This window comes from Echiichthys vipera (assembly GCF_963691815.1).
Source record: "Echiichthys vipera genome assembly, chromosome: 6".
Classification (NCBI taxonomy): domain Eukaryota; kingdom Metazoa; phylum Chordata; class Actinopteri; order Perciformes; family Trachinidae; genus Echiichthys; species Echiichthys vipera.
In genome coordinates, this window is record NC_139831.1 from 9229769 (window position 1) to 9345247 (window position 115479).

Below are 115479 nucleotides of genomic sequence, written 5' to 3' on the forward strand. Positions count from 1 at the left end.
ATAATTATCCTTTAACTGAAAGGAGATGGATGTGAGGAATATTTTAATGCAACAGTTTTTTTTAGAGATTACTTTCAGACAGACTTCCACTTCTTCAGCTGGTTAACTGTAAACCAAGCATTAGTGTAAGTCAACCACGAAAGATAAGATAACTCTACTCATCCAATCAGAAATGTCCTCTGCTCTCTGAATGCATGGCTAGAAATTAAAACATCAAACACGGCGAGATTGAAATGCCACAACAGAGAAACTTTGACTAAACACAAGTTACATACTGGATTATCAAGTGGGATTACAGGGACTTGGATTATGCATATTTAAATGATCATAGAAATGCTGAAGAAGAAATAAACTGGTCATTTATGACACCTTCTTCCTGTTGGATTAACGACCGTTTGACATTTCTCAGAGGAGGTAACGCATGCCAGACACACAATTTACTTGTGTTATGCTGAACTAACATATTTTTATAAGATGGAGCTTTAACATGTTGTTTTTGTGTTTTTGTATCAGGAATAAATCGAATTTAAGTGTCTGTCTAAGGGCCTGTCACCTCCTCCCCCTCTTTCTCATCACACAATCTTCTCTTGTAATGTTTACACAACCTTGTGTGTCATAAAATAATTGCCACCTAGTTTAATCAATTGGAACTTTATTCATTTTTAATCTAATTTATCAGGTTTTCTTCAGAGGGTGTTATCAAATGTTTGATACGGTTACACAGGTGAGAGAGCCCGACTTTCAAATATGGAAAAATTAAATATGTGAAGTATGCAATACTGATTCAAATTTTATAAAAATATTTTTAAAAAGGCAAAGAACCCAATCACAAAGACGAGGGATCAGCTGGCTGCACCCCTGGACGGAGACCTAGAGCTCACTATCTTGTTCCTGATTGTGTTTTCCTGCACCGGTTTGACCTCTGCAGTGCGAGCCTGGACCTCAACCAGGCCCAGACCGGAACCTGCTAAAGCACAGAGCTGCTCAATCCAGCAGTTTCAAAAGAAAGAAGCTTTGACAGAGAGATACAGAAAATGTCACATTGACCCCCATCTAGAAAGGGGTAGTCCATCATAAGCATCAGGTGAAACAAAACATTCTCCCTGTTACTTCAGGAGTTAGAGTTGAAGTTGACACTACAAGGGGCTGTACTTGACATTCAGATCGCAGTAAACACATATTTGCTATAAAGATATAATGGAGCAATGGCGTCCTGAGCAGAGAATGAAGTCTCTCTCCCTCGGTTTGTGTTGAAATTCGAGTTTGTCTGTTTATTTGTTTGTTTGTTTTCATAGCCTACTGTTCCACAGGGGAACAGTAACAGTAAAAAAAAATATTTTTGGGTACCTTAAAGTAATAGAGTGAAACTAAAAGACTTTAAATTTGAATTATTGAATCGTACATTTTACACTGGTGCTTCTTATACTCTTACTGCTGAACTGTGCATTCATCCATTCAAATTCAATTCAGCTGGTAAACATCACACTAAGACTTATTCATCCGTCATTTATTAATTTATTTAGTAATCAGTTCAATAAATCTTTCATTTATATAGAACTTGATCGGGTGACCTGCCCAAGAACTCCAGTAGCAACCTTTAAATTATGAGACTAGATTATTCATTATGGCTGCCATATTTCAGATTTTAATGGGTGGTATTCCAAGGCCATAAATTGTAATTTAATATAAAACTAATTGTTTCTGATAGCCGAAGCTGAGTCCAATCGCTCTCCTTCACCTTTAATATCAGTTCATGTGTTTATGTTTCATCATTTTTAGTTATTAATCATCATTATATATTTTGGTAATAATTATTATTTATCTGAAAACAAATTTCCCCCACAGGACAACACATTTCCATCCATTTATCACTATGTTAATGATTAATAAATGTCACAATATCCACTACTTTTAGCTTAGTGGAAGCTGTTTTTGTGCAAGTGTGAGTGGAAACAAACGTCTTCTTCTGAATGGAGGAAAATGAATAAAGAAGTGAGGCCACCTCGACAAATGTCACAAGCAGACATTATCCTTTTGAATAAAGAGGGGAAAAAAGTGTCATAAAAGCTCTTTCTCTGCACAAATTCAGTCTAGCAACACAAGGCAATACAGCAGAAGAAATGATTGGAGTCTTCATGTGCTCCACTAGAGAACAAGGTGACATGGATAAGGTCAAAGCTGGGGTCAGCTGTAATCAAATCACTGCAGCAGTTTGACCCGTTTGACTCCACAAGCTCTCCATGAGGGCGCAACTTAAACTCATCACTGATTTCCTCCGTGTAGCGAGAAAATATGACACCAGAAAGATTATTCATGATCACAAGGAAAGCGCTGACGAGAAAACACGGCATCTGACCTACAATCATCTTTACATTGTAAATGAAGAAAAATCGTCCTAGTGAGAATATGTAATGTCACTACAGCAGTTGGTAGGTTGCTAATTCTTAACGCTCTGCTAGAGTTACTGAAGACCCGGGGCAGACTTTAACAGAGGATGACATTTTCAGATCACTCTCCTGAATTAAAAACGGAGAAAGGAAAAACATGCCCGAGACAATCTTTAACACAGCTTGCTCCACATAACAGAATAAATAATACAATCCCCAAATATATGTTTAGGATTCATCAGAGGAGATGAAAACAAACCATCATTGAAACCAGCCCCTCACCATGAAGTATTGCATATTTGGGATTAACCTTTGCCAAAACACTTAAGTCTAGATAAATGAAAATGCATTAACACAGTGATGGGGGGTAGCATATGTGTATCCCAGGGGTTACTTCTGCAGTTACTAGAGGTACTGTGGCTCAGCAGAGGAAGCAGAGAAGCCTGAAGTTAGCTAAAGTCATGGATAAAGGACTGAAGCCCCTTTCACACATGCACTGCAAACCTGAAATTATCTAGACATCACCCAGCGGAGCTGCATCTGAGAACGCAGCCGTCTGAGTCAGTCGGACTGGACATTTAATGGACTTTAATTGGACGTTCCCGAGTACAAAGTCAGTGTAATCTACGGTTAAGCCCATGTGTGAATAGAGCCGGTCATTGCCTGGAGATTTCAGAGTGAGCGAGGAGCTGTGTTGATGACGTTTCTATCATGCACACAAAACAGGAAGAAAAGAAACATCCAACAGAGAAAACTTCTGTCGAAAAGGGACGACGCTGAAATCATCAGATGGATTCAAAGAACGGAAACTGACGTGGTTGTTTATGACCAATTTACGAACCAGCTCCATCGCCGCCTTGTAATCTGTGCCATGCCCTGCCCCCTGCACACTCTACCCAGGCACCACCCCTCGCTTCAACCTAGAAGAGTCTTTATGAAAACTGGCTAAATGGTTGAATTAATTGATAACAGGTGAAATAGTCAAGTACTTGATAAACTGTTGAAAAGGTTGGCAAAGAATAATAGTTAAATGGGGTCATCTCCATGTTCCAGGGTCGTTGTTTGTAGACGTTGGTAAAGTCTCTGCAGTCTTTACACTTCTCTTGCACAACTCTTTGCAGATCAATTTACAAAAGAACGAATAGAGATGGGTGTTTCAAATTCAGTTTGAATGGGAAAACATTCAGCAACTGTGGAGATATCAATGTGTAAATTAAAGAAAAGTCTTTCTCTGCAAATTTGAGGGCATAGGTTTCAAATAGTATAAAAATCAGTAGGCTACACGCTGTAGATGGGTGATTTCAACAGTGTCATATTAAAAGGATATTGAGTTGGGGAACATAGGATCCTGGGAATACAGATATGTTCCCAAAGCAATTAGTAAAAGTACAAATAGTTTAAGTAGTGAGCTAAGAATAAGTGGTTGAATTAGATAGAGTAATGGATTAACGGTTAGCTTAAAGTAATGGATAAATGGTTGAATAAGATAGTTAGCTTAGTGTGGTGGAGAATGCTTTAAATGTCCAGCATCTGCCACTTCAAACGATTTTTGACCAAACTTGACCAAACCAAACTATACACTGACATTCAACTGTCTGAAAAATATTCTAACAATATACAGTATTTTATACAATAAACACAATAACTAATAGTTAAATGACATGCAGTTAAATAGATCCAAATGAACACATTTGAAACATGGTTGTGTCAATGAAAAAGTAATTTACTTAATCTTGGGGGGGGGGGGGGGGTAGCATTATCTGATACAAGTGACAGTGATACTGTCCTCTTAAGGATGAATAAAGGACGTTACAATGGGATGATGCTGTGAGATTAAATCTATATTCTTCACAGCTGGGGGGATAGTGTTGAAAATGCATGACATAAAACATGACCAGGAGGCATGTAGATGGAGAGAAGCAGTGACAATAGAACATCCTCGTAATCCTTTTAGCATCTTTCACAATTACAGCTCACTACTGTGTGAAGCCTTAAGAAACCCTCCAATCTAGTTACAACACACAATATGCAAGCTGCTATGGTCATCACAGCGTATGCTACTTATTATTAACCACAATTAAACCCACTATCTGCAGAAAGATTCCTTTTATTTCTTACATTTTCATCTGTTTCGCAGCAGCCTTGAAGATCAAAAGACTTGAAATCCTATCATCACATCAAATTGGATTGCCTGAAGAAATTCTGACGCGTTCCTGTCCAGTTAGGCTTTTGGATTGTGAGGGAAATGATCCTCAGTGTAGGTACTGAAGGATTACTGTCCATGAAAATTACTTGAAGCTATTCTCTGCCAATGCAGATTGATAACATTAAAATGTCCCGCAGTATGACAACATGAAAGTCATTTTCAGAGGGATTTCCCTGTGAGGCAAGATGTCAGTTCATTCCCCTTTGGAAAAGGCAACATTCATCTCACTTTCATTCGTTCCGTTCGTTATAATGTAGAGAAAATAATTTAAAAAGCCATTGACAATCAGTACACAGCTCTGTTCACACATTCCACGACAGAAAAGGAGCAGGGAGAAGAAAAATCGTATTTCTTTTTCCAGAGACATTTAATTTCACCCTGAAATGAGCCACGGACACCAAGAGTAACACTACCAAGCTTTAGAGATGAAAGAACACAAACCCAGGAGAGAAAGAGGGATGCTGTAGATGTCCAGAACAAAGACGCTTGCTTTTTTATGAAGGGAATTTCAGTTTGTGTGTTTGACTGATTCTTTAAGATGAACATAAAGTCAACACTGGGACACACCGGCAGTGAATAATGTACAACTCACAACTTGAGCTCATATTAGACAGTTGTGACAGTGACAGTTGATGTCAATGAAGGACATCCACATATTGAAATTGTACATGAAAAAATGCTTCTAATATAGGACTGTACTGTATAGTTTGCAAACATACAACATAAAGAAACTTGAGTTATTTCGTGTCAGTCACATCAGGGGAAAGTGCAGGTTCAGCACTTTCAAATACTGCTGCTGTCACATCCACAGAAGCAGGATTAATCCTCCCTACAAATATTTCCCTAAATTATCCCACGCTGTGTCGCGTCCTGGGGCCTTTTTGGGGGGGCTTAAGACACACCGTGTAATTGTAACCATAATTACACGCGACATCCGGAGTTCAAATCCGGCTGAACACCTCAGTCTGCCATCACATGTCAGTCTCCACCCACACAAACTGATGAGGCAGAAAAGCTCTGGCATAAAAATGCAGCTTTTTTTCCCCCCTTTCTGTGCAGGAAGCGAGACTTGTGTGGAAACTTGCAGAGGAAGATCTGGCAGGCTTTTCTTTCCCTCTGGGCTCCACAAAACAAGCGCACTCCGGGGCGCACACTTAGATCAGTGTCGATACCATTTACTTCCTCTGATCCACAATTAGTGGATGGGGGGAAAACTGTGCATCTTGTTCATTCGGTGCGGCAGCTGCACGTTGCTCCTCTGAATATCGAACAGAAAGAAATCAGAAAAGCTGCTGCCAAAACGTCCAGTTGCGCACCTTTTGTTCGGAGCGCCACCGGCCAGACGCACACACGCACACGCGCGCACACACACACACGGACACACACACGGACTGTAGTTATCCTTAAGCATCCGGCAAACACCATCCATCACACGGATGTCATCTGGTTTAAAAGGGGAAAAATAGCTTTGGAACTGTGACCAGGACGGCGCACAGTATCCTAACTGCAGCACAGCATCCCCTCTGTACCTCTACATGCACATGAGTGACCCAAAGGCGACTAAAAAGCCCCGTCACAGTGTCACCATCTGTTTGCCTTGAATTTGATGTTAACCGGCTTCTATCCAAAAACCCATTTCCTGCAGTAAACACTCAAAAAGAAGCAGCCTTGAACAATCTTACCTTTGTGTTCCCGAGGCAGGGTTTTGGCTCAGGTGGATCTGGCACAGCTCAGTTGTATGTGCCTGCGAAGAGGGTGAGATATCAGCTACTCCTGTGAATGCGGGCGAGACATGAGCTGAAGAAAGTGAGGAGAGCAGCAGCAGCAGCAGCAGAGGAAGATTTGAAACGGCGGAGCGGCGCAGCGCTGTACCGGCGGCGGGGTCTGTGTCTCTGACGCTGACATCAGCGGGCTGCTTTCTTTAAGGTGGCTCTGCTCACTCACGCACTCTAACACACTCTCACACACATGCCGAGGGTTTCATCTGGTGGGTTTAGAGTTCTCACTACAGAATATCATCATCTGAAACAGCCAGAGTTGGAATAACATAAAACACTAACCAGAAAACTTCCGGGGCTGGTGTTGAGAGCTGCAGGAGGGATGCTGCTCTGAAGTCACAGCTCAGGCGTCCAAATACTGTCAGGAGGAGATTTAGCTCAAGGTTGAGAGCACATCTTCTCTGCAACTGCATCCAATAAAGCCTACAACACGTAAACATACAGCTGTGATGCTCTTCTTGGCCAAAGATCTTATCAAGAAATACTAAAAGAAATAACCCATAACACTTTGCCATGGAGGATAATGACATTTATACTCATTGAGAGACTGCCTCTCATGTAGTGGATGATATCAATGTTGATAGTTTGAATAATTTTGGGTTGTTTATTGGACAACCATTTCAAGATGTTAACAAAAAACAACTTTTTCTTGACGTTTCATAGCCAAAACGATCAATCGATTAATCAAAAAAGAGAAAGAAAAGTGGACGGATGAGAAGAAGTGACACTATTTAAGGTTTCTACATCTCTTCCAAAGTCAAATTCAAGCACTTTCCAAGCATTTCCAATCTCAATCCTTTCCAGCACTTTGCAGCTGTGGTAAGTTATATATGTATACACAGTACAAACAGTATGTACAGTACACTGATGCACTTCATAGATAAGTGTTGTCAACGCAAATTATGTAGATGTACTTCCAGACTGGTGACAAATGAAAAAGTTTTGCTTCAAATTATGTCATCTGTTTATAATTTGACTAGCAGTTTACACACCATGAAAACATCACATTAAAATTCAGGTGTTTAAGGATTTCCAGCACCTGTATGAACCCGGACTATTTCCTTTTTTTGGGGTACCTGTGGAGGTAACCCATCCTCCCTTTGGTTGTGCTTCCAAATGTCTGAAATATAAAAGGTTTAATACAGAATCAGCAGCACAACACAAGTGTTTGACATGTTCTGGGTCAATGTATTCAAGAGCTAATCACTGTATGTACCTGGCATACAATGATTTCATCCTGCGTTTTCAGAAGTAGCCAAGGAGACGGAGGCCTGTTAACCATCCAGATGGGTCCCCTGATTAAAGGAAAAGGTTGTGTTCCAGATGGCAGAGAAACTGACTCAAGAATCCATAAGAGTACGTATCCATAAAACAGATTCTCAAACAACTGATGCCATTTGACAAAGAGACAAAATTCAGGTTAACATGAGGGAACAAGATCAAGACACGTCAACAGTGATTTATGCAGTATAATATTATTAAGACACAACAGATTGATTTTATTTGTTTCTAAAAGTCTTACACTTATTTATTTTCAACAAGGAGCAAGAGTCAAGGTTTGCGGATGACAAGCTGTACAAGAATAAAACATCAAAAACAGTATGAATCAAGGTCGGTGCGTAGACATTAAACAAAGAATGACTGATTTTATTGCAAAAGAAATACTGAAAATGAATTATTTGAAGGCGCATTACTTGTATTATTTAGTATCTTGTCAATATTTATGTGAATCCTATTGCAACATTATTTCTGTGAAGACTTTGTGGATATTTCACACCGACCTGACCGATGAATGTGAATTACCAATAATCCCCTTTCAGTTTGTTTTTGCAATAAAAATGCCATCTTCCCTGTTAAACGTGTATTCACTGAACTTAAACCCACTACTGACACTTCTTCTGGCAAATAGCTGCCAGGGCTTTAAAGTCTATTATCGCTGAATGGACAATAATATAAGTAAGAATACACAATAAACACAGATACATCTATGTACATAAAAAATATACTCGGATAGCGTGGAGAAAGATGGGAGATGAAATATGTACAAGTCTTTTAAAAATGGGTAAGATGCCAGTGGTTGTTTTTCCTCTCCTCTGTTGAGCATCTACCTCTGCTATGTGGGCAGGCTGTCGCCCTGCCCGTCGTCTGGTGTCAGCTGGCGGCCGATGTTGGTCTGCACAAACTGTTTAAGGCCGTCATACCCCTGACTGAACAAATACTCCAGGTACCAGCTCCACAGCTTGGATTGCTGAAACACGCACACACACACAAAAAAAGTCACATACAAGACATCTGAAGGTTTCTATGATCAAAGCAAAATCTTTTAAATCTCTGAAATATAACTGATGCACATCAAACATTTGTCCATAATAAATTTCCGAATGAAAAGGAGAGCCCTTATACCTTTATGGAATTGAGGTCCATGTCCTTTCTGCCTGGCCAACACTGATAAAGAGAGAACATTAATATTCATTGTCAGCCCGCCCTGCTAAATCTTACAAGATTGCTGTTGGATGTTGCAGCTGGACCGAACCAAAAAAGGTACGTGTATTATTCAACATGATGAAAATCATGTCTCATGCTGCACCCATTAATAATAAAATGCCTTTCTGTATTAATGTATTTTCTATGAAAGATACATTAATACCACATTTGTCTCCTTGTCTTGCCTGTAAGTCCATTAACCACACTGTACAGAGTGGCTGCACGCTGATCCATCAAGCTCCTCTCAAGGTTTGAAAATAAGCAAGAGTTGCATAGGGTGCATACTAGAAGAAACATATCTTTGTAAGACAGAAGACATCCCAAAGGGTCTACACTCACCTTCTGGTGAAAGTCCAAGGCGTAGCTCATGAAGGCAGGGTGGTGGATGAGGTTGAAACTCGTCCAGGGTTGTGGCACGTTGCTCTTGTGCAGCAGCTCCTCTCCCAGGTGTATACCCATGCCTGGTTGAAACATTCTGGAGTTCCACAGGCAGTTGATCATGACGATTATGTATTGGTTGAACTCTTGGAACGTCTGTTGGCTGATGTGAAAGGCCTGCTAAAAACAGAAGATGAGAATAAGCTAAAGAAAGTGGAGAAAGAAAGTAAACGGCTCCCCATATCTGCAGTTTCCCATCCGACGTCTGTTGTGCTGATTAATTTGCATGCCATTTACCGAGTCCATTTTTCTTGCCTCTGACATTTCAAGGGGAGCGGTGCTGGCTGCCTGACATGTACTTTCACAGCTCACAGTGGCAGATGTATTAAAATCAACAACTTCTTAAGTCCTCATCTGAGAGGGTATTAAAGGTTAGCAGCTGTAGGTAGATGCATGTGAATTCCTAAGCAACTAGACTGAGAGATGGGGAATCTATAAAAGCTACCGCAGTGAATCAAAACAAACGTCAAGTGACTTCAGCGGAGCGCACCAGTTAAAAGCCTAAAATGTAATCACAAAAATATGTATTCAAAATCCATGGGTTGAGATAACTGCTAAATTAGCTCTTTTTATCAAATCATTGCTAATAGAAAATAAGAATCCTTCACATTGCATGTCAAGTACTAGTGCAGTGAACCAAAATGTACTCTTACAGTATTAGTGCAATGCAAACCACAGCATTTTTCATTTTCAGACTTTTATAGCAAGAAGAAAGTTAGTTGGTGGGTTTTTTTTTTACCTCTGTGAGTTTGTTTTGACTCTTGGCTGATGTCAAGTTCACCTTGTACCTGGACAAAAAGACGAGCATGAAAAAACAGTGACCTCTGTAATCCTGAATTACTGCAACACAGCTTGTTCTCTATGGTCTGTCGAAATATATAATGCAATTACGTTCCAATTTTCCTTTGCCATGGCATTTTTACGCTCCGCTTTGGCAGAATTACTTCAGAACCTTGGGGTGTACTCAATTAGCCGACACTGTAAGGATTTGCGTTAATAAAGCCTGGAGTTACAAATGACGCTTTAATTTGACATAAAAAAAAGGACCGCCAGGCGTAAGTGCATTGCCTCTTAGACTCTCATTATCATAAATCATGCATAAACATAGGTACAATTTAACCATTTGATTCCAGTTCTGTTCCGTCATCAAATATGCATCAGCATGTGACATAGTACATTAAGGGTGTTGCTAGTAAGGAGAGGTATTCCTCTATTAGTCCCACAAAGGGGACATTTCCATACTACAGCAGCAAAGTGGATAGAAAACACCAATAAGAAACAATAAATTCTCAATAAATATATAAAAAATATGAATAATATAAAAACAGGGAAGTATAAAATATAATAACAGGAACAACATATACAATATTTTTAAATGTTTAAATTCACACTAAGGCACAAAGGAAAAATAAAAGTATTGCACATTGTGATTGAAATTCACCTGAGCTAAGTCCCACTGAAGTGAACCCAGTTGGTGAATATTATAGTGCAGTTATTGTAGTTATTTATTATTATTGTTTTGGTGTGTGCATCACGGCAGGTTGTAGCCTATAGATGAATGAGTCCCCACCTGTACATTATGTAGGCCAGTCTGTCAACGCTGACAGGGTCGGTGGCAAACAGCGCCGGGTAAAAAACTCCTGGGGGAGGCATCACCACAAGGGGGAGTCCATACTTCCGAAACATCTCACACACCTGGGGGAGGAGAGCAATATGAAATAAACACCCACAGAAAGTGAAACATAGATAATCCAATATACAGTATATCCCACTGCTGAAGCTTTTAGTATGACTCTACTCTTGGCAAACTATATTTTTATTCATGCAATTTTGCTGTTCCAAATAAAGCTATGAACTATTGTTTATGCTCCTTAAGCATTTATCTTTTCTCTTTTGCTAAAGAGAAAAACACTAACGTATGCTTCACATTCTGATGTTAACATGCTTCGAATCAGGCACAACCTTTCTGAATTGGAGGCAAGCCAAACCCACTGTTGGGGTTTCTAAAGTGTTTATTTGCCAGGCCTATCGCCACAGCACTGTGTCAGCCCAGAAGTATGGTCTGGCTGCACAAGTTAACATTCTGGCAAAGAGAAAAATACACTCTGGGTTGTTTGTATTTGTATGCACTTAAAGCCGTTTTGATCATTTTTATGTAATTGCAGGATTATTGCACTATTTGGGTTGTAACTTAATGATTGAATGCACTTTTTGTAAGTCGCTTTCATAAATCTTACATTATCCTTCTGATGTGCTTGTTTTTGTGACCCTTGATTATTCTTTCCATATTTTATCCAATTTATTGTCTGCCTTGTATGTTTTTCAGCCTTTATTTCTATGTGCTACAGCTGACTTGACCAGGACAGCGGCGGTTAAAAGGTCCCCTGCAGACAAGTTTTAAGAAACAAAAATATTCTACTTTTTCTTTTGTTCTTCCCTCATTTAATTTTTTACATGTTCAATTTTAATTTAAAGTATCCAACAGATTAATGTGAAAAGGATCATCTAGTGTCAAACTCTGAGCATACATCATTCTGCACAGTGAAGCTCAAACATCCAAGTGAAGTAAAACATTTTTGAGTGAAGAGGATTTTTAAATAGCACCAGTAAAGCCCAGGCACAGGTTGCATCATGCCTAAAAAAAAAAAATCACAAAGCAGATTCAATCATTAGCATCAGCGCATTTACCGTCTCATAGAAGTCAAGGGTGAAGCTGAGGAGGAGAGAGTGACAGCCTTCAAGCTGAAGGCCCACAGTGGCCAACCGACCCACAAAGTCAACCAGCTCCATCACTGAATCCTTGAACCCTGACAGGGTCATGTTTCTGGGACAGAGGGCAGAGCAGCGAGTTAGACACACAGAATGATGCTGAGCTGAACTTAAACACAGTATTATTCTATCAATGACTCTGGTCTCTGATACCACAGAAGAAAGCGCCCAAATCAGGCACGTGGCATTTCATTACAATACAAAAGAAACACTGATTCAAGCGAGATTTGAATGGAAGTGTAAATAAATACACAATGTTTATGATGCTAAATACCAGAGATGATTAGTGAAATGGCAGTGAATAAAAAATGGATCCCTCCACTTGTTGGATCATTTGTTGTGGGATTAGCTATGTGAGGACTCGATACTGATGAAGCCCAGGTATTTAAATATAACAAACACTGACTCCACCACTTAATTTGGAAGCTGGAAAAATCATTTAACTGGAAATTGGGGCTGTTTTTGTCTGCAAACAATTTTTAATCAAAAGATTTGATGGATAAAAGGGCTGAACCCCAAAAGGGAAAACATGTCAAACTTCACTGAATAAAAGATGGCTTAAATTTAAGGTTATTTTATAGACCATTGTAGGGTTTCAGTCAAGATTGTATCTGCTAGAGTCAATTAAATAACTCAAATTAATAGAACTACTAAGCCACATATTTAGAACAAGATTGTGTAAGTCAACTGGGACACCTTTTCATTACAGGAACCCTCAGTTAATAAAAACTGAGGCAGCACCTCAAAACTTTAATTACATCTCAGAGCTGATTAGGTGCGAGAAAGGGATTTCTTGGCTTCAAAGTAAAAGCCACACAAGCTATAACCTCTACACTCTCGATTAAATTCATAAAGTGTTTCTGGTCTATTTCTTGTTTATGCTCAGGGCATAAACAAGTATCAGAAAGTAGATGTGAGACTCACATGGAAGTATGGCTGTTGAGGCTGATGTCCAAGTCATCTTCCAGAGCATACACAGAGTGCCAGGTCAGCCACTTCAACAGCATATTGTTTAGACACTCCATCAGTCCACACTGCAGACACATGGGAAAGCACCGAACACACAGCAGTTTAACCACAAAGCTAATAAAGGAGCCATAATGAGGGCTTTGTAAGACAAACACTATTGTATGTTTTCTAATAACTTGCAGCAGAAGGTTTTGTAATTCAAGGACAGTAGCAGAAGCTCATTCTACTTGAGCCTCAGTGAAGAAAGCCTACCTTGAAAAAAAGTGAGGATGTGAAGAAGAGCTGCATGAGGGGCTCAAACAGAAGCCGTCCGATTTCTGAAGCAGGGAGACACAATGTTACTGTTGTACACACTGTATAATTAAAATGCAATTCCAAGGATATGAATATGGCAGGCCTTGCTAACGAGGTTGTGATTGTAGTCAAGTGGAGATGAAGATGGGGTGGTAGCAGATGTTGACAGAGATAGACACAAAGACGGGTCATTAAATGTGGAGACAGACCCAATGGGAAAACTCACGGGAACTGGGGACTACAGGAATGTTGCTCAGTAGACCGAGGATCTGTGGACGGAGGAGGGAACCGTCCCAAACATTGAGAAACTTGTAGAGAAAAGCCTCTGAACTTGAAAACCCCTCCTGGTGGAGAAAAGTGACAAATTAAAAACATTATGAAATCATTGTTTAACTGTGATTTTACAGTGCTGTGTCAGCCAGAGCATGGGAGCGATGAGAAAAATGATTCCTCGCTCATGGAGCTGTTTGTTAATTTCGCTCCACCGCTCCACTCAAATTGCTCCTGCCTCTGCAAAAAGAAAGAAAGCTGCGTTGTATCAGATGAAGGCACCCCCTGTCCTTCCATGGCACCAGTGCAGATTCTCACTCACCTGCCGGCAAAAAGTCCACTGTCATCCAGCCAGAACTCATGCTTTGAGCCGTACCCGAGCATTATTGGAGCGAGAGATAAGGCGATGCTCCAATGTTTTAAATAAAACGTGTCAGCTAAAAATGTTGGTGCAGATGTTTGAATACATGGAACAGTGAATGGCGGGTGTGACAGAGTAGTAGCTGTAAGGGCCGGAAATGTGACGCTCACCTGGAGAAAGTGTTGTGTGGAAAGCAACTTGTTTAAAAACTGCAGAGCTTCATCTGAATTCTGGGAGGCTCCTCCATCCCTGCAGAACAAAAGTTCTTAAAACAAAAACAGCACAAAAAGGGTATTTAGTGAACGAAAACGTAAAAGGAATATAAAAAGAGAACAATAGAGGAATCTAGATTTGCTGCATGTTCACACAGTGAACCCCCGATATCCCCCAGTTTCCTTTAAAGAAGCTCTCTGAAAGAACCCTTTTGATATGCCAACTAGGTGTGTGTTTGGGTTCAACTCAAGGTTATCTTTGCTTTGGATGAATCTTCCTGATAGACGATGTAACAGCAGTTTGGTAGCTACTTCCCAGCCCCCCCTACCTTCATGAAGAGCGTAGCCTAGCCAGAAGTCGAGGCGTAGGAGGGCAGACTCATCCTGCACACAGTCCAGGTACTGTAGTGCCAGACTGGAGCCCAGCAGTGAGCCCATCTGAGCGGGCAGCTGGTGGAGGTAAAAAACATGCAATAAAGCATGATTGAGAAGCAAAAATAATGAAACAACCATAAATCAAAAAAGTACAGAGAAGAGATGGAAAACAAAACTCCTATTCCCAAATAACTATACTCACACAGTCATAGGCTGTATAAAAATAAAAAAAAACACAAAATGCTGCTTTGCATGATTACTCCCTTTCTAATTAATCTGTTTACCTGCTGCAGAATTAGAACAAACTGATGCTCGTGTCCTTGTTTTCATTGAGTGGACCACCAATCCACTACTGAGATAATTCTTCAGTATCCAGTAATCCACATAATACCAGAGTTGGGACATTTCTGCCTTCAAACTGGATAGTTGATACAGTGCCTCATTGTGTATGAACAGCTGCCTCCCAATATGGGGACTTTATCAGTATAATAAAAACATTAGAATGAGGAGAAGACAGACTGTGAACGGACACAGCTCAGTTCTTCAATAATTATGGAGCAGCTGTATCATTAAACAAGGAAAGCACCATTCTGCTTTTGACAACAAGGGTGCAGGCAATGAGGGAAATAATCAGTGATCCTTTGTCAACGCCTTCGCTGAATAGTTTTATGAGTGTGATTGACTTTACTTATCGGTCTTTCCTAAGATACGGAAAAGATAGAGCTCTCTTGGCATTAAACACAGTTGATACTATCTCCGTCGAAAAGCCGTATGGCTCGCATTGGCTTTGTAGGCAGTGAAAGAGGTGAATTTATGTAGCATGACACATAAAAGCCTGTGAGCCATTTAAAATGACTTACAGTATATTAGTTTATCAGGTCACTGAATCTGAACATTTACAGAACCTCTTTAAATTACTTTTTGCTCTGAAACTTTGTCTAATACAATTCTCGGACACATTTCCTCTCAGGTCTTTTGCTTTCATTACTCATAAACCTTCATATCTGTAAAAAGAACAATGGCCTGTTTAAAAAGCAAAAGATAAGCACTGCGCTCTGTTTATGCTCCAATCTGATAAACAAATTACAGTCCTAGACCACCTCTGCTGTGGTTTCGCTAGGACAAAGTTGTTAGTGGCCTACGACAATGTACAGACAGAGTTATAACAGTATCACAGCACCACCCTGTGGCTAAGAGGGTATATCACAATTAAACAGACCGTGGTTATGAATAATGGCATGGAGAAACTGGCACACTTTTTATTCTGATGCTTAAATGATTAATGAGCTTCACTCTTAATGCTTAAACTTATATTTATTTATTTATATAATATATAACTTATATTCTGCTCCCAGCCCAGGTGTGTTGGGAATAACTGCTGGACTGTGGAAGCAGAGGTAGACGGGAGTAGACGGAGGGAAAAACTGAGAAGAAGCAAGACAGTAAAGGAGAAGAGGCTCCCACAGATGCAGAAGTCAGAGATTTGTCCCAGGAGAAATTACCTCTATACGGTGCATATTTTCCAGGAGCTGAGCAAAGGAGTGGAGCTGCACCAGGGGGACAACCCTTCTGCTGGAGGATGGCGCATTCAGAGTCTCTTTACCGACTACAGACCTCAATGCTGGTATGTCCAGGTGGCAGCGTTTCTGGGAAAGTTAACAGAGTAAAAAAGAATATAAATAAAAGCAAGCCTGGCCTTTATTTCCTTACATAAATAAAAGTCTAACTCATGATAAACAGATTAATTACAAGTATAGATTTTATAGTTCTGGTACTTGGCCTTATCTTCTGACCATACCACTCCATGCAATCATACTTTTACACTTTGTGGAGGTGGGGGCTGATGAAATTCTAGAAAGGCATTGGCAAGCAGCTGCAGTAACTGTATTGTAGCAGAAGTGATAGCAAACATGGTACGCAGTGCAATCTAACAAATTTCATACCCTTTTTCTGGAGTTGGTCTTATCTGTAATTGTTGGGACCAGACTGATAGCTGAGGCAACCTGGGAACCCGCCCTCCTCTGGACTGCATTCAATGCTGATTTCCAGGGTTGATTGTGGTTTCTAAACACACTCTGTAAGAAAGCAAAAACATAAAGCATTAGTGCTTTAGAGAAGATGCTAATACCGTATTATAATGGCAGAATAAGCATCAAATATACATATACAAACCTTAATTCGTGATGGTATGGAAAGCGTCAATAGTTCAGGGCAAAACACTTTGTAAAGTGACAGTAGGTTTAGGAGGAACGGCTGCCTTCCCTGAGGAAACAAGAGGAAACATCAACATGCTCAATATGACACATCTTTATACTCGAAATATCCAGTTTTAAATGATGTTTCCTAAAAATGCATAATACCATGGGAATTGTTATAATAGGCAATAATGTGGAAAGGGTAACCGTTTTATGGAAATATTGCAGAATGCAGAAAAAACCCATCCTGGGATTTCTCATTGAATAGATTTCCATACAGAGTAAGGCACTAATGTAGTAGCTTTGATCAATGGCACCAGAGGGCATAAAATCAGCAGGAGGTTTACCAGTTTAGACTGTAGATCCAGTAGCTTTCTGACTCTGAAGACTCGCACTAGAATAAGGGGGGGAAATTAAGCTGTCAATTAGGCAAACAGAAATGATAAAAACACTAAAAAAGGGAATTAATGGAGTAAACTAGAAAAACAGCAGTACGTTCTCATTTCAGATAGGAAAATGTTGGACTTACCACTTTCCTTTCTGGTCAAAAGGTACAGCAGATGGCAGATGAAAGGACACTGAAATAATGTGACAAAATATAATGCCATCACTTCTAAGCAGATGTTCAGTGGATCTCATATCACATTACGGTACTGCAGTCATCTCTTTACAGGGGTAAGTGGACAATTGTGCACAAACAGCACAGCACAATCCTCTTTTGTAATGAATGTATTATAGGCCAAGTCCAGACAAACACATTACCTGCCCAGTCAGACAGAAATTAACCTTTATTTATCAAACCAAGTATGTGCCTCGAACAAGACACAGCATCCATAAACAATGAGGCATTGGTCTTTTTCAAATTTGTTTTAAAAAGCAGCGTACAAATATACATGTCATTTACAATACAAATAAGCTCAGTGAACCCTAAATCTGTGGCTGAAAGAGAAAGTGTGAATGAATAGAATACAAATCAGGGTTCCCACTCGTTTACAGAGATCATTTTCCAGCACTTGTCCAGGTTAAAAAGAAGAGTCAGCAAAAGTTTCTTGCACCTGCCTGACTAAAACAAAAATCAGGCTGTTTTGAGATGCACTGTTTGGCAGCAGTGTGTATTTTGGCTGGAGTTGGCTCAACACCAATGCTGGCTTAAATGCTGGATTGGGTATTGGTCAGTATACAAATCTATGCAGCAATCTGGTGTAACTAAATTTAGCCCTAAAAAGCAATCAACTTTAAGTAGTTTCACTCAGATAAAACAGACATTTGCCCAAAAATCAATTATTCTTGGCTGCTCTAAAACATCAGCCGACACAGCAAGTTTCCAAAACATAACAGCCTATTTAAAACACACTTGGCCATACAGATGGAGTTCTGATAGACTAGTAGTTCATTATGAGCTAAAGGGAAATAGGGGAACATTGCATTACAAAATTTCCCAGGACATTTTGACTTTTCTCTCATTTTAAATGCGTTTTCCATGACTGGAAAATCTGTTAACTGTTTTCCAGGATGGGTGGGAACCCTGGCAAATTTGATTTCATGCCGTCTTACTACAACAAATGCAAAGATCATCAACACATACCAGATTTTCGTCTGTGACGAAGCTGAAGATGAAGCCATAGATAGCTCGAAGTTGGTCCTTTGCATCGATCATGTCAAACATAGTCAACACCCACTTTATGAAAAGAATCTGAAATGTGTACATGCAAGAAAACACAGGAACGGATTAACTGTAGTATATTCTTAGGAATGCAAGTACAAAATCAAAAGCAGGTAAACCAACATGCATTCATCTTAAAGTTACAATGTCGAATATCTCAGTAACGTTGTCTTTGGTGGAACTTATAGCGAGGTGTGCAGGTGTGTTTTTGGAAAAGTTTTCATTTTATGATTTAAGCATTTTCAAACATACTATTTTTTCATGTTTTTATTGAAGAAACTATTATATTATTAAAAAGATAAACAAAAGCAAAAGTAAAAAAGTAAAGTAGCTTTAAATCTTAGCATTTTGTTTTAAAATGGTTAATGACATAGCCATAGTAATTAGATTAATGTCATCATTATTACAGTCTATTCCAATCAACATACTTGTAAATTACTCGTGAACAAAAAACAGATGAAAATAATTTCGACAAATCAAGTTTGCGCTTACTTGTGTGGCGACGGGTATTTTTCCAACCCCAAGCCAAACCACTGCTCGAACAACAGCCTCCTGTGGCACCACAGTGGCAGGGATGAGACACTTCAGCACCCGGGGACAAAGTAACGTCCCTACAGAGCAAAGTTCACAGAAACAAATTCAGTTAAAGCACAGGTGTTTTGACACTTTGGGGAAGATCTAAAGACAATTGTTGTGCCATGTTTCAATTAAAGGGAAATTGGTGTTCACAGTAGCCAATTTGTACTACATTAGCCCTGCCATTCTTGTCAATTAAACTGCAGCATTATATTTCAGACAGCCCAGTGGCTCAGTGGTTTACACTGCAACCTCACAATAAGAGGCAGCCTGAATCTGTCTGTGTGAAATTTGTTTCATGTCTACACAGTCCAAAGACGGGCAGGCTCAGTACATTTTTGCTTTACACTGAAACAGGTGTGAATAAGAGTGTGTCAGACACTGTCCAAGGTGTACACTTGCTAGGTGTGTAATGGGGCAGACTGCAGCCCCCTACAACTCCCTACAGTGCCAGAGAGTATGATGGAGGGGTGGTATTATACCCAGTCCATCGCTGTTGCTAATAATAAGTGGCTGTCTTACCCATACGGAGGCTCATGGCAAACTCCAGCATAATAGAGATGCTCTCTGGGGAGAGTCCTTTACTGTAGGCCACGGTCTCCACCCGCACCATGTTCCTCTCCACATCATCGTTTCCGTACACAGGAGTACCTGCTGCAACTACAGAAGGGAGAGATGACATCAAATCAGAGTGTGTATTTGTAGTCAGAAATGTTAAAATACTCTCACAGTTTGACACATACAAGAGGTAATGTCAACAAGTTCAGACGTTTTTTTCCCGCAGATGACAGCAGACGAGATGGTACTGTTACACACTGTTCGCTTGAACAAACTCCAGTATTTTCTCCAAAAAACCTTTTGATTTCAAATGCTTACATTTTAAAGTTGTACAGTGTAAAGTCCATTACAAAAATGTGTATATTGTGTCTTGTTACAAAATTCTCTAACTGCTCTGCTTGCAGTAAATAATCCGCGTAAAGTTTTTGGTGACAGGACAGCAATAACATCACCTTTATTTAAGAGTTTTTCAACGACTTTCAGGTTTAAAGATATAGGTGTCATTTCTTTAAATAAATCTTCCCTGGGTACAGGCAACAGTATTTAAAACCTTGATTTGCACAACTTTTGGTCTTTCTGAGGCTGTAGCAGGCTCAGTTTAGAGATATAGTGAAGATATTGGTTTCACAGAACTATAAGATCTAACGAAAACCATTGGTGCCAACCATGTCAGGGGGCTAAATAACACTCCTAAGTTTGGCAACGAAAAACTGGCATGACCATTTCAAAGGGGTCCCTTGACCTCTGACCTCAGGATATCTGACTGAAAATGGGCCCTCTGGGTACCCTCAAGTCTCCGCTGCACAGACATGCCTGCTTTTTGTTAAAATTGAATGTTTCCATATTTCTACGGTGTTCCTCTTTTTAGTTGTATTATAGGATAACCATTAGTTTTGTCCCTAAGCATGGTGTCCAAAGACAAAACTATTAGCACTAAACTGTACTTTAAGTACAAAAAGTATGTTTATCCTATAGAATCATATTATAATTATTGATAGATTCATGTAAATACCACTTTCATGTTGCAGTTTAGTGTTCAGAGCTGAGCACAGCTGAGTCAGGCGGTCGTGTAAATGCATGTACATCATTGTTTGATACTTTGGTGTCTTTTAACATGACTATAAAACATTATTAAAACATGTATAGGTCAAAAAAGACAGAGAGCACAATAGGGCCTCTTTGAATGCAGTACTTAGGTCCAGACACTTAATTCAGTGTACATGGGCCAACGCATGCAGTGGCAACATATGACGTCATCGAACAACGGGTTGCTCCTCCAATATCGGGCAACAATGGTGTTGTTGTCTGCGTTAACGGACGTTACTTTACTTACGTTAACTCTGTTTGGAAGCGTCTCATCCGGTGAGGTGAGAGCTAACGAGTGAATTAGCAACATTAGCTGTCAGTAAAGCTAAGTTCCACCCTAAATGCTAGAAGAAAGAATGTAAACTTAGGTGAACGTTACACTGATCCCGTCCATTTTTCGGCAGTTTGTATTTTCCTAACGGTAACGGTTAACGCGTGTATCCTGGACGGCGGACGTTAATACAGGTGGTAACCGTAACCAACGGTAACCATCTGCTATCGACCGTTTAGTCCGAGCCAGTCCTACCGTCAGAGAAGTACTTCAGGGCCAGGACAAACGGGTCCTCCGCCTCGTCCTTCCGCCTCTTCTTTTCTGCTACTCTCAAACTTCTGTTACTGCTCCGGTTGGACACAGACTGGTCGTTTAGAGACGACGAGTCTGAACCCGGCGACACGTTTAAATTCACTGCCATTTCTACATGGCTTAAAACTTAAAAACACCAATCCACCCTGTCGTCAGCCATTCAAACAAAACTCAAATCCGCGCGACCGTTGGGTCTGCGCTTGCGCAGTAGAGCCCTTCCGCTCGGTTGCCTCCTGGAAGTTGTAGTCCGTGTGTCTTTTTTTTTTAAATTAATTTTATTTATTTGCAAATGTTCACAAATATCATTACTCTTTTATTATTTTTTTTAGTATTATTATTCAAGTGTTTCAGCGAGAGTAACAATGAGCCAGCGTGCTCAATGCCTCAACCCTGATTTTTTTTTTATTCAAATAATAATTCAAAATTCAGTACGTTGCATATAGTACAGTTAAACAAGAAGAAGAAGAATTCCTTTATTTGTCCCGCAATGGGAAAATTCAATAGTCACTCTATTATTAATTTACATTTAACACACACACAGGCCCGATACACACACATGCACAGACAGGACCTATACATGCAATTAATGGAGAGACGTTAGAGCGAGGGGGCTGCCAGTAACTGGCACCCCGAGCAGTTGGGGGTTTGGTGCCTTGCTCAACAGCACCTCGGCAGTGCCCAGGAGATGAACTGGCACCTCTCCAGCCACCAGTCCACGCTCAATTCATGGTCCACACAGGGACTGGAACCAGCCTCCGGTTCCCATCCAAGTCACCTATGGACTGAGCTACTGCCACCCCATCCATGCTTATTACACTTATTTTGCATGTGGATACATGATAAGACAGTAAGATTTACATAAACAAACAAAACAAACAAACAACTAAGAAACAAACAAAACAAAGGGAAATCACAAACTTGTACTCGAAGTGTTTCTTTGTAACGTTGCATTAAAATACCACAGATAATTGTACAAACAGGGGTTGTATTCAGAAAAACCCTTTTCTGAAGAAAAAAACGGTGACACTTATTACACGTTAGATAACCTATATTTGAGTATAATATTTTTAAAAAAAATATCTTGGTACAAACATTCTTTTCTTTGTCAAGTACGATGGCGAATTGTTCTACAATGTAGTACTTTATTTTACTTGACAAATAAAAGAAAGTATATCAAAGGCAGTCCTTTCTCCTCTCAATTCTAAATATCCACTGTTACATTTTAGATATGTAGAATAAACTTTCTGGGTATCTGTTATGTAATTCTTACTAGGAAAACTACAGTTGTACAGGTCTTTAATGACATTTTTACTAGTCAGATTTGTATTTTGGATAGTCAAAATTACATTATGGATATCTGGAATGGTTTTTCATTTGGGATATCTGAAATTAAAATTGTCACTAGGGATGAAACTATAATGATTATTTCTGTTACAAGTCACCAGAGCTCCTAGAACCTAATTAAATGTATTGTTTTGTCCGACCAAGCTTCCAAAACCCCAAAATATTTAGGTTATATCATAGAAGCACATTAGCTTTAAGATCCTCTAACTATTACATTTTTTTGCATTCTTGCTGAAAAAAGTAAAATTTGTATGTATTTTTTTAACAGACTTACCTTGACAGGGATTGACTGAAGTCATATAACCTGATAAGGGCTGCAACTAACACTTATTTTCATTGAAGATTCATCTGTTCAGTACATTCTCGACTAACTGTTTGGTCTATAAAATGATAAAAAGTGTCGATCAGTGTTCCCCAAAGCCCTTGACGTCCTCAAATGTCTTGTTTTGTCCACAATTCAAATATATTCAATTTACTCTCATATATAGGATGAAAGGAACCTGAAAATATTCACATTTAAGAGGTTTGAATCAGACAATTATGACTTCTTTTTCTTAATTACTTAAAGCGGTAAATCAGCACAAAACTCCCAAAAAAGCACCCGTTGTTGCAAAAGCAATTATTAACTTTGTGTGAAAGACTTGCAAGGTAGCGAATAACACAAACAATAAATAGTCAGTCTCACCTCCAATTCTTTATTTTTGCATATGATTTACAGAAATATTGTGAATCTCAAAACTGACAGGATTTTCAAACGAGGTTTCCTCCCCTAAGCAGAACTGTGGAGGAGTGCTTTTGAATCTTTAGAAGTAAAACCAAACCAATCAGCAGAACCTTTAAGAGACAGTGAATACGTTTAAGACTGTGAATTACAAAAGGTAAAATTTCCACTTTTAACGGGAATAAACACATTTTTGATTCGGTTGTGTTCTGCTGTACAAGCTAGCTGCAGACACCTGAGGCAGCAAATGCTGTACTTTCCAGCTAACCATCTTCACTGTGATAACTGAACTGAAAGGAGAGAGAGGATATTCAGCTTGTTTTACTTTGGGAGAAAGGATATCATGCGCACTTCTACAAATGTACTGAGATGAATATTGTACGAGGATTTATAAATTTTTTTCTTCCCAAAAATTGCGTTCTGGTAACACTTGCACCTTAATATGATGTGGATATGTAATACTAGTCGATGTTATAAGTAATACAAAACTGCTTCAAAGGTGCTCTTTTTGGTTCATGTTCTATATTCTTGACCAAATGAAACATGCTTGAATGATTGAAGTTCCTAAATTAGCAATCTCTCCTACCTACAGTATAAAAACAAATTAGAAAAACCAGCTACAAAGATTGGTTCATGAAAAACAGCTTCCTCAAATCAACTTGTAACATAAATGATAGTCATACTCAATTAAAAACACATTTAACACAGTGTAGGACTGAAATAAATAGGGAAAAATGGTTTACTATTCAGACAACGAGCTGAGCTTATGATTTTCCACAGTTATGTAGAGGACGTATAGATCAGGAGTTCCCAGTTTCACAGTAAGAGTGCGGAGGAGTAGGTGAGAGTAATCAGTCAGCCAGCTGGATCGGACAGGAAATGGCGTGAGGGGTATTATTACTGGAAGTGACTGATTCCTTCAAATTTTTAATTACTACAATCCATAGGGGCGCACCAGGTTCCCTTCGTTGTGGCTCAGACCAAAGTTGAGGAAGACCTTAAGACTGCTTGACCTTGTTCTTTTCCTGGTCATTAATGTGCTGTTCCTCTCTGCTGTCCTCTCTCTCGGGCCGGTCGTCGCTCTGGCGGGCAATAAGCAGTCGGCAGGTGAGCAGAATACCAAAGACAAGAGCGTGGGCGTACCGTTTCAGGGGGTCTCCTACTAGCTGGTGAAAGAACAGGACAGCCAGCATGACCAGCAGCAGCAGGAAGTTGGCCACATCCTTCGGCCTGCCCGGTACGAGGGTGAGCACCACACCGCAGCCCACCTCCAGAGAGCCAATGATCTTACGAAGCAGGACTGAGCTGATACCAATCTTTTTCAGGCCTGGCAATGCCTTGGCATAGCTCTTGTATGCCCTTTTCTGAAAGGATAAAGTACAAATATCTTTTTAAATATCTCTATAATTTAATTAAGATCATACAAACGTTCATGGGTGACTTCTAATGAGGACATTTAAGGACCATGTCACAAAATGCTTTTATTTCACAACTATGGCTGCAATTACTCTTCCTGGTTCAATGAAACATATTGATCTATACGATTTTCATGAGAAAATAGCCTGTGAACATAGTAGTATGTGTATATTTTGTATGAAGCCTAAATGCATGCAACCTATCATCTTCTACACTGGACATTTCAGCATCAGCACCGGAAGAAGCATCTCAGAATTTGCTGGAATCCGCCGCCATTGCATTTTAGCTGTTGCTTTTCATATTAAACAAGAAGCATAGCAGCTACACCCTATTTATGAACTATAAAAAAGGCCAGCTATAATTTAGAGATCTGTTGATTATCATGCATAAATGTTTGCATCGTCCGGCTGAATCATAGAGTGTCAACCCCATGCATCCTATCATTCATGATTATCGATCACTGTTAACTAGCTAATGATAGATACGATGGATTGTTTTATCTATCTATAGCGATGCATGAATGTTGTTACCGAAATATTTGAAGGTTTATCTTTAAAATGCATGCTTATCTCATGTGCTAACTGTGTTACTACAAGCAAGAACGTTACAGCACTTATTAACATTTTAAATACAGGAATCTCCTCTAATGCGTCGTAGGCAGATTAAAAGAGGAAGTCAATATCGAAAGCATTCATTTTCCGTGTCTTTTACTATTTAGGTCAGCATCTCCTCACATTATTCGAGCCTGAGAGGCTGCGCGTCTGCAGCCAACACAGAACAATGGCCTTTACCCCCACCGCTTAAGACCCACTCACCATTTCACTGTATGCATCTTTGCTTAGTCTCGGGGTTAGCTTAATGGTCCCCATGAACACGAAGAATAAACCCAAAGCAAAAGAAAGGGCCACGATAGTAACTGTCCTTGGTGAGGCCATCTTCCTCCACCGCGTATGCAGCAGACGCTTTTCCAATGAATTGAATGCAAGTCGAGCGGTTTCCCGGTGAAGATGCACCGGGGGGAGGGGCTTCTTTCTGGGGGGACGACAAAGATGGCGACGCGCGGGTCCCCTCTCTGCGCTGCATCCAGGAGCTAACGAGACAAGAAAGGGACTCACAACGACAACTCAAACCCCAGCACACACTTTCATAACCACTTTAGTTATTGGTTTCATGTACTTGCCAGTGTTGGTAGGGCTGTTTCAGCTTCTATTACCACAATAAATCGTCTCTTGATTTGCTTTCTTGCAGATGCAGGTCAATACATTGAGGTTGCCAGGCAACGCAGCAGCGACTCCATGGAGTCACTGTGCTTGGCAACGAAATGGTCCCTCAAGGTTTTTTTAAGTTTAAATAAAACTTAACTTACAAGCTGTTTCTCCGTTTTCAGTTTTGCCATGTTAAAAGTTGAATATGTAGAATCTTCATTAAAAGCTATATTTGTTTTTTTAAAGAATACACATTTTGATGGGTACAGAATGAAACTATTGATTTTTCATTAAAAATACATATTTAGTCTGAATTAATATTAAACAAATGTTTTTACGGGTTTGACAACACTTTCTGTCATGTTCTGTTTACATTGTAGCAGCCAATAGCGGCTGGCATTGCGGGTTGCCAGGGTTGTCTGTTGTTTGGTGCAGCTACTGAAGGCTGGCACTGGGTGAATTGGAGTTTGCCGATCCTGCAGCTGCTTATTTTTCCCAGCAGCTGAGTGACCGAAGACGGGCAAAGACCAGAGTCAGTATAAGCCAAGCATTCACTCCATGGACTGAGATAAAGGAGTTCAACAGCATTAAAACACACGCCGAAATGGTTTTATGTGTTTCATTGGAATTGCATGGAATATGAAGTTACACAGTCTGGACTGATAATATTTATTAGTTGATATAGTTTAAGTATTTTCAATAGTAAAGGCAACAAAGGCTAGGAGGAGTAAAAAGACATAAGAGAGAAGTAATACCACACAGTAATATAATAATAATATAATAACTTTATTTGTATAGCACTTTAAAAACAGCATTTAACAAAGTGCTTTGGCATAGCTGAAATCCAAACACACACACAAATACAATACAAACAAAATAAATAATAGTATAATTATTATATAATAACTTTATAATATAAATATATATATAAATGATAAACGTGCAAAATCTATTCAAAAGTTAGCAGACATCTCAGGTCCATGCTGAGCATCTTAATTCTCCTGTGCAGCTTGTCCATAGAAGATGTCAGGGTGTCATACAAAGCCTGGACACAGTGAAGTGAAACATGTTGGTCTCAAACCAGGACAGAAACTACAACAAATGGGTGTAGACATGAAGGAGATGCTCCTACCTGAGCTTTCTCTGTCTCTTTGCTGCAGACGTCTCTCGGGCTCTTGATCTTGGCCTTCAGCTGCTGCGTCTCTCTGGAGATCTCTTGGATTCTGTCAGCCATCTCCTCCTGTGCTGGATTTGGTTTCATTCCCTGGAACCGTTCAACGGGCATGAAAATCACTCTCCTTTGGGCAAATTGAAGTGTTGTTTTTTTAACATACACATGCATATATAATGTATCTATCTACGGTGTAAATTATGCAATGACATACCCCAGCACGTCTTGAACATGCTGCTCCTTCATCTCTCTCTTCTGCATGCAGATGTTCAGTTTGGACTCTTTGGCCAGCTTCATGCCCAGAGCTCGCTTCAACTGGCCTGCCTCGATGCAAATGTTCTTCAGATCCTTCTGCTTCTTCTCATATTGAGCCGTCAGCTCCTGGTGCTGCACATAGAAAAATTAGGGCTGTTCCAAAACGTTCCACGCTTCAGTCATACCGAATTTCTGCACAGGTGCAGATAAAGATGGATCTGCACTAATATTATAAGTAGTATACTATTTGTTGAATTAGATTCCAGGGGTGGCTGTGAAGGATTGATTCCTGGAGGTGGAGCCATCACGCCCAGATCGCCCCCTAGTGGATGCCTGCAGTATAGGTCTGACTACTCAAGGCGCTTTCACACTACTTGCCACATTCACACATTCACACTGATGGCAGTGGACATCTACATTACATCTAATCTAGCCAATCATACCAATCCTATCAATTTGGGGTTCAATGTCTTGCCCAAGAACACTTCGTAACGTGGACCGGAGGATCCAGGGATCGAACCGCCCATCCCTCAAATGGAGGAACCAGCTCTACATCTTATCCACAGCCACCCCTATGTAATTATCTTTCATTCTGTGATGGTTGGTACATACATATTGTGTTATTACCTGGAATGAAAACAAGAAAACTCACACGCGCACGTAGACGCTCATGATAGCAGTTGTCTACTCATGATAAACTGGATTCTGAATGTTTTCCAGAAGTGGAACCTGTGGGGGAAAGAAAACCAAGTGTTTCAATGAAGGAATGATAACGACATCATGATGCTAAACAAAAAGAATTACATGAGACTGCTCACTAAGTATCTAAGTGAAGTCAGGAGTTCCTTCATAAACTGGTGAGAAGGCTTAATATCACCTGTCAAACGCAGTACTTACCATGGAGTGACACTCGGGTCTGAAATGAAACAAGAGATGCAAGACTCATGTACAACCTTTGGATGACCTCTGGCTGTACAAGAGAAGAAGAGAGCGCAACGTTAACGATTTGTTGTTTTTCTGGCCACCTAACGGCATCTACAGTACAGGCAGTATGTCGTCTGGTTCAGTTCTTGGTCTAGCCGACTGGAGTACGGCCTGCTGAAGTCTAGCTGACTGAAGTCTAACTGACTGGAGTCTAGCTGACTGGCTGGAGCCAATCCCAGCTGACATCGGGCGTGAGGCGGGGTACACCCTGGACAAGACGCCAGTCTATCCCGGGGCACAAAGAGACAAACAGAGACAGACAACCATTCACATTCATATTCACAACTACGGGCAATTTAGAGTAATGAATTAACCTAACACATGCATGTCTCTGGGAGGGAGCCGGAGAACCCAGGAAGGATAAATAGATTATAAAAATAGTTTCAAATTGAAGACTGTCTGATCGATTAATAGTTGCTGTTCTGTCAAAGTTAGTAAAATCCAGTGGTTATCTTTCTTTTGTCTTTACTTTTCAGTGCAAAACTTTCCTCATTGGGTTTTACCTGTTGAGCTGTTGGGAGGACTTATAGTATCAACAATCAATGTACATACAGGCATGTGAGCACTGTATTACAGTATTTTTAGATTTGGCTCAGTTTTCACAACAATTTCAATAAATGTGAACGGCACAACACAAAATGCTGCTCTTACTTCCAGAGTGCAAAACAAAATCACAGGCTAGGTGTTCAGAACACAGACAGTAAATGAAGCAGTTGTGAAACCAAGAAATGATTTATGAGTATTATATGAGTTTAAAGCTGCACAATGAGAACTTTAATCTCTGAATGAATGCATTATTATTAAGACATCAATACAGCTACAAACCTTCTCTTTCCTCTTTTCAACTGATCCTGTTAATGACCTTTGCATACTTTGTTAAGATAATTAGTTATTGCTTGGCAGTAATGGTCATTTCTAAACGAATGTAACTTCAGAAATGCGACTACAATGTTGTGATGCTCTTACAAAACAGATTCAACACGACTGGAACTAGCTCCTAAGCTCTGTCTTTCGCTTCATTAGTTATAATTTAGCAATAGTTGTCAAGTCCATTCTGTTGTCATTATGAGGTTATTTATAAATACTTATTTGTGTTGTCCACAGACATTAACAGCAGTGAAGGGACGTGAACGCACCCGTGGAGCTGGAGTCAGGTCGGTCTTGGGGAAGTGTTTTGCCTCTTGACCAGTGAGAACTTCTGTCCGGAAAATAAAAGTCACTATCGCATCTGAAGAATACACAGGGAAAGTGTTTTCAGTCATTATCGCAATGTTAGTGCCAATGACAAACAGAAAACACAGAGAAACGAATTCAATTTCACAGACGACACAAAATTGGCGCCTTAAAAACCACTTCCTTGTTTATTTCTCAACGGCGCATCTGATTGGTCAGTTTCTTCTTCTTCTTCTTCTTTTTTTTCTTCTTCTTCTTCTGAGTTTTAATGGCGGTCGGCAAACAAGCTTATGCGCATTACTGCCACCTATCGTACAGGAGTATAGAGCATTGCGTTTTAAGCATAGCCTGTATAATAGAGCTCTACAGTATAATAATAATAATAATATTAATAATAATACAAATCATACATATACATATATTTACATATATATACATATATACATATACATATATATACACATATATACACATACATATATATATATATATACAGATATATATACATATATACACATATATATAGACACACATGTATACATATATATGTATATATATATATATATATATATATATATGCAATCCTAATATTTTCCTCTGTGCCTCTGTGTACATTTAAAACATTTACAAATGTTGAATATATTGTTCCTGTTATTCTTATATATGTGACTCTTCTCTTTTCACAGGAGCAGTTCATAAAAGGCAATATTGCTGTGTCAGTTTAAAATCATGTTCAATTCAACACTCATGCTGATATTACTTTGCCAGCCCACATGGCATCAGGTTCAGAAGCAAAGAATCAAGGTCCTTTCTCATTTTACATTCCTTTGTGTTTGTTCTTGTCAACTTCATGCATTTTAAAAGGCTGCACTCCAACAGCAGACCTTTGTTTCACATATCAATCCTTGATGCAACTGGGCCTCATGCTCTTTCATCATGTTGCAGAGAAATCCACTGTTTCTTTGTTGCTGCTTTCTCCATGTCCAGGTTTTCCATGAATCCATTTTAGTAGCAAAAGTTTTGTACCTTTGTAGTGACATCACTGGTGACTGACTGCAGACCAGAATCTTACAATGCTTGAGTCCATGAGGTGACAAATAGTATTATGTCCAGAACTGAGTTGAGTTTGTAAAAATGGTCTTATGGTTTATTTGATTAACAAAAAATAAAATAAAACTGACTATTGATACTCAAACAAAGGAGCAGGATGTGGGCTTAGCCATGGTAGAAAACGTTTTGCTGTGTAATCAGCCACACCTGACGCAGGCCCTGTAGAGGGCGTCATAAACAAACATTGCGCACAAATAAAATTAAACACAATATGGCTCCTACATTATACTTTATATTTCCCTCTGTTTAAATTAAATATTATTTTCATATTTATTCTATTTATTGTAAATAAAGACTTTCTGCATATATATGAAATTAATTGTGGATTGCAGAAGATGGTCAAGACGACTGAAAGTCTGCCATGGAGGAATCTGTTGTGGTTAAGTATTTGGGGCTCAGTTATGAAAGAATAATTATAAAATGAAAAAAAAAGGTAAAATAAATATTGTACAATCAAATAAAACAAGCATGTTCTTCGTGCATTGTCTGTGTTAGATTTTCAAATCTAAACAACTTGTAGCAAAAATATAGAATTGACTAATTAACTGCTGCTGTTGTGATGTAAACACAATAGATACGCCATGCAAGTAGTGACAAAATGTTTATTATTTGTATCAACAATGTCCCATCCTCACACATAAACAGCGTTCTGTTCATTTCTGGACAGTATTCAAACCCTATTAAAAAAAACAGTTCAAAAATCATGTGTCCCTTATTATCAAAACTGCACAAATGTATACAAACAAAAGCTTCTTTAACATTTTGGCCAGGTACACAATTTCATATTTAACTGTTTCAAAACGTATACATTTATCTGTGAGTTTATTTGATTTGATATTATATTAATGTTACATGATGCTGCAGACCTGCCCTTCACTACACATTGGATTTGGCAGTTTCACTCCAAAGGTTCAGGGATCAGGTCTGAAGTCAAAAAGAAAAAGATAAAGTGTTAATCTGTGTGTCTTTGCGGTGACGTGGTGTGACCGCATCGTCCTGCCGGGGACCTCGTCCTCACACTCAGGTGGTAGATCCCCTCTCACAGTCCCTGATCCTGACGTTCCTTCAGAGCCAGTATTGCTTTTCGGTAAAGATCTATCAGGAGACATCAGGGTTCATCTTTTTAACAGCTGTGATTTCATTTCAGAGTCCAAAGGGTTATTGCATTTCATTTGGAGATGGAAGAGGTGGATGAGGCTCACCAAAGGTCGCGGACAGGTCCACAGGTTGAGCGTAAGCTGCAGACATCTCCTCAGTGTTGATCTTGTTCTTCCTTTTTACTTTGACAACCTTCTTCTTTCTCTTCTTTTCCCCTTTAACTAGACATAACATAAGATAAATGTTAGATTTCCATATTTTTAAGAAGTAATAACCAAAAAGTACAAGTGACTGATAACTATGACAAACCTTTGAGCGGCTTCTCATCGTTGTCGGGTGACTCCAGCACGTGCAGAGTCTCCTCTTTCACCTTTGTTTTGCGTTTGGTTTTGCCTTTTTTCGGGGGGATCAGGGCACTGCTGGCTTTCTCTCTGTGACCCGAGTTTTCTTGCTCTCCTTCGTTACCGTCCCCCTCCTCTTCCTCCTCCTGTCCGTTTGCTTCTTCTTGATCTTTTTCATCTTCCTTGACCTTAACCGGCTTCTTCTTCTTCTTCTTTGTCGTCAGCTTCTTTTTCAGGGTGGTTTCCTGTAAACAAAAGACAAAAGACTTTATTTATTTATCTATCGTAACATTCATCTTTATTTATTTATTTGTATTATTATTGTTTTTATATTTGTACGTATGACACTGTTTGAAAGGACTTCACAATAACAAAAAACAAAATGTTGGTTAATCTGCCATGTTTTTAAGAAAAAAATGCCCAAATTAGTTGGTTCCAGCTTCTTAAAGTGAGTTTTTTGAGTCCTCTATGATTGTAAACTGAAAATATTTGGCTTCTAGACGGTTGGTCGCACAGAACAAGACATTTAAAGTGTTAATTCATCTATATTTTATCTTAGTTAATGGACTGTAATGTGTTTCTAATATTATTTACCTTAATATTTGTAAAAACATTTGGCAAAACATGAGAAACACTTCTCAATATAATGCACCAAACTACATCCTCAATAATAGACATAGTTAAACTAATACCACTTTGATGTTGTCAATCACAACTGAACATTAGGTATAATTTATGGTTGAACTGTTGATTGCATTAGATTTTACAGGTGTACCTAATAAAGTGGCCACTAAGCTATCTTCCTGACCTTTTGCAGCATGTTTCGAATGGGCTGCAGCTTTCCTTCACCCTTTGTCTTCTTCTCCTTTTCTTTTGTCCTGTGAACCTGGCGGAGATCTGACTTGCTGGATCGCATTCTGAGGTGAGAAAACTTTAAAGATAAAAACTCAGATACCATGCTTTATGTTTACGTTAAGCTGTGTCATATTTATAATGTTGCACCTCTCGTGCCGTTCCCCCTTGGTTTTTCTGCGACCTTTCTCCGTTTTCCAGGTCTTTTCCCCTGCTTTTGGTTCCAGAGGCCTCTTGCTGTCCTGGGCTACACGAGTACACAGCTCTGGGTAATCCAGATAAACAGCACGCAGCAACCAGCGAAGACCTCGTAGTGTCTTTCTGTCCGACCAGCGTCGCAGATCCATTAAGGCTGAACAAGGCTCCTGAGAGATAAAGGAAAATAGGTTTCTCTGTCATCCGTAATCTGTCACAACACCTGCAAGAGATTTATGTTTGTTCAGTTTACACGAGTGCGTTTTAACACGTACAATATGGCACATAGAGCGGCTCTGGTTGACCAGCTTCTCCAGTGAAAGACTCTCAATCAGCTCACTTCCCAGCAAAGCGTTCATTTTGTCCTGTTTGTTAGCCAACCTGAGAAGAAAAGGTTCCAGCACATTATAGCTTCAAGGTTTATCCAGTGATCATCAGTCACAATGCTAGATCTCATATGAAGTTGGTGTATAATTACACTAAAATGGGTTTTCCTGCCACTCTCGGTTGCTTGAGCAGGTCAGCCAGAACCTCCTTGACCTCTTTTATCCTCTGCCTGTCGCTGGAGTCCACCACAAAGATGATCCCATGGGCCTCTCCACAGAGCTCCCTCCAGGCTCCTCTCGCCTCTGCTGATCCTCCCACATCCAACAAGGTGACCAGGTAGTTCTCTACTCTCAGCTCATTTTGGACACAGCCGTTCGTGGGTCCTGCTTCCACACCATGGGGGACTGAAAGGGACAGGGGGTAAAACACGGGTAGATTAGTAGTTGTATTTCTGCTTCAGGCACTTTTAGTTAAATCAGATCAGAGTCACTGTTGAAGTACCTCTTAACATCCCTCTGATGGAGGATGTTTTTCCTGCTTTGTCAAGACCAACCACCAGAATGCTCACTTTCCTGCAAACGAGTATGCATCAATTAACTGTGCATGACATACAAATCCATACTGTACAAAAATACCAACTGAAAAAGAAAGATTTAATTGTGCCTCTTTTCTTTTTTTCCATAATGCTCACTTAATGTTCAGAAGTGTTAAGACCAGTTTCTGTGAGCAGGAAATGTCTGCATTAGGGCTGCAGCTGGGGATTATTTTAATTATAAATTACTTTCTTGATTATTTAATCAATCATTTTGTCAATATAATGTCAGAAAATAGTCAAAAATGCCCTGTGAGTCCAAGGGGACATCTATAAACGATATGTCTTAACGACCAACAGTCCAAAAATCCTAAATTTATTCAATTTTTTATTGTGTATGAGAAAGAAAAGCATCAAGTGATCACATTAAGAAGCATGAAACCAGCAGATGTTTGGAGTTTAGCTTCCAAAAATTACTATTGACTATTCAATTATCCAAAATTGTCAAATTGTGGTTTGTTAATAAATGAATCGACTAATCATTATAACTGTAGTCTACATCCATCAACACTAGGATTTTATTTGGTCAAATAAAATAAATCTATCAGGTTTCTCTTTGTGGTTAAAAAGTTTAAACCTGTGATTTTTATTGTTTGGAAGATAGGAGTTTTTGTCAAATGCATCACTGATCCAACTTAGTCATTGCACTCTGTCATCATCGTTTTAAGTAATATGTAACTCAGTACCTGATTGGCTCCTGTATTTTGGAGACCCAGGTGCAGCAGTTGCTCATCAGGTTGAACATGTTTACTTGAGGTGAGCAAGGTGAGCCCAGCGGCCACCATCTTCTCTGGAACTGGTACCTGCAAACAGATGGTCGACCTTAATATGACTCACACACACACACACACACACACACACACACACACACACACGTACGTATACACAGATAGGGGTGGGTTGGTTGAGTCACTGGTGGTTGTGACCAACACACAGATGCTTTGTGTCTCCTGTGGTTTAGGACACTTTCACAGACGGTCAGCTGTCCATGTGACTGCCAAACGTCTCTCTCTACCTCTCCAGTATTTAATATAGCTGTATTAGCATTCCTAGCTCACTGTAATACACTGTACTCACTGTAATCTTTAAGTTTCTCAGGTTAATAAGTAATCAGAACAAAAACGTGTTTCTCTGCAGACAATCACACAACAAGTATCTCAAGTTGATCACACCTGTGGCCAATAAAAGCTTTCCGCCCTGTGTGGGGAACTGTGAGTGGTCCTCTTAAGTCTAGTAATACACACACAGCAGGTGTGTCTGAAGTAGTCAGACCATGTGCTAAAAAAACACTGGCAAGTCTGTCAGTCCTTTGTCCAGTGCATCTGTTGAGGCTCCATAATCTGCTTTAGAACAGCCTGTTTTCACAGTGTTAACGAGCTGACCCATATTTGTTTTGGATAAGACACTGAGGCCATCTACATTCCTGTAAAGTACAAGTGGGTATCTTGGTGCTTGTAGCGTTTTCCACAGGTAACTGAGATCGCAGCATAGACATTCAGAGCAAGTTTGTATTAAAGTGTCAATACAAAGACACCAAACATCCACAGAACTGAACGTGCAGGTTGTGGACTGTGAATGTAAAGTATTTATGTGTTTTCATTTCTTTCATTTATGTTCAAACATGTGTGTTTGCAGTAGTTAACATCATTTTAAGATGAATCATTTGAGTTATTTTGTTTATTTTGACGTATACTGGAATAATACTGGCCACTGAGATGTTTTTGCGTGAAGGTTTCATTTTGCAAAAACAGATTTGATTAATTTTTTTAATCCTTTTTAATTTGTGCAGTCCTTGAATTATCAATAAAACTTGTGTTGGGTTGTTTTGATAAGATTTCTAAACATCTAGTTTCCTAATTCGTGTTTCGTTTTTTTTAATTGCCCTTAAGGTGAAATCAATCAAACTGGTGTTGGTTCATTTAAAGGGCGTTTTTTTTTTAATCTGTTCTTGCAAAATTACTCTTCGTTTGGATCGGTCTCTACTTTTTTGATCTATTGATGTTAATATATATGTTGATTTAAGTGATATCGGAAAACATATATTAAATCAGAAACTGGAATGTTAAGCTCAAAGAATATGCATGTAAATGCAATAAAGAGCCCAAAAAGCTGTAATAACAGCCATTAAAACGTGTTGATATCATCAGTTAATCTACAGATTAGATTACTTCGTGTTTATCATTTATAGAAATACTCTATTTTTCTTAATATATATATAATAACTTCTATCTTCTATCCATCTAAACAGTTTAGATTCACACAGACAATGAGGGAACGGCACCCATGGGTGGAAAAATGCAGTGAATCATTGGATTAAATACATCTTTTCAAACCCAGTGAACACTAAACTACTAGTTTCTGACACCACTGACTGACTGAATCACACATGACAGGTGCAGAAGTTTGAGAAGATGGAGAAAAGTAAAGAATACTCACAGAAGCAAGTCTATGTCCATGCATTTGTTTGGGTGCTCGTCTCTACTAACATCTTGTTCCCTCCAGGTACAAAACTAATCAGGCTCATGGTAAGCCTTTAGTCACCCCATGTGGGACGCACAACCTGGGAAATGTTGTGTTGGTATTTCAACCAATCCAAGTGTCCTCTGAGCGCATCACTAATCTTATTGGATGGCGTGGTTCTTCTTTAGTAAGACCAAACGAAGGTGCATATATCCGTCCAGGACAACAAAATGTGTCCTGTGGTGTGATCTGTGACGTGCTGTACGGGAATCTGTGGAAGTGGGAGTATGTTGGACAGATTTAGGCAGCATGACTTACACCACTGGGAGATAATGACATCATCTCACTATAATGTGTACATGACACACGTTTACAGGTGTAATAGAGTCAGAGCTGTTTTTCTTGGTACATTTTGATCAGATCCAGACAGGCTATGGATCCGGCGTGGGGGGTTATTTCACAAATAATGTAAATAATGTGGCGAACAACTAATATGTCACCGTGTTTTCACTCATATTTATTGGTGGATGTGTACTGTACTATTATGTGCACATGTATTATGTTGTGAACATGAATTTAAATTTAAATTATGTCATTTTATGTTTTAACATCTCGCCAGATGAAATTAAGGCTTTCAGGCTAACTAATTTAAAATAGTTTTAATGTCAATGAGAAATGCTTCTGTGTCATAAACTCAAGATATCAATAAAATGTTATTTACGGTTGATAAGAAAAGGGATAAACAAGATTATATTTTAGATCAAAATGAATTTGACAAGGAAAATCAACAGCAGTTCTACAACATTTACAGTGGATCAACACGTTACATAATGGTGTTAATACATCAATTAAGCCAACCCACTCTGTAATGCAGCATAAGCCACTAGATGGCCTCACATTCACAGGATCTATTTTCACTGCCACAGGCTGCTGTGCACCTTAAAGTCTCTGTAAATAATATAATGGCTCTATTTTCACGTCTCTGACATCCTAAGATGAATTGCTTCAGCTGCACACAGCTGAACATACATATCTTTGATTTTCAGCCTCTTTAAACACCCATCCTCTGCACTGATTATTTCATATCTTAATATTTACATAGGAAAGGTAAAGAAGCAGGGCTTTTGCAGATATAATAACATTATAAATGTTGAGTGGCAGCTTTTAGAGTCCTGGAGCAATGGTTTGTGTGCAGGCCTTATCTCATTATGTCATTAAACCAACATCCAATCAGGCCCTGCCCTCCTCTGCTGAGTAGACTCATCCCAGACTGACCACAGCCCTGCATCAGCTGACACCGACATACATACACACACACACACACACACACACTCACTCAACCCCCCCACGTGTGTAAGCACACACAGCAAAAACAGCAGCAGCTGAGGACCACACCCCATCTGCTCCTGTTCTCCACATTGCAAACATGTTTCAAAGACCTCCGGCTGCTAAAATTGTAGTATGGATTAAAGTTGGACGACTACACAACTTCTGCTGTAAAACATTAACATTAAAGGAATAGTTCAAAATCTTGGGAGATATGCTCAGTGGTTTTCTTTCCTACAGATAGATAAGAAGGGACACGAGAGGAGACAGTTGGCTGAACACTGAGGGAAACAGCTCAGGTTCTGTCCAAAGGTAACAAAAATCAAAACTTCAATAATCAACAGGTTAAACATGGTTTGTTTCCTCTGTACAAAATATTTCCAGTGCTAATATAGTGATTAAGGAGTTTGGATGGATCTTTAAAAAACATTGCTGAGAGAAAACTGATCCTGAATCAGCAGCTAGGAACAACCTGACCAGTTCTTCACTTGATGGGGTCATCCCTATGTTCCCCAGAGGCATAGGCCTGTGATTTAATTCAGCATTTTGTTAGGGTTAGGGGTCAGGGGTTACCGTTACGGTGAAGGCCAGGGCCAGGGGTTAGTGTTAGGGTCTACATAAGCCCATTTTCTGTGGAATCCGGCACTGATTGTGGAAAAAATAACAGACCCTTTTTGGGAAAAACAGGGAACTTCAGAACCTTTTATTAAAAAAGAGTCCAATGTTCCCTGTTTTGTATGTAAAGGGGAACAAGCGCTCTGCTCCAGGAAGTGACGCACCTGACCAAGAAATAATCCAGCACTCTCCTCTGTAAAAAAACAGTATTGTTATTTTTACTTTTTGTTTTTGTACGGATAGATTTGGATAGATTTGGAGGTAGTAGTAGGTTGATTTTAGTGCATTTGGACAGAGCCGGGGTAGTTGTTTCCCTCTGTTTCCAGTCTTTGTGCTAGGCTAAGCTAACTGGCTGTAGCTTTATAATCCCCACACAGCCAGTGAAGTATCTTCTCATCTCACTCTCAGCAAGAAACCAAAAACATAGTTCCCAAAATGTGGAACTACCCCTTTAAAGATGATGTGAGAATAAACATAGTCTTGTAAAGAATGTGAAACATAGACAAGCAGTGTACCCTTTCACTGACCTGATTGGCTGGCAACCCTGTGCACATGCCTGGTGCTCAGTCTTCCACTCCCCCCCTGTCTCCTCAGAGGACACAGCCTCTGCAGTCTGGAGCCACTGACCCACACCACCGCTTCACCGAACACATGCATTAGTAATGAAAAGTAGGCTGTGTAGACCACTGACTTATATCAGATCTGATTAGACGGGGAGAGGTTGGCATGTTTGGGGGAGTTCATAGTAAAATACAGTATATACACACATGACAATTAGCTTTGTTGTTTTGTAGTTGAAGGGGAAGGCAGGCAGCAAGGTTACGCCTACCATTCTCTTTCTCCACTTCATCTCTGCCTTTAATTATCGTTTTAATTTATTTATATTAATATTTATATAGTTTCCTGTATATCCTGCATTGCACATTTTCATCTCCTGTTTTTCTATTTTTTTTGCACTATTCAGTTTTTTTGTGTTTTCTATTTATCTTGCAATATTTAGAAATTAGAAATGATTTATTTATTGTATATATATTTTGTACTAATCGCACCGTGGGTATGAGAGAAACATATGATGCCTCTTCTCTCTTTACCATGATATGTAAATATGGTTAAGTTGTACCTTACTGGATTTCACTATTATTATTATTGTTATTATTATTATTATTATTATTAATTGTTTTGTAAATACTGTATATATATATATATATATATATGTGTGTGTGTGTGTGTATTGATTTGCGCTGTCAAAGCACTTTGTAAACTGTTGTTTTTAAAAGTGCTATACAAAAAAAAGTTTTTATTATCATTATTATTACATTTTTGATTCTCTGTATGTCTGGCACATAGTCAGAAATTGACAATAAAAGTGACTTTAACTCTGACTTGACAGGAAGTTCTTCTTTAGTAAAATAGTAAATAAGACAGGGTTCGTTTAAGGTGTCAGGTCATGTCAACATCAATCTGAGCAACACAGAATAGTTTTGCAATGGAAATGTCAGGTATCCCACTACAGACTGTGTCCTCACGCACCCTTCAAACAGATAATCCTTGTTTGCATAAGTCGTTGAGCAAACATGAAACTGGTTCTTGTCTGGGTCACAAAATGTAGACTTGAAAAATAGTCAAACAATAAGGAATCGTCTGTGTGATTGAAGTGTTAATAGCTGATCGTGTGTGTGTGTGTGTGTGTGTGTGTGTGTGTGTGTGTGTGTGTGTGTGTGTGTGTGTGTGTGTGTGTGTGTGTGTGTGTGTGTGTGTGTGTGTGTGTGTGTGTGTGTGTGTGTGTGTGTGTGTGTGTGTGTGTGTGTGTGTGTGTGGCTGCTTCACTCCCAGGCCTGCTCGTCACCATAACAAGGCCAAGTCCTCCCCGCTGGTGGAAACTAAAAATGGAAGTGCAGAGAAACTGATCTCTCTGTGCTCTGTCTCTCTTTACGCTGCTTCCATTTGGAGAGGACACACACGGGAGGTAATGAAACTACAGCGCATGTTCTCACTGTATCAGCAGCAAGTAGTTTGGCGAAGTGCAGAGAGAAGGAAATGTAAAAATATAATGTGGCGTTCCTCTCAATTAACAGAGGTAGTAGTAGTCAAAGTCACAGTGATCATGGGCCGGTTTCAAAAGACTCTGACTTTGGCTCAGATCTAACTGCTCCTCAGACTTTAGATAGATGTCTAAATTCACCTATACCATTTATCTTTGCCGAAGTTAGCCTGGGGGCAGGGTGGCGAACGATTTAGGCTTAAATAGTCAAAATTATCCAGAATAATCAAGCAGTAAATTTACTGTAAGACCGGTCTAACACTGAAAACCAGTCTAAAATAAAGTGTGTGTGTGTGTGTGTGTGTGTGTGGGGGGGGGGGTGTATACACTCTCCCATTGTCTCAAACTCATGTTTCTTATCATATTTCATTTATTTTATTTATATACTCCTTTCTTCATGCAGTGTGACCATCCCTTTATACAGTTCAGTTTACTTTTCTATTTTTCATTTATGCTGCATATCTCTGTGATTTGTGACATCTGTGCAGCAGATGGCAGATGCAGCTCCCCATGCTGCTTTGTTTACATACAGATGTAGTGTTTCCCCTTTCATTTTAATCCATACTGTATATTCTCTCTTAATCTATCCATCTAAAGACAGATGCCCCCCACCTTAAGCCTAGCTTCTGTCTGACGTCCCTGCCTGTTGAAGGGGAGATTTTTGTCGCCACTGCTGCTCATGGAGGAATTGTTGTGTCTCTGTAAATCATAAATAAATCATAGAGTGTGGTCTAGACCTACTCTATATGGAAGATGTCCTGAGATAACCTTTGGTATTATTTGATACTATACATGTTTAGAAAAATTGAATTATATTTCTAGGCTTTTTCTTTTTTTTTGTAACAATAAATGGACTTTTACGTAGAGTTAATTAATTGCTTTTAATGTGGAATATTGTAACAGATATCCTGCACTTTCATTGTTACTTTGCACTTAACTTTACTCCTACTTTCATACATGTATATAGTTTGTTTGTATATTGTATGTATATTCAATTCAATTCAATTCAATTCAATTCAATTTTGTTTATAGTGCCAAATCATAACAAAAGTTATCTCAGGACACTTTACAGACTGTTCTTTATTATTATTATTATTATTATTATTATGCTACATTAACTGCCTGTATTTGTGTTTGTTTTTCGTTGTTGTTTTTGTAGATTTATTTATAAACATCTTTCTTGGTGAGTAAATTTTCCATCTAATCACTTCTCTAACCTGTTTTACTTTGAAGGTAGCAGCTCATGATTTCCGGTTTGTCACGCAGCTGTTGCATTGACAGTGCGCGTCAAAAGACTGGAAACACGAGCAGCCGAACAAGTGTGCCGACAGGGAGACACCCAGAGCTGCTGCAGCCTGCAGACCGCCTCTACAGCTGGAGGGGACCGGGTGTTTCTAATGTAATATGTAATGTAACATGTAAAGTAATGTAATGTAGCGTTTTAACGCCGTTGAGGCTGTGTGCGTCCTGCATGACGAGGCTGAACTTTCCCGATCCCGCTGCACACTGACGGCGCAGCGCTGCGGGCTGTGAGGTGGTTTCCTCCGGATAAACAGGGTGGTAACGCCACGTACGACGGTACACGACAGAATAAGACACAAAGCTTTCACCCGGGTGCCGTGGAGCGGTGGCACAGAAGAGTTGAGAGGAGTCACAAGTTAAACACGATGTGAAACCAGCGATGATCAACTTGGTGGAAAGTTGGGAGCGGCGGCGCACAAAAGCGAGTATTTAGAAAAAAAGTGATGTTTTTTTGAGTCAAGTTCACACTGACGGCCTTTGGCGACGTCCCAAACGCGTCTCTCATACTCATCCAACTTAAAATACTGTGTGCGAAGCGGCCATGGAGGAGCAGGAGAGGGAGATCTCTGACTTAGACCCGCAGGAGAGCTCCGCGGTGGTGGAGAACGGAGTCATGCTGGTGGTCAATCACAGCCGGATCCGTGCTCCCCTCAGCGTCCTGCTGGCCACCGTGCTCTACTGCGCAGAGTTCGTCACCGCCGCCGTCCTCTGCAGCATGTACCACAAGACCGACGATGTCATCTGGATGGGCTTCACCATCACCTTCATGCTGCTGCCCGCCTTCATCATCCAGCTCGCCCTGACGTTCATCCACAGAGACCTGGGTCGGGACCGGCCCCTGGTCCTCTTCCTGCACCTGCTGCTGCTGGGCCCTGTCATTAGGTAGGTGAGGGTCAGTGGTGGGACACCTCAAAGGACTGAAGCACTAAACATAATAACACTGTGCATTAGTCCTGGCCATTCTTGCAGAACATAGTGTTTTCACCAGAGATGTGTTTGAAAAAGCTCCTAAAACACGCACACAAAAGACACCAGAAGAGTTATGTCCTCTAAAATAGCCAATTTTATTAGAGAGAAGTTAGATTTTTATTCTCTATAAATACTCACAGCCCCTACAGTAAGTGCTGCAAAATCGATTTAAGACCCAAGAGCTATTTTCAATCAAACAAGAACATTCAGGAGTCCTCGTGTACAATGGTGTTGAGATGTAAAACCGTGCTTTCAGCAACAACAACAACAATAAAACAATGTATGACAGCTAAACGTTCACATGCAGGATAATAAATATGCCACAGAGTAGAAAATAAAGTAGAATAAACACACACAGTGATCTCTCATCTCATCTTCTTTGTTTTTCTAGTGATGTACAGACATAAATAAAGTATGGAGTAAAGCATCAACTGTCAGTTAAAACGCGCTCTGAAGTCGTTCCTTGCAGCCTCACGTTCTTATGGTTTTAGTCCGTTTTCTATACTGGACATGCAACTCCCTCTTTCCTTTTACAGTCCAGTCCATTAATGGGATGCAAGCAAACAAACATGACAAATCTCTGTCGAGTGCACAGAGGAACACGATGCTAAGGATGTTTATCATTATGAAACAGAGTCACTTAAAAATGTTGGACGCTGACTGCAGATGAAACCATTTGTACACTGCAGCTATATTGATAATCGATGAATCATTTCTTTCATTTTTCAAGTGAAAATAGTTGATTGCGTCTCTTCAGATGAGAGGATCTGCGGCTTTTTCTTCGTCGAGGGGGTTTGGACATTTGAGATAGATATTTGAAGACGTTATCGTCGGCTCTGCAAAATTGTGATGGGCATATTTTTTTATTTATTTTATACTTCACAGACTAAAAGATTGATCGTTGATTGAAATAACTGTCGGTAGCAGACTTAGATCAGTCAGTCAGCATCCATTTGTCGCACCGCATCAACTTAATTGGATCAACTACATGAATTTGTTGAAGCATCATGTTTGTTTTTTTGTTTTTCTTACTGAATGAGAATCACAGATTTGGCTCTCATGAACTGAATCACACTCCAGATGGAAAGCCTGGACCAGAACGAAGAACAGGAGGGACGACTGTACATAACAACCTCCCACACGGTCAAAGGGTTGACTTGCTTTTTCACTCTCTGAGCTTTCTTTTAATTTGAAGTCTTGGCGGTGTGGACGCAGATGAACCCCCCCTGCAGTCTGTCAAATGACTCTGCAGATCTGGCCCTTGTCCCGGTAACACATCCTTCTCATTTATGGCTCAGTTGTATGACCTCATCTCAGGATAATGTCCCCCCAAAGGCCTTCGACTCTGCAGACCGGTTATACCGCAGATTACGCCCGGCTGGCTCATGAGGAGAGAGGGGGTTGTAGATGGTGCCTGGAAGTCTTCTTGAAATATTACAGTGTGATTTTACTCTTGGAAAGCAAAGCAGCGGTAATGTAAAAGTTTGAAACAGGTTTTTTTATTTGTAATTTGTTTGTTAAGGGAGGAGCTCCGTGCAGCCATTTTGCACTTAAGTGTCAGTTCCTCTCAGCTGAGAGACCTGTTTGACGAACCGTGACTCATGCAGGACGATGAAGGCGGAGATTGAAGTCGAAATTCAAATATACGCTCTCTTTCTTTCTCTCTGAACTTTGAAATGTCAACAATGAGCCCTAAGGTGCCGCTCTGAATTCACAGCACAGTGAGAGTGAATTCAAGGGAGTGTTGTTTTCACAGGGGCCAAAAATCCGAGCTTATCTTCAGCTCTCAGGTTTACGGGCCAAGGGAAGAATCATTTGCAGGAGAAGCTGTTGCTATAATGTTTATGAATGACTTGATCGTGGCTCAGCTTTCAGTGCACCCTGAAATATATCAAGCTTGTTGGCAGATATAAGAGAGAAGGTTCAGATAAAGAGACGTGTTGAGATCCTGGGCTGCAGTAGAAACTGCCGTTCAGATGACAGGAAGTGATCATAACTTCAATCCTGAGCTAACGCTGTTTAGTGCTGTGCATCAAAACAGATAAACTCAGCACAATGCTTGCATACTTCCTGATTTACCATTTCTGATGAACAATGTAACAGAGTATTTACCAGGAGACCTTTCCTATAATGCAACAGCACTCTGTACAGTTCCCAGAAATAACTGGACCAAGGTCAGTTGGAGATAAAGCCACTCATGTCACTGCAGGAGACGGAAAGACCACCTGCAGCCTCACAGTCTATTTCAATCTGGAGTGAGAGTTAGCGAGGCAACACTTCTCAGCTGTGCTGCGGCCTGTAGTTTAGAAGAGCTGTTTGAAGAATGCATCGGTCACGTTTTGAGGAACCTGCAGAGCTGCTGGGTTTACTAAAGACAGTCTGAACTTCATGTGTGACTTTATATTCAAGAAAGAAAGACTAGTCTTACTGAAGAAGAAGGGGTCTGGTGGTGACGTGGAGACGAGGAGTACAAGTCTGAAAATAAATGAAAATATGGGGGTGGAGAAATGAGCTCACCAGACGTCTGCAGCCCGCTCTTTTGCTTGGCACGGGGCTACATTAGCAGTTGCATTGTGGGTAGGAACCAGGCTTTGACGAGAAAGGAGAACGAGTGGAATAAAAAAAGACGATATGTGTGGTTCTAGTGCATCGGTTCTGATTAATTACTTTTTTAAACTGTCCATTGTGAGTCAGCGTTATAGACTCTCTGGAGTACTCTTTCAAGAATAAATGAATCTAATAAATGAATAATACAAAATAATAATAAGAGCCTCAAAATCAGTTTTAGTATTGAATCAAAGACTAACACTGTGTTCCAAATCTCATACTTTAGTACTGCAGCTGCCCTTAAATAGTCTTATATAGCGTCTTTCTAGTCTTCTGACCACTCGAGGACCTTTACCCTACTTGTCACATTCAGCCATTCACAGACATCCATACACATATAATCCGGTCTAATCATTCAAAACACATTCACACACCCACGCAGAGCACAGGGAGGATCTTAACCGAGGACACTCTGACATGCGGACTAGAGGAGCCGAGTGATTGAACCGCTGATCTTCCAAATGGGATACAGCTGGGACGTACTACTTCATCATGCCATCGCCCCTTGAACCCTCTTGCGCATATATTCATCACATCCCGAAATTTTAAGCTGGGCTCTCTCTGACATATGGCCAAAATCAAAACCATGATGTCGTTTCATATCTTGATAGGAAATAAATGCTCTTTTGGAAATAACCACATGGTAAAAACTAATTTTGACAAATTAAAAGTATGTTTCTGATTTTATTAAGAACTTTAGTGCAAAGTGAACATAACATGCAAAAGATCAGAACGTAGAGCATCGTCCAAATGTTCGCAAACATTGCAAAGAAACTATATTTGATAATATATATGACAGACATTTTTATATCATTTTAATGATATAGTATATATCCTCATGTTGTCCTGCACTAATGTGATGAATTTCCTGCTGTGCAGAGGATTGGGGGTCAGAATAACCATAAATGCCTGCTGGCTCGCATAGTGCAAAATGTGACCAGATGCAGTAGAACATCCTGGTATTTTACTGCATTTGACATACAATGTATTGGTGCATGCTAAATGTTTTTCTGCCATACTAAATAGTATGGTAGTATGTGTATTGGAACGCACCCCAAGAGTCTACAGCCATGCTAGCAGCTACTTAGGCACAGAGAAACCTTTAGCTCGATGCTGGCTTCAACATGCTAACAAGCAGATATAATGTATATCTTGGTCGCTACCTTAGTTAAGCATGTTATATTGGGAATGTCAGTAACTTTGCAGATATTTGCTCACATGCTCATGGTTATAGGGGAAAAGTCATGGTAGTCAGTAGGATTCATCGATGTCTGTCGATCCAATAGTTGTTAAGTTGTTTCAGACCTGCCAGTCTGGCGCTGCCCTCCGTAGAGGCACGCTGTCAGCATGGCTAAAAAGTCCAGGATGGTCCTGCTGAAAACAGTAAATAACCGAAAGCAGCTGTTGTATCAGCCCTTGTTTATGATCCTCTGCACATCTTTGCTCCACCTAAGAATGCTCAGCTAAGGCCAGTGACTGTTAAACCGCCATGACCATGAAACATCTTTCAATATCAAAGTGAGCCCGCATGTCTAATGTGAGCTTTATGAACGCCGTCATCTGCCACACTGACCTTTGGACGTCTCTGATGCTTTTAAAATGCAGCAGTGAAGCCAGAAAACAAATACTCTGATTGCCATTACACAGTGTTTCCTTCCGTTTTGTCTGGTACATTATTTCTTCATTCCACGCTGTAAACAAATCACCCCTGCTGCCTCTTGGCTCAGATGGGCGGTTTCCTGTGTGACTCAGGGATGGTGTAATCTGCTGATCTTGTGGCTGGACAGTTACACTCGCTGTCTGTTGTTAAAGATGAGATTTCAAGTCGCAATTTTGTCACATAAATGCATGTAAACCTTTTTTGATTTAGTTGCTTTATGGTCAACAAGAAGATAATTTGACACAGTGTCCACACAGACAGTAAGGCAACTTACAGAGGGCGGTTGTTGTGTTATCTGCAACTTGTCTTGACTTGTCTCCTTGAGCCGGGACATAAGCTACATAATTACTCTGTCAACCTGGACCAGTCTTGGCATGCAGAGCTGCTGATGTTGTCTCTTGTTTGTGTGTTCGCAAACTCTCAACAGTCCGACGAGGTCGTGTTGGTGTTTGAGTGTCATTAGCCTGAATCCCGAGCGACAAAAACAGGAGGATCTTGCTTTCTGTTGAAAGAATTTCCTGAATGCTGCTTAGTGCTGCAGTTTCCACAGGAGTTTCTTGACTTTTAAGCCAGTTTCTCTTCATTTGTGAGATGTTTGTGTCGCATATTGCTGTATTCACACACTTAGAGAACTGATTGGACATTTAGACGACAAATACAGAGCGGTAGCCTGTGCGTTTCCTTTTATAAATCCATAACTCGGTGCCTCAGAAGTCAGCATATCGATTCTTTTGGCTAATGCATCCATCAGCCCTAGCGTTTTTTTCCCCCCCTCTCCACTAACTGAAATTCAGTCTGCCTCTCAGTCTGAATCCTAAGTGCAGGCTGGCTGGAGTTCAGTACTCTCACGCTGCCCCACCGTGATGCCAAATCTACAGGGAAAAGACGTCAGTAAATCAAGTGTTTGTGCCTTTGCTGTTTCCAGATCTGAGACCGTGTAAACTAAAGCTAAATGACCCTCATCTGCCTGTGACTATCAGTCTGGGAGTGAACATACTGTAAAGTGTGTGTGTGTGAGGGCTGTTTTAGAGATAAGAGCATGCTTCTGAATAACGACACGGTTTCCTCCTGACAGCCTGTAACGTTTGGGTCAAACGCAGTTCAGGGACGATCGTGAAAGCTTGGCACTGTGCCACATTTGCACTGCAAGTAAAGGGTGCAGTTTCTCTACTCGCAGAAGCTGAAGCAGCCGCCTCTGGAAGCGTCTGGACAGCACATAGTTGAACCATGAAGAAATAGATCCAAGCCTCATGTCCAAAGTTGGAGATTTTGGAGCGAAATATAACATTCCAGCAGTGTGCAGTGGGAATCCTGAAAGGGCGAGGTTCCTGTGTTGAACGCAGATGTGCTCTCCAGTGCTCTTCAGGCACTATACATTGTGTTGCTGGCAGGAGGAAACCTTGCACTTCCAGTTTAGGTAGTTTTCCTTGTTGCAGCTTGAACAACTTTTGTTTCCTTTTGACCTCCAAAACTAGTCTGGAAACATTTTAATATATTTTCAATGTGGCAATAATTGAATTAGACAGAAATCCAAATATTAGTTGAAGATTCAAATACTTTATTGGAAGTTGGCAGTTTACAGAGAAACCTCTCACTGTGAAAAACATGTTTCCCTCTTCATGAGCAGTGTCGATTTCGCCCCCGCGGCTGAACAGTGGGTGCATTTACCTGGAAAACATGAAGAGAACCACACCCACAGAGTTTCAGTGGATGCATTCAGGCCTTCAGGGAGCAGTGTTTTCTTTCCTCGTCCTGCCCTCTGGTGGAGCCTCAGTGTCTGTGTTTGTTTAGCTGTGATTTACGCAGATGTGTGTTTATGACGGACTCCTTACATGAGATAACATTTCTGAGATCAGATATAGATAACATTTCTATTCTATTGTGACTTTATTGTCATATTATTGTAATCTTGGTTTTCCTAATATTATAACTTAAAAAAAGTATTATTTTTATTCTAACAGGGCTTGTGATACTCGTAGTTGTAGTTGACATACTAATAGCTTGTGCTGCGTTTATTTAATTGTTTTTGTGATTACCGTATATATTTTAATCTGGACTATTTACTATTTTATCTGGACTTTATGCACAATTTTTTTCACAGTAGTTTTAAAGTTTACTCCTCCGTATTTTTTGTTTTATAGGTTTTATTGCCCTGACATATTTACTTTACAATGATTACAGTGGGCGACTGTGGCTAAGTGGAAGAGTGGATCGTCCTCCACTCGAGAGATTGGCGGTTTGATCCCCACCTCCCCCGGTCCACATGTCAAAGTGTCCTTGGGCAAGACACTGAACCCTGAATTGCTCCCCGTGCTGCGCATGGGTGTGTAAATGTGGTGTGAATGGTTGATTAGATGGTCTGTAGATGTCCACTGCCATCAGTGTGAATGTCTGTGTGATAGGTGAATGTGACAAACACTGTGAAAGCGCCTTGAGTAGTCAGAAGATTAGAAAGGCGCTATATGAGAACAAGTCCATTTACCATTAAATGTTGATGTTAAAACACAAGAGGTAACTTAAGGTAACTTAAACACAACTCTCACTCTTTGTTTTACGTCCTCAGGTGTTTTGAGGCTCTTGTGGTCTATTTCAAGGCGGGTAAAAAGGAGGAGCCTTACGTCACCATCTCCAGGAAGATCAGTCTGAAGAAGGGACAGGGGACGCCCATGGAGTGGGAAATCGGCCAATCGGAGCGAAACCTGGCCACGCACAGAAACGCCTTCAAACGCACCGCGGTCATCCAGGCCTTTCTAGGCTCCGCACCTCAACTGACGCTGCAGCTCTACGCCACCATCCAGGAGAAATACCTCCTCCCTGTGAGATGTAAGAACGACCGAGGGGTTCATGCTACTGTTTCACTGTAGGAGTATAACTTCTTAACAGTGCTGCGCTCTGAGTTTTACTCATGGCGAGGTTGAATTTTCTCCAAAAATAACAAGATGATTAAACTCCTTGAGGCTGGCAGCTCGTTAAAACTGTGACTCATCACCTTGAAATAATACTGTACTCTTAAAATGAAATGTCAAGGTTGTTTTGTTTTACTTTATGCAAATGCAGTAAATATGTGGGTGGAAGATTTTAAATAACATTATATAACCTAGTCCTGTATTTTCAGTAGGGCGGGACCGATGTGGGATTTTTAGGATCGATGCCGATTTAAGACGGGAAATGTTCACCGATATTAAGCTGACAAAGTAAATATTTGGAGCTGGAATGAAAATAGACCTTTTTTTATGACCCTGCAAAGGTGCAAAACTTTATTAAAGAATATTTTACATTATTATACATGATATATATAATATATTACATTGTCCACAAATTCTAAATGAAAACATTTAAAAAATGTTGAACAAATTAAAACAAATAGCTTTATAAATGTAACGTTCAGTGTCAGTCAATCACTGACCATTTAAATAAAGAGTAAATAAAAGTAAAATAAATACTTAAACTAACATGACGTTCAGTATCAGTCAATCGCTGACTATTTAAATAAAGAATAAATAAAAATAACAGATTTTATTTGTATTGCACTTTGCATTCAACAATCTCAAAGTGCTACAGAGCAGAACAGAAACAATATAAAAATAAAAGGTAAAATGAAAAATAAGCAATAAGTTAAAAGGAGAACATCTAAATATGAATTAATTAATACCTAAATCAGCATGACGTTCGGTAACAGTCAGTAGCTGACCATTAAAATAAAGAAAGAAATCAACTAAAAGCAATTTGAATACATTTCTCAGTCACTCCAAGCATTTTTTTCTGCATTATATTGTTAAAATAAACATGTCGGACTTGGACGATATGTTTTGTGTCGATACTGGTAGAAACTGATCTCTCTGTAATAACAGGCCGGTATCAGCTGATAGATCAGTCTGACTCTACTTTTAATTTTTTCTCTCCAAGTGTTTGTTTATTGAAGATATCAGATAAAAGAGTAAAGAGAGCTGTGGCATACCAAACTAAAAGCGCAGTAAAAGTCAGTGCAGTGTAGAAGCTGAAAATGTTTTTGACCATCAATTATTTTCCTTACCAACGTTTTACATTACCGTATTTTCCGCACTATAAGTTGCACCTAAAAACCTTCAAATTTCTCAAAAGCTGACAGTGCGCCTCATAATCCGGTGTGCCTTATATATGGACCAATATTGAGCCACAACAGGTCTTGCAACTACGGTGAGCAGCCGCCGACTATTTTCCCCCGTAGAAGAAGTAACGTGCGGTGCATGTTGAGATATATGACCGCGCGAAGCGTGCCGTTTCATTTTCATTTGTGTGTTTGTGTAAAGAGCCCAAAATGGCTCCTGTTAAGAGACACGCTTACGACGCAGAGTTTTTAACTCAAGGCGATTAGTCACGCAGTAGAACACGGGAATAGAGCAGCAGCGAGAGTTTAACATTAACCAATCAATGGTGCGGAAGTGGAGGAAGCAACGAGATGACCTCCACTGACTGTTTTGTTGACATTCCCTTTAGCGCAGCTCCATCTAATGGATGCTTAACGTAACCCCAGCCTCAACTGTAGCGTCTATTCTATGCGCCTTATAATGCGGTGCACCTTATATATGAAAAAGGTTTCAAAATAAGCCATTCATTGAAGGTGCGCCTTATCGTGCGGAAAATACGGTAGATGTTTTACAGGAATGTGACTTCCTTTTTTTTTACGATACTTAAAGCCATTTTTGAATGGTGTGGTGATGTGGTGCTGTGTTTGTTTCCACAGTGGCTCTGATGATCATCACCCTGATCTCCATCACATACGGGGCTCTTGTGTGCAGCGTTCTGGCCATCCAGATCAGATACGACGACTACAAGGTGCGAATGCGCCCTTTTGCCTATCTGTGCATGATCGTGTGGAGAGGACTGGAGATCGCCACCCGGATCACCGCTCTGGTTCTCTTCAGCACGGCGCTCACGCACTGGGTGATCCTCGTCGGCATGGTTAACCTGCTCATCTTCTTCTTCCTCCCTTGGGCGGAGTTCTGGGCCAAGAAAGGCTCGCTGACGGACATGGTGGAGAAAAACTTCTCTAAGCTGGGCACCACCGTGGTGCTGTGCATGTTCACGCTGCTCTACGCCTGCATCAACATCTTCTGCTGGTCGGCGGTGCAGCTGGACCTCTCACACCGAGAGCTCATCGAGAGGAAGCAGCGCTGGGACCGCCTGGCCATGTACTACACCGCACGCTTTGTGGAGAACTTCCTCCTCATCACGCTCTGGTACTTCTTCAAGTCGGACTTCTACGAGTACGTGTGCGCGCCGCTGCTGGCCGCCCAGCTGCTGATCTGCTACAGCCTGGCCGTGCTCTTCATGCTGCTCTTTTACCAGTTCTGCCACCCCTGCAGACGCCTCTTCAAATACAACGTACACGACTGCCTGCACTGCATCTGCTGCCGTACAGGAAGGAGAGGGGCGAGAGGTCGACGAGGGAAGCCGCTGCCCACGTACTCCACCACTGCCACTATGGTGTTGGTGCCGGAGGAGCCGCTTGGGCTGCTGGACCCCCGAAACTCACAACCACTCGACCTCACCAGTCAGCTGGGAGAGCGGGAGGCGGCTGTTGTTGAAGACATGATGGCAGCAGCCTGAGACCGGCTTTGTGGAGAATTAAATTAACAAACAATAAGTTCTCTTATGCAGAAATGCATCAAAGCCGGCGCTGCAAGACCTCCAACTTTAACACACAAAGAAACAGAATGATTGTGTTTTTGAGTTTGTGGGGGTGACATGTTGGAGAACAATCCTTTTCACACAAAACTTTACTAATTCACGGTTGTGAGAGAGGTTTACGATAACTCCCTGATGTGTTTATCAAGGCTGATTACGTACACTTGGGGCACAGCGAGGCCCCAGTACACCCAAGAATGTAGCATGTCCAGCTATGCAGTGATGCACAAAGGCCGCCTTGAGAGAGCAGCAGTGGGTAACGTACAGGACTGAGCCAGGTGTGCGGGAAACGTGCCAAGAGCGTTCGAAACACTGACCCGGACGCCCCAGTTTACTTCCTCTCAGGATTTGTCGCACCGTGAAGGCCCCCTTTGCACACGTTTGCATCTGCACTAAAAGAAGCAGCAGGGCAAGAAAAAAGTCAGAAGAAGAATTGATCTTCCTCCTTCTTGACGACGTTTACCTGCTGTGATGAACGCCACGTGTTCACTGTCTGAGTCTGAGCACCTCGCAAAACTGGTTTTAGTTTAACAAAACACAAAAACGTGTCAAAAGTTGGTGAAAGTATTCTGTTGAAAATGGCTTTGAGGGAGTATTAGGTGTGTTTTTGAAAATAAAGCTTTTAATTGATGATGCATTAACCAGACTGACACTGAATTAGCATTTTATCTTATTTGTTCCTATTTTGTCTTGTTTATTCGTTCGGTGCCTTGACTACTATTGTTTTACTTGAAACCTAAATAAAAATAACCTGATGTCGACTCTTATTCTTGCCTTTTTGTTTTGGACTCCACCCATGACTTATCACTCCTTCTCCTCACACAAACAATAAAACTTTATTTTTCCAGTGAAGCCTGTTTACGTCACTGTCCAGGAGAGTAAAACTTCCTGTATGTTGTAACTTGGAAACTTCCTCATTCCTGCCGTCCATACTTGTGTCCTGCAGGTAGGAATGTGGTCATCCAGCTCCATGAGGGCAAAATCTCCTGTAAACTTCCTCAACAACGCAACTTCACCCGCTGCGAGTTTTGTTTCCTTGTGTCACCTTAACACCTGCAGAGGAGGGAGGAGTCCGGACTGGAGCGTGAAGCATAAAAGCGCAGGCGGACTGAAGATGCAGGGAAGCTGCTGGTGGTGCTGCTGCTGAGTTGAGATTAAGCGCTCACTATGGGTAACTGGATTATCAACAACGGGCTTACAGCCTTCATACTGGTGAGTTCTTATTTACACCTTAGGAACTTCATTTTTCAAATCGCAGAGATGGCGACGAGTGATTTTACGCACGGCTTTTGTGCGTAAAATGTATATCCCCACAAACGCATGCATGCTAGTGTCCATAATGACATAATATTTTTAATGAAAGACTAATTGTGATGAGACCATGATTTTGATTGTGTTTAGGTGGTCTGGATGGGCATCAACATCTTCCTTTTCGTCTGGTTTTACTTTTTCTACGACTTGGGGGAAAATTTTTTCTACACGCGTCATCTTTTAGGGGTGAGTAAGGAGAACAGACGTCAGCTAAGGTGCTTCCCCTTATAACAGACTCACGTATCAATATATACTGTATATATATTTATTTCAGTCCGCCCTGGCCTGGGCCAGAGCTCCTGCTGCTGTGCTCAACTTTAACTGCCTGCTGATCCTGCTCCCGGTGTGCAGGAACCTGCTGTCTCTGCTCAGAGGCTCCTTCGTGGTAAGATCAAGATGTTTGAATGTCTCAGCAGGGCGAGGTGCACTCAAGACACTGTCATTGTGTTTTTATGTATTTTCATCCTGTCATACAAACTAGTTTGACCGCTGTGTGTCCAGGAATGTGTCACCAAAGTTTCTTCTCATTCTTTTGGCATTTATAGACTTTTAAAACATATTTTATAACTGTTGTTTCATTTTATGGTCCATTTTAATGTTATAATGTATTTAGTCAGCGTTTTCCAGTTGTGTGCTTACTCCAATGTCCTCCTGTTATGATCATGTTATGCACAGGACTTTGGGCTGCATCTGTACAAATATACAGTGCCCATGTGATATTTCAGGTTTTGTTCCTAAATTCATTTGCAAAACGTTTTACAATTTGGGGGTTTTCTGTCAAAATGGGCTGCAGTGTGTACGTTAATGAGGAAAAAAATTAAATGATTTTTGAAAATTGCTGCAAATTAACAAAGTGTGAGAAATTTGAAGGGTCTAAATACTTTCCACACCCACTGCAGCTATTTGTCTTAATATTCACCAAGGACCTTGCACTAATTATAATAATTCTTTGGGCGATATTGTGCTATTTCAACACATTAAATTTGCAAAACAAAGAGGAGTATCATCTTCATGTTTTTACAGCATATCTGACTCTATTGGATTTGATGCTTTTGTCATTTGCATCATCCTCTTTGCTGTTGCAACACTGGAAAGGTCCCCACTGCGGGACTAATAAAGGATTATCTTATCTTAAAACAAAATCACGTTTTACACATCACCACCAACCCCCTCCCTCCCTAAGCAGACACGGGTCAGGTGGTTTTGCAAAGATGCTCTTTGTCTATTCATTTTATTTACTTTCCACTTCTTTTCATTCTTCGTCTTTTCAGTGTTGCGGAAGAACGATGAGGAAACAACTGGACCATAATCTGAGTTTCCACAAACTGGTGGCGTACATGATAGGTCTGATGACAGGTGAGCATTTCTCTTTCAGTCTCAACTTTTCTTTTCTCTGGCAACATTCTTTGTTTAAAGAAATAATATTAATGAAAAGCACTTTCCAAGTAACAAAATGTACCAAGTGATGTAGATACACAAAAGAAGAAAGACAGGGAGAAAAGAGACAAAGCAGCAGGAAGCAAAGCAAGTTTTATTGGGACAATTACAAATATGAACGTAAAAACAAAAACATTAAATAAAACAGATGGATTAAAAAAGTGAATAAGTAAAAACAAAAGATTAATGGCGAACGGCTTTTACAGAGAACAGTTTTAAAAAAATACTTTATCAACATTTAAGTCTGGATAAAAGTTAATGTTTAACTGTTTTAATGTTTTTTAGGTGTAGATCGTTTGGGCGGATGTGTAGATGTTTCTGTGTGTTCTCGGCCTTGACCAAATACATTTAGTTCTGGTTTATTACTGTTCCCCACAGTGTGCAAACTTGTCCGACCTACATGAGAAGCTTATCAGTGTTCATCATAGTTTTCTTAACTTACTGCTACAGAGAACAGCGAAGAGTGGCAGGGATGAAATGATTTCAGTCAATCCTGGTGATGAAGTAAAACTCAAATGAAATTATATTTACCTAACACTGAAAACATTTATTACGCAAATCAACACACACACACACACACACACACACACATAGACAGATACACAGATGAACACACAGGTCATATTTGTTAAAAAAGGCTGATGGTTATATTTTTGCAAGGGGAGACGGAGGAAAAGAAAGCCAGGAATAAATACTGACTAAAGGTGTATTTATGGTGAGAAGTTCATCCATCCGTGAGGAACTCGGAGTAGAGCCGCTGCTCCTTTGCATTGAAAGGAGCCAGTTGAGGTGGTTCGGGTATCTAGTAAGGATGAACCCTGGGTGCCTCCCTAGGGAGGTGTTCCAGGCACGTCCAGCTGGGAGGAGCCCTCGGGGAAGACCCAGGACCAGGTGGAGAGATTATATCTCCACACTGGCCTGGGAACGCCTCGGGATCCCCCAGTTAGAGCTGGTTAATGTGGCCCGGGAAAGGATAGTTTGGGGTCCCCTGCTAAAGCTGCTGCCCCCGCGACCCCACCCCAGATAAGCGGCTGAAGATGAGATGAGATGAAGGTGTATTTAATCCCCATGTTTCTTTTCAAAGATAAGAGGGAGTCTTGACATCAAGTGCAGCGACTGCAAACATTTAAATCCAGTATTTTTGAAGAAGCAGAATGGAGGTTTCTTACACTTCTTCACCTACTTCCAAGGTGCCTGCAGAGACGTTAGTCCAAAGAGGTCAAACCTCCAGGAACACTTGTAGTGCATAGACGTGTTTGGGCATCATCAGGGTTCAAATCCAGCTTTTTTAACAGTACAGTACCAGGCGTTAAACTATTCATGTTACTTCCAAAACTGACATTGACAGTAACGTGTCTCCTCTCTGTGTTCTGACAGCCGTTCACGTGATCGCCCATCTGTTGAACGTGGAGTGGTACAACAACAGCAGACGAGGAGTTTACGACAAACTCAGCACGGCTCTGTCCAACTTGGAAGACACAGAAAACACCACCTACCTGAACCCAATCCGCACAACAGACATCGTAAGTTATCGTCCGGGTGATGATGCGACCAAAATCTCCTGCCCTGATATCGCTCATTTCATGTCTCGATAACGGTCACGATATAGCACGTTTTCTGGTATTCCAATCAATAAATCGTCTGTATGAACTAACCACATAGGAAGGGCTATTTTTTATATATTCTAACTTAATATTTCATGTCAGATTTTCTGAAGAAATTGCGCCCGTTTTTGTCACATGATAATGACACAGTTGTTTATCAAGACGTCTCAGAATATGATTTCCTCTCGACACGATTCCATTCAAAGATGATAAAAGATCAAATCAAATGATCCACCAGGTGGAAGTTATCGCTACAAATATTATTAAAAATAAAACATTAATATCCTACTTTTCTTTTACGTTTTCGTGTGAGTTGAAGGATCATATGCTTGTGTAGAAGTTGAGTAAATTTGCCAAAAGAAAATGTCTACATTTAAATGTTTTTCATAGTCCGTCCACCGTCTTCCCTCCTCCTGTTCTTGTAAACGAATGCGAGTCCACGTTGTCACCTTCTTCTTCTTCTTCTTCTTCTTCTTCTTGTTCTTGTTGTTCTTGTTCTTGTTCTTGTTCTTGTTCTTGTTCTTGTTCTTGTTCTTCTTCTTCTTCTTCTTCTTCTTCTTGTTCTTGTTCTTGTTGTTCTTGTTCTTGTTCTTCTTCTTCTTCTTGTTCTTCTTCTTCTTCTTGTTCTTGTTGTTGTTGTTGTTGTTGTTGTTCTTGTTCTTCTTCTTGTTCTTGTTCTTGTTGTTCTTGTTCTTGTTCTTGTTCTTGTTCTTGTTCTTGTTCTTCTTCTTGTTCTTCTTCTTGTTCTTGTTCTTGTTCTTGTTCTTGTTCTTCTTCTTGTTCTTGTTCTTGTTCTTCTTGTTGTTCTTGTTGTTCTTGTTCTTGTTCTTGTTCTTGTTCTTGTTTTTGTTCTTCTTCTTCTTCTTCTTCTTCTTCTTCTTCTTCTTCTTCTTCTTCTTCTTCTTCTTCTTCTTCTTCTTCTTCTTCTTCTTCTTCTTCTTCTTCTTCTCCTTCTTCTTCTTCTTCTTCATGTGTTTCAGGATGCGCAGCAGACTCCGACCTACTTAGTCTTCACCACCATCGCCGGTCTCACAGGGGTCATCATCACTCTGGCCCTCATCCTCATCATCACCTCCTCCATGGAGGTCATCAGACGCAGCTACTTCGAAGTCTTCTGGTACACCCACCATCTCTTCATCATCTTCTTCGCTGGTCTCGTGTTTCACGGAGCTGGGTAAGGGGAAGAGTCTTTCATTTCTTTTTAAAATCTTTATTGTTGTTGTTTTTGTTGAAAAGCAGATTTTGCTCGTCTGTCCAATCTGCAGGTTCATCGTGAGGAGACAAGTGACCACGGATCCACCGCACAACTTCACCCTCTGTAAAGACCGCAGTGACGACTGGGGACGCATCCCTGAGTGTCCCCTCCCTCAGTTTGAGGGAGGGCCCGCGGCGGTTCGTCATTTTACATTAAAACGCTTAGAAGCTGCAATTTAGTCTCTACCAGCATTTACAGCTATTACATCCATCTTTACTTATTCACTACAACTGCAAGTACAAATAAAAACATCAGTTCCGATTTGTAAAATGATTGTATTTCCCTTGCTTTATTTTAGACCTGGTGGTGGGTGATCGGTCCGATGATTCTGTACGTCTGTGAACGTCTGCTGCGTTTCATCCGTTACATGCAGACGGTCCAATACAGGAAGGTACGTTGGATTCACGATTCATCTTTTCCCGTCTGGGTCGTGCGGTGCGTGATGTGACGGTTTGCTTCTGCACTCAACAGATCGTGATGCATCCGTCCAAAGTGCTGGAGCTGCTCCTGGTGAAGGACGGTTTCAAAATGGATGTGGGTCAGTACGTCTTCCTCAACTGCCCGGCCATCTCCCAGCTGGAGTGGCACCCGTTCACCATGACCTCCGCCCCCGAGGAGGACTTCTTCTCCGTCCACATCCGCTCGGCCGGGGACTGGACTGACAAACTCATCGACATCATGCAGAAGCTGCCAGAGGGAGCGCAGGGACCCAAGTGAGCGCTTATTCTTTTTTTTAAGAACAGCCAAATTGTTAGTGAAGGCATTTAGTACAGCAAGAAAAAATATGGAAAAAAGGCAGTTTCCAATCTGATTTTCCTGATATTTTGCCCTTTTTCTTTGTTTTTTTGTGTGTTACAGAAACTACCCACATTACTGTTTTTATTTATGTTTATTCAGTTCAATGACATTTTTTTACAGTGCCAAATCATGACAAAAGTTTTCTGAAGACACTTTGAATTTAGAGAAGACCACACTCTATGACGTATTAATGATTTACAGAGTCCCCCTCCATGAGCAGAAACAAGTCGCAGTTTTTGGCAGTTTTTCAAGCCTTTTAATTTTTTAGGACGGACAGGAAATGGGGTGAGACGGAGAGGGGGAGACATGCAGCAAAGGGCCGCAGGTCAGAGTTGAACCGGCGGTCGCTGCCCCAAGGACCTTCAGCCTCTTTACGTGGGGTGACTGCTCTAACCACTGTGCCACCGGCCACCCCTTCGCAGTATTTTTAATAATAGTAGTAAAAATATTCATATACATTAAACCAGCAATCTTGTGCACACAGTGGTGACAAAAACCTTCCTTTTAACAGGAAGACAGTCTCAGGGATAAAAGCAACCACAAAGCTAACATTAACTGTAATAATGCCTGTAGTAAATAGTGAATATGACTAACAAACCATGGCAGTTAATATACCACAGTGATATGAATAATAGAAACAATGGCGGTTAAGGTGATAGAAATATGAAGAACACTAATTATGGTGGTGAATATGGTCGAAAGATACGAGTAGCAGCAATAACAGCTGCAAGAAATATGAGTGATAGTGTTGTTTTGGCTCTCAATTTGTTAGTTTTTTCCTCGATCATACGTTGTCTAGACTTGTTAAAATAAGACTTGTATCTGAAACCAGCGTGAGGCTCAAATATGTAGACAGGCTGAACCTCTTTGATGTTATTTTACCGGTCGGCCTCAGGGAGATGCTTGAATGAAGTCCCCAAACGAGTCTCAGCCTAGCGAAGGCGGCGGCGGCGACGGCGGTGGTGGGGCCAGAAATAGAATCTCAATTAGGTAGAAGGAGTAGATGTGTTTCCAGCTCCTTTTCAGTTTTTTTTTTTTACTTTTAATGTGAGAAAACCATTTTAGTGATAGACAGATGATTTATCCAATTAGCAGCCGGTATTTTCTCCCCTTCCCAAAAGATTTCTAAACGAGAGTTCCCAGATCGTGCAAATCACTGCATCTGGCGGAGTCAGGTTAACTTATCATGCTACTGTAGATGTTTGGTGTTGAGCAGTATTAGTGGTTAAAAAAAGCCATTTTAATGCACTCACCGTACTGCCAACGAGCTAATCACTGTTAGCCACGTCCTGCTGTTAGCGAATCTCCCAGATTTCCCTGTTAAAACTGTCTCGATGGCTTATTTGATGTATGCAAGTGCCAAAAAAGACCATGGGATGATTTTACGCCGGTATTACACTTTAAACTAAATATTAATCATTGCAGAGTGTATCTTTCATTTAAACTGTGTCTGGAGAGACTTGAAGTCAATATTTAAGCTTTAAATAAATGCTATGAATCCAGTGCTTGGCTGCACAATGACAGAACCTGAGCCAGTTTCCTCCTTCAAACTGCCTCCAACACCCACAGATCACTTATATTCAATCTGTCACAGCTGTGGCATGTGGCACTGGTCCATTGATGCAAACTTGTAAAAATAAATATAATAATAATGTGTCAATCATGTGTACCCATAACAACGCCAAAAACAATGCAAAAGTAATTATTGTTACAGATCAGAGAACTACATGACCCATCAGGATGGCTGATTTGTAAACTCTTTTTCACCTGAAGTTAAACACAAGGTAGATTTTGTTTGCAGTAGAGTTCAGTTACACACGTGGGAAAACGTCCGTCCTCCACAGAGCTGGGTCTGTCTGATGTTTCTGTCTGTTAAAGGGAAGGTTTTCGTTGCCACCGTACTCTACGGGGGAATTGTTGGGTCTACGTAAATCATAAATAAGTCATAGAGTGTGGTCTTTACCTACTATGTAAAGTGTCCAGCGATAACATTTGTTATGATTTGGCACTATAAATAAAATTGAATTGAAATTGAATGGAACTGAAAAACACACGAGGCACATATCACACATCATCCAACTTATGACAGTGGAAATTAAAAGGAAATGTCAAATTAAAAAGTTCTTACAGGTCCAAAAGTATCTTAAACCATATCATGTTAGGATATACAAAACTAAAAGTAGAAATAGAATAAAAATAAAACCAAATAAATCAGTAAAAAAATGTCAGGTTGTTAAATAGAAATGGGTAAAAACAAACTAAAAGAAAAAATAAATAAAAATGAAAATACAGTAAAAATGTAAAAGACATAATACAGCACTGAGTATATAAATAAAATCAGCAATAAATAATCACCTGTGCAAAATATGGCTATGGCTTATTCCTCAGTGTGACGGCTGTAAAACTGTTTTTGTGTCTTTTTGTTCTACACGTGGGATCGTCAACCTGCGCCCAGAGGGGAGCAGCTGAAACTCAGTGTGCAAACAATTGCAATGATTTATTTACTGTTGTTCCTCAGAATGGGTGTGGACGGACCTTTTGGCACAGCCAGTGAGGACGTGTTCGACTACGAGGTCAGCATGCTGGTCGGGGCCGGCATCGGCATCACTCCCTTCGCCTCCATCCTCAAGTCCATCTGGTACAAGTTCAAAGACTCCAACCCTCAGCTACGCACCAAAAAGGTACGACGCCAAACGCCCACATCATGTCACAATCAGTCTGTTTTTAACATGTGAACCTGCAAATCCTGTTATTGTCTCTTAAATAAAGAGCTCTGTGTTTTCACAGGACGGGTCATTAATCATCAGAAGCTCTTTTGTAAGGGGATCATTGTTTAACGAGCCTGCTTCCTGGTTTCAGATTTATTTCTATTGGCTCTGCCGGGAAACACACGCCTTTGAGTGGTTTGCCGACCTGCTGCAGGTGCTGGAGAAAGAGATGGAGGAGAGAGGAATGGGGGATTTCCTCACCTACAAACTCTTTCTGACCGGATGGGATCAAAGTCTTGTGAGTGTGTCAGTCAGAGAGCAAAGTACAGACAAACAGTGTGAACTTTCTTATGTCTGATGAAGGGCTGGGGCCCGAAGCGTTACAACCTGTTTATACCTTGAACTGCCTTTTTGTCCAGCACCCAGTGCTTATCTTCTTGGATGTGCGTGCTTTTTTTTACTTTCGAGTTTTCAGCTTTAACCCGGCTGTGTGTCTTTTCACAGGCTGGTCACGCCTGGGTTCACTTTGATGACGACACAGATGTGGTCACTGGGCTCAAACAGAAAACTCACTATGGGAGACCCGCCTGGGACAAGGAGTTCGAACAAGTCCGCAAAGAGAACCCCACGTAAGATAAAATCCTTTTGTTTACAACTGGTTGAGCTGTGCACCGCTGTGGACAAAAGACTCTTTTGTCCTCCCTGATGTCTTCCCCTCTATCTCCCCCTTTCCTGTCAATCTTGAGATGTGCAGTCAAATAAAGGCAGAAAAAAAACATTACCTTATTAAAATAAATATCTTATAATACAGGAGATTGATTGCTCATTTTTAACAGTGATGGAAGAAATAGTCAGGTCCTCTACTTAAAGGCCAACTCAGCAAAAAGCAGTATTGTAGGTTACCAAAATAAGCTTATAATTAAGGTTATGAATAACCATAGACTGTATAAAAAATGGATGCATCCTCTCCGTAGAGGTCCGTTCTCTCAACTTGATCCAATCGGGAGTCGCCATCTTGTCAGACTTTGAAGAAATAAAAAATAAAATAAAAACTAGCCTTGTACAAGCCAGTGGCTTCACTTCCCCTTCCTCTGACAGCAAAGGAAAGCGGTGAAAATATTCTAAATATAGCGTACACTTACACTGATAGTGATTATTTTTAGGCGGCTGCATCCTCGTCCAACAGCAGAACATATCGCTCTCTTCAAAGCCACCAGACTCCTTTGACAAAAACAGCCATTTTACCTCATAGAACGTAAAAGTACCAGTGCAACAATGTAAAATCCTCAGAAGTACAAACATGCATTCACAAGCCAAAGTATCAAGAGGACATTATTCTGCAGAAAATTATACATATTATTAAGTATTCTATTATTAGATTAATGCTGATACATCGTGTGTGCAGCATTTTTCTTTTGTACATAGTTTTAACTACTTTATTGGTGGAAAGTCCCCAAGAACTTAATACTTAGTACTGTAATCGAGTACAATACTGACTTGACCTGTATAGTTTCTGCTACTTTATATTTCTACTCTACTACATTTTAGAGTTTGTTTTTACACCTGAAGTTACTGCCAGGGTTCCTCCGCCTTTTCCAAAGACAAATTCAAGCACTTTCCAAGGTTTTCCAGCACCTCACAGCCGTGGTAAATTACATATTTATATTCAGTACATGTAGTATATTCAGTGTACTTTTTATTGCACTTCTTAATCACATTAAATCAGATGTTGAAGTGTTTTCAAGGATTTCACGCATCTGAAGGAAGGGAAGGAGGAGTGGATTGTGTTGTTATTTTCTAACACTTGTTATTGGTATTTCCCGTGAATTAAACTTAACCCCCGACATCGAACTCTTCATGTTTTCAGGTCTGTGGTGGGAACTTTCTTGTGCGGCCCTACAGCTCTAGCCAAAGTCTTGGAGAAGAAATGTGCCAAATACTCGGACGTGGATCCCCGCAAGACCAGATTTTACTTCAACAAGGAGAACTTCTGAGTGATAGAAACAACAGGAAGGAAGCTTTCGGGCTTTTTGAAGGACAGTTGTGAAAGTTTCACTGGAAGACAATTGACAAAGCTGCCCGACAACCTGCGGCTCTACCTGGGTGTGTTGACGCTTTATACTGCACACTGAAAGAGGCAGGGCACGCTTCTTTTCATCCAGGAAGAAAACGTGACTCACGGCCTCGTAGGCCACTGACTCATGAGCATTAGAGTTAAGATGCACTTCTGGTGAACAGTCATAACGTCATTATAAGAAAGTATTTTACTGTTACAAGACATCAAAGGGTTTGTCTCTGTAGTCTACATTAGCACGTGGAAAACTACCTTTTTTTGCACAAAGATGTACTTTTTTTTAATGATGTTTCAGACTAATATTGTACTTTAATACTACAACAAATGGTGTTTTCCATTGTACAATAATCCGGGTATTTTCTGTGAATGTCAGGGGAAAAAGGAAAATTCATATATATATTTCAGCTGATCCCAACAGTCCAAAACTTAAATATTTAGTTTACTATCACAGAAGACAAAAAGCAGCAAATCATCATATTTAAGAAGCAGTGAATTGTTTAGTTTTCTGTGGTTCGACTTCATCATTTTAGCTCTAAATCATTCATGACAGCATTAGCCTACAATCAAAAACACTGTAAATATGTTGCGTTCTTGAACTTTTATAAAGCTTTACTGGTTAAGGAAACAGATTTCTTGGAAGCAGAATGGTTTATTACACCCTGTCACATTAGCTGACACTTCCTCGATCAAATTGATAAGATTGAAGTAAGACGTCCCGTCTCGTAGCCTGTGGTTAATCATTCTCCAACAACGTCAAAGGACTTTATCGTTAAAGACATTTTTATTTCACTAATTTCTGTTGTAATCTCCTTTTTTGTATACAACTCCAATGTCATTTTGAAATAAATGAATTCTGGATAAATGAATGAACAACTGTTTTCTTCTGTTTTATTGACAAAACAATATCCAGACAAACAGTTTCCAAAGCGGATAACATGAAAACGTGAGAAGAGTGAAACCTCATGACAATCCGGCTCGGATCTTATCTGCTCAGCATTCATCATCCACTCAAATGTCACACTTACTTTTGAATCCACAAGTGCCGACCGGACTCTTTCATACAGAAAAGACGATATGATTTAAAAAAAACTAAAGAAAAACCACTTTACAATATTCCAAACTAAGACGAGAAGTCCTCAGACCTGTTCAAGCTGAAGGTGACGGGGTCAGCGAGGTGGAGCAGTTGGGAGTCCTGAAATAAAAATGACGTGTTAGAAAATAAATTTAAAAAAGCAGAAATAATGTGTCAGAAATCACAGAGTTGCTGTGATTGCAACTATGCTGGTAAGAATGTTTCAAACCCGGTGATTAACCAGAGGCATGAAACGATATGAGATTTTGATTATTGTCAGATAAAATATTATGGTTTCATGGTTTTCAGGATTATTTATCAGACTGGGGCCCTTCTGTGTGGAGTTTGCATGTTCTCCCCGTGTCTGCGTGGGTTTTCTCCGGGTTCTCCGGTTTCCTCCCACAGTCCAAAGACGTTCCTGTGTTAGGTTCATTGATGACTCTAAAATTGCCCGTAGGTGTGAATGGTTGTCTGTCTCTGTTTGTCTCTATGTGCCCTGCGATAGACTGGCGTCCTGCCCAGATGTACCCAGCCTTACGCCCGATGTCAGCTGGGATCGGCTCCAGCCCCCCCGTGACCCCAATAGGGACAAGAGGTTGAAGATGAATGGATGGATGGATAGAATTTATTATTTGAAACTTTGGAAGTAAAATAAGACAGACAAGCATTCTTTTGGTCCTGCATTTAAAAGAAGTCAGCCAACTGTTCGGCACATAGTTCGCAGAACTGGACTTACATCCAGGTAACTACTACAGATCTCTGCAAGATCCAGAAAGTAAACAGTAACATTTACATTACGTGGGCTGACGTTCTAACAATAAGTGTAAGAATCATGCAAGCACAGGATCAAAATGATCAAATAGGCAAAACAGCGTCAAGTGCTCATATGAGAAAGCTTTTTTTGCGTATTTTATTGATTCATGGACCAAGGCGCAGTGTGATCAGGTGAGTTTTCAGTGTGTGACAGAAGCTGTGTCGGGTTAGTGAGGGAGTAGCAAGGTGTTTGGTAGGAGCAGAGTGTGAAAGAGGCTAACGCGCTGTGAACTACTGCCAGCCGAGTTTGAACTGTTACGGTCCAGCTTAGTAACGTTATATTTGCACATTTGGGGTTTTTAAGTTGACTTGAGCATAAAGAAGTGGATGATTTCAAAGATGTTGGACCCTTTGCAGCTCCAGCCCCCTCGTGACCCGGTTAGGGACAAGCGGTTGCAGATAGATGGATGGATGGATGGACCCTTTGCGGTCACTTTATTTAACGGCACGCGGATGTCCAACTTCTACCACAATTCCCTGGTCATTTTGAAGCAGGGATCGACCGATATGGATTTTTAAGGGCCAATGCCGATACCTATTTTTTTTTCATCAGCCTTAGCCAATGACCAATACGGATTCCCGACAATATCAGCCAGCCGAGGTATCGGTCTATGACTATTTTGAAGTTATCCAAAATGCTTCCACGCCGCTGATTTAAGGCGTTTTTTGGCAGATCGAAGGTTGGAATGTCATTTCTCTCTGACATTTTTATAGCTCTTCAGGTGAGTGGCACACCTCTCTGACTCTTAAAACAAACCAGCACACACAACAATAACATGACTCGTGAGATTCGATTTCAGAAAGCAAAAATGCTGTAATCCAGACACCATAGTTATGTAGCTTCTACAATCCTTACAGTAATGAAGTGGTGATACGTAACCGCAGGTATGGCAAAAAATGGTTAATCCTGACCTCCTTACCTGAAACCTTTTAGAAGTCGGACCATCAAGGTCCCCCTCCTGCAGTCTTCTGAATCTGCTCTTTGAGGATGAGGATACTCTGCCGCTGCTCTGGGGGCAACATGGCGATCTGTTCTGGGGTCAGCTGCAGGACCTGCATAATCAGGGCAGCCTGGAGAGGGACAGAACGACAGTGGTCAAACAGAAAATGACAACGTGTGTTTCCTGGTGTGTAATCTTTACTGGTATTCTTTCATAACAGGAAAATCTAGAGTTAGTCCTTAAAAAGCCTTTGTGCTGAAACATCACCAGCTGCCGCTGTTGAAGACAAACAACATTTACATTCCTCCCTCAGGCGATACATACTCAGAATGACTTGCAATCAGTGAATGAGAATTCAGAAAAAGGGATGAGCATGATACGGTAGACAGAGGTCGATGAAGCAGTGACACCGACCTTCTCCTGGTCCTGGGTTGAGACCTGGCTCTGCCCCGGACTGAAGCCTCCTCCTGACGGGGGACCACCAGGACCCTGCAGGACACACATATGGTTTATAATGATTATCCAATTATCCACGCATTTTCATGGGAAAAATAATATTTTCCATGACTTTTCAAGGACCAATAATATAATTTCCTTTATGAATCACAACGTATAAAACTGTGTGGTATACTGTACCTCAACTGTTAACCATTGCATAATAAATATTAAACTCACAAACTACAGACAAACAATACACTCTCTGTATTGTCTGTCAATACTTAGTGGGAGCACTTCAACCTGGGCACACAGCACTGCTTTCCTTTTGTTTATGTAATGTTATGTAAATGTAATCTACCCAGTATTTAGATGATAATAATTCCTGAGTTGAAGAAAGAGGCGTATCACATTTATAGCACAGACTATATTTGACAAAAACAGTAAAAACAAGTCTTGAGAGTAATTTTAGTAATAATCGCCAATGTACGTCTTCACCAAATAAAATAAATATGCATTTCTTTCTTACAGTTTTGTGTGAGTCTGAGTGTTTTTTGTAAGTCACATGTAGCCAGTTTCATAACCAATAAGAAAACCAATAACCAAACAGCCGACACACGCAAAGACATTAGTTGCAGCTCTTACCGGTCGTGCAGTCGGAGGAGCGTTTGGGGCCATGCTATGAGGACCGGGGCCTTGCATTGCTGGTGCCATGGGAACCCGCTGACCCGTCACTGGACCACGTGCATCCATCGCCCTTGGGTCACGACCTGCATAGAGAAACAAGAGCACACTTGCTGTCACACCTCACTGAATATCGAGTGAAGGACAATTTTGTTTTAAGGGAAACGAGTGCGTTACATGACACTTTAAAACCCACAAATGTAAAAAGGTAAGAAGTCTTGGTGGTTTCTGGAAACATTGTGACATGGATGACCTTAAAAAATATATGTTAGAGGTATTAAATATAAGGAAATAGAAAAGAATGGGTTGTTATCCTGTCAAAAATCTGCTGGGACAAAAGTCTTTTGTTTGGTTAAGTGTGTTCTGGTTTGTCTGCCAGCTGTGACTGAAACTGAATGGAGATCTGTTACAAACAAAATGAAAACATTGCAAGATCAAACTATGAAGCATCATCAGAGCTGCTACCTCTGGTTTCCATCGGGGGTCCCCGTGGCTCCATCATCGGGGGCCCTCTTGGGTCACCCATCATGTTTCGAGGCTCACCCATGGGGGGACCTCTCATGTCCATTGGAGGGCCTCTCATATCCGGAGGGGGGCCACTTGCCATTTGGGCCATGTGTACAGGTGGGGCTTGGAGGGGTGGCGGAGCTCCCATGTAAGCCCGGCTGCATACAGACACAAACACGAAACAAGAGCAATTAATGCATTAACAGTAGACATCATCTCTATAATCTGGATATTTTTTATTTTTGCAAGGGAATGAAGGAACAAGGAGGGGCAGTTGAGATTTGTAGTTGACGGACTCCTTTTCAAAACAACCATGGTTGGTTTGTCTTGGCTGTAAACCAGGGGTGTCAAACTGATCCATTAAAGTGGCTACAGGTTTTTATTCCAACCAGGCAAGAACACACCTGATCCAACAAATCAACTGTGTGAATGCAATTCAGGCCTAGTCCACAGGAACACAGGTATTTTTGAAACCAAACTTTTATGACCCCCGGTTAAAAAAAAAAAAATCCAAACCACGGATGTGATAAAAAATATCTTCGTCCACATGAAACCCCAAAATCTGCCTCTGTCAGCTGGTCACGTCTAGAGGGCTACACAAGTCTCCATGGATACAACTTAGCGTCGCACAATGTGACGTCAAACAATGTCGATGAGAAATTGCGGTTTCCCGCGGTTTTCCTGTCCTCACATGACTGCTGAACCTGGACATTTGGAAAAAAAGGTTCACCCTGGACTACGGTTTTAAAAAAAACAACTCCGGGTGCAGGAGCCCACAACTGCGGTAAGGTGTTGATGAAAGGCCAAACCGTGGAGAGAAACACACGGTTCCAAAAATACCCGGGTTCGTATGGACGGCCCCTCGGGTGATGGAATATGTCGAGTCAGGTGTGTTCTTGCTTGGTTGGAATGAAAACCTGCAGCCCTTTACACCATCGGTTTGACACCCCTGCTGTAACCAGATGCACTAGTTTGTATTTCTCACTAAATAGCTGCTCGATGAGTGTTTGCTGCCTCCAGAAATCTAGGACCTGCAGTGTTAAACCGCAGTTCCTACAAAAACCACTGGAATGAAAATCTACGGCTAATGGCTTGAAATAACACTCCTTTAAAATCCACATAACCGGCTATATTATCATTGGTAATGTGATTTGGTTAAATATCTTACTTTGGGTCAATGACCTCTCCGGTGACATTCAGTGAAGAGTGTAGAGTTCCTCCTCTGGGGTCATTGGGTCCGTCTCCCAGCAGCCCTCTGGGGGGGATACCGCCTGGTCCTGAGGTGAGAAAATCATACATTCAACCACATAAATGAACATGGTTTTTTTATTGTCTTTTTTAAGTCACAATGAAATGTTTCATCATGACTAATCCATTGAGAAAAGGCAGAAATTCCAGGTAAGGGAAACTACACACAACAATAAAGTTTGAGTGTTTGCTCAGGTTAGATATATTTCAGCAAACAACCATAACTTCACACAATAAAGTACACAGTGATCACATCAAACTGCCACAGCGAGAAGTCACTACACACAGGGAGATATCAGGAGAGTGATCAGGAACAATGCAGGAAAACAACATTAAGAGGGAGATTATAGGTTCAAAACACATTAAAACCTAGAAATACATTAAAACTTCTATTCCCACACAGAGAAAGAAGTCCTGACTTGAGAACATTTTCCTACTTGCTTGATCTAACTCTGGTGTTATTTTGCGGTGAGAACATGACGGTAAGCATGCAGAGAGAAAACCATGTGCAATGGGCGTGTCAGTGTTCAGTAACATCAATCTTTGTCAAACAGCATGAATACCTACAGCGACACCAACGAGAGTAAACAATAGGGAACGTGTTTTTTCACCACGTGTAAATAAGGCAGGTGTAGATGTTCATGTGCATCACAGTGGGTGGAACAGATTTACTTCATATCCGTGAGGCGAGCTGTGAAATACATGATAGATTGCTCGCCTCTTTCAACATTACAGTTAAATGACAGCTAGAACAGACACTCCCTGAGGTGGTTTTACCTCGATCAAAATTAACACTGCGTATCTGTGGCTCATTTAACATGTTAGTGGGGAAAAAAGAAAAAACAGTCTGCATCGTTAGTTTGGTTGATTTTACACTCAGATTCAAGGTAAAGGCAGGGGACATTGTAAAAGTACCGTATTTTCCGCACTATAAGGCGCACCTAAAACCTTCAAATTTCTCAAAAGCCGACAGTGCGCCTTATAATCCGGTGTGCCTTATATATGGACCAATATTGAGCCACAACAGGTCTCGCAACTACGGTTAGCAGCCGCCGACTATTTTCCCCCGTAGAAGAAGTAACGCGCGGTGCATGTTGAGATATATGACTGCGCGAAGCGTGCCGTTTCATTTCCATTTGTGTGTTTGCGTAAAGAGCCCAAAATGGCTCCTATTAAGAGACACGCTTACGACGCAGAGTTTAAACTCAAGGCGATTAGTTACGCAGTAGAACACGGGAATAGAGCAGCAGCGAGAGTTTAACATTAACGAATCAATGGTGCGGAAGTGGAGGAAGCAACAAGATGACCTCCCCTGACTGTTTTGTTGACATTCCCTTTAGCGCAGCTCCATCTAATGGATGCATAACGCTCCAGCCCCTCAGCGACCCCGACAGGGACAGGCGGTTGACGATGAATGAATGAATGAATGACCACATATCGTACAATAAGTCCATAAAGTAATTATAGTGACACAGCCGCTCTTTACCATCAAAATGACAGAAAAGCATCCCAGGTCTGAACAGACTGTGTGAATGTTAATAATTACATTTTCACAATTCTACAGCATTTATCTCATTTATCTGATGACTGTATATATAAAGATGGCCCCGCCAAAGTGAAGCCAAAGCATCTTGATCGCGTCCCCCCCGGCTGCAGTATAGATCACAAGTCCCGCCCCCTCCTGTTACCGGATGGACGGGACTCCGATGACTGGACTCTACCCCCTGATCCCTACTAGACTTTGGTTGAGACCTAGATCACTTTTTTTTTTTAATGGGGAAGAAGCGTCACATTCGTGGCTGACAGATTCTGCAGTGCCATGGCAACAGCACAGTGACTACAAACGGCGCATAAAGACAGAAACTGAAAATGAACAGGCATGAATGTGCATAAATGTGCCACAACTCCAAACATCTGTGGCATGTTGCCACAACATCTAATGATACATCTTGTCTTGAACTCCAGTCTGGATCAATGCGAGCTCAGGTCTCTTCCAACTTCTCCCACACTACAAATAAACACTTGTAAGGTAAGCCCCACCAGCCATCCGTCAGCATCATCTGATTTAAAGACTGTGGTTCATTTTTCACTACAGGGCCAGGACACCTGCACCAAGCTGTTAACTAGATCTGAGTCACACCTGCAGAAGACACAGAAGACAATCAGCTACCAGAGCCAACCAGAATAGACATTAACTGGTGTGCTCAGCTGCGGAGACCTGTAAAGCATTTTCAACCTCCTTACGTGCTCCTTTGCATCGACAGCCACCAAGCTGTACAAAACAGTCCAACTACAAGAGTGCTGAGGGCAGAGAGCGTGGCCTCGGTGCATTTGTAATTTTGTTTTCCGTCAGCAACACTATAGAAATATCAATAATCACACAATATGTGTATTTGGCACATTTATCATTCCTCTATATGTGGTGCCTCTCTCAATGCTAAGAGCGTTCGCATTTAATGTCGTTGTAATACACTGCATATTCAGGACGAGGACTTCATTTATTTTAGCTGATCTAACCTTTTTTTTTGTTTTCCGAGTTTTGTTTTGGCATTTGTTCATATTATGCACATTAAAGTCAGCATCATCATTCATTATACTTCTAATCTCTCCAAAAAAAAACATTTCAAATTCATACACATGAACATTTAACGATGTGTGTCTGTGTGTTAACATGCTCAACAAGTCCGTTGAGCATGTTAACACACAGACACACATCTTTGCCAACATGATTCAAGTCGTGTTTTCTCTGAGATCATGTGCGAAATGTAAAACTATGCCCTACTTACTTAATGTAATATCCATTTAGAAATAAAAAATAATAAAACAACTTGGCTTTAAAATGGAGAAGGCAATCATGCGAAAACATTTGCACGCTGGCAAATGTTTTACTCCTGGCAAACATGTATCTGTTCACATGCAGTGGCACCACCATCCTTCCCCCCCTCATGACACGACACGTTCTGCTTCAGTCATGATAATGCTAAGAGATGATAATCTTTGCACAAACGGGCTTTATAACTGCTCTAACGGCTGGATTGGATTATAGTGGACATGCAGTGTTAAAAACTGTAGAAAGCTAGAGTTAAACCCCAAAGGTGCTGTGTATCTGGACACGTTTGGCCTCTCCATAACAGTCCTATGACCTGACTGGAGTTCTGTGGGAGTGATACCTTGAGGCCGCTCGATAGCAGCTTGCCCAGACGATCCTGTGGGAGAATGCTGAAGGTTTCCTGAGCCAGCATTAAAGTGAGAAGAACAGGAAACACAAGACTCAAGACAGCAAAGCGGCACTTTCAGAGCATTTTTTTTTTTTTAAGTGTGCTCATAACACAATATTATATGCACAAACAGACACAGAGAGGTGAGGAGGGACCTTCTTAAAGTTCACACTAGAAGAATATGCTGCATAAAGGCTCAGTATGAAGACTGAGACATGACATTGTAAGAAATATGGAGATTAAGAGAGATCACCAAGAGTCAAACTGAGTATACTCTTATCTCATAAAGCACTTTGACTACTAACAAGGCTCTGGTGACACCTAGTGATCCCAGTGAGTCATGACATGTGAAAAGCTTTGACATGAAGTAATGGGTGCACTGCAGATTGTCAGGATACCATAATGTTTTTAATTTGATACAATAGTGATATAAAAAATCTCTTTGGATACCACAGCAAAAAGAAAGTCCATGGCAAACAAAATAGGATCATTTCTGCCTTTTTTCAAATTAACCTGTGCTGGTACAGATAAAGTCACTGGACACACACCAACACACAGGTGATGTTGTTTCATTTGAGCAGCTTTGGGTTGATAATCTGATCTGCTGTTTTATAGCTTCGATACTTTCCATACTATCAAATGTGAATCATTTCTAAATGTGGAATTGATCATTTACACACGTAAACACTAAAATAATCGGAAGAAAAGCTTAAACCACTGCATTACATTGTATAAAATGCATGTCTGGAGTTGCTTTGTTCGTACAAGAGTGATGAGGGGGGAGGTTGGCTGTACTGCGAGAGATAAATAAGGTGGTTTTGAGTAAAAAGTAGGGAAGGGGCCTTTGCTCTACCACTTTACGCCCCTTGTTCTGCACCAGCTGACTGTTCTGCAGTCAGCTGGTGCTGATCCTATCCTAAAATTGCATCTGGTATTAAATATTCTTGATTTGACATTTACAGATTATGTGTTTAATTAGTTGTTTTTTTTAAACGACCCAAAATACACTGCTTTGCTTTACTAATATCATGAAATCATGAATAGAAATATATGGAGGATAAAGGAGGAACAGATGCAATGAAACAGTCGCAGCTCAATCATTAACCACCGATGACCGTGGTAATCTATATTTGGAACATTAGGGATCAGAATCAGAAATACTTTAATAATCCCAGGGGGAAATTATTTTCATTGCAAACTCCAGCTATAAACACAACAACAATAAATACATACAATATACTACATAAAGATGCAACCAGAACCAGTTCAGTTGGGTGATGTGAGTTTGCATGCAGTTTGATGAGGATTACCTGGAGGTCCGACTGGTGCTTGTCCTTGCACCTGTCCGGGTCCTGGTATGGGCATTGGTCCAGGGACGACACCCATGTTGGGGGGCTGCATCATTTGAGGGGCTCCATTGACGTGCATTCCAGGCTGATCATATTTCAAAATAAATAAGAAGACATATATAATATTTTACAAAACAAATGAATGCTAAATTAATTCTGAGACTCGGTGAGATCTCCACCTTTGATCAACTGCGTTTCATCGACATATTAAGTAAATTATCACATTACCAGATAACAAACAGCAGCGTTGCTCTCGAAAACTTAGATTACAAGCATCAGAGCTGCATCGGTGTGCAATTTTTCAGGGTTAAGTGCAGGACTATTATCTAGAACAGAAGTGTAATGTGACCATTACCGTATTTTTCGGATTATGAGTCGCAGTTTTTATCATAGTTTGGCCGCGGGTGCGACTTATACACTGGAGCGACTCGTGTGAAATTATTAACACACTACCGTAAAATATCAAATAATAGCCGGGGCTATTATTTATCTCAGTCACGTAAGAGACTAGGCGCATATCAGCAATCATCACACACACACGTCAACCAATCAAAATTCGACGGGGGCGGATCATGGCAGAAGTGCATTGTGAAAAAAAAGATGCTACCTGCTACTTCCGTATCTATGAGTTGGCGGAGTTGTTCACATGTGACACCGAGGAAGAAGAGTTCGTTGGATTTAGTGATTAGGAGTGACAGATTGTTTGGTAAACGTATAGCATGTAACCCTAACGCTATATGTTATAGTTATTTGAATGACTCTTACCGTAATATGTTACGTTAACATACCAGGCACGTTCTCAGTTCGTTGTTTATGCGTCATATAACGTACATTTATTCAGCCTGTTGTTTATTCTATTTTTATTTTAAATTGCCTTTCAAGATGAAATGTCTATTCTTGGTGTTGGATTTTATCAAATAAATTTCCCCAAAAAATGCGACTTATACTCTAGTGCGACTTCTATATGTTTTTTTCCTTCTTTATTCTGCATTTTCGGCTGGTGAGACTTATACTCCGGAGCGACTTTTAATCCGAAAAATACGGTACTTTAGAAAGACTCGTACTTACCCCAGGCTGCGGCTGAGACACTGGCACGCTGGGCGGAGCAGGAGGTGGGTTGACCGGCAGTGCTCCTCCACCCTGTCCGCTTGAAATCAGCGGCTGAGCTGCTGTTTGACGGTGGAGCATTTTCTGTATGTGGAGTATATTGAAGAGCATTTCTCAAAAATGTGAACTGGTTCAAAGTGCAAACTAGACATAGTCAAAGGAACCTTGCTTTAAATAAACATAAGTTCATAATCTGGTCTCCTCTCACCAATGCTATCTCAGGGTCAACAATCCGCATGACGACTTGGGCCTGCAACAGAGCATAGGCCAACTGAGGGTTCTGCAGCAGCATGTTCCTCGCCTCCTGGGGGCTGTTCTGCACACACAGCTGGAGAGAGAAATCACATTTTCACATGTTGAAATGTGACATTATACTGAGAAAAATCACAACTGGGCTGAGCAACAAAAAGAAAGTAGACGCTCCTAAATAAAAAGAGCTCCTCACTAAAAACGACTGTGTTCTGTTACTTCCTTTCAGGTTAGACATACCCCTGTAGTTTTTGCTACCCGGTTATGATGATACATGTCTATAACGGAGCAAAGTGGCTGCATCAGCACAAACATTAAACAAAGACGTGCAACAATATCTGTGGTATCAGGATCGGAGCCCAAACACTCACTCTGATCAGCATATGGAGCTGTCCTCATGACACAAGCTTTGGTGCAACAAAACACTTTTCCAGTCGGAGGAAGAAAAAAAAGTCTGCTGTGTGGTGTTTCTCTGAGCCTAATGAAGCAGACTGCCAGATGTGCAAAGCTAAGGCTTCTCTGGCAGAGCTGAGAGACACAGACTGTGCAGTACAGCCTCTCTTAATGAAAGGGAAGGAAGAGCTTCTGCATATGGTTGTCTTCATAGAGGTGATTTAAACTGATAGAAACATTTGTCCTTGTCTTTTTTAGGGGACTCAAGGGAGTGAGCAGCATTAAACACACAGTTTAAGAACATTGCGTTTGGGGAAAACTACAATACTTACAATTATGTTAGATTCTTCATTAAATCTTGTTTGATTACTTTAATTTCACTTTGGTATTTTGTGATATTTGAAAGCCTCTGCATCCTATTGTGTCTGCCTTAACAGCTAGCATCAAAATGCTTATATGCTGCAATTTATGAAAGCCAGAGACTCACTTCTGCTCTATTTTGGGGAAACTGTACAGTTACCAACATCACAGTGTACACAGATCTGAGGATAAATTCACCAGAATAATACATAAATGCCATTGATGCACATGTCCCACAGATCAATGTCTAATAGTAGAGACTGGGCGTCATAAACTGCCCATTAGGACTTAAAAAATATGGATATACAGCACATTTAATCAATTATTATATTCATGTGAAATGTTGCATTTAAGCTATATGATGGATTATATACAAGTGTATAATTAAGGTTTCTATAAAAGAAGTTGAAAATGCGTACTTTAAATCTCTCAGGTCAAATATGAAAGGCCCTTTATGAAAGTAATCCAACTATTCAGTGACTTCTGTGAGGGTTTTGGGTGAAACTGACAGGAACTATTGACATACAACAGCCTCACAACTAATAAATAAAATAGGCTCTTACTTTTACTCTGGTTTTAACCAAATCATGGATCAACTACTACACTATGAATTATTTGCAAAAGCATCGTAACAAATAAAAATGGATGTACTCCTGTAAGTAGAATGGAAAACAACATAACTTTGATGCTCAAATCTACTGGAATGCCAAAACAACACTCAAGCATGACACTTCATTCTGCTTATTAGGAGCAGGTCTATTGATATGTTGATTGGAAGTGAGGTCAGTTTCACCAGTTTCACCATTCAGTTTGTTTACCAGAATCACTTTTAAGGGCGCACTCACACTGTCCGTCCGCACCGTGCCCCGTGCTTTAGGGTACTTGTCCCTCTCCCCCCGCGCCCCAGGCCCGTTTGTACTCACACTACCTTGGCCTCGGTGGATGCTTCTTGCGCGCCTAGACGCGGTACAGTTGCACTCACACTGGTCAAACGACCTAGACTCTAGCCGTGAAACGTGCTTGGGCATGGTACAGTGTGAGTGCGCCCTAAGACTCACCTTACCAGTCCTAGCAGAAACCCAGCTTTCCGCTAGGACTGGCTAGGTTAATTAGTGGTTCTCAGGATGGTTCTGGTGCTCATGCTAAAATAATCAAATTAAAAATGTCTATAAGGAAATAAAAGGTCAATTAGATCTGTACCACTTGTCCCATGCAAGTAGGAGCTGAAATACGTGCAAATATATGGAGGCAGTAAAGCAGCTTACCTTCATCTGTTTCATGAGTTCAAACATCTGCTCAGGAGGCAGACTGGCCACAGCTCTGCTGATGGACTCTGGGGCTTCCTGTGGTTGAATGGTGTCCCCGTAAGGAGACTCAATAATGGGGGCTCCAGTTCCCAAACCTGTGCAAGACAGAAATAGCAGAAAACTGTGTAGCTTTGCCTAAATGTTAGTGGTGGGACACGATTTAAAAAATGTATCTAATTAATTAGAGGTTTTGTTATTAATTAATCGTGATTAATCGCTTATCAATATTTGACACAAGAAGCAACATTTCTCAATTTAAATGGATTTTGGTTTATGACTTAATCGGTGAATAGACACAAAAACTAGTTTAAACAACAAAATGTGTTCATTTTTATCAGTGAGCACTAACTTTTTGTAAAGTTTTACGCCTTAAACAAATGTGTTTCGGTTTATAATTCGAAACCTTACATTGCAAAAATATTTAAAATATTATCCTTGGCATAAAATAAACAGTTAAACACAGAGTGCTTTTTCTCCCATGTTTTCAAAAACACAGAAACAAAAATGATCATCCATCGCCTAACGACAGCCCCTCCAGCGTTGTCTGTGCTAACGTTAGGGCCAGCATGATCGGAGGCTGAAGAGATGAATTCTTCCTTGCACAATTTGCACACAGCCAAGCTCTTGTCCATGTTTCCACTTGGTCGTTTTTTTAGGACTCAAGTCCGCCCACTGAACGCAGCTTCTCTTCGGTTTCATTTCTCTTGTGTTGTGTCCTGTGCATCAGTAATATGGGCCGTGCAGGAACTCGTGCAATGAGCAACGTTCCGCAATATGCAAAAATAAATTGTGATTAATTGCGTCATTTACTTATTTTTTCGGTAATTAATTAAATCGTAATGAACGTGTTAAAGTCCCAGCCATGGTCAATATCTCTCAATGAACCTCTAAAATACAACACCTTCATTTGAAATAACGGCGAGAGGACATAAGCACTTACTCTTGAGCTCTTCCTTGTTTTTCTCACTGGCTGCGTTGTCAACACGGAGAGCCCGACCACTGAACTCTCTCCCGTTCAGGTTCCGCATGGCACTGAGGGCCGTCTCCTGGTCTTGATACTCACAGAAGCCATACCCCTTTGGTTTGCCTGTCTCTCTGTCATAAACCAACCTGAGAACAAGAAGACACACATCATCGTACGACAAACAAGCATGGGAAAACATCCAACTTTCAGATTTACAGTAGTTAGTCTTCTCAGTTCCTAAACACTTACAGTGTGAGATAGATAAGAGGTGATACAACAGAGTGGCAAACATTAACCTGACCCAACTGTGGAGGGATAGAATAAGCATAGTAAGGATGTAAGGATAGAATTATTAAATATAATTATTTCTTTCTGTTTCAACATTGTAAAATGTTGACTTTGTGCTATTTTCAATCACAAATGGGCTTTCAATGATGAGCAGTTCATTGCAATCTGTTTACATTTATATTTTAACAGTATTCAAACTCTTTTGGAGACGGGTTATGCATGATTATATGTACTTTTACTTAGGTAACATTTTCAGTGTACGACTTTTGCTTGTGCTTTTACAAAGTACTTTTTTAGTTATGTTCTAGGATGTAAAGGATCTGAATACTTCTTCCACCATTGGTGAATCTTCTATGTGAACAATAGAAATAGCCATACAAGTGGACAAGCTTGGATCGCTGATTTGTCCGTACAGTGTTGAATAAACAGGAGACGGGACCCTTGGGGTGAACAACGGTGGCTTACTAACGACGACACTAGCAGAAATTGAATGGCAGCTCTTTCACTCACCTGAAGCTGACAACAAGCCCCACTTCAGAAAAGATGTCTTTGAGTTGTTCCTCTGTGGCTTCATAAGGAATGTTCCCCACTATGAGTAAGTACATAAGAGAAACGTTAATATTACAATAAAAATAAATAGTTTTCTACTTTTTAGGGTAGGTTTTGTTAAGTGAAAAGATTCAATGTAAACATTATTTTTCTTACATGTTCCAGCTTTATACAATATACCAAAAATCAGGGTTCCTACACTTTTCCAAAGTCAAATTCAAGCACTTCTCAAGCATTTCAAAGTGCATTTGCGTGCTTTCCCAGCACCTTAAAGCTGTGGTAAACTAAATATTTGCATACAGAACAATACTCAGTATTCAGTATACATAGTATTGCACTTGTTAATCACACTAAATTATTATTATTATAGGTTATTGTCCTATAAACAAGTAACATGATGTTTTGAGAGCTTTCTACAGACGGACAACAAATTAATCTATAATCCTCAAGTCATTTTTTATGCAAAAATGTCAGAAACTGCTTTCAGTCTCTTGAATATTGAGATCTTCTTTTCTCTGTGTTATATCACACATATGCCTTCACATGTAGCATAGATCTTAAGTGCTTTAATCAAAATCCAAAGAACTTTTCAAACCTTAAAAACACCGCACAAAAAAGTCAAGTGTTTTCTAGGATTTCCAGCACCTGTACAAACCCTGAAAATGTATTTTTAAATGTAGGAGTAATAATATAAAATAACCCTTATTTTAAAATGTACAAAGACAGTAAAACACAGCTAAAGGAACGAAGAATAACAAAAACAAAAACACATGGGGTCTGCTAACTCAGGGAGTCAATTTGAAATGCGTGAATAATCTAATAGTTTATGGCAATTTATTATTTTTGAGTGTTAGGTTTTCCAAAGTGGTCAAATATGATTAAAAATCTGACTTTTTAAAAACATAAAAGGAGTTCTTCAGGTGTCTAGCTTTAACGTTAACTTTGTACCCTCGTTGCCAAGCTAACTCGTTGCTATGTTAGCAAGCTTCCATTCATTAGCCGCTAGTGTACGGACTTGCACCTCACGGATATAAAAACGGAGAGTTACCGAGGAAATAACGGCAACACACTTACCAAACACCGATCTTAACGAACGGTCGACGGCTGGGTCTCTGTTCGCGGCAACAGCAGCCGCGGCGGCAGCGGCAGCAGCAGCAGCTACGTTCGCCATTTTAGGGGGGGACACAAATTAATGTGACACCGGGAAATTAGATTTAGACAATTTCCGTTTGTGGGAGGGCGCATTCTAACATCAACATTGCGACCTTTTTAACTTCTTGACAGTTGACACTAGCTATGCTTTCCCCCTCTATTTTATAACTAATTAAGAAGCAGTAAATAATAATCATGAAAGCGGGATTCGCTGAGGGGCAGACAGGGTCAGAGTAAGTTAGTAAGCATGTGTTGGTAGGGAAAATAGATGGCGCTGTTGTCCGCGGTTACGTCAGCGACTTGTTTGAGTTGCCTTCCAATCCGCAATGTGACACAAATACGAAACGCTTATAAACTGCTAATTTCTCAGTTTATAGTAAAACAAGTGACTCAAATATGTTCCCGGAGATCCAGTTTTCTACAACACAAGATTTGGTGAGTAATTATTTTGAGGAGTGGCAAGTTAATTAATGAATTGTTTGCTATCTAACGGCAAATCTAATCTTAATTCAAAATGTAGCCGTTGGGAATGTCAGTTAGTTTGCAGTTAACTCCTGTGAAGCAGAGCTCTTCAACAGGGGGTCCGAAAAATTGGTTGATAATCTTTCCAAATATGCCTGAAAATATACATTAATATGAATGCAACGTATTATTAGGAAAGATAGATTTGTGGATAAATAAACCAATACATTTACACAACCTTGATGATAGGCTAACAGGTGGTCACTAGGGTAGACATGCACTGATACAAACTGAGCTGAAGGATTCAATGTGTCTAACAAATGTATGTGTAACATTAACACATGTTTAAATACATGTCAGTAATAGGGACGACCGATGAGGATTTTTAAGGGCTGATATCGATATTCTTCTCATCGGCCTTAGCCGGTAACGGATACAGACTTCTGATTTTCTTGAACCGATATTACGAGCCGATACTACTTTTTCGCCCTCAATTTACATCATAGAAATTACACGATAACAAATGTTGCTAGTCTCAAAGGCGTCTCCAGCGACACAGAGCTGCCTGTGGACGCCTGTCTGTAAATAATGCCAGGGAAAAACTTTCGGCTGCCTGCATCCGCTGACACAGATGCACCTAAATAATGCAAATATCGGCCGATAATATCGATCGGCCCATGTATCGGTCTGTCACTAGTCAGTAATGACATTGTAATATATTAGTATTGTATGCACCATAAAAAAGCTGTGTGTAGACGTTTTATTCCGCCCTGCCTGTAAGGCCCAATTTCATATGCAACTGAATTTAATACAATATTTGTAGTAGGGGGTCCTTGATTCATCCCTCTTTCAGCTTTGGCCTAAAAACGTTGAAGACCCGTGCTGTAAAGCCTGGTGATATACGGAAGTATGGACCGCAGTGAGTCTAGATAGGCGTGAATGAAGTATTTGATACCAAAGATTAATTGGAAATTGATATTTGGCAAAATAATAATCTACTCTTACATACATGGACACTTCTTCTTTTGTGCAATAACTTAATCCACCACTACAGTGCAATAATTTAATCTAACTGCTCATTTCTGTCATATACAGTCAAACACATTTTATCTTAAACGCTTTCTCTACACTTAACTTATCTGATTTCATTTTCTGTGAATTTTATTTGACCTGAATTCACATCTCTACTTTATATAAATTTAACTAAGAGTTTATTGTTGTATCTTATAGTGTATTTATTTTATACCTCCCTTTGTGTTTTTGTAAACTGCTGGAAACTCAATGTCCTTGCAGGCGTCATCCCAAAGTATCAATAAAGATAAGTCTAAGTCTAAATTGATCATCACCTGTTCCCATAGTTGGGAACTATAGTCCCATAATTAATTAGCTAACCAAATTTATATGTTTTGTGTATGGTTTATACAATAAAAAATCCTGAATTCTTTTTTTTTTTTAAACTTGTAGAAATATAACAATTATAAAGGAACATTGTGTCATCATTTAAGTCTAATATCCCAGTGGCAGACGCTTCCTCCATAAAGGTAATAACAGCTGCTTAAAACACTCTGGACATTGAGTTATGTTTTCAGTGCGGTGCATGGCTTCTCTATCTGTGCATCCAAAAACAAAATGTGTCAGTATATCATATTCATATCATATATATTATGGTATAATATTAGTATTTGTCAATAGTTTTTTACTATTGTCGTCTTTTCCTGCTTTGTGTCAGGTTTTTGTTTTATTTTTATCTTTTTTTACCTGACAAATTACTCGAGTCTATAAAACACATATTTTATTGCTACATAAATGTTTAAAAAAACAGACATCAGTATGGATTTGCTATGAGGTTATGCTTTGGGCGGCTGCTCTGATCTTGAATGGCATTAGTCTTCTCTTCTGCCAAGGCCTTTGGTTAGTTTGTTGTTTGTTTTTATCTGAAAACTGATCTCTATGAAAGTTTGTGGGCAGTGTAGGCCTTGGGCCTTGAAACGATTGATCAAAGTTTGGTGGTAAGCACATAACAAGATACCAACTATTACAGAGTCTGAAAAAAGGAGTAACACAAAGTCAATTTACCTTAATATTTGATATAAATGATGGATTTGGGCGTATCAGCGAGTGTGAGGTTTGCGCCATGCCACATTATTATCGTTACCTTCACTACAGCTACTATAGTATTGATATCATATTTTTTAAACATACATTACTACATTTAATATTTTTCAAAGACCAACTTAACTGATGGGTCTCATTCATTCATGTAAATTGCAGAAACACGGATGACACGGAGAGACCAAACAGCTGATTTACCTTTAACACTGATCCTGATTCAGTAACCGCACCTCTAAGAAGCAGGGACCAATGAGTGTTTGGCATTTTTGATTGAAAAATGACTCCTGTTTATTCTCGAGGGCATTTTATTGATGTTTCTTTGCCCTGATTCCTTTTATTTGTTTAACAATTCTTGTTTGTGTTCATTGCATTTGCTTATTCAAATGCTTTTGCCGTCGTTTTCTAACTGTGAAGCACATTGAAACTCTGGTTTTGCAAAGTGGTCTATAAATAGTTTTACTTACTTAATTGATTTTTTAACCGATTGCTTGCGATTAATTTCCTATCAATCATTAAGAAGCACTCCAAGTAGTAAATTTGTCTTTTTTATAAAAATGCCTTGTAAGGAGTAGACATGGTTTATCATTTTTAGACTGCAGTATATGAACATAAATGCTGTTTTGCTGCTTGTCTTACATGATTATGGACACGTATACCACTCATATAAAAGTATTTCTGTGTAGCATGTTTTGTATATAAAATAAATAGCAATAAATGTATTTCTTGTAGTAAATACTGTATACTGGAAGGACTAGTTTTTGTATAAGGAGTCATTATAGCTTCAACACACAGTGTAATGTTTGACATGTATGAAAATAGTCACAATCATGTGAAACAAAATACAGCTTTTATGTCAACACAACTCAACCATAAAACAAAGGAAATACACTCTCTGAATACATCAGTATAGCATGTACACCTATACACTTTGATACAGTCCAATACAACAGATCTGCCACAAATTTAACATTTTGGAAGATTATAATGTTTTTTATTGACACTGTCAGAAACCTGTTACAACTACTATGTTTATTATTGAGGTTGTAGTTTGTACTGGTGTTTAACTAGACTGCGTTATATTGAAATGTGATTCAAGCATTCTTCCTTTTTTTCCAAACATGAAAAAACACATAATATCATGTGAAGGGTTGAATATGGTCTCAAAATATATAGCTAGGCACGTCTCCTTTGAAACAAAAATTGGCATTGGTTAGAAAAACCTCTCAATAAAAGGCAGTCCAGTTCAACCCCACTGCAAACTGCAGCTTCAACAATAAACATAAAGTAAGTAAACCAGTTTTAACAGGTCTATAGTTAAATGGATACATCTCTAACATTGTCAATTACAACTGAACATTACCTTTGTTACGGTCTATTTCAGGGGTTTGCAACCTTTACTTTCAAAAGAGCCATATTCCCCCTCTTCCACCAGCTAAAATGTGTCTGGAGCCGCAAAACATATTTGACGTCACAGCTTATAAAGGTTTTAACTATAAAGTTACTGTTCCCTGGCTTTGTTACCTGTCCTAGAATTGTGGTTGTTCGTTAATTTCTCACCACATACCAAGCATACAGATAAGCCATCGTCATGTGAAAGCAAATTAATATGTCCACAAAAGAGGGGGGGGGGGGGGGGAGATTCATCCACCAGCAGTTCGGGTCACCAAGTCAACATTAGCCACCTGCAGGGAAAGGCGCTGGGCCGTACACCGAGGATGTGACCCATATTTCAGTTTCACCTAATATTTTTTCAATATCACCTTCAACTCCAAGATAAAATGTTTTTATTGTCCACTGTGCAAGAAAACACGTTATTTACACACTGTTTATAGATTTAAGCTACAGGGAGCCACTGAAAGGGGGCTGAAGAGCTGCATGCGGCACTGGAGCCGTGGGTTGCAGACCCTTGGTCTATTTTATGGCTGACCTGTTGTATTGGATCACATTAGATTTTACAGGCATACCTAGTGAAAGGGCATTAGCTGCATTCCCTAAATGTATTCTTCGTTCACATGTATTTTATTAGTGGACTATTAGTAAGTTGCGAAAAGCATTTTCATGACAGAAAAACATTTCTGGTTCCACTGGGGCTCGAACCCAGGACCTTCTGCGTGTAAAGCAGACGTGATAACCGCTACACTATGGAACCAGCTGTCCATGTTGAGCGGCAGATCCGGATTAGTATTTCGGTCTTCCTCAGTACCTACGGTCCGCTGACATTCACTACACCTTCATATAACGTTAGGCTTTAGCTCTGCTTTGTAGCTGCGGTTCGGCGACACAACATGTCGTTCAGCTGCAGCCTGTCAACAGTAAGTCACCTCGCTAGTTTCCTAATGTAGCGTTACGTCTGAGCTGCTGATGTTTTTGGTTCACTCGCGAGTGGGACGTTTCGCATTTGTGGCCGATAGCTAACATCCAGCGACCGACCTGCCAGCTCAGAGTCTCCTACATTTGTCCGTGGCTGCAGCCCGCCGCCTCCACGCGCTGCAGCTGACACATTGAGGCGTTTGTAGCGGAAAAAGCTGACTCGGCTAATCAGACCGGCAAGGGACCCACGGTGTGTGACTTCAAACTTCAAACCGGGGTAACATGTCGTCTCCCACGAAGCAAGACACCGTCTGATGCATCTCACCAGGTTTGGTTACCTTCTGTAAATATGATAGTTTTGTCAGATGCACAGATGTGACCAGAAATATTAGAAATTAAACTCCAGGTAAAGTGTTTTTTTTATGGTGTGATATTTTAATTGCACATCGTGGGTTGTATGGGGCATTTAGTCTAAAGCAAATAACACTGCAGAGAGGAACAGCATGACTATAGGTGACAATACCAAAGGTGATCAACAGTTGTAAGCTCCTTCACAGTAGGCCAGTTAAAATAGTTTTGTAAGCTATATATAGTGCACAAGCCACTTGTTACCTTCTTTTTTCAATGCAAGTTCATAAATCAGAATAAATGCTTTAAACTGGACAAGCGATGTAGTTATATATTGTAGTCATATTTATAGAGCAACACCATCTCCTCATACAGATTTTTGTTTTCTTAAACTGCTGTTGTAGGCATTAAACATTGTATACAACATTTATCCGAGCACTCTACGAGTTATACAGATATATATTTGCAATCAAATGGATCCGTCAAATCGAGCAGCGGGGGCGGTGTTGCAGTCGCTCTACTGCACCGTTGTGACGAAAAGAGAGCTGAGCCGGAAGGCAAAGCTCTCGATCTACCGGTCAATCTTCATTCCTACCCTCACCTATGGTCATGAAAGCTGGGTCATGACCGAAAGAACGAGGTTGCAGGTACAAGCGGCCGAAATGTGTTTTATCAGGGTGACTGGAGTCTCCCTTAGAGAGGGTGAGAAGTTCAGCCATCCGTGAGGAACTCGGAGTAGAGCCGCTGCTCCTTTGCGTTGAAAGGAGCCAGTTGAGGTGATTCGGGCATCTAGTAAGGATAACCCCTGGGCGCCTTCCTAGGGAGGTGTTCCAGGCACGTCCAGCTGGGAGGAGGCCTCGGGGAAGACCCAGGACCAGGTGGAGAGATTATATCTCCACACTGGCCTGGGAACGCCTCGGGGTCCCCCAGTTAGAGCTGGTTAATGTGGCCCGGGAAAGGGAAGTTTGGGGTCCCCTGCTAAAGCTGCTGCCCCCGCGACCCGACCCCGGATAAGCGGTTGAATATGAGATGAGATGAGATGAGATGAGATGGATCCGTCAAGAGTTTAAAACTGAATTTCTGAGCCTCACAGTCACAAATAGCTGTGTGTCAAAGTCTCACTAAATGTCCACCTCTCTTTAATTTACTGGATTCGGGTCTGAGATCAGTGATGACCTGTTCTGTCCTATGAATTTAACCCCAAAAAGATTCTTAAAATGTTCTTCCCTCAGCATCGTCTTTCCATTTTTAGCCACTCCAGCTTCCTTATAGGTGTCAGCGAGGAAAGGGCAGTTACCCCGCGTTGGTGAAAATGTGGGGATGACAGCTGCATCTGTTTATCATGTGGGGTACAATAGCACACCTTGAGAGGCAGCCAGGGCTTGGGTTCTCACTGATCCTGGCTGCGACACAGCGGGCCAGAATTAACAGATCAGGCAGATTCATACGTGGGAAGGATCAAAACTCAATGACTCTGAATATTAAAACAAATATACATGTAGGGCTGAATCTCTAACTGCTATTCTCCTTGCTTCATCAGTTAAACATCTGGTCTACAAAATGTCAGAAAATAATCAAATATGCCCAAAGTGATGTTGTGAAATCGCTTATTTTGTGCAAACAACAGATTGAACCTGGAGATATTCTATTAGCATCTCTATAAAAAGTAGCAAATACCTACAATTTTCTCCAATGAGAGACAGTAAAGTAATCTCAGTTAACTGGGTAGTTGTTTAATCTCTAAATCCATGTTCATAATCATCCAAATGCCTCTCTCTCTCTGCCAAACAGCCTCTCTGAACCAGTTTTTAAATAGTTTTTTTGGCATCTTAATGTAATCAGTATCAACTTGGTGTGACATTGAAGTGAAATTATTGTGTGATATGATTATGTTCGGATCATAGACCGTATGAAATATGGATGGGATGACACCTGTAGGTTTCTGAGGAGCCAGAATGAAGCTCAAAGTGGGTTAGTGCTGCTTGGTTTGGTTGCAAATCTGTGGCTGAGGTCTTATTTTAGTTATTTCTTACCATTTTTGTTGAGTTTAAAATGTTCTTGCCCGACCTACCCTCCATCAGAACTCCATTGTCTGGCCTTGAATGTGTCCTGCAGAGTTTTCTTGTAAACAAAAAGTTAGTTTCAATTCAGTGTTTCTCAACAAAAGCACATTGTGTGTATCCTTGAGGTCTACAGGACAAACCGTTTCCTTCATCATAATTATTTAAATGTATTTTAAATTGCGCATTATCTACATCCATATTTTGCTTGCAGTCTACCTCATGTTGCCTTCATCAGTGAAAACATAGTGTGGATGTAGCCTGAGCCTGATGCAGTGTCATGATTCAAACCCGCAAGAGGGGTCAATGTGTACGGGTCAACCAACGTCACCCTCTTCAACTCAGTGATACCAACATTTAAAGGTTATTTTAAAGAGAGCGAGAAAAAAGATTGAAAGCGTGCATGTTTTGTTAATCAACAGAGAGAGAAGACAGATATGAAACCGAAACCTTCTTTTATCTGGTAATTATTTTAAGTAATACTGTCAGATATTTTTGTCTTAGTTGCCATTAACCTATTTCAGGCAATAGCTGTGAAAACGAAAGACAGTTGCACATTGTCCTTTGGAGATTACAGGCGTAGACAAGCACAGTGAATTTAGTAAACGACCTGAAACCGCAGGATCACATACAGATTTGTCCAATTTCCGCTAATGTCTAATGTGTTTGAATTAATCATGACTGCTGTTAGTAATCTGAGTTTGAACCGGGAGGTGAAAGATTTTCACTCCTAATCTCCAAGACAGGGTGTGCACACTGCAAGTGGTCGAGTGGTAACTTGCCTTGTTTGGTGCAGACTCTCTACGGTCTATGCAAAACATCTGTCATTAGCACTAAATTGGGGTTTCAGGGGGAATTTCAACTGCGCAGTGTGTTCCCAGTTTAACAAGGTACACCATTTGCTGTTACACGCCTGTGACCGTTTTCATGGCCCTCTTCTTGCACTCACTTGTGATTCCAATAACGCTGTAGGACCTGCAGAGAGGCTGGCCTACAGAGACTATCTCAGTCGACACAGACAGCACTATCAGTGGCATCTCCGGCGTCCACCTCCTGAGTGTCCACCTCTTTCTCGTCCTGACTGTCTCTGCTTCCTAAGAAACGACTTCAGAACGATCATCCGCCTCTCTATTTCACAACATAATGGCATAAAGAGTCAGTTCAGTTCAAATTTCATCAGTCAATCCAAATGACGTCTCGCCATGAAGGTAATTTCAGTTTAATGCGCCAGTGTTTTGAAATACCCACCTCCAAAATGTCTGAACTCACCATCAATAGAACGAGGGAGAATACATTTTTACTTGTGTTGCTGCAAACGTAAAAACATGTTGTTTGGAAAACGCCGCTGCAGTGTCCCAGTTACTTAGGATAATCCACAGACCTTCCTGTCAACAGTTTCCCGGGGGTCTGTTTCTTCAGTAAAAACCACAGTATTTCCAATGAAACTTGCTCATAGTGAGGCCTGTAGATTATGCAGCGTATCCAGGGTATTGTTTCTGGACAGACACATTGCTTTTGAGTTGTTCATGATATGTTTCCATAAATGAAATTCCCCATGTTGTATTGGGACGGCAGAGGCAGTTACCTCAAAACCCGGGGTGGCCTCTGGCTCACTGGGTAGAGCGTGCTCCCCATATAGGATCGGTTCTTGGCAGCAACCCACTCTTCAACTGCTCTAATAAAGAGGAAATAAAAAATAACCTTTAAATAAAATCAAAACTATTTGCCTGGCTCGGGACCTTTGAACCCGCCCGCTCCACCACGTCGACTGATCCATCTGGCATGGTGACATGAAACAGCTGTTTCTCGATTGAAAAAGCAGTTGATCCAATGGGCGCCGTGAGTGACTAACGATAAGCCGACCGGTGCCTAACGTACTGTTGTCAGGATGTTTTTCCAAGTCTTGTCAAGCTGTGTTAACATGTCTTTTCAATATCGTCCAACATCATAGTTTGTTTACACTTCGGTCCACTCCACTAAAGGGAACCTTCGCCGATCCCCAACCAGCTCTGTATCATCAAAACATGGGAGGTGCAGGTGGAAGAGTCAGCGTCGTGTCACCCGGCGGATTCGCGATGGCCAGTGTGTTGGGAGCTCTGGACATGCTGTCTACACAGACACACACAGTTCATCTGCACATACTGCCCACACTGCCATTTCACAAAGCTGGTTGAAAATCTGCAACGTTTCCCTTTAAAGCCACGGCAAAGGTATGTTGATACGCCTATGTGTCAGTGTCGACTTAAAATGATGTTTTAGATTCAGACTGGTATGATGGTCTCTAGTGATTAGTTAGGGAAAATGGAATTCTCCCTCCCCCACAGAAATTGGTAGAGTAGAGACAATGTCAGACTTAAACTGAAGATGGAATAAGACATCAGGCTATACCACGAGGATAAATATATGTCTTATATTTTGGATTAAATGACTGTACATGTTTAGCGACTGTGATGGTGTTTTAAAAATGACCCTCTAAACCTGCAGAATCCAGTCTTGTATACTTCAATGAAAGCAATGTCCATTTATGGCAGAGGAAGCTGTCCTAAACAATATTCAGTATTTGTGGCTGCAGGGGCCTTAAGTTTGCTGTGGTGCCACTGACAGCGTTGCTTTGTCAGATCCTTTAGGGAACATCTCAGGTACTTCTCTAAGGTTGTCTCTTGAGGCACAAGGAACATGACTCAACCTTACCAGTGCAGATTAGCCTTTAAAAGGCTAGTGAGAGCACTATATCATAAACGTGTTGTACTGAGATATGGCCCAACTACACTCAGAACATTCCCTGCTTCTTTGTTGGTGTTTTCTCACATCATCAGTCAAGTTTCGACCCTGTAACTGGGCCTTTAACTCACCAACAGTAGCCTTGATATGTTCACTGACTTAAATTTCACTGACTTTGACAAGCCTCTAATAAGTTGGCATGTGTCAAGCCAAGGTACCTCGTTGGTGCTGTAATTACGGTTGAAGAATTAAACAAAGAAATACAAGAAATTGGATTTTGTTATTGAGCTTTGTGCACATCTATGTGTTTTGCCAAACTTCTATATTTGTACTCTTAGGAAAGTTTGTCTTGTTTAGTTCGTCTGGGATATGTTGCCAAGAAAACAGGCAATAGCTGTTTCTCATCTGCTTACCATAACGAGTGACCTCCAAACATCTGTACAATCTGTGCTTCCCTAGTCTGACTCACCAGATGAAGACTGTTGGGAGAAAGCCTGCCATTGGCCGTCTGTTTCAGCCGGCATTCTCGTCCGTATCCACTATCTCCGAGGGCACCATCGTTGCATCCGGGGTTTAGCGCCGCCCAAGATGATTGTGATTGGTTTTTTAGAAATACAAACAAGCCAGAACATTTTTCCCATCCCAGAACGTTAACTCGTGCAGCCAGACTTTTCTCTAGCATAGCGTTGTGGACATTTGGCCATACGAGACAAGTGATAAACAGATAAAATAACAATACGACAACGACTGATTATGACAATTGTCCCTTAGGCGCAAACACCTAAAAGCCCCGCAAAGGTTTCCCACGTTACTTGTGCTCATTCTTCTTTTTCAGTGACGTTTAGCTCTTATTGGTAAACTGCACCTGAACTTCAGAATATTATTCACACAGGAAATGAAGAGAATAATTCTAACACCTGTCCAGCTTCCTGCTACAGCAAATCCACAGCAACACAACAAAACAATAAAGCTCAATCCGTACAGGATCTTTGAGGCTGACACTGAGATTGATATTAGAGAGTTAAAATATCTGAGAATGATTTATCAGCCATCGCATAACATCAATAATAATTTCTAATAAGAGTGCCTTGAATGACATTAGTTTTTTAATAATCATGTGCATTACCTGTATGTGGCAGGACATTTTACAGCGGAAAAATAAACTTTTCACTACTCTCTGATGAGCAAACTATACAGGGTGTCTGCGGGTTCTTAAAAAGTATTAAAAGTTGATCAATCAAATGAGCAACAATGAATGCCATTAAAAGTCTTCAACCCCATTTTGTGAGGTTTCCAATTTTGGAGCTTCAATATGCACATTGGTCCAAAGAGGTTGTGTACACTAAAGTTTGCATGTATGTCATCATTGTGTGGGTGTAGTGTATTTATGATGAAATCGTGCTGGATTTGATGTCATCTGAAAAGGACAACCGTTAGCACACTCGCTCACCGACCCGCCGACTGACGGCTGCTTGATAACGTTACACAAAGGTTCTTTTATACCAATATGTAAGTTAAAGTGTGTCACTGATGTATCCGGTTATAACTAGGACGTCTTAAACGTGTGGAAAAGGGTCTTTAAAGGTATTAAATTTAACCTCAGGATCCCTGCCCTGCTAAACACTATTTAAAAACATGTTTTCAGTTTCATTCATCAGCTGATAAACACCTATACTGATATATCTGCAATAACATTAGCAGATGTAATCACTGACTCACCAGTTGTACTGCAGGTCTATTGCTGCTATGTCTGACGGTAATGTTGAGAAACACAGAGAAAAGAAAACAAACATTATTCAAACTTTTCCGTATTTGTTCTTTGACTAAACAGTAAATGTTGGTCAGGCAGATAATGTATTTGTTGGCCCGCTGAACCTGTGTCAGTAATACAGCCGTGATAATGCAATGTTATTGCTTAGCTTTAATAAACCAGTGGGTGTGCCTGTCGATTGTTGGGCACTTTGATTTTAAACACTTCATGTTATCTTCATTTCTGACTTATGGCTCCATTTGAAATGAAACCAGAGTCACATTTTCAGTGTCAGAACATCAATATTGTACAAGTAATGTGAAAAGTGGCTAGAGTTGAAATGAATTGCTGAATCTGTTGGGGCTCCAAAAGCACTATTTATCAGACTCCAGCGAAGTCCCCTGCAATTAAAGATTCAAACCCATCGAACACCAGCGTGTTTGTTATTCACCTGTAGGGCTTTACCCGGCGCTAGGACCCAGGGTGCGCGATTTTCATCTCCAGCTGCTGCAGACCGAAAACTGGCAATAAGGGAAGATCGCGAGGACAAGCCAAAATTGCATACTGTATTCATTCTACTTCAAAATCACATCCCCGGACCCGCACGGAACCCCCCTGTGTAGACAACAATCGCTTGTTGCTCTGTGTGCAGGCGTTGTGGCTGTAGGCAGCTCGGCGCGCAAGGTAAGACGGTGCAATACCATGCGATTACTAATAACAAAGGCGTTACGGGCGAGCAGGGGGCATTAAAGGGGGCATTGCACAACGCTATTGAGGGCGAGTAAAACTCTTGTCAAACTTTGACCTGGATATGTGTATTTTCTAGTTGCTGGTGTCACGCAGGAGCCACAGTAGTTGGCGGTGATGTCTCGCTGTTATCCCGCGGCATTATGTAGGATCGTGTCACATGTAGCCTATAGACAGCCAAGTTGTGTATCGAGATGACACACTTGAGTCCGCCGTCCATGTGCATCGACTGTGGATGCGGTCGGCTGTCCAAACGCCGACGCACTAACTATATACGAAGTGATGCGTTTCAATTTCGGACATATTTCACATCAACTGGACGGCGCATCGAGCCATCCATTAAGCTGGCAAACAAGAACACCACTGTTTCTGTGCTCGGCTGCCATCCCCCCTTTCGTTTATTGTGGAATAATTCATTACTTATACCAAGATGGAAGAATAACACGCTTGATTTCTTTACTCAGCGTTCACCCGACCCCCCCACCCACCGCCGTCCCTGCCTCGACATTCAATACTGACCAGGTGAACCGCGAACTTAGACGGGACATCCTCGTCGCTGTAAACCATGGCGGCCTAAATAGGGTCGATAATCTCCGATATGACTCACAGATATATGACCACGAATGCCCACTTTGAAGACGACACTCTTGTTAAAAAACCCAGGCCTTCGAAATAAACAGCGTGCCTTCATCTGTGCTATCGCAGTTGTCATAGTGCATGTGCGGAATACCACATCCCTGCTCGGCAGATTTATAACTGCATGCATAACAAGTTTTTTTGTTTTAACCCTACAGCTTCAGACCTCCGACGTGGAGCCTGTGAACCAAACTCGTCTATAATTGGTGAAGCCCCGAGTAGCCGGTCACTACCGGGATAGCTCCTGCGCGGTCGTTGAGGTCTCCGGGTTACCCCTGCTCAGACACAATGCGATGTGTCAGCTTCCGACTTTGTTACACTCCTGCTTTATGCCCACACGGTGCTCTACGGCGTTCCTCTTTTAACCGATCGGCGTTTTTTTGTTTCCCAATTTCCCATTTGGCCATCTGTCAACGATTCGGCTGCTTAGTTGCACGCAGCCATTACTGAGCGAATGGCGAAGGGCATGTTAGGAGCTCTCACACACACCGATCCACCCCGCGATAGGAAAAGGAAAGCAGCGAAATAGTTTGAGCTCGGAGGCTACTGCTCGCGGCGGATGGACAGGGTCGTTGTCCCGCACCGCCTTTTAGTGGTCAGGGACGACATAAATTACGCATGGTAGTAAACAAACTCTCGGAGTCAGCCTCGCTCTGAGTGTGTGTGTGTGTGTGTGTGCACGGTTATTTCCTCACCACCACAAGTGTTGAGAAAAGTAGGAAATTTGTTGGCCTAAAGGAGTGGATACCCTTGTAAACAGCAGGCCCGCACTGCTTTCGGGATTCAGGTAAGACAAGTGGCCTAATTACAGCAGAGGAACCTGTACTGCTCCACTGCTGTGCCAGAACGTGATTATGGCACACTGTAGGAGAGCTCAATATCCTGTGATAGTTTATCTCTGGGGGGAGATTTAGAAAAGACTGAAGTGCACATCCTCAACGGACTGTTTTGATCTGTCAAACTTGTATCTGTGTGACTGGAAGTTGCAGATGTGTTGCCATTAATTTCACTGCAAATATGAGCTACTGGACTTAAGGTACTATCTTTGTTTCCCAGTACCTGAGTTTAAAACTTCAATAAGGAAAAGTTTACCTCCTGTTTCAATGTGTACTTGTTCAAAGGGAAAATATAGCAAAAGTAAAAGTAGATTTGTATTCAATTACTGATGTAAATATGATAATACCGCCAGGAGAGCTTCTTTTGCACATCATTTTACCTTTCTCGTGGTTTCATCTCCCCGGCTTTTGGTGGCTTGTATTTATCTAGTAGCCTGTCTGCTGCATTGTAAATCGTGTTTGGATTATTTCAGTATAGGTTCAAGGCTGTTGTCTAAATGAACTGGCACCGCTTGTCTTGTTTTCCTGTGAAGTCTGGTAGAGAACAGAGGAATGAAATTAAAATTGAAGCCTTATCCAAATAGTAGTTTTGCTTTGCTCAGCTCAAGTCCTCTTCTCTGTAGAAAACCGTGTGCATGAACGCAGTTAAAGCCTGTCCTGGTGATAACAGGAAATGTGATTTTGACACACCGCACTGCAAGATGTGAATGACAGTGAACTTAAGACGCAGCACGGAGTGAGTTGCACTATTTTTTTGTCCATATTCATAACCTCATTACCAGTTGTCTTGCCGACAAAATGTCTTCACCATTTAAACCCGAGCATGCCAAGGAAATCCTGACACCGCTGGGATGTAGTCAGCCCACATTAGTGTCAATCACAATGAATGAGGTGAAAGTATTCAACGTGAATCCAAGGGAGTGGAGTCGTCCTGTCACTGCATGAGTTGTCCTGTTTTTGGATTAATTGTGTATTTAGGTATTGTCAGTGAAGGGCAGTATGGATACTGAGGCAATATGCGGATGAGAGGTATAACACTGGCTCTACAGAGTCCTAATATCACTCTTGGTCTGCAGAGGAATGTGGAAGTGGTTCCACGGCTCAAAACATAAACGCCAGTAAGTAAAGTGAGTTTTCTAAAACACAGCCTGCTGTCACTGTGTGGGCAAATGTTTTGTTTCCAGGGTGTTTTTTTCTATATATACACATCAATTGAAGTTCATCAGGTGTTAGTGAAGTCACATCTTTGGAATCAACACACATGATCAAAACTTATTGAAAGAAAAAAGTCTCACATAGTTTCTAGTTTTGGAAATCCTGCTCAGAAATCTGTAGCAGAGGCTTTAGTGTTTCTCCCCCCCATCTTCTCCGGGCTGCATCAGACTGCAGCTTACAGCATGCAACTGGAGAGCCTCCACCACCCCAAGTCTTTCCTCCTCGTGTTAATTCCCCTGCAACAGACCCAAACCTCTCCCACTCTTTTTTTCTCTCTCTCTGTGTGTATTTGGCAATTCCGTTGAGCAACCATCACCCGCTGCTGTGGCTCTGTTAATTGACCCGACTGCCACTGAAACACAAACACCCGCTCAGCAACACTCAGAGGCTGCTTTGGGTTACGACAAAGGCAGTTTATTACTTCGTTACCCCGATAAGCCTCCTCAGTTTAGCGCACCGTTACACTCTTTTGGTCGCGATCCCCCCCATTCCCCTTGAGCGGCAGAAGCTCGCGTTGCATGCCGGTACCTGCAGTCCTTACCCCTCCCAGCCTCTCCGGCGTCTAATCCTGGGCGTGGATAGGCGAGCACTACATCTCCCATGCTGTCACAGAGCACCCTTCTGCCCCTCTCTCTCCCACCAGACTGGAGATACGAAACGGACTGTCTTGACGACCCCCCTTTCCCTCCCCTCCTCCTCTCTCTCTCTCTCCCTCTCTCCCTCCCGCCCCCCGGACTTTTAGAACCGAAAACCGTCGAGATTAGTGAGCAGCCACGGACGGCAGCGGAGGCGAAAGGCTGGACGCGGCCGTACCAGAGTCGTGCCTGTCGGCTACGTCGTTCACATGCCATTCGGACGAGCTGGTTCGTAACTGTTTCTGTCATTAGACATCTTTTTTATCTCGCCCGCTGATTAGCTCGGGGATTATTCCGTGTTTCGGCAGAGAAGGACGCAGCGGAGAGGAGAGGAGAGGCTCGGTGAATGCCTTTCTACGCCGGAGTGCTTCAGTGTGTCCACCGAAGGGCCGATAGGAGAGACTGGAGCACTTCACATTAGGTCGGCCGGAGATAAATAACAGCAGCCTGCCTCAACACACCACCGGGAGTATAGTGCGAGGGCTTCGCGGAGACTCCGCTGCGCAGGGAGCTGGGAACCTACCCACGGTGGCGGCGGTGGAGGTAGTGGTGGTGGTCAGTGGAGTTAAATAAATTGTTTGCCCCCTTTTTCTTGGTGGCCACTCCAGCATAACAATCGTGTGGAATAAGTTGTGGCACCCACCCGATTGTTAGTTTTCCAGCTGGCTACTTTAGTTTTTTCCTCATTTGCGAGTGCAGTCAGTTTCTGTGTTTTCAGCGCGTGAAATGGATTATTTTTGTTTGTTAAAAAAAAACAAAAACAACGTCCACTCTCTCTCTGGTAGATATAGTTACTTTGTTTTTCGGGGTGTTCGTGGGCTGATGGAAACGGGAGTCAGGAGTTGTGTTTGTTTGTTTGGCTCGCCCTTGTGTTTTCTGTGTGTCTCCTGCATCGATGTTGACTTACCTTATCTGGAGAAGATGTGACACAGTTGCCACATTGTGCTTCGACGCAGCCACTCTATATTTATGTGTGTGTGTGTGTGTGTGTGTATGTGTGGGTGGGGGGGGGGGGTCTCTCCTTTCACTAATATGCACAAACATCTGTCCTTCATCTCCAAGCATTTCACCCCGTGCGATCGTCGTTATTCTCGGTTGTGTGAGTGTAGAGGCAGACGGGCTCCGTGTCCATCACCTGAGCCTCTCGTTATGGTGCCTGCTCGCCATCTCCAGCGACAGAGAGCGACCCGGGGCTCAACAGAGTTTCTCCGTGCTCATGTGTACAACAGGGGGACGCAGATTGTTTTCAGAGTGACCCCCTCCCTAATGCCACCACATGCATTGTGCACTTTACCCCGCATATGACATTGGGACGTGTGTCTTTTGTGCCGTGGGGGCTGGACAGTGAACTGGCCGGGCTGAAGTGGGCGAATCGTTTGGTTTCGTCGAGGGCTGTTTTTTTCCTCAAAGGTAGCAGGCTCCACTTTGTTTTGTCTGAGCGGTGTGGCTCACGGCGTGTGTGCCGGGCTACTGCATACATTAATGGGCCTACATCAGAGCTGATGAATGCAAATGTTGTGGCGGAGTAGACGCCGTATGATCGCAACACAAAGACAAACTGGCTGTAAGCAACTGTTGTACGGTAATGAATGCAGACCCTCCTTCCTTACACTGAGCGGTATCTGCATCACTGGATCCCTTTCAGTCCGTGCTCGCAGATTCCAGCAGAGATTGGTTTTCCAGTCATTATGTGCATCATATTCGTCATGTTTCACTGAGTCCTGGGTGAAACGTTTTTCCATTTCCCCACCAAAGCTTTGACAGATTTTCTTTTTGCCTGTAGTCCCTTTTCGTAGTCGTTTCATTTACTTGCAGATGCGCTCGCCGGCGCTCACCTCTACATACCGGGGCTGTTCTGGCGCCTGCCGCCGGTGTATATGAGATTATTTCACATGTTTGCTTTCAGATGACATTGGGATAGATTAACTGTTTGCTTATTAGTATTAATAATCGGGTGCATCATGGTCAACATTGTTTTGTGAGTTTTTCAATAGAGGAGCAATGGGTGGAATTTCATTTCAGATTTTAGATCACACTGCATGCCCCCTTCATTAAAACTGCATTCAAGGTGGGCTGGTCATAAATAACTTACTGTCCAGTGATGGATAAGAAACTAAACTTTTGCTCACTTCTAGTCGTCCAGTCTTCACATGACACTTTGAGGCTGCTGCTTAATAAAAGATTGTTTGAACAGTCACAGCTGATTGCCTCATGGATGGATTACTGAGTGGGTCTACCTAGGGTCCGAGAGGTCATAGGTCCTAAGCAAGGCCGTCTGTTTTTGTTATATCATCCAAAACTGTGATGTTCACATTTTTCTGTTGTAATCTTTGCACATTGAATGTCTGCTGTACGCAGTCTCATCTCGTATTTATTTGTACCTAAAACAGCTGCACAGTGGCCACATTCAAATAAGAAATTTAAATACTGTGTGTTTGACAGCAGAATCTCCCTGATTGAAGAAAGACAATCTGCATTACAGATTCAGAGCGTGTCTTGAATTCTGTAGTGTTAAATGTGATTTATGTGGAGTTTGAGTGTCAGTGTTGATCTGTTGTAGCAGGAAGGCTTGAAGTGGTGTGAACACAGTAGTTTCCACCAACAGCCAAACTTTAGACTTAAAATTAACCTGCAAAATACTGCGGAAAACACGTGTGGATCGCCTGCAAACAATGTGTGGGGGACAATGTGGTATTTGGGAACGGTTGCCTTTTACGTGTCTCTGTCAGGGTTTGTTGGCTCTCATTTCTCTTACTGAATATCCTATTTTTAGTAAAGATAGGTAATTCACTCTCTAGATCGAGCCACAGTGACAATTATTGTTAGTATTCCCTGCGTGCAAGCAAATAAAACCAAAGGGAACCACAGAACAAATGCATTCTTCAGTTTATCACACTTCTCTCTGCTACCCTGAATTATCTTTCTACTTTGAGGAAATTGTAACATATCTGGCATCCAAGCCTGTCTAAAAGAAAGGAACCTTTCAATTGCCCAATGGTGGTTACTGTAGTGTAAATCATTTACTTACACAGAGTAGGTATCTTCATGAGGGTTTGAAAGAAAGTCTTTTCTGCGATCGAAAGGAGAATAGCACCAACAGTGATCACATTAAATTTTCTTTTCTCCTTTGTTCTGCAGCATATCACTGTATTTCAAGGAAAACTCTCACCTGACTGACTCAGCTACCCCCGAGGCATGTTGTGTTAAAGAAACACCTATGCAGGTAATTGTTGTTGTTTTTTTCTCATTACAGTTAGATTACTAGATTAGAGCCTTATTTCTCTTATCTAATTAACACTGACATAATGATCTTCTCTTATTACTCAGGTGGATCCTACACTAATGAATGTAGGGGATGGGGGCACGGTGAGCAGAGAGATCAGTGCTCCAAATAAAGCGTCTGCTAGTATGGTGGGAAATCCCCCCCTGACGCTACCCCCTGAGTTCAGAGGAGATGTTACCCTCAGTCAGCAAAACAAGACCACTCCAACAACAGACTGTAAGACAGCAAAGGCCTGCCTGGACACTAGCAATTACAACCACAGCCCTGAGCTTTCTCCACCTCAACAGCCCAACAATGCACCAACGTCCGGCTCAGAGAAGAGAGCAGACAAAAGGGCAGAGGCCCTTAAACTCAAGGCTGATGGTGCTGGGGTCTTCCCCACTCCTCAGTGGTCAAGTGGCGTAATAGTGAACAGGGAAGACTCGCTCAGCCCCTGTCATAGCAATGTGACATCCAGTAAGAAATCCCACCTGCAAACACAATCTTTGCAAAATGCTCCACCTGGGTTTCAGTGCTCTGCCATGTTTAAACCAGTCCAGCCTGTTGCCTTCCTTCCTTCCACTAATTTTCCCTCCCCGCTTTGTAAAATCACTCTTCCACCAGCATTGGGTCAGATTGCAGCGTTGAGAGAAGCCACAGCCAGTCAGTTTCAGAAAGAACTTCAACCTCAAAGCTCAGGTGTCGGAGGGGCACCTCTCATGCGGACCTATCCCTATCCGTTCTCAGTAGGCCGGACTCCAGCTGCAGAGAAAAAAGCTGGCACATCATCATCATCATCAAAACTTAAATCTAACCATTCATCTAATAAGAATGCCAAATCTATGGGAGAGCATAAATCTTTAGCCTCTGTGGTAGCCTCACCAGCTATTGCCCTTCCATTGCAGCACCCATCATTAACGCCTGCAGCACCCACACGCTACACGCTGTCTCCCACTGCTGCCCTTTGCTGTGGCTCCGCACTGGCCAGCATCACCTCTCAGAGCAGACTGCTGAACCATGTGGAGAAAGGCAACAGCATAGACAAGACAACCCTGGGCTCTCTTAAAACGCCACCTCCCTCTGCTTCAGAGGACCATACAGCTTGTTCTATTGAACCAAGAGATGTACCTCTGGATTTGTCTGCTAAATCAAAACGTCCAAAATGCATAAATGACCCTCCAGTTACAATGATCGAGCCTCATATTAATGAGTCAAATCAGAGAGATTTTCTGAACTCCAAGAGGGCTCATTCTACAACTTATAGCTCAGCAGTGCAATACCCTATCTTACCCAACACCCACAGAAACGGATCCCATCAAAAGCAAATAAATAGGCCTCAGAATCACCAAGTCCCAGAGCCCAAACCAACCTGGAATAAGGGGTCTTCACAAGACTCCATAAAAAACATTCCTGGGACTTACGTAGGTGTGGCTAGCCCCATACTGGCTTCTACTCTGCGGGGTAAAGACGGAAAGGGGTCTTTTGCAGATGAATTTCAGAGTTTTGCAAAGCAAGAGTTTATATCTATAATTGACCAAGGAGAGCATCTGGCCTCAGGAGGAAAGAAGCCATCCTGTCTGATGAAGGGCAACCAACATGCTCACAGTGTCAAGCATGTTAAAAACACCAGCACAGCCATAACTAAAAACTGTCCCTCTAAAGGAGCCCTAACGACAGCCCTGTCAAGCTCTCCCAGTGCTCAGACTCATCAGAAGTCTGGAGCTGGCATAACAGCGGTGCCATACTCTACCACTGTTGCCAATCCAGCTTGGCAGCAGCCACCTCATCTTCCTCACCAAGCCCCGTCTGTTCAGAGAAAAATCACACAAGGATCTTCAAAGACAAAGAGCACCACAGCTACAGAAGGATCGAAGTTACAGAGTGCCCATCACAGCCCGTCCAATCCTGAGGATGATAAGTGGGAGAGTATGAAGTCACCCCTGTCAAACCTCGCGTCCATCGTAAAGCATCAAGCTCTCGAAACAACCGCACCAACAGGTGAGAGCAATACTCAGGCCTCACCTGTTGCATCAAGAAACGCTGATGTTCTGAATCCACTCACTGGGAGCCAAGACACCCAATCCAAGCATACCTCTGCTTTTGAATACCCACCATACTGGTCTGTGGAGAAATGGACTGGTCTGTTATCTCAAGGGGATTCAACTCAAGCTATGAAGAGGCACGAGAAGAAGAATGCCACTGAGCCTTTGGAGAATAATACAGAGTTAAACACCAGCCAGGCAGAACACACAGGATTACAAGCGAAGCAAGGCTCTTCTAAGCCCGCCGGCCAGTCGCATCTCTTTGGGAGCAATGCATCAACAAATGGGAACAGGATGGAGAGCAAACTAGCCCAGGTGTTAGAGGGGGATATGTTAAAGAAGGAAAGTGGGGCGTCAGACAGTCCTCCCAATGAAAACTTGGAGGGCGTGGTTGCATCCATTCTTACAGGCCAGTGTGTGGCGGGAGGCGACAAGTTTGAGAAGAAAACCAACGGAACCAAAGAGGAGTCGCCAAACAAAGCAAAAGCTGCTGCTGTCAAACAAAAGAAAACTGGTCCTAAGAAGCCGGCAAAAGAGAAGTCTTCACCGGTCTCATCAAAGAAGGCTGCAGGAAAGAAAAAGCAAGACACAGAAAACACTCCAACCAAAATATCTTATCAAAAGAAGGTAGGCCTATATAATCTGTCCTTTTTTTAATGTGTAAAGTCAATCTTTTAGGGAACCGTTTTAGGTAATCTCATCAATCTCATCAGGATTTTAACAATTGATTTGACAATACAGAGCTTCCTTTCAAAATATGAATCTATGACTAATGATTAAGGATTCAAAGGATTTATTGCGGGTCTGTTACATGCTTTCCTTTACCGTGAAAGCTTTGTGATCAATAGTCTCCAATGCAACATGCTCACTCTGTCTCCTGTGTATTTCAGCAGAAGAAACAATGTGCATCCGTGCTGGAGCAGAATCTATCAGCGGGGAAACTTTCTCCACAGAGTAAAGAGCCGACTCCGAGGGATAAGATCAGTCCCAACAAGGTTGAGCAGCAAACCCGCAACAAATCAGGTAACTAGTTTGTGCCATACATTGCTGGAAAGTTAATAAAATGATCCACTTCATTTTCCCTTTTCAATATAACTCTAGTGTAATCTTGTCCCTGACGACCGTCCTGTCACTCATGCTTATCACATCTGTAGCAGCAGAGCATCGGTTTCTGTTCATTCTGCAGCTCCGCAGACGACAGCGATATGTTGTGGTGTATCATACTTGTTTTACTACATTAGCTAGCTAACCATGTGGCTACTTCCATACTTGTCATTTGAGTGGAAGCTAATGTGTGTATCTTAGCCTGTTCTGGCTATAAGTACGTAATAAATAGGACATTACATGTGTTCAGAGTAAACTCTTCTGTCCCGGACTCTCAGTTTGACACATCCTTTAAACCGAACAGTTTCAGTTGTTGCATTTATAGAACGTAAAAGTCTGAGGTGCTGTTCATCACTTGACTCGACAACAGCAAACCATGATTTAATGTTTATGACGTTATTAACCATTAACAGTGAACTAATGCTACAGGTGACTTTGGACAATAAAGTTTGTTAAACTGTAAAAGGCAACAAAAAATTTTTTGAGTTTAGAATATCAGCCAATATACTGATATCACTATACTAATATCAGTATCAGCATCAGCCCCAAAAACCCAGTATCTGTCAGCTCTAACTGATGTTTCAGTTGTGACATGTAGCATTTTATTGATCTTACAGGTAGATCATTCTCTCATAGCGTTAGCTCTGGGGATAAATAGCCTGCAGTCAGCCTCTGGAGCATGATAATTGTGTATGAAATGTGACACTAATTATCTGGATGATGTTTTTTGATGTCTCTGTCATACTTGTTTGCATAGAAGCTTTTGTGAGTATAACAATCAAATGTGATTTAATCAGCTACAGATAGCGGCAGCAGTTCTCAGAGTATAGAGACTCCAGTGTCTCTCAACCCCTCTACCGTATCCGGTAAGGAGACAGACGCTACAGCAAGCTCCTTCCCAAGACTGAGGAGAGGACGACGGCGAGCCGATGAGGCTCGACACGACCTCTGGGGCTTTGCGACGCCTTCCCCTCCACCCCCACAAATGCTTCCTCCCCCAGTTTCCCCGTCACCCCCTGCGACTCCAACCCAGCCCGTCCGCCGTCCGAGAGGGAGGCCTCGCTCAAACCCCCTGCCTGATCGATTGAATCAGGGCAAGGGCAAGACAGCCAGCGCAGAGGGTGACACGCCCGCGCCCAAGAAACGCCGGCGATGTCGTAGCAAAAAGTATCAAACTGGGGACTACATCATCGAGAAAGACAAGCTTGAAGACGGAGCGCGCCTCCAAGAATCCGACTCCCTGAGACAGGACAGCGCGGTCCCAGCAGGTACACAGTTTCTCTCCAGAGATTAGTAAAGTTGTTTCCAGCTCAAGTTTCAATCAAAAGTGCAGCTGTTAGTTACAGATGTGATAAAAACTATTTATAAATTATAGTGTGAATCTTAAAACCTTTGAGTGCGGCAGCTTCTTAGTATCTTTATACAGTACAATGCAGGTCTGATAAATTGTTCAAGTAATTGTTAAAAATTCTTGTCTCTGTTTTACATTATTGTAAAAAGAATGTCTTTGGGCTTTGGACTGTTGTTTAGACCAAATAAGACATTTGAAGACATCCATTTGGACCCTTTAGACATGATGGTGGACGTTTTAAACAAGCGGTAACCTCCAGGGCTGACAAATGAAGCCAACATGGAGCTGCCAAAAACTGCAGTTCCTCAAATGGCTGGGACGGGCTCCGAAAGAGTCAATCCCCTTAGAACGCTTATGGTAAAGCTTCCACCTTTTCAGCAGAAGTAGACATTTACAGCCTTTTAGTCTCTATAGCTAATTTACCCCATCATGACAACTGTACAGGGGCTGAACTTGTATTTAACTCACTCATTTAAATTATATTAACATGAATTTGAAGTGATAGATGCGTGCTGTCAACAGCAACCAGGCTTCTTTGGCCCGTCTCGGATCCATCCATGCTTCACCACTTTGCCCATTTTTTGGATTAGCCGGGAGTTAGGCGACGTCAGGCCCTGCCAAGATGGCGACGGCCGGCCGGTGCTCCCCACAGTGAGCGTCACAATGGCTCTTTCATGACCTGTGGGTTTCTGTTGTCCATATATCTATGCAGTGACAGTTGACTCTATGGTGGCGTGTGATTTTCTGATGTTTCATGGACAACAGGTGATAATTAATTATTTAGAATAATATCTGATGAATGAGACTAAAACTAGCTGCAGCCCTGTTCTAGTCGGTGAAAATGATTTCTGTCAACAGTTTGTCTCTAGAAAAGTCCGTCCAGATCAGCCTCTGCATCATTTCATGATTTAATCAATTTATTCCACGATTGCGCATTTCAGGGCTTTAACAAGTTGGAAATAACACATTTTATAACATTATGGCTCACTGACAAAGTTACAAATTGTGGATGTATCCCATTTTACGGATGTATATTAACTTAAACTTATGAGTGAATATACGATTACATGCTTAGATTTTTACTTTTAATTTTTTACATAAATATATTGTTTTATTATCTTCTTGAGAAAAGAGTCGGCAAAGCTGCTGACATCAAGTATCTGTGAGTGTGGTCACAAAAATCTGTTTAGGAATTTAAGATAAATCATTCAGAATTGACCATAAGAAAGCTCTGATCGGGGCTTCTATAGTAAAATACGTTTTATGAGAATGTACATCTTCATAAAAGGTACATAAGAAAAGGTTTAACAGAGCATAAGGAGACAGATTCAAATATACAGTAGATACATTTTGTGATAACGGACAAATAAAAAAAAATTGAGATACATTTAACATTAGATGAACACCAAAGGTTATGAAGCCGGCCTATGCAATCTGCATTTTATGTTCTCGGGGGCCACATCAGCTACCTGTTGATGAGGATAAGGCGTGCCTCATATTACAGAAATAGGGCAAACCTGAGCACAAGACTGCAAAAAGCAAAGCAGAGTAGCTCATAGATGGCAGGTTCAGCGTATTAGATTGCTAAGCTAATGGCCAAAATAGTACCTAAAATACCCCATGCCTCGTGTTCCGCTTGACAGATGAGCAAGAGCTTGAAGCTGCTTCATAACTGCAATCCAATCTGACTTATCTTTACAGAACCACAGGCAGATCCGTGTCCGAGTCCTGCTGCCTGCAGTCCAGAGCCTCCTCCACAGAGACCCTCGTTCACTCGCTCGGGGTCGGTACGCTATCAGGAGAGCGCAGTATCTCCAGACGTCAATGACAAGCCTTCAGGGAAAAGGAAGTTCAAAAGCAAACACCTAAGTGACAACGATGAGCAGAAGGTAAGTCACAGTGCATTTGAAACCTTACAGGGTTGATAGAAATAAACTACAGTAAGCCATGAATATATTAGCTTACAGTGCCCCCCTGTGGCTAGATAAATGCCATGTTATCACTTTCATGACGGCAGCTGGTTTTATGCTACACTGCAACTCATCGCCTTAACTTGCCGTTGCATTACAAGAGATTCCATTTCACACACTGCTCTAATCAATACATCTTTACTTTAGATTAAGACCAAACGCAGCAGCTTGGGCAAACGTGCTGCCTCACTCGCCCTGGATGATGATGGTGCTGATTTCAAAAGAACAAAAAGCCCTCCAGCCACTCCAAAGAGTTTGCTATCATCACCATTCAATAAAAAAGGCTCATCGGGGAAGAGCACTGCCTCAGAGTCTCCACCCAAAAAGCCTGTTCCCCCGGAGGTTCGTCGGCTGATTGTCAATAAAAATGCCGGGGAGACTTTGCTGCAACGTGCTGCACGTTTGGGCTATCAGGTAAATCCACTTGTCTACTTGTGTTGTATTGCTAATATGCATTTAACTCCAGTTAAACAGTGTACCTCTTTGAATAATAATGTGAGTGACTCGGTCTGTGTGTGCTACCTCTTTTCTGCAGGATGTAGTTCAGTACTGTCTTGAAAAGGACATCAGGGAGGTCAGTCGGCGCGATAACGCTGGTTACACCGCCCTCCATGAAGCGTCCTCACGAGGCTGGACTCGGATCGTCCAGATACTGCTGAAACACGGCGCCGACGTCAACTGTAGCGCCCAGGATGGAACACGGTGAGGCCTCATGGTGCACAATTCACAGTCATGGTTCTAGTTGAATCTATAAAAATGACCGTTTCTCATGTAAATATTATCATGGCTGTAGCTTTTGTGTTTGTTTGAGCCTGGAGGTTTTTGCTTGACCCTCACAAACGGCGTGTGTAACAAAATAATCTCAGTTTATTGGAGCCATCTGTCATCTGTCTTTGTTGAGCTTGCTAAGATGTTGAGAGTTTATTTAGCACATAGGCATGTAGTGGCTATATATAGTGCATATTTTGTTGTTAAAAAATATCAGTTATACTCAGAAAATCGTCTGGATGTTAGATTAACTCTCTTATAAACCCTCTACAGATGTTGGGAGCCGTAATGAACATACTCACTGACAGGTTCGATCTTATTAAGATAAACCTGTCAGTGATAAAATAAAGGCAGATGTTATTTGCACCAAGGTGTCAGTAGTTGTTGCTTAAACCTCACCAAACGGCAAAAATAATAAGTCAACTAAATTTTAAGATAAAGTTCATGCATTCAAAATCAGGGCTCCTGGGTGAGATTCCAATGTCATAATTACCTCCCATAGTCCTGCACTTTGTCGCTCTTTATACTATTATAAGTGGGAGGGTGAGGAGTCGGGTGTAATTTGAGCCCTCCATTAAATAAGATTAAGATTATATTCTGGTTACTTATCCTGGGGTTTTTGTTGAAGTGGTAATACTTCCTGTCAACTGTTAAAGCATGATTTTTCCAGCCGAAAGGCGTCTCATAAGATAACAGTTATGATATGATAACAGTTAATCACAGGAAAGTGAATTTGTTTAAGTACATCCCGGTCCCACACATCTGATACTCCATACACAACAAGTTCGCAGAGAGATTAAGATTAAGTCTTAAACTGTATAATCCCTGAAAGTAGTGTTAGGCAATAAACGAAGAAGAAGGAAAAAAAACACCTATCGTATATCATTTTCTGTATTGATTCTGTTGCGAACTATGTTGCAGCAATATTTGTTTGAACCTTATGTTCATTTCGCACAAAAGCTCTTAATAGGTGAAGAAAATACTTTTCATCTGGCAAGTATTTATTTCACACAGGTGTATAAAAACGTAGGCTTTACCATGTGGTAGGATATATATTATGAAGATGTGAAATGACCCGTCAAGACAGAAGGTTTTGGCCGTTTCGTCAGACCCTACCTGACGGTCATCTGGGTTTTGTTTGTTCCTTCTTCAGGCCCCTTCACGATGCAATAGCCAGTGATAACCTTCCAATAGTTTGGTTGCTTCTGAACCACGGCGCAGACCCGACTCTGACCACCTACTCTGGACTCACTCCGGTCACACTGGCACACAGCCCGAGCATGAAGACCTTCCTCACAGGTAGTTCACTCTTTTTCTTTCCCTGCTTCTCTGTCAGTAGAACTAGCTTTGGATAGAAAACATGTCAGAGTGCTGTTTTACCTTGGGGTAAATTAATTTTTCACATAATCAACAAACACTTCAGACACAATAAACAACGTGGCACAACGGATATAATAAGGCTAATAAAACAAAGACATTAAAATAAATAATAAAACTTGTATTTGTCAACTTTACAGTCACCCATCAAGCAATGTGTCAACACATTAACAAGCTCTCTGCCCAGTCCCATTACATCACATTTGGCACAGTGAGCAATAAACAGCTTGCATGCAGCATACATGAGAAATGCAAAATGTTACATCCGCACAGGACTCGATATCAAACTGTTTGTCACAGATTGTTTTGTTGTTTTAAAGCTGAATTATGATTTGTCCAAAACTGAAAATGTTGTCCTAATAAAAGGAAACATTTGGGAGTTTTCTAGCTGCTGGACTTGAGATGAGTTTCTGGAGAGTTGAGACACCTTCAAGAGGTTTAACACGACAAAAGCTGTTAAAGCAATTCTTACTGTTCTGCCATTTTCAGTTAGAGCGCTCAGCACTTCCCTCCAAAGTCCCACCCTCTTCCCCCTGCCTGACTTCTGACCTCCCTCCTCCGCTGACACATGTGTTGAGAGAGAAATGCTTCGTTCAAGTGCCATGGGAAATTTGATGTTTTGGACCTCAAACTCTGCAAAGTGCACTGAAATGCCTGTCAAAGTGGAACCTCCTACCATCGGATTTGAGGGAGATCAACCTACCCCCGAATTCGCTAGTAGGAGGTTCCACTTTGACCGTATTCAGGTGCTCTTTGCTTAGTTTGAGGTCTGAAACTTCAACTTCCCGTGGTACTTGAATGCAGCGCAAGTGAAACAGAGCCACAAATGACAGGCAGGAAGCTCTGAAAATCATTTCATTTGGACCCAATAAAATGATCAGACTTTTATCAGAAATATATGAGGATTGAATATTGATGAGTTTTAACACCTGGTGGATTTCTTTAACATTTTAATGTGTCATACGCTTATGAGGAGCATTTCAAGTTAAAAGAAAAGTGTAAAAATACCAGAAAGGTGTTTTAAAGGTGAAGCTCATCTCGTGTTTGGAGGTTTGAGTTCACGCACACTGATAAAAGTACTCGTCACCTGCAGCTCTTCATCAAACCAGTTCACTGCGACCTCTTCTTTTACCATTTCCCCCTCGTAGCGTTGCCCTTTTTTAAAAATGACCTGCTGTTTTTTTTTATCAGTCATAAGTTGAAATAAAGAGAGCAGATGACTCGACCATGACCGTACCCAATCACCAGTATGCTTTTATCATTAACAATCTTCTGATAACAATCTAAGTCTTGTCAGAAGATCTCTGTTTTTTTATTTTATTCAACCTTTATTTATAGGGGTAATCTTATTACCAATACACAACAGCCTTACCACACAAAGTTACAGACAAGCAGGACCTTCATACAAAGAAAAAATACGACATAAAAGTGATCAAGTCAGAAAAGTGAAAAGTGTCATGGTGGTAGGTGGTAAAAAACACGAGCAGACTCCCACAGTCGCTCTTTCCAAATGTCTTAAAGGAAGTCTAAAACCCCCTCTGGGAATCAGTTCCTGCTGTAGCTTGTTCCAGGTTGAGGGGGCAGAGAAGGAGAAAGCCTTTTTTGCTGAATTCTGTCCGAACAGAGCGGCTTGAGAGAGTCATAGAGTCAGAGGCCCCGTTTGTGTGACATGTAAGCGGATAAATAAGTGGGTATTGGACTGTGGATGAATTTCCGAGGATGCAAAAACCGCCCCTGCCAGTTTAGTTAAAGCTTTGATTGAAGGAAAAACAGGCATTTTGTGTAAAAGATTCAAATGATTTCTCAATTATTGCTCATTAAGAAGGCCTATGATTGATGAAGGCAAAAGCTTTAAATGTGCTTTCCTATGTCAATGTCGTTCCATGATAACCGAGCCAGACAACATGATTAATTACACTCACTGACTTCCTAGGAAACATTGATGACTTCCTCTTGCTCGTCATATTGGACCCAAAGAAAGTCCTCGAGCCTTGTTTACAGACACTGCGTCTTTAGCTCCGTAATTTATTTTCCCATCACTGCTGATGGTGTTGACCAGTTTTAAGGATCTTTCCCCACGTTGCCTAGAGCGAGAAAAACATCATGTTTCTTTCACTGTCAACTCGGCCGCTGCATCAGTGTTTAGTGGAGTGTGTTAGTCTCACATCATGCGTCTCTGGTGAATAGAGAGATGAAGGCTCAGTAGCTAATGCAGAAACACACTCGTACAGATCCGATGCCACAGACAGACACAAAACTACACACCCACGACTGACGGCCACTTGATAAAGTTACACGAAGGTTCCTTTAGTTTACACCAACAGTAAATGCAAGTTGAAGTGTGTCTTAAAATGTCTGAAAACAATCTATTTCTGCGTACACCCTCTTCATATTTTCATAGATTTGAAGCCGAGTTCAAGATTAGCGACAAGACGAGTTGAAACGTGCAGTTACTTGCAACGTGCAGGTCTGCAACGTTCTGAAACCGGCCAGTTCACGCCTGTGAGACGGTGTCTCATCTCCATAGCAACGCACCTCTGTACTTCTGTTCTTACCTCCGACTTTTCAGGCTTTTTTTCCTAGCTGGATAAAATTTGTAGCATTATAAAATATAAAGGAGGACGGAGAAAGTGAGATACTCGCTACAGCTGCATTTCTGTAGAGATGAAACCGAGAAAATAACGTTTTATTTCCCTGATTCACTGCTTTCTTCGCCATTATGGCCGGCGCTCCCTCTCCTTATTCATTGTATTGCTCGCTCGGCCCTCTCTCTCTCTCTCTCTCTCTCTCACATACGCTCGTTGAGCCTCCGTTCATAACGGCCTTTTCACCAGCTGACAGTTTGTCTGTTACTTGACCAGCGGACTTTGCCGGCTTGAGTCCAGACGAGACGGGTCAGTTCACACCGCTGCAACTTTCACCTGCAGCTTTTAAAACAGTTTTGTCGTGTTGTGAATCTTTGGTCTGAACTGGGCTTTACACATCAAGCAGTGATGGCTTGTAAACTTAACTCAGATCAAAATTTAATACATGAACGACACTGTTTTTTTCCCCTGCAGAATATTTCTCAGACCTGCAAGGCAGCAAAGAACAGGATCTCCGTTTGCCCTGGGAATTCTACAGTAGCTGCCTGTTTGGTAAGAAACCTTGAGATGTTTTTATCTGGATCTGTCTTTCTGTCTGCCAGTCCATCAGCCTACCAATCAAATATTCTTACGCCCGATGGCCGTGAGGAAGACGAGTTGAGGCTTGTTGCAGTGAAGATCGGGTTTCCTGGGTGCAGGGAAATTATTCTAGTCGGTCACTGGGACGTGGAGGGATGTTAGCTTTGTGTACCAGCATCAGAGTTGTGCTGTAAACAGCGACGTGGAGCCGGTTCTCCAGCGGAGGATGAACAGGATTAGAGTTGCATGGAAGAACAAAGGGAGGCTAAAGAGGAAGTGCACTACAGCTTTGTGGATAAACTCTACAGACTTTTATTTGTTCCCCCAAAAATACTTTTTATTAATCTTTATCATTGTTTTAAAAAAGATCTTCCTCTAACTACCCTAAAGCTGAACAATTCAAATGTATTTACCGTAGATGTCTTGCTTTAATAATGACTATTTCAGTTTATTCAATCATATTAAGTTTAAGTATTGTGCAGTTTATGAGTGAAATGCTTCGACCGGTTTGAATTATTTTCTATTTTTACATTGAAACTATCCCTTTCTTTCCGAGGAGGAGGATGATGACGTCACCACCACACTGGGTTACACGTCTTAAATCAGTTCTGTCAGTTCTTTCCTGATACCAGTCTTTGTTTTGTTTGCTAACAAAATTTTTTAAAATAAGTACGATCTTAGAGTAATTTAATCTCTCTCCTCCATGTTATTTCTGGTCATGCGTTCTCATTGCACCAGCAGTCAGTCTTAGACGTATTATGGCTGTTGTGAATAGACGGTCCACTAGAGGGCGCTCAACCCTCGTGTATCGAAGCAGGTCATTGTCAGCGCAGAAATGTTCTCCTCCTCGTCTCACATCAGTGGATGTTTCCCCACAGAGAGTGACCAGGAGCCGTTCTGGGACTTCCTGCTGTGTGAGCAGAATGAGGAGCTGGAGGAGGACGTTACAGGAAAGACTGAGTCGGACTCTGACAGAGATTGCCTCGTGTTTGAGTTCTCCACCGAGCCTCTCTTGCCCTGCTATCACGTGCAGGTGTCATTAACCCAGGGGTGAGTTCACACAGATATTATAGATGCATATGAACACTAAAGGGTTTGAATCAAGAACACACTAGGTAAGAGCAGGTTTTTAGAGAATACCAGGGTTCCTACGCAGTATGGAAAAGTATGGAACTTAATTTGAGCATTTCCAGGTCTGTATCAGTTTGGAAAAGGGAAAATAGTTTGAAAAAAGGTTTTTATTGTTTCCAGACTGTTATCTCACTTACTTAACTATATTAGTCTATATACCAAAACAAGTTTACTAAAGCAGCATAGCCGACCTGTAGAGGAAATCAAACTAAGGGCGCACTCACACTGTCCTTCCGCACAGCGCCCCGGGCTTTAGGGTACTTGTCCCCCCTCCCTCTCCCCCCGCGGCCCAGCCCCGTTTGTACTCACACTACCTGGGCCTCGGCCAATGCTTCTTGCTGTCCATACGCCATCACGCCGTAACACGTCACACGCATTGATTGACTTCATCGCGATGCGTCGCTTTGTTTACAAATCTTTCCATAGACCTCAGAGTTTTTGTGCGTCTTGTCGACTGTTTTTGAATCTTTTCATCGACCAAATCTGCAGTAAACCTTCCACCTTCGCATCACACCAACGTGAACCTTTCACCGCCATTGTTGTTGTTGTTGTTGTTAAATGTCCGCGCATGGTCCCTCCTTCTTTTTTCTACGTCCGAACAGGCGCACATAAAGGACGTCAGAACCACCGTAGGCCTCGTGCTCGTACACGTGCGCATGCTTGTGCTCGTACATGTGCAAACGGGCTCTACAAAAGCCCACCTCTCTCAGGTCTGTCCGCAGTTATGCGCGGAGCGGGTACACTCACACTGCTCAAACGCACTAGGCTTAAGCTGAAAAAAACGGTTTTGGCCCGGTGCGGAAGGACTGTGAGTGCGCCTTAAGCAATCTGGCTGTAGAATGGTGTGGGGTTACCATGGTTACTGTTCGCTGTGCAACTGCGATTCTCATTTGTTGAATATTTTCCATATGTGTCGTCTACATTTTATTAATGATTTAATTTTAATTTATCATTATTTATGATAAGTTTGCTCCATCTAAAGCCAATGAAGCACAGACTTATGTTTTCTTTTGTAGTTCCTGGTTAATTGTGCGTCTCTATCCTCAACAAAACTAAAGAGGAGCTGTAATTCATAACTCTAATCTCAGACGTGTTCCTCTCTTACAGCTTTTGCAACTGGTTCCTCCTGACGGACGTCCTGAAGCGTCTGAAGATGTCGGCGCGGATCTTCAGGGCGCGTTACCCGCACTTGGAGGTGGTGAGTCTGTTGCGTGCTGAGCTCTGGAGGCAGGTTTCCATCAGCCAGGTGAGCTCCGCTTCGCCTTCACCGTACAGAGGCAGATATAAGGAGGAGGAAGAGGAAGAAGAGGGACTTGTGGATCTGGTGCGATGTGTACCAGAGCTCCAGAGACTACTGGGCTCCTCCATTCACATCCTGCATGAGGAAGAAGAGGACGAGGAGGAGGAGGAGGAGGAGGAGGAGGAGACACAGACAAACACAGGGAAGCCTCACAGCCGATAGCCTCTCTTTCACCGCACTCCACCGTGCAAACTGCTGTCAACCCGAGTCCTTCCCTGCAAGCAGCAGCTCAAAGGAAACCTCTCCGTCCGACGTAACGAGGGTCATGGATTTTTATCTCGTGCGACAGTAATGACACTCCACCTATAACCTTTGACCTCAGACAGAAGGTGATTAAGTGATCACAAGGACCTGCACACGGGAGTGGGTCGGTGCTGGAAAGCAGCTTTCAGGTTCCTATCTATAGGTATATTTGAATACATGAGAACTATTGAGCAAACCTTTTGTATCGATTATGTATGTATATGGTAGTGTATATGTATATCTTGCCATCAGGGTTAAAACATTTGGTTATATAAATGTATTCTTGTGGCAAAGGATGAATTATGTTCAGGACTTTTTTTTGTTTGAGTTTGTTCCCGGGGGAAAGCGATATTTTTTTCGACGGGAGATAATCCAAGACTTTTATCTTGGTGAACTCTTGCGTAACGCTAAGACGCTTAAGTCAGGGAGGCCACGGGCCCAGATGGTTCCTCCGTCAACCTGGGAGACCTGGAGAGAAGAGACCAAGGCACATATTATTCAGACATAATCAGAGTCTCATTTCCATTTTTCTCCTCTGTTTCATTTTTCACTTTATTATCCTTGAGAGATCATCGCTGGACGGACCTACGGAGTTTTTTTTTCCTCCTCATTTTTACAAAGAAAGCGCGTGCCGTCGCCGCCGCTGTTCGCAGTATGAAATTATGTTGTTTAGGACCTGGAGGTTGAGTTTGTTTATAGAGCTGGACAGATCGAAGTGTTCTCCACTCCCCAGGTTGCGCTCCTCCTGAACTGATACAGAATCCTGTGGATCTCTCTCAGAGGAAAAGTAGTTCCACCTCTGGGGTCCGAGGAGCCCAGACGCCCTCTCAACTGCAGCCACGTCCTGATATGGTGTTCCCACATCCCAGAGTGCTTTGTGTTGCAGTGTTTTATTTACACTGTTTGTTGTGCTTAATTTAATAGTCATTAATATATTTGACCTCTTGTGTATCTGATAAGCCTATCTATGAAAAAAATTGCTTTGTATGGTTGGTGCTTCATTTTGAAATGTACTTATTAGGATCCCTTTATTCTGAGATTTTCCTCCCTCATTCAAGAACAGTATTTCAAAAAAAAAAAAAAAAGCTAAAGTACAGTTTTATTGTACTGGTGCTAAGACAGATTTTTGTGTTGACAATCAATGATGTTTTGGTTTGAAGTCACAAACTAATAAAAGATATTTAAGATGAAGAGACTAAAGGTGTAAAGAAAAGTATAGTTTAGTTAAAGAAGAACCGGGATACAGCACGACTGAAGACTGAGCAGTGTGTGAAGAGCCTTTTATTTGATTCTTTTATAAGAAATCAACAAGAATAAAGCATGGTTGTGAATCATAGTTATCTTTGTCAATTGGATTATTATAATGAGAGCTGAATTGGATATTCAGCGCAGAACTCTCCCTCAGGCGTATTTCTAATCACCCCTTCTGCCGCAGACGTTTTACTGAATACATTTGGTTTAAATTGCAGATAATTTG

At 41.3% G+C, this 115479-nt stretch overlaps 7 protein-coding genes across 9 annotated transcripts; 3 read left to right on the forward strand and 4 right to left on the reverse strand.

The window, feature by feature from the left end:
* Positions 1-8064: 8064 nt before the first annotated feature.
* cenpi (centromere protein I) lies at positions 8065-21313 on the reverse strand (the record flags this gene model as incomplete). The annotated part of the gene is made up of 20 exons (XM_083914820.1): positions 8065-8619; positions 8775-8816; positions 9195-9413; positions 10033-10081; positions 10864-10988; positions 11982-12117; positions 12987-13096; positions 13284-13348; positions 13552-13669; positions 14127-14221; positions 14498-14618; positions 16046-16189; positions 16487-16618; positions 16716-16805; positions 17086-17132; positions 17268-17316; positions 18324-18431; positions 18894-19012; positions 19500-19637; positions 21148-21313. The coding sequence occupies 20 exons, from the start codon at positions 21311-21313 to the stop codon at positions 8485-8487; spliced, it is 2208 nt and encodes a 735-aa protein (XP_083770946.1). The 3' UTR covers positions 8065-8484.
* A 2138-nt stretch (positions 21314-23451) lies between these two features.
* tmem35 (transmembrane protein 35) lies at positions 23452-25634 on the reverse strand. Its single transcript, XM_083915128.1, has 2 exons — positions 25501-25634; positions 23452-24633 (listed from the first exon to the last, which is right to left on the reverse strand). Exons 1-2 carry the CDS (start codon positions 25618-25620, stop codon positions 24268-24270), a joined length of 486 nt encoding a protein of 161 aa, XP_083771254.1. The 5' UTR covers positions 25621-25634; the 3' UTR covers positions 23452-24267.
* Positions 25635-26839: 1205 nt separating this feature from the next.
* Positions 26840-36444, reverse strand: arl13a (ADP-ribosylation factor-like 13A; the record flags this gene model as incomplete). Its single annotated transcript, XM_083914937.1, has 14 exons — positions 26840-26935; positions 27023-27188; positions 27276-27448; positions 28214-28232; positions 31627-31678; positions 31786-31902; positions 31991-32267; positions 32831-32939; positions 33025-33239; positions 33345-33450; positions 33548-33800; positions 33898-33968; positions 34675-34791; positions 36425-36444. 14 exons carry the CDS (start codon positions 36442-36444, stop codon positions 26840-26842), a joined length of 1791 nt encoding a protein of 596 aa, XP_083771063.1.
* Positions 36445-40266: 3822 nt separating this feature from the next.
* xkrx (XK related X-linked) lies at positions 40267-53402 on the forward strand. The gene is made up of 4 exons (XM_083915104.1): positions 40267-40355; positions 41664-42614; positions 49532-49791; positions 51692-53402. The coding sequence occupies exons 2-4, from the start codon at positions 42274-42276 to the stop codon at positions 52555-52557; spliced, it is 1467 nt and encodes a 488-aa protein (XP_083771230.1). The 5' UTR covers positions 40267-40355; positions 41664-42273; the 3' UTR covers positions 52558-53402.
* A 340-nt stretch (positions 53403-53742) lies between these two features.
* nox1 (NADPH oxidase 1) lies at positions 53743-64667 on the forward strand. Its single transcript, XM_083914681.1, has 13 exons — positions 53743-53847; positions 54037-54132; positions 54221-54331; positions 55218-55302; positions 56761-56906; positions 57968-58161; positions 58253-58379; positions 58541-58633; positions 58714-58955; positions 61559-61721; positions 61900-62046; positions 62253-62377; positions 63616-64667. Exons 1-13 carry the CDS (start codon positions 53803-53805, stop codon positions 63740-63742), a joined length of 1701 nt encoding a protein of 566 aa, XP_083770807.1. The 5' UTR covers positions 53743-53802; the 3' UTR covers positions 63743-64667.
* A 177-nt stretch (positions 64668-64844) lies between these two features.
* On the reverse strand, positions 64845-80477 carry cstf2 (cleavage stimulation factor, 3' pre-RNA, subunit 2; the record flags this gene model as incomplete). The annotated part of the gene is made up of 13 exons (XM_083915366.1): positions 64845-65014; positions 66628-66778; positions 67063-67137; positions 67729-67853; positions 68233-68432; positions 69443-69551; positions 74051-74174; positions 75158-75280; positions 75405-75524; positions 77464-77600; positions 78446-78615; positions 79268-79346; positions 80381-80477. The coding sequence occupies 12 exons, from the start codon at positions 80475-80477 to the stop codon at positions 66653-66655; spliced, it is 1485 nt and encodes a 494-aa protein (XP_083771492.1). The 3' UTR covers positions 64845-65014; positions 66628-66652.
* Positions 80478-92800: 12323 nt separating this feature from the next.
* Positions 92801-115275, forward strand: bcorl1 (BCL6 corepressor-like 1). 3 transcript variants are annotated; one of them, XM_083915794.1, is made up of 12 exons: positions 92801-92905; positions 99429-99513; positions 99618-102221; positions 102485-102617; positions 103496-103966; positions 105751-105938; positions 106167-106433; positions 106555-106721; positions 107941-108086; positions 111224-111301; positions 112207-112378; positions 113567-115275. In XM_083915794.1, exons 2-12 carry the CDS (start codon positions 99508-99510, stop codon positions 113919-113921), a joined length of 4587 nt encoding a protein of 1528 aa, XP_083771920.1. In that variant the 5' UTR covers positions 92801-92905; positions 99429-99507; the 3' UTR covers positions 113922-115275. The 3 variants fall into 3 exon arrangements, with proteins under 3 accessions (XP_083771920.1, XP_083771922.1, XP_083771921.1); XM_083915796.1 differs by having other exon boundaries at positions 102488-102617; XM_083915795.1 differs by lacking the exon at positions 92801-92905 and adding an exon at positions 96507-96518.
* The last annotated feature ends 204 nt before the right edge of the window (positions 115276-115479 follow it).

Coding starts and splice junctions, on each gene's coding strand:
- tmem35 (XM_083915128.1), bottom strand. CDS start 25,620: ATGGCCTCACCAAGGACAGTTACTATCGTGGCCCTTTCTTTTGCTTTG. Junction 24,634..25,500: donor AAGATGCATACAGTGAAATG/GTGAGTGGGTCT, acceptor TTATCCTTTCAG/AAAAGGGCATACAAGAGCTA.
- xkrx (XM_083915104.1), top strand. CDS start 42,274: ATGGAGGAGCAGGAGAGGGAGATCTCTGACTTAGACCCGCAGGAGAGC. Junction 42,615..49,531: donor CTGCTGGGCCCTGTCATTAG/GTAGGTGAGGGT, acceptor TTACGTCCTCAG/GTGTTTTGAGGCTCTTGTGG. Junction 49,792..51,691: donor ATACCTCCTCCCTGTGAGAT/GTAAGAACGACC, acceptor TTGTTTCCACAG/TGGCTCTGATGATCATCACC.
- nox1 (XM_083914681.1), top strand. CDS start 53,803: ATGGGTAACTGGATTATCAACAACGGGCTTACAGCCTTCATACTG. Junction 54,332..55,217: donor TGCTCAGAGGCTCCTTCGTG/GTAAGATCAAGA, acceptor TCGTCTTTTCAG/TGTTGCGGAAGAACGATGAG. Junction 56,907..57,967: donor CAATCCGCACAACAGACATC/GTAAGTTATCGT, acceptor CATGTGTTTCAG/GATGCGCAGCAGACTCCGAC.
- bcorl1 (XM_083915794.1), top strand. Junction 102,618..103,495: donor GCAAACCCGCAACAAATCAG/GTAACTAGTTTG, acceptor TGATTTAATCAG/CTACAGATAGCGGCAGCAGT. Junction 111,302..112,206: donor CTACAGTAGCTGCCTGTTTG/GTAAGAAACCTT, acceptor GTTTCCCCACAG/AGAGTGACCAGGAGCCGTTC.